Genomic DNA, 102,462 nt, shown 5'->3' on the forward strand with positions numbered 1-102,462 from the left:
GTCATTTCTTTACTTTTATGTATAATGCAATGAATTATTGTCTATTTTGTTCCTCTGGTGAAATGCTGTTACTATTATCTGCTTTTGTCTCAGTGTAAACATGTTCAATTATGGTCCAAAAACTAAAATGGTTTCCTCTATAAACACCTCCAGACAAATGATTTTGCTATGACTTTTCTGTCTCCTGTCACTCCCCCCCCACCCCCTCTCTCTCTCTCTCTCTCTCTCTCTCTCTGAGTCATCCTTCTCAAAAATGTGTTTATAGTGAGCGGAGTTACAAGACTCATCTGGACTTGAAGCTAGACTGATTCCCGGCTCTCTGGCAGGGGAAACAAAGCAGTGACGGTAAGACTGGTTTCTGAACTGATTATTGAGTGTATTCACATTACAGACATGTTTCAAACCCTATCCAGTATGGATTTATATTTACCAGTCATTTTTAGCTTTGATTGAATCAGATTTTAGGACACTCGTCAAGTTTTCCCAGTAGATTTAAATTAGTGATAGACCGATTTTATCGGCCGGCCGATATATCGGGCCAATATTTGCATTTTTACGTGTATCGACATCGGCCGATACGTGGCTGCTGCGTTTGCCGATAGTTTTTTTCCAGCATTATTTACAGACTGCCGTCCACAGGCAGCTCTGTGTTGCTGCAGTTCACGTGCAGACCATGCACTGCCCTAGCCTCGTGAGACCGTCCTGATCTCGCGAGCTCCAGTTTTTCACTCACAGATCAGTCTGGCATCTTGAGACAGAGAAAATTTGGAGCCGTTCGCCAAATGACCGACCAATCAGCGTTGGTTTTGAGGCGGGTTTAGGTGTGACGCAACGAGAAGCGACTGTTCAGTCTAAACAGCATGGCGGCTTCCACGGATGAGATGAGCGTAGCTATCGTGCAAGTTTTATCCAAATTAGAAAGTATTCCTTCATTGAAAGAAGAGCAACTAGCACGATGGCAGTCTTAAATTACAAATCGAGCACTTTATTTCCATGGCTACTTTTCAGGTTTATTGTTTTCTTAAATTATTTAAATGTGTTGACAAAGGACATTTTGTGATCTGATTATATCAGATTATATGTCTCATAATATGTCAGCAAGCAATGCATCATCAAGGCTGTGTTGTAGATGTTGATGAAAGCCTTTTATCCTTGCACAGTTAACTATATGCAGTGCACCCATCCATTTGATGCACATTGCACACATAATTTGGGTGATATGAATGTAAGGTGATTGCAGAAGTGACATTAATCTGTGTTTTTGTTTATTATTATTTTTAAATAAGAAATGGCAGAGCAGATTCCGAAAACAAACCCAGTGTGGCAGGGTTTACATTTTTATGATGTAAATTGAGGGAGCAAAAGCAGCATCGGCTCCAAATATCGGCTCAAGAAAATTGGCAGGCTGTATCGGTCATCGGCTAAGGATGATGAAAAGAAAATTGGCACTAAAAAATCCATATCTGTCGATCCCTAATTTAAATTGAAACAAATAATAGGAGGAAACTACTTGTCCCACATGTAGTGAGTATCTTCAATGTCAGAATGGGTTATACTGTGCTGTAAAGTACTTTATATTTGATATTTTGTTGCTCATAAAAAAGATACAACTAACTTTTTTGCTGGAAAATAAATATTTAATAAATATATTTATTTTCTATTTCCTGGTAGATTTTAATACTAAAGTCTCTGTAAACAGTGTTGTCTTAGTATCCCGCCACCACAGTCCTGGTGATCTGAGTGGATAGAGTTTTTACATACACACCTGAGTCGCCTTCAGTTATTAATATGTTACTAATACTTACTAATACTAATGTATACATAGCATTTCTCCAATGGTGGAAGAAGCAATCATTTAGTAGCTTAGTCAAAGTTACAAGTCAAAGTCCTGCATCCAAAATTTTACTTTAAGTAAAAGTAGGCCTACAAAAGTATTGACATCAAAATATAGGAAGGTCCCAAACGAGAGATTTCATGTCATTTTTTTATTATAAAGTAGGCCAAGGTGCTATATGACTAGGCCTACTGTGAAAAGTATCAAAACTTTCAATCCACAGAGAATGCAGCCCGTATCCAGAAATGGTGCCTTTAAACTCACTGCCAGGACTTCCAACAGTTGTGGTGTCACAACTATAGGTAGAAATGCCACCACAGACATGTTACTGTCATTCCCCGACTACAAGGACGGTGTACAGATGCGGAAGACCCGGAATATTAAGCAATCAGAGCAGACTGGGATTTTTTTTGGGATAGGGACTAAAAGAAACATACGCTAAAAGAGCGTTTCAGGCTTTATTTAGACAGACAGTATGAGAAAAAGAATGTGTATTTTGAACATTAAAACATGTAAACAACAAACCCCAAATACAAGTAGGCCTATCAACCTAAAGATCAGCATAATAATGGACCTTTCAATTATCACAAGTAATAGTAGCCGCCTCATTATGCATAGGGACCCATTTCAGAATAATGTATTGTTGCATTATGTGTGCATCACTTTAATGCTGCAGCTGGTTAACATGGAGCTGATTTTAATTACTGAATTTACTTGGAAATACTCAAGTACCTCAAAACTGTACTTAAGTATATATGTAATACTTAGTTACTTTCTGCCACTGCAAACCTACGCCCTTACGCTATATGTAGGCTCGTTTTTCCTTGCAGATGTTGGTATTGCTCATTTTCTTCTTTGCTGAGATAATGGCATCTTCACGCCGAGTACGGAACTCCCATAAAGCGGTCTTTTGTAACTTCCCACTCACTTGTGGTGCGCGGGTGTGAAATCAAACGGACCCTCGTCTGCACAGAGAGCTCGTAGTGTAGTCTGAAACAAAAGCTTAGCTTCCATGGTGCAAATAGACGGTACCGATAGGTGAATAAAACCCTGTGAGTATCTATCAAACATTGCGTACATGTTTACCTTTATTTTGTCTGTAACGTTAAATCTGTCTTTAACGGTCTGATGCGCTTCAACCACCAGCTAAAAGTCATGTGTTCAAATGTTTACTCAAGTAAAAGTACAAAAGTATAAGAATCAAAAGATCCGTAAAGTACCGACAGTAAGTGCTCATTATGCAGAATGGCCCACTTATACAAAAATGTAAATAATAATATTTAATTTGTCCATAATATAATTAATGTGTTCATTATGTTAAAGTCGCAGCTGGTAAAGGTGCAGCTGATTTTAACTAATGTATATAGCCTACTGTTGGGTAGATTGTGAATTTCCCCTGGGGATCAATAAAGTTTTATCTTAATCTATATTATTACATCATAATTTATTTGTTGATCATATTGAAATCTGAATATGTAAGTTATAAATATAGTGTAAAAAGTACATTAGCCTCTGAAATGTAGTGGAGTTTGGAAATACTTAAGTAGATTACAAGCGCCTCAAAATTGTACCTTAAGTGGCCTACAGTACTTAGGCCTAGTAAATGTACTTAGCTACTTTCCACCACTGCAAATAGACATTACAAAACTCTTCATCTCAGCCGGAGGGTCTCCGGGGAATTTGAGTTTATACAAGCTGCGCTCGGTGAAACGTATCCTCCTCCGCTCTTTGCTCTTATCATGCCGACGCAGAATGAACTCACGTTATTTATCTCAGTGAAGGTACACCAGGGAGGAAAGGTTCAGGTCAGGACACGATGTTCAGATGTCAAGAATGATCTTATCACGGCACAATAAGTAGCCTACAATCACAAAATTATTTACAGACTTTTTTTCCCCAAATTAGAGGATTGTTTTGTTTTCACATACAATGTTTTCCAGTTTTGGGGCCAATATACTAATTCAGCAGTAAAACAAAGACAGCTTATTTCTGAGAGCTTTATTGTAATGAGAACATTCAGACACTGGCTCTGCAGTTGCTTGTGTCTTCAGTAGAGTCTTTACACTTGAAATTATTATGACTTTTAGCAATTTTTTACTAGTGTTAATTGTTTATGTATCTCGTTACATGCCCATTTGTTGAGTATTTTTACATGAAAACTGAACAAATATTTTCCCATCTTTTAGCAGTAATCTCTACGGTCTAAAAACGTTCACAGCTTTGCTCCTGTCCTGCTGTTATTACAGACATGTCTGAACTTGCCGTGACCCCAACTCTCCCATGCACTTGTAACATTTAGCCTGTGAAGGTGTAGGGCTTATGGGAAATGGTGTTATTTTAAGGCCACTAAAATGGAAATGTTATATAAACAATGATTTTTGGCCATTTTTCTAGCGTCCTTATTTTAGCACATGAACAGATATGTGACGTGACATACGGTTTAGAAAGGCTCTGTTCAAAGTAACCATTAAGTGTCGGTAACTAGCAGAGCAATATCATATCATTAGGTGTAGAGCTCTGTATCGCGCTATTTTGACGCCTGCTTCTTTCACAATCCAATCAAATTTCAGGGATTTTATTTAAATCCCTCTTGTAACTAAATCCTGCACACAGGCTACTATATACTGTTTCACTCAGAATTTTGTCACATTACAGAAGCTAAAGATGGTCTGTGACGTTAAGCATAGTAATTGAGTAAAATTAGTACTTCCCACCACTGTTTAAAGGCCACAGACAAGTAATTCAAAATGCCCTCCCTCACAGTTTTATCTGATCAGCATGGATGTCTCAGAGGAGAATGACTACTACTACTACTACCCCCATGAAAACATCAGCCTCAACTTCAGCTACGATGACTACCCAGCCCTCTGTGAAAAGGGTGACGTTCGTTCCTTCGCAGCCCTCTTCCTCCCCATCATGTATACTATCTGTCTGGTGGTGGGACTGGCAGGGAACGGCTTAGTCGTGGGGGTCTACGCCTACCACAAACGCCTCAAGACCATGACGGATGCTTTCCTGACCCACCTGGCTGTGGCTGACTTGCTCCTGCTCTTCACGCTGCCTTTCTGGGCTGCTGATGCGACGAGGGGCTGGGAGCTGGGCGAGGCCATCTGTAAGATCGTGTCTGCCTGCTACACGGTCAACTTCACCTGTTGCATGCTGCTGCTGGCCTGCATCAGCCTGGATCGTTACTTGGCGCTGGCCAGGGCGCAAGGTAAAGACCAAAGTCGGCGCTTGCAGAGGATATTCACCAGGAGACACTGCTGGAAGATGTGTTTAGTTGTGTGGGCGACAGCTTTCGTCCTTGGTCTTCCTGATTTAATACTCTCAGAAGTGAGATGGACATCTAATAGGAGCGTCTGTCTAGCTATCTATCCTCCATCAATGGCTCGAGGGGGGAAAGCTGCTCTGGAGATAGCAGAGGTGCTGCTGGGATTCCTGCTTCCATTCCTGGTTATGGTGATGTGTTACTGGAGCGTGGGCCGAGCACTAAAGGGCCTCCCTGTGGAGAGCAGAGGCAAGAAGTGGAAAGCTCTACGTGTCCTCCTAATAGTAGTGGGGGTGTTTGTGGTCACTCAACTGCCTTATAACGTGTTGAAGGTCTACCGAGCGATGGACTCGGTCTACACGTTAGTGACCCACTGTGGGACGAGTAAAGTGTTGGATCAGGCGGCTCAGGTGACGGAGAGCTTGGCCCTCACTCACTGCTGCCTCAACCCAATCCTCTACACTTTCGTGGGGTCGTCTTTCAGACAGCACATGATGAAAGTGGCCAAGAAGTTTGGCGAGAAGAGAAGAAAGAGAAGGGAAAATCCTGTAGGGGAAGAGATGGAGATGTCATTTAACTCCCACAGTGCATCCCAAGAGACGAACACATTTTCAATATGAGTCAACAATAGTGTCATGGTGGAAGACATGAATCAAAATCACTTATTTAGTATAGAAGAAGAGCAGATACAGCAGCAGTACACGCATGTGTGGAAATCATTAAGATGTACACAAATTCCACGTCGTTTTAACACTTAATTCCTTCCACAATACATCAAAAACAGGAAGTTGTTAGACATATTTCTCTGCTCCCGTTTGTTAAAATGTCTTTGAGCTAGGTATTCTTGTTTACTTTCAAAGTCAAAAGAAGTATATATTTTTCTGTTGTGAGTGATGAATGAAAAAGGGATTTGGCTTTGTTTTGAGTGATGTTTTTTATAGTCATATACCCTGGTCCAGAAGAAACAATAGTTCACTTCAACTGTATTTTTTTTTTTTTTATTATACAAAGCTGGCATTATACAAAGTTGGCATGACAATGAACTCTTTGGAATTTGACTATCACTTGTTCTGCAAAAAACGTTTTACAGAGTCAAAAATGCTCTTCGCAGAATATCTCACAAGCTTAAATGTTTTTTTTTTTTTGTTTATCCAGATGTTTGAGGTAACAGACATTACTTTCAGGATTTCACAAGAAACATTTAACACTTCCAGTACAGTATACATGCAGTACAAAGCATAAATAAAACATTGTTGAACTCCATACTCATTACACACTTTGCTCTTTTGGAAAACATAACTGCAAAGTGTTTGAAATTATGGTTGTTTCAATTGTAATCAACTTAAGTAAATATTTAATACTTCCTGATGCACTTGATGTTACACATCTGCACAGCCTATAAACCAGAATTACTACACATGCCTGCACCACTGATATGAAGTAAGGAAGCATGAATTTGGAGCTCTAATATTGTAAAACTCCGTACTTTCTTTTATTTCTTAGCTTAAGACAGTTCCTGTAAATTAAAAGATATCACACATCAGCTTGTTTGCACAGTGAGATTTAACTCTCTTTCATGTTGGAAAGCCACAGATTAGTTTCCTGAATTCCTCAGAACATCTGAGGCACATTTACTGCACATGTACTTCACAGTTTACGTCTGCAGCCAAGTATGCACAACACACTGAAAAACAACCTCTAATAACCTTTTTTACGAGGGGATGCTTGTCATTCCCTTGATAGTTGCAAATCTTATTTCTTAATTACAGATGTGTTTCTTTAAGACTGATTTAACACGGCAAGATGACAGAGAGGCATAGAGATGGAGGGTTGCGCACATTTAAACGTTTAGTCTTACACGTGAAAAGTATTAGCACACTCTGTACTTTAGATAAGTGAAAGTGTAATAATTGTGCTTGCCCTTTCAAACTGTTACAACATTCCCCTGCTCCGTTTTATCTTTGAGGAAATTCTGGCACATCCAATCATACCTACTCAGTGCTTGTACTGGACCAAAGTCAATCGGAGACAGTGGGAGCATGTATGTTGAACAGAAAAGGCCAGCGAATGGAGCCTTCACTTAACGTCACTTAATCTTTGTACGCTCAGATGTATAATCATAGATTGACACAAAAAAGTCCTATCTACAGTTGCTGTAAGAGCTTAACGTACTGCAAATAGACAACACAAGCAAATCAAACAGCATCTTCACCAACTTGACGACACATGCAGCATTTACAAAATATCAACAATTTGACAACACAGCAGATAGCCGCAATAATATCTGAATCATACCATCACAATGCTAAAACAAGCACGGTTTTAATTTGCCGTACATAGAGTTATCAGGACCAGGAAATACTGACTGGAAAACATCAAAAGCAATTGTTTAGGACCAAGAGGGTGTTTTCAATGATTTCACTTAAAAATGGGAGGTCCGATATGTGCCTGCAATTGTTGCCTAGATGATTCTTTGGAGTAGCTATTGCAGAATATCTGAATCAATATCTATGCAGCTAAAAACATTTTTGAGAAAGACTGAAGGCAGAAAATCAAGTCAGCAGCAGAAGGATTTCAGATGATGCATAATTCCACCTTATAGCTGATGGGATCAAATCAGACCTTTTCACAGATGTAAACAAACGTTCTAAATGGACCCAAGTTGATTTCCTGTTGCAGTGTATGTGAATGGCATCAACTGATAGGAAGTTAACAAGGGGCCAGGTTGTTGCCTAGCAATGGAATTTCATTGAAAAGGTCTACTGTATTGGATTGAAGTGGACAACACAGACCCAACACCTGATGTGGAGGAACTGACAGCTTGTCTAATTTTCAGATTTTCTAAAGATTGAAGCAAATTACATGACTTAGTGGATAAAAGTTCAGGGGTTACTGACAAAGAGGGGTTTGTGACTGTGAATAAAAACATTGTCACCAATTGTAAATTAGACAAACACAGCAAAAGATAGTTTAAATAGTTTGCATTTCTGTTATTTTTCCTGTTAGACACATGCATGCTGTGGTTTGTCATCTTGTAAACACAGCCGAGTGTTAACTGAAAGTTAATTTCATAAGTTCTTCAGAAAAAAGATTAGAAAAGATCCTTTTTTAAAAAAAATGTTTTTTCTTAGTCGTCTTCCTGTATCCCAGCTGGTACAAATGAAGCGATGCTGCAGGTCATGCTCTGGCACATGTGTTTTCACATGTGAAAACCATCTGACTGAGGTTTGCCATCTGCTAACGAAACAAAACATTTCCCTCAGCCAATCAGATCGTGAGATAATGTGGGATTAAAAAAAGGCCTTTGTATGGTTTAAGACCTCAACAACTCCCAAACAAACAAAGTTGAAATAATTTGAGTGTTTTCCTTCTCTTATTTTATATTTGTCAGAAAAGAGAGGTTTGTAAATCGAGATTAAATCCATTTATTGAAAACTTTCAAAAATGTGCAAATAAAATGTCTCAAATAACATGACTTCTTGTAATCAAAAGAAAATTGCCCCTTAACATCTGATATTTCAGATCACAAATCGGGGTCATTCACTTCTTATCACAATTAGACCGTCAACCAGCTTCACTTTCAACAAACTACAACCAAGAATAATATTTGGTTAAATTAAATAAAAACTGTTATTCAAATACAAGACTAATTATACAAAACGCTTAAAAAAACCAAAAACATTAGAGGCCTAAAATGGCAGTGTCACAATAATTTAGAAAATAAATCTTTATGGCATTTTCACATGAGAACAAGGTTACAAAATGTAACCAAAACATTCACTCATTAAATACTATGCCATTTTATCAAATATAACTATGGACTTGGGTAGGTTTTCACACAATATGCTTTCCATGTACAGAAAGTTACTTACTTACATACAACTAAATCATCAACCCTGTATCAAATGTTAGAAAGAAGTCAAAACTGAATTGTTATGAGTTACTGTGAATATCAACTCAAGGCAAACACTCTCACAGTCCCAGCTGTTCATAAACAGAAGGTAAAGCAGTTGTGAAGTCTCAGGGTTTCCACTGAATGTGGAACAATAAAAAAAAAAAAAGATACATGCAAAAGCGCAGTAGGAGGCTGAAGGATTTGACCTGGCTTTTTTCCACTAAAGGCAACGCATTTCTCTGGGATGTTGTAGATATTCACCCAGTTAACCATTCAATTGGACACATAATGACTCTTGGCTTCATAATTATCTCACAGCAAATAAATCCAGGCACTTTGTGTTGTGTTGGCTGAGGGCAACTGGGCACAACTGAAGTTGTCGCACACAGCAGAGAAGTCTAAATGTGTGTAAAGGTTGTTGTTTTTCCAAGTTGACAATAGTATGTTTAAGTATCAGCTGTGGAATTTTAACAAAAATGGGAAAAAGCATCTCTGAAGCAAAAAGATTGTAGAGGCACTGTCAGCCATCAGTAATTGAGAATCTGCACATCGAACAGATCACACACTCCCTCATTGTCGTCCAAGTTGAAGCTATAGCCTATTCCTGCGTGAGGAGAGAGGAGCATCAATAAGACAATATACTGTAGATATTTACTGTGCTGAGAGGAGGTTCAACTGACTTTGGTGATCAAAGCTTTAATTCCAATATTTTGGTGTATGATCAAATACCTGCAAAACTAATGGCATTCCCATCAACATCAACAGTACTTCTTTTAGTGCTTATTTAGCATGCCAACACACTAAACTAAGTGTGTAAATTGAACATGGTAAACATTACACCTGCTTAACATCAGCACGTTAACATTGTGAGCATGTTACCTAGCATAAAGACGTTAGCATTTAGCTCAAAGCACTGTTTCGCCTAAGTACAATCTCACAAAGCTGCTAGCATGGCTGTAGACTTTTTTTTTTTGTTGACTATCCTTTTAAATATACTGTAATTGCAAATATTTGTTGACACAATTATTCATTTATAAAGTTAGTTAAGGTTTTGAGATACTTACCATCACTGGACATTAGCTCATCAATCAGGTCAACAGCTCCTACAAGAACATTCAAAATATGTTTCCATTTCACAGTATAGTAAACATTCACTGTTATAGGCAAGGCGTCTTTATTTATATAGCACATTTCAGATCACAGCAATTTACAGTGCTTTACATAAAACACTATGTAACAATAATTCCTAACCACCAAAGTTGGATAAAGCAGTATATTAAAATCATCAGTATATTACTCAGTCATTTTCTCTCACCAGTCCAAGTCCTGAAGTTTGGGATAAAATATCTGAATAACAGCAAGCTTAGATCTTAAAGTAGTTACAGAACCATAACTGAAACGAATGTGAACCAAACATTAAATTGCCCCCGAGCTTCACTGCTGGATGCAATTGCAGCGTAAACAGTGTAGCTGTGTTCACATCCATGTGCCTCACCCTCTCTGTCATCCTTCATGTGGTATCCAGCAGCGTTGAGCTTCAGCAGGCTGCTCACGTCCAGTACAGACTGGAACTCTGGGCCTGCCAGGTCCATCTGCTGCTGCTCCAACACTGCTGCTGACTGACTGTGACACGCTGAAGGGAGCATCAGAAGTGCAACAACAATACTTAGCTATACAGTAAAGCCCCTTGTGGAAAATGAAACCTGCAACATTACAGGTTTAGTTATCTGGACGTAGAATTATTGGAAGAGGATGCAAAGCACTGCGAAAGAGACAACCTCAACAATCAGCGGTGTTCACATGAACCCTCTGGACTTGTCAAATCCACAAGGGTGCTGGGCAGCACTATGCATAAAGGACTTGAGTGTTTCTATGGAAAATAAGTAAAAGTATTTTTCTGAACAGTTCCTAACGGTATACTGGCAACGAATGCATAATTAGTGCAGGATTACGTGTTAGCCATAACAGTTACACGGTTTCCCTTTACACCATTATATTACAATAAAAGTAAGTTTGCAGAATATCAGAAATCCAAGTTATTCAGCCTCTATGTTATGTTTTTGCAATACCAAATATTACATCAATGAAGTTACGACAAAAATGAAAAAAGCCAATGTCTTCAAAAAATAAATATGGTGCATATTATTTTACACGCGAGATTCATATCGCTACAGATGAATCGGTAATTAACCAAGAGTCACACCAAGAGTTAGATGAGAAGATTGATACCACGCTAATATCTGTCCAGTAAATATGAAGCCAGCAGCTGGTAGCTTAACTAAGCAAAAAGACTCCAGGGAGTCATTGCACCAAGAAATAGTCCCACACATAACCCTCTCCGCTGTCTATCCATCTGGTTATTTTTACCTGTGTCTGTCTGTCGGAAACAAGGCAATGCAAGGTGCCACGTACACGTCTCTTCCACAGCACCTATTACAGTGCAGCAAATCTGCCTGGTCATTTTCATTGTTTATGCAAGTAGATAGCACGCCACACCAAGATCAAATCACAGACTGCAAGCTTCAAATTCTGGATAAATGATTCTACACAACTGTCATATGCGAGAACCGCATGGCCTTTCTAAATTCTTTACCTCAGAATGTTGCTGCTTTCTTACCACTAGAGCTGTTGTGGAGGGTTTATAGAAATGTTACTTGTTCATGAGCTGCCAAACTAGATCAACTTATACAGAAGAAATTAGACAGAACATTCACAAGTAAAGGCTGATGAAGGAAAAGGCTTATGAAAGAAGAGGTTTTAACCCTCCCTCATTACATTTTCTTAAATGTTTTATATTCCGATTCACAGAGGAAGGATTTAAGGCATTCAAAACATTGGGTTTACAAAGTTTAAAACACCATTAGTATGTCTTGGCCGTCGTATTTGTATCCAAACACTATCTTGTGTTATGTTGGTAACGCAAATAAAATAGTCACTCAAATGAGAACACCTGTGGTTTTGCGTGCGTTAGTCAATGTCTCACTATCGACCATTTTCAACGATATAAGATTTTAGATGTTTTTTCTCATGGTCCAGACAACTTTTGGTTGGGGCTTATTTTAACTGCACTAACTTGCTTGAGACAGGTAAGCCATTACGACTGACACAGTGTCAGTTATATCACGATCACATGGTATTATAGATGCAAGACTGACATGTTCTTGCATGTCAGGACAAGCCGATATTTCTGAGTCAGCGGATAAACCAAAATTCACATGATTCGTTTCACAATGGCAGCGTTTGCTTACCGTTTGTATTCAGGATTTGATTTCCTGACAACACAGCTCAGCAATGCAATACTTTCAGTTATTGGACACAATAATGTCTTTGAATGCATCAGAGATTTGAAAAAAGTGTCTCTGCCTATATTTAGTCTACCATCATTGAAGGCACAACATTTTAAGCTCAGCATTACTGTGGACATCCAACACTATTTTATGATACGACACAAAACAAAAGTGATAACTGACAAAACAAGTGGGAAGGACTTAATCTAACTAAACTTTGGACTTATGTGGTGGAGGATGTCAGATAGATCATGACGGAAGGATGTAAGAAAGAAAACTTAAACTGCCAGTGTGACAGTACTTTGGGGTTATTGTAAAGCAATCTTTTTTTTTACTCTGACCAATATTTTATTATTTTTTAGAAGCTATTGAACCTGTGGCTGGCTTTATTAATTTATTCCTTTCTGTTATTAAGCTTCTACTGTATATGTAAAATGTGTCTCTGCACAAAATATAAAAATCTGTCTGTTGAAATTTGCTCACTGCAGCCTAAGAAAAGCCATTAAAAGTCAGTGACAACTGCATGTGGTGGTTTTCTAGAATAACTTTATAAGCATTGAAATCCTCAAAGTCCCTGTGCTTACCCATCTGCACATCAGGAGGGGTGGAAGATGGTGTCAGCACTTCATGTTCTGGCAGCACCATCTGGTGGTCTGATTCAACAGAGTCCTGGCTGCAGTAAGAGGAGGTAGTGTTGGAGTACACGGACGTGGAGAGAGGGAACCTCTGCAGGCTGGCGGGGGTGCTCGGTGGAGTTGGCATTGGACAGATGTCATCAGTGGGCGGCACAGAGAAGACCACAGGTATTGTGGAGTCTGAATCCCTGTTGATGAGCATGACCTGGATGGGAGCCGAGTGGCTGCGTATGTTCACCTGGTACTTCTGACCACTCTGGCCCTAAGGAGCAGCAGCGTGGAGATACTTTTTATCGTTGTTACAGTAGATGTAATCAATCATTTTATTTACAATGGATCACATGCCTACTTGTATGTGAAGGGATCGCTTGTAGTGACGAACCCACAGAAAATGATCACACAATGTAGCAGGTTTTCCTATAGCATCTTTAAGATATTTTTTTAGTTTGCCACAACTGCACTGTTGGTTCCCTTTCACCACTCTCTTCGCATAAACTTTAGCCGCAGCAAGCAGCTGTGATATTTCCCTCAGGAGTTAAGAGACCAAAAACATTAGTTAAAAAGAGAGTGAATATTGGATTTACATTCATCAGGTGGGCAGTAACATGACCGCAAATGAATGCTAATGTTACTCTGTATCTGCTGATGCTTTAAATGGGCAACCGTTTGCTAACATGTGCGCCATATCAAATGAAAAGGTGATGATTTCAGTGAGTGAGTGAGTGTTTAGTTCACAACTGTTTTCCGCTTCCCCCAAGTAGCCGCAAGTTTAATTTCTTCACAGATGAGGAGAACAGTCAATTAGACTAGGACGTTTATGAATCTAAGCTGAAGTACAGCCCCTCTGGAGTGTCTCACTCAAGTTTAGTTCAACTCCATTTGATACCCTGTCTCTTATTAGCACTATTGTTTTCCATTTCCAGTTAGACCTCACATGCCACAAGAAGGGTATTATCGCATTAGCCTGCTTTTAGAACAGGCTACATGTGGTTGGAATAAATATGATGAATTCCTGTCTGTCTAGTGACTATTAACGATAACATGGTACAGAAAAAAAAGTCCATGTATCCCAATCAAACAAACAAACAAACAATCTTGTAAGAAGAGACCAACCGTTTCAGGTAGCGGGACCTCCAGCTGAGTCCCAGCCGGAGCCACGACAGCAAGCAGAGTGTCCCCTTTGAAGGCATTGCAGAGGTCTTCATGTGTGACAAATTTATAAGTGGAGAGGTGTTAAGGAAACGGGAGCAGGATTATGGGAGGAAAATGGAGACAATAAACATGAAAAACAAGACTGTGAGCATTGTGTGTCAAGATTAGCCTGGCTGGGATTTCACAAGAGACCTGACAATAGCAATTATATTTATAATCCTCCCTTTATAGCATTTCTGTTGTCAATAGGCAAACAATGTTAAAGACTATGGAGGAATTTGTTTCCTCTGAAATTAATAAATGGGGCCCCAAGAGGACTAGAGTTACGAACTGTAGAAAGAGACAAAAAGAATCAAGATCAATGACATCAAACAAACATTCTGTAGTAAATGTTTACAACACTTAATTTGTTCAGTCCCAATAGTAGGTTGCTTTTTGTAGGAATGGTGGCGTATCCACCAACCAATGACCTGAATTGGACTAAACAAAAACGGAACAACCTTAAAATTAGGTACAAGCTAAACATTTCTATTTAATAATAAATACCATAAAAAGGATATGTGCTGGTGATGGGATTGTGGTTAAGGTGTTTGATGTTCTCCTCTAGCCATGTCTTCTGGTTGTCCAGCTCTTTCTCCTGGGCCTCAAGCTCAGAGAGTTGGGCCTTCAAAACCTTCACGTGCTCCAGCACCTCCTGAGTTTGGTTGCCGGAGTTCTCTCCCCTGGACAGAAGGAAGATAACAGATCTTCAGAGAGGAACGCATGATGTATGAACACACGATGTATACTAGTAATGTTTTGTTCCATTTTGGCATGTTAACAGCCTATTCAAAATTAGATTTGGCTGCTAAAAGCGTAAACATGTCTGAATTCATCAGCTGCCGAGCCTAAAGCCCCTGACACACCAACCCGACGGCTGACCGTCGGCAGAAAAGGCAGTCGGACTGATCAGTCGGCTCCCCGAGGTCCAAAAAGTGCCTCGGAACACACCGAAGTGACACCGTCTTCAGCGTACGTTCTGCGCGTGCGCGAGACGTAATACAAAAAAATGAAAACCGGAAATGACAACGCGTCACGTGGGTCTGGCTTCTCCAGCCGATAATAATGACGGCTTGTTCGAAATACGATCTCGTATTTTACAAAAATAGTTCACTGAAAGGCGTTTCTGAAAACATTTTAAGCGAGAAATAGGCCATACAGTTGCTGAATCTGTCTTCATTTCAGATCGACAAAGGTCAGTTTAAAAGATTTTCATCAGATTTTGAGAGGCGTTCGTCACTCATCCCGCTCGTTATTTCCGGGTTAGCACCTCACCAATTTGATTGGTGGAGTGAGTCCGACTGTCCGCCCCCCGACCCAGCAAGTCAGGTCGGCCAAAATGAAGGCCGACGGCTCCTCTGACGGACGACGGCACGGAACACACCAAACAGACTCGAGTCACTGACCTCGCCAGACTGTCCGACGGCCGATTATCGGGTTGGTGTGTCAGGGCCTTAAGGTGAGTAAAGAAGATGCTACTTTTTATATACAGCAGCATAGGAAGTGCTAAGATTGTTCACACTGACAACATTCAAGAGTTTGAAGACATTGAAGGCATTTACCTTTCATAGGAAAGTAAATATTTCACTTATTTTAAAATATATAGTTTTTTTTTCCACACCTCCACTGGATTATGTTCTTGTTTTTCTTCTCAATTAACCCCACTCCTTCCAGTACGTTGGTGATGTCGTAAATCCTCCTCTTCTGTTTTACTGCCAAGCTGTCTGCAGCCTGTAAATTAAGACAGCTATTTCCATAATAGGCTTACTGAGTGGCAGCTTAATACAAACTCTTGTTGACAAAATACATTACAAAACACTTTTACCAGGCCCTTGGCAGTGGACAGTTATACAAAAGAAGAGAAAGAAGGAGGAGGGAAAGGGTCTACTGTGTAAACATTAGCCAGCATTGGCGCGCAAGAAGGGAGGGAAAACTACTTATGAAAAGATGGTACATTTGTATAAAACACATCAGGTAGGTCTGGGAAAGATATATCCACAAGTCTAAACACTTAGGTCAGCTGGTAGATGGTACATGGTACAACTTGGTCTATCACAACCTTGATGTTTGAGGGGAAAGGGGTTCAAAAACATCCCCATTCACTGTTAGTTGATAGCAGACAGCCAGAGGAAAACTGATTTGAGAGATGGTAGGAACGAAACCTTCAGAGGAATGTATACTGCAATCAAAACTCAAAAATGATAAATACATTTTCTAAATATTTCCCAATTAACTTTCTGTCAATGACTAATCGTAGCAGCTCTAACTGGCACGACTAAAAAAGGAGATGGTCCTACACTAGTGATTCCCAATGTGGGGGGTCTGAACCTCCCTGAGGCTCATAAAATAAATCAGAAAAAGACAACATTATAACATTTCTTCTTTTTTTTTTTTTTTTTTTAAAACGATGCATCATTTATTGGTTACCCTTGTAATAACCCATAGCTATATGCAACTGGTGACCCTGGGTCAGAGTAAGATTGTTTTGTGGTGTAAAGATCCAGAAAGACTGGGACCCACTGTGCTGGACAGCTCAGACTGGTGCCAAACTGTTAACAAAGATGGTGTAATGTAGTGGTTCGAGATATATATCCTCGACGGGACGAAAGATTATAATGGATGTTTTGACCAACGACGCCAAAAAAAGTGCCTACCACAGCTTTAACATTGGCTATTCTATGTCACTCTGATTTGATTAGGCTACTTTTATTTAGGTTAATTTAAAAGAGGATCCATCATACATGTAACAGTTATACACTCATTCAATTATAATTAAAATTTATTTAAACGGGACTGCCTCACGACTTGAGTTTCGTTTTGTTCGTCTACTTTAGAGGGGATATCAATAATCCGAAACAACATTTTTGGGATCCCTAGAGTCACTTTTAATGTAGCTAACTGTTAATAGTATAAAACTAGTTTATTACCATTAAAGATGCAAACTGCAAACTGTTAACGTTAGCTAGCTACACACACCCCTGTAAACAAGTAATGTCAACGTAACAGCTCGCCTCTTAACTACTTGTGAGTAGGTGTTATTGAACCCACAAACGAGGAGGTAACGTTAATGGCGGCTAGTCCACCTGTTAAGCAAATCAATGCACCTGACTGGTCCCGTTGCTGACTGACAGCCCTTTGTTCCCAAGGTAGCACTAAAGAACACCGATCAATTCCCCCCACAAACAACAACACTGAGCAGCCTGCTCTTGCCGTTTCACTGACCACTTTCAAATCAAGGACGCCATCCTTCGCTTCTTGAAGCAGACTGACAAACTTCATGGTGAGGAGCCCCAAACTTTTCTCGTGGCGACTCGGTGTCGAGCGTACAGTCTCCGTCGTCTCAAAATCCATCTTCTTTCTATAAAAGAGGGTCCTGCTTATTTTAAGTGAGCCGTCTGTGTTTAATTACAAATAACGAACATTTCTCTCCAACATTAGCTAGCTAGCTACTTCTCTGTTACCTCGACGGGACGACAAGCTACCTGTTGGGTTTTAAATGAACGGACGTTACGTTAGGTTACAGTTGCCGCGGCAACCCTTCGTCTCGCTCGTGCCCCCGATGGTGCCCCCCCCATCTCAACAAGAATTTGACCCCGCCCCCCTCTTTTCAACCGGACAGACAACATGACCTTTGCTGATCCTACGGTGCTGACCGAGAAAAGACAAGAAGTACATGAAAAGTAAGTCAAACTCAAAAAAATTACTCATTGTAAGGTAAGTCTAAATTAAGATATCAAGTCGATAGTAAGCTTAATATTATATTTACCATGTCTTACTTACACTACTTAGTATCCCATATTTTTGACATTTAGCTGACTTACAGTAAATAAAAAAAAACGTTCAGAACATATAACATTTTAGTCAATTATTGTATAATTGATGCTTGTTTGACTGTTGAAGGTGAGATTCCTCTTAGTAGATTCATTGTATACATTTCTGTAATTGCATAACATTCAAACTGAGGTACATCTGTCCATTCAAGTGTTCACAATTTAGTTTCTTCGTAAATGACACAATAGACACCTCATACAGCTATCTAAAAAACTAATCATTTCATACATTTCTTGTTTTAAACCGTTTTTCTGGAATCTGCCTTTTTATGTGTTTTTTTGTTTCATATGTATCACACATTGTTGGATGAAATATGCTGTATAAAAATAAAGTTGTATTATTATTATTATTTACCACTGAACCCTGCATTCTCATCTTGGATTTTAAGTTTGGTATGTATAATTTAAAGAAAAGACAAATAGAAGAGAAGAGAGAATTTATTATATAAATCATGATACACTAAAATACAACAATAACTTAACATAAAACATCTATAAAAAATAACTAGTCAATGGATTCATTTAAAAAAAATAAAATGTTCCTCTAATATTTAAATTCATACGTTGCCATAGCTGCAAACATCTTATAACCATGTGTTAAAACTTAAAAGTCTTTTAGTACACTTGTGAGGCGTTTCATTTTCTCCTCCATGATTCTCTTGTTAGTTTCCGTCTCCTCCAGGAGCTGTCGCATCTCCTCCTCCACTTCAAATACCTGAGGAGCGCACACACACACACACACACACACACACACACACACACACACACACACACACACACACACACACACACACACACACACACACACACACACAATCAGAAAACACCTTCTGAGCATGATGAAGCAGGTAAAACACTACTGTACAATATCAAATATTAAGACTATTTTAATAAGAACCCTTGATTATATGTACCACACACTGATTTATCCTTAATTGACATCAGAGTTAAGGGGCTAGACTTGGCTTTTGTTTATAATTATCACATATGAACACACTGGCACAAAGCACCTGTTCTTGCCTTCCAACTTAGAGAAAAACTATCCTAGTGTCTATATTTTACCTTCTGATTGGCTTGTTCAATCTGTTTCTGCTTCTCATTCGCCAGTCGAAGCAGCTCAGTTTGATGGGCAGCCTGGCCAGACTCTAGCTGACGACGAAATGCATCATCCACACAGTGTAACTTCTCTACTGCAGCTCTGCAAGACAGACGACAACAAATGAAAAATAATGTTACATAAGGCACTTGGGGGATGTTGTGCTAACTGCTTCGGGTAAAATAAGCATTTTTTAGGGTGGACGGCCCCAGAAAAGAAGCACTGAGATTAGGGGTGTAACTGTGCAAAACAATTCACGGTTCAGTATGTAGCTCAGTTTTGGGATCACAGTTCGGTATATTTTCGATACAACAGGGACAACAAAACAAAAATAACTTTTTTCATTTATTTTGAAAATTATAAACATTCAACAGTGACTCATTGGCCATAATTCTTACTGTAACAGTTAAGGCATTCAAATGCTGGCTTGTAAATAAGAAAAAAAAGAATAAAAAAAATAATTACACCAATGTGACAAACTAATATTTGATTAAAAATGATGTCACTCACCTGCCACTGTCTCAAGGCACTAATACCCTGATTATGATTTGACCCCAAACTTCATAATATATTGCAATTATGAGTCTTCAGAGTTGCCTAGCTTTTGTATTTAAAAGAAGAAGAGATAGAAGAGCCATGTATTGAACCAATAGTCATTTCTGCCCAAAACATTTCAGAGTAAGACTGTATCTTCCTTTTAGGCTTTGGAGGAAAAGCATTTCATCAGCTTTCTTGACATAGAAAATGACTTCCCTCTGCTCCAGGATTAAAGAAAGCTGCAGAGCTGCCCTCACCTGTTCCCAGCAGGTGCACAATGATTGGACAAACGTGTGCACATTGTGGTAGATATGGAAATATAGAGTTTCTTCTTCTTTCGTGACTGATTCTATGCAGGATAATCACAGCATCTACAAAACCGTGCCTACTCTGTGAAAACAAGTTATTTTAAATATGCACTTAATTGAAAACAAGCAAATACAGCTACTATATCTGTTTTATGGAAAATAAGACCTGTAACTTGATAACTACACACAGGCCCAAAACGTAACAAAAACAGCTGATTTCTGAAGAATGTTCACTGACACATTTTTGCTCTTATGTGATGTTGTATCATACTTGTGTGCTTCTGTTGCTTTATCTCTTTCTTCCAGCAGCAAGTGTTCCTTGGAATCAAAGTTCTCCTTCATGCGCTTCACCTGGTTCTCCAGCCGAGTGAGCAGGTCTGCCTTTGCCTGCCACTTCTTACTGGAATCACTAGTAGAAAAAATAGATATGGAGAAATAGAAAAAAACACAATATAATGATAGTGGAGAAACTGATGTAAAGGCCATCAGCTGTAGAGATCTGTACTCTAAACAGTATGACAACATCAGTTATTCCTATTAAAGGAGACCTTTTATGCTTTTCCATATTTTCTGTCATATCTATTGATCACTCGGCTCGGAATTACATCATATCAAGCCGGTTTTCTATATATGGTCATCTGCATGAATAAAGGTGCAGCAGCCATGGGCAGTTTGACAAAAAGTGTTTTTTTTTTAACATTAAGCATGTAAACATGTTCTAGTAGAACTAGGGTCTCACAGTATAGTTGACTATTGTAATATTCAACCATTAAAACTACTGATCGGTGCAGCGATATATACACTACCGGTCAAAAGTTTGGGGTCATTTAGAAATTTCCATTCCACTCCATTACAGACAGAATACCAGCTGAGATCAGTTGCATTGTTTTTTTAACCAGGGCAGCAGTTTTCAGATTACATTATGTGTTTACATAATTGCAAAAGGGTTCTCCACTGTTGTAGAAAGAAGTGGCTGATCTTTAATGCAATATCTACATTGCCCATTATCAGCAACCAGCCATCCAATGTTCCAAAGGCACATTCTGTTTACTAATCTGATATTTTAAAAGGCTAACTGAGAAAACATTGGAGAACCCTTTTGCGTATGCTTTTATGTAAGCACAAAATGTAATCTGAAAACTGCTGCCCTGGTTAAAAAACAATGCAACTGATCTCAGCTGGTATTCTGTCTGTAATGGGGTGGAAATTTCTAAGTGACCCCAAACTTTTGACCGGTAGAGAGTGAGTGTGTGTGTGTGTGTGTTTATATATATATATATATATATATATGACGGAATACCAGCTGAGATCAGTTGCATTGTTTTTGCAACATTGTTTTTACACACACATTACAAGTAGAGAACCTTTCGAATATTCGACTATTCTTCAACTTTTGGGGAGTAGTTGATGACTACTAAACTACACTATTTATTAATGTCCTAGTAGAAACACAAAATACAAGTATGAACCTGAAAACAGTACGTAATAGGTCTATTTTTTCCTGTGTTTATATACATTATATCTAGTATGTCGATGTGTGTTTGTGATAGAATGCTTGCCTGTAAACTCTTTTGATCTCCTCAAACTCTGTCTCCTTGTCCTCCAGCTGCTGTTTCAGTTCCTCCTTGCGCAGGGTCAGATGATCCAGCCGCTCCCTCAGCTCAGCCTGCCGAGCGGTTTCCTCCTCCAGCTGCTGCTGAAACCTCTTCTGAGCCTGAACCGCCTCCTCGCGCAGCCTACGGATCTGATCATCGCGCTCCTGCAGGGCCTAGACAGCAGGGAGGCAGAGGAGAAAGTGAAATGGCTTTAGTTTGTCTAGATTAAAAACAGAATAAGATAGAGAGAGAGAAAGAGAGAGAGAGAGAGAGAGAGAGAGATATTTATATATATATATATATATATATAAAAACAAACTACATATATACAATGCTCGTGGTAATATGCACAAACTAAACTTTGAAGTAGTGGCAGGTTCTGGTATGATGGGCTCTTATGTAGTTTTGTTTTTTAAACACACTGACTTCAATAATCAAAATATCCCACTACCTCTTTGAGTTTACGGATGGTCTCTGTCTGGTCATCAATGATTTTGGTTTTGATTTTTAGGGAATCGTTGTCCCTGTCGTTCTGTTTCTTCTGAGTCTCCAGCTCATTGCCCAACACTTCTATCCTGGCCTCCAGACGTCCACGATCCTGAGCCAAGGACGCTCCTAGTAAAGAGAAAAACATTGAATTGTAAATTGGATCTTGTCTCTAATGATAGCAGCACTTAATGTTAAACTTTACTACTTTAAGGTCTATTATTCTTTTGTCTAATTTTATCAGTGTGATTCCTTTTTTTTGGTGCATTTACTGCCTTATACAAAGCATTTTTACAATGTACAATTAACTTGCCTGAAGTGTGTAAGAAGGCGTTTCTCCCAAATAACCACTAGATGGCAGGCTTTACTTGATACGGGTTACAGTTTTTCTCAATTGCTGAAACACTAAAACCCATTGGCTGAACAAAGTTCTCAGTTGCCTGCACTCATTTAGCTAATCGTGCAGTCTGTTGTCAATACCTTAAACCATTTCACATGGTAAAACACAATGTGCAGATCTCACTTAGACTTTGCAACAAAACTCTAAACACATTCTCATTCTTGAAACACATTCTGTACTCTAATGCACATGTCATCCATACTGCTAAACACAAGTGGCAACAATCAAATACAACTAGAGAACACATGTCATTGATTGAAGACAACCACTCAAAGTTGATTTCACTTGTTTCAAATGATGTGACACAACCAGTATAAGCCAGTTCAGACAGCAACGGGGGAAGAAGCCTCTTGTGATGTCGACGAAGTGCTCTGGCTTGACCCAGCCCAAAGACAAGAAGCAGCACATTGATCACATGTTTACTCCTTTGATATTTGTCCCTTTTAGTATTGTATACTGTAGTACAGTGCATTGTAGGCTGTATACTGTACAATGAACAAATTGTATGGCCCTGGACATTGTGCTTTCCATTTGTTAACGGTACTGACTGCTCAATAGATTGACTGGTTGTAGGTTCATATCAACAAAGAACAAGAATTACAGTATCAGGAGAGACAAAGGACAGGTTTGTGAGATGTAGGGTACAGTACTGTAGAAATAGGGGTACAAGGAGAAGGAAGAACAAAACTTGCTAAGAGCAAAGCAGAGTGGTAATTTCTGATCAATTTTGAGCTACTATGATAGAACATGTTTCGTTCATCAAAAGACAGTGACGGAAAAATATGAAATTTGTTTTGAGATTAAAAATGTACTTCTCCCTGAGAACTATATGTTTTGAACAATGTGTTTTCTATTTTTTCGTGTATTGTTTACTGACTGCCTGATAGTGTATATCATTTTGATCACTTTGTTTATGATTTGAGAGCAGTGTTTGATTTTGAACACAGGTAAAACAGGTTTTGAGGCGAAAGTTTCATTTTGCGAGAGGAGTCAGAGGTTTGGTAAATAGTGCTTGAAGATGAGGTTTTGTGTTTAATGTTTTCAGAAAATGGAGCAAGGTTTCAGAAATTGTGTTTAAGCAATTGAGAAAAACTGTAAATAAAACATCAGCACATACAGGAATAAGCCAAACAGCTAATGTCTCCTTAATTTGGACTCTAAAGTACACATTTACATTTAGGAGGGACTCGCTCTGCCCATGGCCAATATGATAAATTGGACTCAAGGGAAGAAATATACTAGTGGTTGATAATAAACAACTAAAACTTGTTGTCACTGTGACATTTCCCACCTTGCTGAGCGAGCTCCTGGCCCCAGATCCTCCTCTCTGCCCTGAGGCCGTCGATCACCGACTCCTGAGCTGTGAGCTGAGACAACATTCGCGCCTTGTCTTTCTTGAGCAATTCGAGCTGCAGGCTAAGACGCCGGTCCTGCTCCACCTCTGCTTCCAAGGAATGCAGACGGCTCTGGCAGAGGGAAAGACAGAGAGACACTATTAATGATTAACGGTCATCTGTGTCGTGGCTGACAGCTGGACCATTCAGTATTCATGATGTTTTAAAGTCTCCCAAAGGCAATGACTGATGCCCAGAACTGGTCATCAGTCATTGTATCTTATACATAATGTGTTTTTTTTTCAAACCTGATCAGACAATTTATTCTTATTAATTTATTCAGATCTCACTCTTTTACTTTATTGCTGTACCTTCAGATCAGTGACAGCGTCTCTCTTGGCTTTGATGAGATCAGTGATGCGGTTCTTCTGTTCTTTGACCATGGCTGTGAGCTCCTGCACCAGGGAGGCTGATTTCTTCTCCCTCTGCTGGGACTGGCCGAGGGTCTCCTTGAGCGTCCACAGCTCTGCAGTCATCTGATCACAAGCCTCCTTTACCTAAAGAAGCAGAGTGAGGATGTGGGACTGAATATGAATGAGAGTTGAACAGAGTGAAGCACTTCGATTCAAGCATTATCTGACTCAACAATTTTATCATCGCTGTCAAATTCTGACAGAAAAGGTGAAGTTACGGATGTAAAGAAAGCTTAAAATTTTTTTTAAAGGTTTCCACGAGAGAACGTTTGGCTAGCAATCTGTATCTCATTCCAGTCAAAGGTTGTAGTAGAAAAATTGTAGTAAATTGTGCGAGTGGTAGCAATCAAGACTAGATTACATTTTGTGCAGAATGCATGAATGAAATCTGTAACCATAATGAGAAAGTGCAGACTGATTCAAATCCAATCCTTTTGTATAGCTTTCTTCCTGGGGCAATCACAGACTGTGTCCAGAGTCAGATGACCCTAATTCAATCTCCGCTTTCACCATCAGGCTGGGAAAAAATCCTCCAAGTCTATCTAGATTGGGATCAATTCCAGTTCAATCATTTCACTTTTTACTGGACAGTAATAATTTATCAGATGGACAGTCCAGAGATTGGAGAGTCAAATTTCAGACACTGTAATCAAACACTTCACTTGATTACAGGCCATCTGTATGGCATGCGTCCATCTATTAGCAGACCTCAGAGAAGCGAGCAGCCTCGATGGTTAGCGCCATGCGGAACTCGTCCTCCAGAGCAGCGTACTGTTTCCTGCCCTCTGCCAGTTTATCCTGCAGCTCCACCTCCCTGTGGCTGTGTCTCTGTTCCACCGATACAACTTCTTTCGCCACTGCCTCACGGAAATCTGCCCCGCCAGGCTGCAACCGCAATTCCAGCTGTTTTCTATTTAAAAAAAATACAAACAAGGATGGTCAACCGGTCAGTGTGTCTAGTTATTATATTTAGCTTTTTGCTGTTTATTTATTATATGTTGCATTTCTTTTGTTACTGCACTATGCCGTTTGCTGCTGTAACACCAGGAACACACCGCATGTGAAACGTGTGTGTGAATCCTGGCTATTCACACCAGACGTGCATTTCTCCGCGCCGGTCACAAAGCGATCCTGTTCCTCTCCACTCTACAGCACGGCTCTCTCTCTATCTCTCATGCTCCTCGTGTTTTTGGTCCAACAAACCCTTCCACCTCCAGCCAGGCCACTCCAAACTCTGTGTGTGTGTGTGTGTGTGTGTGTGTGTGTGTGTGTGTATATCTCTCTCTCTCTCTCTCTCTCTCTGTGCCTGATCGCGTCTCGCTCTAGTCACAGCTGAGAAGTCAAGACAGCCAAAATCACCATACATTTTTTTTTATTTTATTTTGTATCTGGCTGAGCTGCAGCCTTCCTGTGTTTGATTACCTACCCAACTTGACACATTAGCTTGAAGAAAAAGAGTAGACTGCAGCGCGGGCCGGAGCCGCAGCCCCACTCCTGATCGCAGCTGGTATGAACTGACGGATTGGATAACATGTGCGCCAAAATGAAAATAGCTCCGCTTCACTTCCGCTTTAAATATACTGGATGAATTATTACAGCAAGCAAAAAAACGTCAATGTTCGTATGGTCACCCGGCTATTGTTTGTTATGACAAACCTGAAGCTAGTGATCTTATCCTTATTTTATTTCTCTATAACATTGGGTACTCATGACCACATAAGTAGCTAAGTTTAGAAAATAAACATCCTTGCGTATTATTTCTCAAGAGTAAAACATTTAACAACTCAACTAATCTGCTTCATCAGAACTATGTAGCTGTGGTTTGATCAGATTTGTGATTTCTTTAAAACCAGTCAGATCAAAGGCAAAAACAAAATACAGAAACATCTCATGTGAAATAACCAAAACTATTCAATCATATACTGTACATGTAGGAGCCTATCAATCACAGGTTCAAAGTTAATTGAGAAAATATCAGTTTTTAAAAAGGGGGTAAAGTTGATATTAAGCAACACATCTTTCAGTGATTCAAAATAAAATCTTCCAGGTGTACCTGTGCTCTTGTTCCCTGGATGCCAGCAGTTCATGCAGCTGCTGCAGTTTGTCTTTGTGCTGACACACTGATGCTCTCTGGATGTCTGCCTCTCTCTTCAGAGCTGCTGCCTTGTTCTCCAGCTCCTGGTGCCGCTTCATCTGAGGAAGGTCAGCACGTGTCTTATACCATGTTTTAATACATACCATGAGAGCTGAATGACCCATCTCTGCTGAAGCCTTTCATCTGGCTGCATTTATTCACTCTGCAGGAGAGCTCACTAAACTACTACACTGGTTATCAAAAATGATAGTGACATAGGGGGTTAACATGTTCAGTGGTAGGTAACAGAAACAGCATGATATTTTCATATGTGTATGACTCTAAATAAACTTGCTTTGATTTCCTGACTAAATGCAACTGTATCAAAATGGCGATACAAGCGTTCTCAGGTATACTAAACCAACTATTGCACCTCCTCAGCCTGCTGGCGAGCCCTGAGTGTCTCTCCATGGGAGATGCTTTCCTCCAGTCTGCGCAGTGCAGTCTTGTGTTGCTCTTCACCGCTGCGGGCCTGCTCCAGCTGCTGGGTTAGGGACTGACACCTCCCTTCCAGCTCCTCAACACGAGTCTGCAGTTCAGAGCGCCCTGATCGCTCCTTTAGCAACAGCTCTTTCATTCTGCATGGGGAGAAAACATGATAAGAGCAGCAGGAGTATTACCCTGAATGACTGCAATGGTGTTTTATCTCCCACTGTTAAAAATGTGATAGCCGTGAGCCCGTGAAATTGAAGAAATCGTTACGTTACGACATAGTCAAAATCTTAGAAATATAGTGGAAATGGCAGTAAAAAAAAAAAACATTATACAAAAAGGCAGTCTGGTGACAAAAAAAATAAATTTAAAGAAAAAGCTTGAAGAATTCAGGACACATTGTAAAACTAAGAAAAACTGAACAACCACCTGCAATGGCTCCCTCTTTAAATTAGCCATGATGAGTCATTTCACTGTAATCTGTCTCCTGATGAGCGAGGGAGTCAACAGTAGCAGCGGTGTTCAGTGTCATTAGAAAGTGACAGTTAAGATTGATTCATGTAATACATCTGACATATGCTTGTCACGAGGCTGCTAATTACAACCATAATGCAGATTTATCTAAGCAGGGTGTGATGCAAGCAAGAACAGTGCACAAAACACACATGGCTGTATCTGTGCAGTGTTACAGCCAAATGGTTCCATATAGGAATATTTAATTATAGATAACTATACACTCTGGAATTTAAATATAAGGTATATACAGTAAGCATGATGGGTGCGCAGGTTAATGATCTTTATACTAAATAGCTTTATTATTGCAGAAAACGGCTGGCATACTTTAAGCTTTTGGAAAAATGGAACCAAAATGTGTGCTTGATTTCACTAGATGCTACGGGACAATGATAGTGAGGAATTTTTAATGGTGGGATAGATACTCATTGTTTAAGAATGAGACAGGCAGCAGGCGCTGGTCTCAGGAGAGCCAATACAAAAGATGAAGAGGGCTGAAATAGATGAGAATCCATTATGCAGTTGACAACTGAAATCCACAGAGACCAGTTCAATTATGCCTTTTCATCATGACGTCTGCTTTAGAGCTACTGCACCGATGTGAACATTTGTGTGCATACATGTGCATGTGTGTGTCCAACCAGTTTTCCTCTTACCTGTCGGTGGTGTGCAGGGCCATGCTTTGCAGGTCTTTTTCCTCACTGACCTTCGTCTGCAGGCACTTTAGATCCTCTGTTAGTTTCCTCACAACCTGCTCAGCCTTCCAACGCCTCTCCCTTTCCTGGTCACGCTCTTCCACAATAGTCTGACACATGCACATAGACAAAAACACAAATACTAAGGGATGAACAATTAAACAACATTGAATGTTTTTTGAAGTATCAGTGAGTTCCTGTAAAGAATATTATAAGAATAAAGGAGCGCTCCACTGATTTTACACACCAAAGTGTGTTTACAGGTCTTTTGAACTGTTACTGCATATGTCAAACAAAGTTATATAAAGCCTTTTGTGGCTCCAGGAAGAGTGTCATGAAATCTGATAAAGTCACCTGAGTTAGCATGGATTGGGGCTGAAGACTATTTATATGTATATGTTTATAAATGAGAGACATCTGGGGTGTGGAGTTAGAAAGAAGTGAGCTTGCTAGACTTCTGTTGCCCGCTCCTTATCTCTGCTTTAGGCTAGCCGCACGAGGCTTATTTAGCCGTTACTAGCATAACACACACAAATCATTGCATTGCGGGTAATGTAGGCACCAGGTTTTGACAAGGAAGTAGAATGCATGGAACAAAGAATATCTTTTGAGCGTGGGAGGGACACGCTTAGCCATGGTGAAGGTTGGAGTTTGAATATAACAACAGGAAAAATGGTGGCTAGTATATTACATGGGAATGGAAAATATGCTATTTCTATGTATGTATACTCTTAACGAGTGTTCATATGTATATGCAACCATTAGTCTAACAGTGGTTCCCAAAGTGGGGTTCAGGGACCCCCAGGTGTCCAGATTGTAGACTCCTCAGTGTTGTGTTATATATGATGGTTTGTGACTAAATTTAAAATAATGTATCATTTATTAGATCATTGACTAGAGTTATCTCAAAATGTATAATGAAAAATGTTAATTTTATTTTGTTTTGTTATTGTCTTTGTTTTGTGGTTACTTTTACAAGTGGTATCTATTATTCTGATCCTGTATGTGCATGTTGGTGTGTAATGGTTTTGGGTAAAATAAAAACAATACCTACAAAAGTATTTTCACAGAAATATGAGTACAAACACCCAGAGGATGTGTACTCCCCTCTTGTACAGAGGCATATTTCGTACCCTGTAGGTTTCCTCCTCCTCAGTGGACTTGTTTTTCACGTCGCCTGAGGCCTTAGCAACTGTCACAGGTCCTCTTCTTAAGTCTTTACCCCCTGCAGCGCCAGACTTCCTCCTGGGCCCCTCAGCAGACTTTGAACTCCGCTGTTTAGGATTCTCCTGATCACTGCACATAAAACAAATCAAAAAGGTATTGAACCAGCTGTAAAATGGATTATAGAAATCCCTCAGGCAAATCTTTGGCTCAATAAAAGGTCAAAGCTGACGACTTGCTCACTTTTATAGGTAGGCAAAGTTTGAACAACTTTGAATTCAATTTGGAGCTAATATTTTAAAATCCTTTGATGAGGACAGTTGGAAGCTTACTTAAGTTAATACTGGATACTGAATCCAGTACATGTCATCAGTGGCTGATGAAGCAAGATAAATAGGTAAATCACAGAAGCTCGGCCATTAATCATGGGAGTGAGATGACAGTTGTAATTTGTAACGGAGAGGAGTAAAGTTTACCACATCGCTCAGAGAAGAAAATGTATCATCGCCTTCCAGCTGAGAGGTAAAAGGATTTCCTTAATCATCAAGAAAGCTGATATTTGGTTGATGCATGCTGAACAAAATGGAAATATCCGTTGCTGCGTATTGTGTTTGATTATTATGAATGCAGACTTTGTCAATTACACCATCATAAACACTTCTGTGTCAGCAACGTGTGTATGAATTTGATTATCTTTACTCAAAAGGTACAGTGCCTGATTTTGTTAGGGTCCAACAGCGCTTAAAATATCTTTGCACAGTTGAGTTAAAACATTAACAGAGAGTTCAGAGGAATTTGGGATTTGTGTGGGTGACAGTTAACTTGTATAACAAAATCAGGGAGTTCACATGTAAACTTGAGGGGAAAACAAATTATTTTCATTACAGAGCAGTTAACATGACAACTAAACATTTTTTTGTTGTTCACCTGTCTGATCTCCGGCCCCTGGTTCCCTTGGGGGTCGTCCTCTGCGTTATGCTGTTACGGTGTTTGGGGATCCCCGTGCGCCTCCTGTTTTCCTTCCCGCTGTCACACTCGCTCTCTGACGTGCGATCTGTGTCCCTCTTGGCTTTCTGTACTGGGACCCCAGAATGAGTAGAGCTACTGGATTTGTCAACTGCAGGGGCCTGGGTACATATTGCAGAAATACTGATATGTGGCGGGAAAAAAAATAAAAACAGTCTACATGTTTGGATGAATGCAAACTAAATAATAAATGAATAAAACATAGGGTATGTTTGATAGGCATAGCAGAAACATGAAATGGAACACTTGTAAATCTAATTCAAATAAAAAGGACTTCACACTTAAGTTAAAGAAATAATACATGTGGTATCAAAGCTGGGATGCTGCCCAGATAACATGAATACTTAATCTAAACTTTATTTATTTAAGCATCATCAACAGGCATCTTTAGAGACAAATGTTCTCTTAAATCTGAAAATGCTGAAATACTCCAGTTTCTAATATTTTATGTGATTCATAACCTATTTTGTAAAAAAAAGGACCATTAGCTATAAAGGCTAACTATGACTGTTTTTTATCTAAATATAACCCATCAATATGTTGAGCTCTTCGCCTGCTGTATACCTCGTACAAATACTTCCTAATCATGAATTGATGGCTTTCAGCAGTGTGAAATAAGCACCTTCTGGATAAGCTGGGACACCTGGTGCTCCAGTTTCCTGATGCGTTGTTCATTAACTGGGTCTGCTGGATCGGACACCGTAGAGCGAATATGTGCAACTGGATCTGTGATTGCTTCGGAGGCAATCCGCTGACGAAACTGGGTCAGCACCTCATCGATGCGGGGTGTAGTGAGAGTGACATCCTCTCTTACCTGCAATGGAAACTTAAATGTGCTACTTTTTTCCATTTGGGTGTGTTACATGTGTTGTGGTTTTGCTTAAAAGAAAGAAATGTTGCCATCTGGTGCAATGAGTATATAAAGTAATTTATAGTGACTACTGGGGATCTGCTTTTTACAATTTGGGCTACAGGGTGACACAGTGGATCAATTAGTTCATCACTATCACTTCACAGCAAGATGATCTAGTTAATTAAATCTCCCAAACCATTTTCTGGGAAAGTGAGATATATATGAATGTTGCAAATTAATTGTGTGTGTTCTTCTGTGACTATGTGTTGACATGTCTCTTGCAAAACTATATATATATATATATATATATATATATATATATATATATATATATATATATATATATATATATATATATATATATATATATATATACACACACACATACACACACACACATATAAGAGGCTTCCTGGTTAAATAAATGTTTAATTAGGAAGCAATTTAACTGGAATAGGGTCAATATAATGAAATATAATGGTATAAATATAAGGCTGCTAATGGTAGTATGGGATCAAAAATTACCGCTTCATTGTGACTGGTATCCGAGGACAGCAGGAGGTCCACGTAGTCCTCCAGACCGGGGATATCACATGGACTCCCTAGACCTAGCTGTGATGGATTTCCCAGCCGGTCCAGACCATCCAGAGCAGATATCTGTGGCAACGACTGAATAACAATTTCCCTGTAACCTGCAGCAGGACAGACACACATAAAACCTGACAAGGCTAGAGTTGCAAGACCATCCATGAATGCCATTATTCAGTATTGTCTCATTAGTAGTATATTGCTTGGCTAAAACATCAGGTGTTATGGTGTTTATGTTGCCCGAAATTAAATAATTTATATCTAAATGAATTCCCTCTCTTCAGTGTGTGCTATCCTTATGCACTATTGATGCGACTCACTTAATGAGAACCAAGGCACTGCTAATATATGTGTACCTACGCATATTGACAGCAAAGGTTGTAAGATTGCATTGAGTTTGCCCTCATGGATTAAAACACATGCTTTTAACAGCTACTGCTGTGAATTAATCATGAGCAGGAATAATGTGATAATTGGTGGACTCCATAACTTAAAGTAAAACACTGAAAATATTTTAACATTCAAATAACTGCAGTCAATCCAATTATGTAAAGAAACAGACATAATATGTAAAGAGAGCCAAGTAGGACACAGTCATCCCTAGCAGTGGCTGTCCATTTAACTACCACTGATTGTCATTGTGCTTTCATTCATACAACACAGGGAAGAGTTATGAGTCAGTTATGCCGCTAAATCTAGCAATTATCCTCTGGATTATTGAAAGATGCATCAAAAACAACAGAGAGAGAAGAAAGAAGTCACCCGTTTATAGCACATACTGATGATGTATATTATTACACTTAAATGTCCAACAAGTAAAATCTTTCCTATATACTCAGTTGTCACTTTATTCAATATACCTAAAAAAAAATCCTACCGTCATGATTGTTTTAGTGTTGAAACTGAAACTGTTAGAGAGTGTTAATTACACAGGCTGTGGTTTGTGGTGCTGTTTAATTGAGAGGTGTAGTCTACCTTCATTGAAATGTGGACAGAATGGCAAAATATAAAGCCTCAAGGATCCATAGGACCATGAAGTTGAATCAACACGTCTTCAACAAAAACTGAGCAACCTCACCTTCATAAAGGTAAGGTTTTATGCAGGGCTTTTTATTTAGACATTATATTACCTTCTCTGGGCAGATGCTTTTGTCCAAAGCAACTTACAATAAACGTAATCAAAACTAGATGTCTTCGAAAATTGTAAATACATCCCTCCCAAACAAACAACCACGAGCTTGTTCAGTGTTTCTTTGCAGTGCTAGCATGGGGTGTTGAGTTGCAGTCTAAAAAGGGGGGTTTTCAGCATGCAGCAGAAAACTAGACTGGGTTTTATTAAGCTAGTTGTACGCTGAGGTAAACTGGGGTGTATATAGTCTGTATGTATATCAGGTAACACGTACTGATACAGTATATCTGTCAAAGGCCAGTATTTACAGGTAATATATCTGTCCAAGTACTAGTTACAACTGTACTCATATATATGTATAACATTTTCATGTCTTACCTGGTGACCTACACACAGGGTTGTCCCTGCCATACTGGCTCAAGGTGACCTCTCTTAAACTTTGCAATCCCAGCAGGCACTGCAGGAGATGATCAATGTTGTTCAGGTGGTTGCTATGGAGACTAAGGTGCTTCAGCTTGTATCCCGCGCCATGAAGATACAACAAGCCTAATGAGGACATCAGGAATCAAAAGCATTAGATCCACTTCAACATATGTCATAGGACATATTGGACTCCTCAGAAGAGATACGTCTCTAAAGTCATTCTCACTCCCTATTGCACGTTCTGCCAACCTGAACAAACTGGAACTTTCCTGCACATGGTCTGGGAGTGTGAACAGGTAAATGAGTTCTGGAATAAAACAACATCAATAATATCTGATGTGATAGGATATCTAATTCCTACTGACCCGATTGTTTTGTTACTTAATGACGACTCTAAATTACACCTGCTTGGGAGACAGAGGAAAGTTTGGCTAGCTGGCTCAACCACAACCAAGAAAATGATAGCCCCCCCCACTCGCTTTGTATAAAACAGTGGTTGGCGTATTTTCTGGACATAGTCATGCTTGAGCTCTCTACAGCAAGGATTAACAAAGCCAAATCATCGACTATAGACCTATGGAAAGGGTTTTTGTTCTTGTTCATTTGTATGTTCTAAATATTAAAAAAAACTAAAAAAAAAAAAAAGGAATCAAAAGCATTGACACACCAATCACTTGGTAGTGTTTTTATATGAGTGTAGAAAAAAAGTTTGTTCAGTTGGTGTTCAACTCACCAGTGAGGTTGTTTATCTGATTGTAGGACAAGTTTAATCTTGTTAGGTTCACGAGGCCATTCAGTCCTGAGTTAAAAAGGAGGGGACAATAATAACTGAGTGATTTTACAGCTCAAAAGGTCTGTAATAAAGAATTATTACTTGGAGAACACCAACAAAGCTGAAACATTTATCGTCAGAGTAATATGGTGACTAAGGACTCACCTTCAACCTTGGTGATTAAGTTACATGATAAATTTAAAGTCCTTAGGGAAGTGAGGGAACTTAGACCCTCAATCTTAGAAATGCAATTGGAGGAAAGGTCTAAGTGCCGCAGGTGCCAAGCTGAGGTCAGGCCCTCGATCCCTGGGATGTGATTGCAGTGCAGATTGAGTGATGTTACAGTGGGACTCAGGGGGACATCTAGCAAACTAGACACAAAGCAACAAGGTAAAACAACAGATTCACCATGGAAGAAAAAACTTTGATTTCGTGCTGACCAATTTGCTCTGCATGAAATGTTTTCTCAAATTTGCAGCAACAACCCATTTTTTTTTCTTCAGTTTAATCGATTTTTTTTAGTCTATGAAAGGTCCCAAAAAGTGTGAAAAATGCCCATCAGAGTTCAAGGTCTTCCAATGTCTTGTTTTGTCCGATCAACAGCCCCCAACCCAAAATATATTCAGTTTACATGTACTGTATATAAAAACACAGAAAAACAGCCTATCCTCACATGAAACTACAAACTAGTAAATATTTGTCAATTTTACTGATTAACTGTCTGGCGTTTCAGTTCGAAAACCTTGCGATGAACATTTTAAAGCAGTGGTTCCTAACCTTATGGGATTGTGACCCCTTATGAAGCAAGTTCTACGTGTGATCCCTCATCACAGGTTGTGGCTTTAATGTAGACATGAACTATGAACAGCACTTTAACCAAAGTTAGAAGTAGTAGATCGACAGCATAATTATCGACAACTTTTTTAATTAATTAATAAAATGAAGCAAAGATGCCAAACACTCTCTGCTTCCAGCTTCTTAGTTGTGAGGATTTGCTGCTGTTCCTTGAATCATGTTATAGTTAACTGAATATTTTAGGGTTTTGGACAGTCAGTCAAAACAAGCAATATTAAGATGTCATTTTAGGTTTTCGGGAATTGGGCGAGGAGGACCTCTCATCAATGGTGGAATGTAACCAAGTATCTTAACTCAATTAAACTTAAGCAACGTTAACGTTACAGTTTTGAGCTACTAGCTAGCTACTTGCACACTTCATTTTAAACTACTTTAAACTTTTACAACAGTTAACATTAGCTTAGCCCGTTACAATTCTGTTTCATGCACATTAATGCATTAGTTATAATCCAATAATATAGCATAACATGCAAAAGTATGACAGGGGCCATTCCGCTGCATAATGAGTAACGTAGCTAACATTTAGTATCTTAAGTGAATTTAGCTGATACTACTTTACCTTTTAGTATTTTAAAAGAAATGAACTCAACGTTTAACGTCAATGCAAGTCGAGGCACACGTTTCTATCGAACAAAGCCACAAAAAAGCTGTGATTAGTTTACGTTACCTTGTTATATTTTTGTCAATAAGACTCAGCTCCTTGTCTCCCATAACGACGACATGCAACAAGTTAGTGTTAGCCTTTATTTACCCATTTGTACTGTAGACCGCGTAACCTTAGCTAAACCGTAGCAGAGTAGCAAAAGTTTACTAACAAACGAGCTCAGGAGGCAAACTCATACCGAGCAGTTTACAAAGAACAGTTACAAAAGCTAGAACAGCCAACAAGTGTTGAGATGTATTTTCTAATAACCAACGCAGCATTCGTGTGTTGTTGTTTTTAGCCTCTCCTCTATCGAGAAGAAGGGGTTGAACGTTGAACTAGCCGCTTCTATCGGTCTTCCTGTTTACATGACGTAGTTAACGGTAACATCCGGGAACATCCTCCGCCTACCGAAGACACTCAGGCTGTTTTAGATAATCACTATTACAGTCTATGGATAAACACAGATCATCATAAATAAATATATAGTTAATATATTGTAGACAGTGTATGTAATGCCGTTTTATTCAATGTTAAATGAATTAATGAATGAATGAATACTTAAATTAATACATATGCCTATGAAATACATCCTGAAATAAATAAATAAATACATATATAATAAATGTAAATATAAATATATATAAATTAGTCAGTATAGTTCAATAAATAAATAGGTTTTACTTTTGTTTATTTCAGGGGGCATTTATTTTATAAGTACACATATATTTATTTCACAGTACAAAATGTGGTAACCTAAATAATACACAGGAGAAAAAAGACACAAACAAACGTGTTACATGAAAAACATAATATTTCATGCCTGCCACAACAAAGACATTTTGGTGTATAATAGAAATTATGCATTTGTCACAAAGTAACTATAAAATTATTGTCTTCAAATTCAATTACTCTTTCCTCTGAACAACTGAATATAATCTCCCCATTGATGCATTTATTATAAAATGTGTATCTGATGCCTCAGTATACAGTATGTTTAATAAAACCAACGCTAATATGCTAAACCTGATTTTTTTTTTAATACTGCTAAAAGATAATTAATATTGGCATTTGGCCCCACAGCAAAGTTATAAAAACCACTGCAGAAGAAGAGTGTGACACACCTCACAAATATTTAACACTTGAAAGTGTTATGCAAACAAACAAATGTGTGACAAATTGCATCCAGTAAATAGTGTCTGTAAAAAAGTCAAAGTGAAATAATCAACTTTAACCACTGAGAACAAAGAGTTAGAAGAACTGTAGCTGATAGATGAAGACTTTGACATTTTGAAGTTATTCATAGAGGAATACATTAAATCTGTCTTACGTTGCTGGTATGAAATACTGCAATAGACACACTGTTGTACTGGTTGCAGCTTTCAGCAGGAGTTGGTTGGGCTTGACATGCCGAGAGAGCTTGTACACGATTCTGTCTGTCTGGTCCCATGTGGTACAGTATGATACTGTAATCCTTTACCTGGAGGACAGGCCTTCGAGGTCCTGACTGGCGTGCAATAGGGATGTTTGCTCTCGCCTTTTTTCTTCCTTCTCTGCATAAATTAGATCATGAACCAAGTAATTAACAACAGGAGAACCGTCATACATTGGAGGCTAGCTGAACAGCTAGAGCATCTTGATTTTACTGATGATATTGCACTACTTGCACACACTAACAGATGCAGGACAAATCACACACACTAGGAGGAACAACTTAAGATCAACACATCCAAAACAAAAGTCATAAGAATCAATAACAAGAACAATGACAAGAACTAATAATCACAGATCATAACCAACTAGAGGAGGTAGACAGCTTTACATACCTTGGGAGCATAATGACTGTGGATGAACAGAGGACGATGTCAAGGCCAGAATAAGAAAGGCAAGAACAGCATTCAACATCCTAAATAAAAACATCTGCAAAGCGAAAAACCAAGCACTTAAAACCAAGCTGAAATTTATTATGTTGTACAGATCTGAAACATGGAAAATAACCAACATCCTCAACAAACTACAGACATTTATCAATCGCTGCCTTCGACGCCTCCTGGGAATCTACTGGCCCGACACCAACACCCACCTGTGGGAACCATAGAATGTGTGGTGGGAGCACACCAAGCAAGAACCCATGGGACTTTAAATTAGGAGAATGAAGAGGAGCTGGATAGGCCACACACTTAAAAAACAAAATAAACCAATCACCAAGCAGGCACTAACATGGAACCTACAAGGCAAGATATAGAGAGGAAGACCTACACCGACCTGGAGAAGAAGTGCAGAACAAGTGATTAAGACTGAGGAGCTGTCATGGCAGCAACTGGATCGGAAGGCACAAGACCAGAGAGGATGGAGGGCTTGGGGAATATAAAGGCCTTAGTAAGTAACTATATCATTATAAATGGCTCCTTTTTGTGCTTGCTTCCTTTCAGATATAATTTATAAAACCTCCTACATTAGCTCTATCTTTGACTTGGAAAACAAAGCTTGCTGCGAGTTGTTCGTCCTCACTCAAGTATGGCTAATCACAGATGTACTATAAAGATCCTGACCTCTGTTATACTCATAATTCATCCAGCAGCTACAAGCCGGTGATTAATTCAGTTCATCACACACTGAACATTGTCCATTTTAAAGGAGCTGCATGACTGATCATTGTACTCACTGGCTGCTCGCCAGCAATTATAAAACCAATGATACCTGCAAACCAGCCAATGGCCCTCCTTAACCTGTGAAAATGATCTGGTGCTAATGAAGTGAGTGAATTAGAAATGCCATCTGCTGCTGCCTTACCACCACTTATTGCTCAGAAGCTGTAGTTTTCAAGGGCACTGTAGCAAAAAAATAGATTAATATTCTAGCACAGAATAGGACTAATGTGTAGGAATGCTATAATTAAACTTAAGTGGAGGATTTGTAAATTTAGCTTTAGGCCTGTGCCTCATGGTTTCGCTAAAGGAAAAGTCAGAGGATCACCAAAGTCAGCAGGATTTATCTTTTGAGAATCGTGAATGTCTGAACAAAATGTAATGACATCCATCAAATAGTTGTTGAGATATTTCCGTTTGTATGTCCATGTTTAAACAGAATGATGAACAGAACAGAGTTAAGAACTATCTAAATACAAAAAACTAAAAACATGCGGTGGATGCCCCCGTCCTACTCCCACTCTTCCTGGTTCCAAACTCCCTCCCCCTGCAGAGACTGTCACTGCTTGATTACTTTGGTTACAGTGTAGTGTGTGCTAAGTTAGGGACTGATGTGCTGGATTTATAGTAGCAAGGTATGATATAAGGGATTTCCACGTCTTATTAAATTGTAGAAGCCTATTACCCAATAGTTGTTTTTTTCCGTCTGGACCAAAGTGGTGGACCTACAGACAGACAGACTCACAGTAATGTTCCTCCCAAGGCTAAACATGTTTTTAGACTGGAGGAAAAAGTTAACTTTACGTTTAGTCAGGTAGAAACTTTCCAATGCTGCGTCTCATGTCATACAAGGTTAATACAAACGATTGTTGAAGTTGTTTTGCAAGCAGTAAGTAAAAATAGAGTTTTGTACCGAGCAGAAAACCCCCACAGAACCACAGTGTGCATGTCCCCCCCAGATTGTGTGTGGAAATGAAAGCCACAACACAGGCTGCTTGTTTACTTCTTTTCTGGGGATTAATGGGTTTATTTAAAAAAAAAAAAAAAGTGATCATCCATAGCGGTAGCTATCCATAGCTGTAACAGATGCAATGAATAAAAATTATCCATAATAGCCATATTTTTAACATGCAGATAGTAAAAAAATTGCCTCTTCTAATCTTTTGTTTACCATAAACAAAATGTAAACAGAACTCAAAATGCATTTTCAAACGACAAACATGATATGCATACACAACACTGTGTGGAGACATTGTGAATAAATTACATACTATGTACATTTCAGCAAAAATGTACGAATTAAGCAAAATCAATTATCAAGTGTTACCAGCGTCAAGGCTCTTCAGTTTTTAATGCACAGAAACGGAACAAACATTACAGCAAAAGAGGGTGTTTCATGGTTCATCTGATTGATGAACGTAACCGTATTTCTATGCACAATACAGACTATTATATATTAAGCACACAATACATTGTCCTGTTTTTTCAGGAGGGCAATCAGCTTGAAGGGAAATTATTGATTGCTCTTTGCAGTTGATCTTGCAGTAGTCCGGAGAATATTGATAACCAGCATTTCGATAAAGTACACAGGAGTGTCATGTTCTAATGAGGCAAACAAGCGAAAAAACAAGTTTGAAAAACTCTTCCTCTGCTGTCAGCCACTCCTGTCGTTGCTTTCGTTTAATTTCAAATACATCATCTTGATCAAAAAGGTTTTGCTGGTATCTGTCCTCCCATCTTTTTATACTGTAGCCCCCACCAACCTGAAAAAAGATGAAAAAACAAGACAGACTGCAGTGAAAAATTATCCTTCACAGTAAACCTGTGTATAAAAGGTGGCTACATTATCAGGTGCTTTATCTGCAAGATTTCGCTGTGAGGTAAAAAACAGGAGGTGTAGGAGCTGCGACTAACATCAAAATAAACTAATGCTTCTGATTATACCTGCAGCCACTGAGATATCCACCTGAGGACAAACGGTTCATTATGCCATCATGTTAATGAGCCATCATCTTCAGAGCGGCTGAAAAAGATTTCCCTTATCGGGCACGGGACGAAATGTCAGCCAGGAGGCAAATTAAATCTCTAAAGCTATTTGTTCATACAAAGTAAATCAGGGGATTTGAATGTTGTCTGATGGAAAGTGCAGATGAGATGGAGTTGTATCTCTGCGGCTGTTCAGACAATCATCAGTGATAACTGCAGAGAAGCTGCCTTTCCTTACGCTCCCAGATGGAGAGAATGAGAATGCCATTTAAAGGATGTGATGAGCAGTGTTTCTCACTCTGTCTAAAAGTGGAAAAAATTAGTTGAGGATCTTTTGAGCTTCTTTTTTATGCTGGGCACTGTATGGACTGTTGTCCGTACACTGTTAAATGTTAAATGTCTTTTCACAAAATCAAATGCCAGACGCTTTGTTTCCATATGAATAATTTCCTTTAAGCAGAGAATACTGACCTTACTCAGTTGTCAATGTCCGATATGTGATTCTCTATCTGCAATTAAAAGAAAAGGAAAACAGAGACATCAGTGAGATGGACATCCATTCTTATAACTGGTTGTTCTACACTTCCTAATCAATTTAAATGAAACAAGGAATTTGTGTTTTCATTAAACTTGCATGTTTGGTGTTTGAAATGTCACATGGATGGCTTTTTTATGGAGGTACCAATGGCAAAATATATCAGAATAAAAATAATTCAGAACTTCTTTTAAGGTTACTAAAAAGTCTGCTTGAATATATTGATTGGTTTTCATATTTGTCCACAATAAATAAGGACACAAACAGCAACATATAGATACAGACATATAGAGAGATACACTTCTTCAGAAAGTAAAGAGTTGGTTGGATAACTTGGTTTCCAGGTAATGCACAAAGTGTCTCTATATTTTTGGTAGTTTTTTATCTAAAATATCTGTTTATTGAGCAGTTATATTTCACATACATTACAGTTTTGCATTCAAAGCTCTTTTTCATTGTATATACATTTGCGCCTGCAGCATCGGAGTCATTAGACAAACAAATAAAGTAATAGGCACAGAAGTGATATTTAAACAGAAAAATGAACACAACAGAGTTAGGAACTATCTAAATACAAAACACAGAAAAACATATTGCGGGGGGGGGGGGAATAAAGATAAGTAATTACCACATTATATCTTGTTTATTTAATACTTACAATAACCGAAGTCTAAAAACAAACAATTTGTATATGTATTTATATGTAGAGAATATGTAGCTAACAGATTATTTGTTGGCTGGCACCAACTGTGTGTAGGTTTAAACTTAGCCTAGTCATAACGTAAATTATTACTAGATTTATGAATTACTAACATCAGTTGCACCACGGCGATAGGTTACAACATAACTCTAAGCAACAACTATGTAAATAGTTACACATGCCCCTAGGTTATACCCTAGGGACATGTGTAAATCATAAAATGTCACAGAATTGTACTCACTGATGGTAAAACGTAAATAAAAAAGCAGTCTGTCATACAGCATAATTCTCTCATCAATGCCCCTAGTAGTAGTGGTGCAACAATTTTAGTAGTGATTTATAAACAAACTAGTAGTTACTAAGCCTCTAGTGTCGACTTCACAGCCTAACTTAGGAGACAACTTAAACAGAGCTGGTGCAACCCAGTACTGGAGTCTCCACTGGTTGCCTGGCAACTGCTCAAAAGCAAGAATTAGTCCAGCATTGTTTTTACACGTCTGTTTTTGTGCAGATTAGACAAACAAGATAAAACATGTTAATTACTAAGCTTTAGAGCTGTTGGTAGGCTCATTGTGTTACCTTTAGACAGAGCCATGCTAGTTGTTAGACACACACACGTGCGTTTCACTATCTTTGTGGGGACCCGTCATTGACATAATGCATTCCCTAGTCCCTTACCCTAACCTTTACAACTAAATGCCTAAACCTAACCCTTACCCTAACCCTAACCACAACCTAATTATAACCCTAATCCTAAAACCAAGTCTTAACCCTCAAACAGCCCTTTACAGTTGTGGGGTCCAGCACTTTGGCCCCACAAAGCTGTCTGGTCCCCACAATTATACTGTATTCCCGGTTTTTGGACCCCACAAATATAGTTAAACAAGAAAAAACACACACACACACACACACACACACACACACACACCTCTCACCATTTCACTGGTGCCTTCATCTTCAAAGATCTCTTCGCCGCCGTCCGTCATCTCCCCCGCCTCCACCTCGGCTGTCCCCTCCGCCTCCTCTCTGCATGAGTGGTCTGCTGTGTCACCATGGAGACACACACACACCTCCTCTTGTTTCCGCTGCATGTCTGGGAAAAGAGAGACTGGCAGTTAACATCAGAGCATAATCGATCAAATAGAATAATCTTTCTTTCAGACAAGCCACTTTATAAAGCTTTAATATTTTCTGTCTCACTTTGCTCTGTGTGTGTGTCTTTTTTCTCTCCCACATGTATACTGTATATGCATGCTCCTGCAGCAGACGCGTCCTCCCCTCCCTCAAATCTTACCGCTGTCAAAGCGATGTTGCCTCTCAATCTTCTCTAGTCTCCCCAGCAGTGAGTCAATCTTGGTCTTGATCTGTGACAGCTCCTTCTTGATTGTGAGGAGCTGGTCTGTCTTCACTGTGAGCATCAGTAATGAAGTTAGAAAAGCATAATGTTCAATGTTTGACAAGGAGAAAGACAGTTACAACAGCTACTGCACTGATCAGACATGTCTCATGTCTCAGCCAGGTTCGTTGTTAGAAATGTGGCTAAGGCACAATCAGTAAAAGGGCGTACGAATGGAAGCCAAAGTTTATGATATAATTTACTGTACTGTATTATGTGGAGAATACCGATTAGTATATGTGAGAGTATGAGCAGTGAAGTGGCAACTGTTGAACAATTAAGGACATTATATTTTCATAGAATCTGGATCTTATTCATTTCACAGTTTTGGTCATATTTCCTATTAGTACTGTAATAAAAACACTTTTCTAACCAACTTAAAGGAATATTTTGACACTCTTTGTAAATACGCTTATTCACTTTCAGGATAACAGATTTTGTGGCTGCTGGTAGGTCGATTGCGTTACCTACAGACAGAGCCAGACTGGCCGTTTCCCCATTTCCATTCTTTGTGCTAAGCCAAGATAACCGGCGGCAGCCTATATTTAACAGACACATATGAGAATGAGATCAATCTTCTTATCTTGCTCTCTGCAAGAAAGCAGATAAACCAATTTCCCAAAATGTCTACTACTATTGATTGATATTTTTGGGCCACTTGCACAACAAGCTGTACACAACATTGACCAAGTTGATGTAGCAAATGTGTTTGTAAACAGTTACTTATTCACACATTAAAGGACAATTCCGACGTAAAATGAACCTAGGGGTTAATAACATATGTGTACCGAGTCGAACGTTCTCTGGGACATGTTTTCATGCTAATCGAATGCGTCTCTAGCTTTTAACAAGCTACTGCAAAACCGGTGGTTAGCTGCTAACGCTAGCTTTCGGGGCAGAGGATAAATCACTATTTTCTACCACTAACAAGGCTCAAAATAGCACCACACAACGGAAGCATAATGAGGGTCCCTACATGCAAACCGAAGCATTGAGAACATTGTAAGTGTACAGACAGTTTATTAAAAAGATAGATGATAAAGACAGTAGCATTCATGTTTACATTCGGCCGCCATCTTAGAAAACAGTCATGAGCAGTCAAATCACGAACGCTGTGTTTGAGCTATGTTACTGGTTACTGGTTGTGCGGCGTTCGTGAAATGAAAACATGTCCCAGAGAACATTCGACTCGGTACACATATGTTATTAACCCCTAGGTTCATTTTACGCCGGAATTGTCCTTTAAGCAGTTACGGAGCAACATTATTAGTCTTTTGGAGTTTTGTTTCTGGCCACCTGGCAAATGTATGTCCCATATTCACTCGGTTAGCTCAGTTTTTGGCCAAAACCAAGGAGAGAAATATCTGGCTCTTTAGCTGCTAAATGCTCCACTATGTTCACCAGCTATTTGCTAACAGTGTCTGTCTACCGTTTGCTGCGGAGCTGAAAAGCAGTAAGAGTGAACCAAAACAGTACAGTTGCAGGCCATACAGCTAAACAATGAGCTGAAAGATGCTAAAATGCTTCATAGATCTGAGGAAAACCGCAGAGTCAGGTGATAATTCTCTCTGGGTTCATACAAGCCACACCTTTTACATAACACAGATATTTGAAACATTATTATTATAAAATATTAACTAGTTTAGCTTTCTTGCTGAGAATGCTAAAAGTTAGACAGGAGAAGAAACACAAGCAGTCCGATGAGCGGACTGGTTTTAAACAAACCTCCAGGTTAGCCAAACTTCTTTGGAAGACGAAACAAAGGTGAACAGTAAAACTATTACGGTACCAAACTCTCTGTTGTAAACACCCATCATTGTTTACACTCTTCCTGATTCAACTTTTCAAATTTCTTATGTGTAATAAGGGATTATTACCGACATTTCAGGTAGCTCACCTGTGTTAATGTTGGCTTTTACAACCTGTCTCAAGCTGAAACAATTAGTCGAGTCACTGATCAACAGACAATTAGGCAGCAACAATTTTGTTAATTGTTTAATAGTCTAGGTCGTATTTCAAGAAAAGATGCCAAAGATTCACTTGTTCCAGCTTCTAAAATGTGAAGATTTGCTGCTTTTTTGTCTCCCATGACTGCAAACTAAAATCTTTTTTGGGGGTTATGTAGTTGGACAAAACAAGACATATGAAGACTTAACGTTGGACTCAGGTGACCAACTGTTTAGGTTTTAGATATTTTCACTATTCCCGGACATTTTACAGACCAAATGATTGATCAATTAATCGATCAAATAATCAGCAGATTAATCAAAATAAATAATCATTAGTTGCAGCCCTAAGCCCGTCTGATCATGATGTCTAACTGCTCATGGTTTTTGCCCTGCTACTAAATTTTGCCATGTTTCCAGATCTCAATCAATGACTTCTTATCACAACACAGAAATGATAGACCCAAGTTGCCATAAACTGGAATGTTCCTTTAAACAGAGCAGGAAAAAGTGAATTAGAGGAGAAAAAAGGGACATACGTTTGGGGACTGTGATGGAGCCGACATTGAGCGCTCGGGAGGAGGAAGAAGAGGAGGAGGAGGAGGAGGAGGAGCAGGCCCTGACTGGAAGGGAGGATTTGGCTCTGCGTGTGGATGGGACGACTAGCCGCGAACGTTTGATGGGGATCACAGCACGGGTCGCGGGCACAACACGACCGTGGTACTCGAAGAGTCTGAAGACACATGAAAAATAAAATTTGCAGCAATCTTAGTAACAATAGAAATGTTACAAAAGTTATTACAATGCAGAAAAACTATTTTCTTCTTCTTTCTTGGGCATTGAACAGCATAGTGTGTCATCAAGCCAGTATTTCTTTTCCAAAATTACCTGCTGTCTGTAGAGGTTATTGAGCAACAAGAAACGCTTAGAAAGCGCCTAATAGACATGCTGCAAAAGATGTTTGAATGAATCAAATTGCCAAAATAGCAATAATGACTCAAAGCTGAAGGATTCAACTCTCTATTATATATACTGCAAAGTAGAGGAAGTAAACAAACCAATGAAAATGTCAGAAGGAAGATACATTCTCTGGCTTGCCAGCGCAAATGACCAGCCTGGGGACTATCTGACATTCAGCACTCGCCTATGCGGATAAAAGCATCATTAGTACGCCCAACAGAGAGGAATAAAAACCTCCCCAATATGACATTCATTATGCCTGTGATAATATAGTTACTTTGCCTCAGATGGAAATGGGGCTATTCTTCGCCATACTCATCTTAATCTAAGTAGCTAACTCTGAAATAGGGAGAAAGGAGGGTGAATACTGAAGGGCAAAATATAAGGAAAAAAGGGATTTGAAAAAATGATATTAAGAGTTAAAAATGTCAAACTACAGAAAGACCATGCTGTTATTAACTGCCAGATAATCCTTTTTACATACCTGCTGTAGAAATCGTCTCTGTAGTAGTCATAGTCAAACTCGTAGCCACTGTGAAGATGAAACAGGCTGCTTTTACTTTTCTGTGTTGTGTGTGTGTGTGTGTGTGTGTGTGTGTGTGTGTGTGTGTGTGTCACACATCTAAACTGAATTATCTGCTCTGCGCTTTATTATCAAAACAATTCAATTCAGTTTCAGTTCAGTTTAGGAAGTACACTTATTTACGGTTGAACGGTAAAAAAAGTTGCCTACCAACACCTCTAAAGGTCTGGAACACTTCCGGTCAACAGCCTTTCTCCATAAGGATTTAGATTATCAGCCATAATGTCTAAACCATCCGAGGTAGACGGACCACGAGCTACGTGGTTGTGAAACGAAAGTTTCTGCTCCTGTAGAAGTTAGAAGTCTGTATGAAATCAACCTTGTTTTAAGAAAAACATGTTTTATCCGCAATCTTATGGAGAAAAACTACACTACCCACAATCCTAAGCGTAACAGCAACATCTCTGATTGGCCCAACTCGCTGTTACCATAGAAACGTTTACCGTACCCTCGAAATCGCGAACGGCTAGAGCGAGCTTCTACCATTGAAGTCTATGATCGTTTCTGTACACGGTCTTGTACCTTTTGCCTTTTTTGTCGTTTTCAAAATGTTTTCAATCCGAACCACATCGTCGTAGGTGACTTCAGGCAGGTTGCGGAGAGACTTGGTCCAGCAGTATCTATTGGGCTCCGCCACTGTAAAAAGCTAACCGGAAGAGCCGTATCCCCACTCAGAGACGTTCTTCCGGTCTTCAATTGTTGCGTGACATAGGAATATTAACATGTTATATGTACTGTATTTTGTTTAATCCTTACAAAAAAAACTAAGTGTAAAAACAACAATTTGCCATTTTAAGGTGGATTTATGTGCTGGACTGTTGTAGTCTTTATGCTAAGCTAAGCTAACGGTCTGCCAAGGTGTAATTTTTACACTTTGGTTTTTGTACAGATTTAAAAAAGAAGAAGAGATATAACGTGTTCATTAGTGAGCTTTAGAGGTGCTGGTAAGTAAATGTTGTTACCTTGAGACAGAGCCAGACTATCCGTTTCCCCCTGTTCCCTGTCTTTGTGCTAAGTTAAGGTAACTAGCTGAATGTTGTAGCTTTATATTTACTGTACAGATATGAGAGTGGCATCAATCTTCTCTTCTAACTCTATGCCAGAAAGCGAGTAAGTGTATTTTGCTTTAAATATAAAGCAGCTAACAGCTGATAAGCTTAGATTAGTATAAATAGTGAAAACGAAGAAACAGCGAGCCTGGATCTGTGACTTCAGGAAATCATATTTCATTTATATATTCAGTTTTTGTCCTGAAAAAACATGTAACATGTTAATTAATGAGCTTTAGATGTGTTGGTGGGTGGATTCTGTCAAACTATCCCTTTAAAAGCCTGAATGAACAGCTATTTTGTATTCCTTTTAGCCTGTTAAGATGACAGCCATTTCACTTCTTGTTCACTGGTTTTTCTTTGCTACCAACAAGAAACTAAAATGTCAAGAATGAGCAAGTGTGTAATAACAACAGACATTAATAGCACAGTTAGGGAATATTCTGTTCCCTCAGATGTACCAGATAGCAGAATAAAAGTACGTTGTGAATACTAGGTCACCAAAGCAATATCCGACTGATAGAGGAAAACTAGACACACGTGTTTCACACAGACCTGTAGAGGGACGAGAGAGGCCTCTTGGAGCCCAATTTAGGCCTGTATGGTTTTGGCTCTCCTGCCATGTTGATATCTGCAAACAAAATGAAAATTGATGTCATGATGTGATACAGTCGCAGCTTATCATATACAAAAAATATATATGTTAAGATTAAAGACAGCAGCTACAATACAATTCTGTGGAAAATTGTGTTTTTAAGACAACACCTATAAACCTGAATTGTTGTCTTTTGTGAAAATATATCTGGATTATGTTCATGTGCTGTAATGAAAGAAAGCTTTATGAGCTTCCGAGCTGTGTAATTGTAACGCAATTAAAATTTTTGCCATGCTAATACTGTCAAAATTGGGCTAAGACATTGCTGTATGGGAAATACTTGCAGGCCACACAGACATGTAAACATACACACGTTAATTTTCAAATCAATCTCCAAAATTTTATTTAGTTTGGAGTTTAATTTGGACCACATGAGAACAAAAAGTATAGACATGCTACAGTGTTTGTAACATCGGGGTCTCTGGAAGACAAAGGCTTGGGTAGGAATCATAATTTCACATTTTGTTTAAATATAAGAATAAAGATTTTGGGGAAAAAATACTTGCCCATTGTACAATTTAAACATTGCATCACGTTTAATTTTGTTATTGCAGTCAGAAAAAGTGGATCCTGGTAGAATATTTTATCTCCGTTTAGGTAATTCATGTCGCACCTCATTCATAATGGGTGCCATTATGATGTCATTATTGTAGAGCTGCAATGATTTGTCAAAAAAGTAATTTATCAAGCAAACTGCAAAACAGTCTTTGGTTCAAGCTTCTCACGTCAGTATTTGCTGCTTTTCTCTGTTTTATGTTTAGAAATTGAATATATTTTGGTTTTGGACTATTGGTCAGATAAAACAAGTAATTTGAAGATGAAACTTGGGCACTGGAAACTTGTGATGAGCATTCTTTACTATTTTCTGGCATGTTTTAGACAAAACGATAAAATCGATTAATAAATAAAATCAGAGCTAGATTAATCGAGAATGAAAATAATCGTTAACAATCTTGTTTATAGCTTGCTTGACCACCACACATTCCATCAACAGTTTTTAGACAAAAATAAAACCACACAGAGCAACTTTCTGTGTCCCAGCTTTAGAGACGAGGCACACCACTAATTAGAGGGTTTACTACTTTTACTGAGAAGAAAAGGGAAAGAGAAAGAGCGTTGCTGACAAATTCTCTAGGGCTGATTTCTTCTCAATCACTTTTCACACACTGACACATCAAACATACTTCATTCTCATTGTCTTCTAAATTTTACCTCTGGAACCTCTCACATTTTTCTCCCATCTTAAAAGAAATAGATTTTGTGTGAGAAACTTGCAACATTCCTTTACACAGGGCTGAATCATTGCAGTAAAGCCATATTCATAGAAATTCAGAGGCAATGTTGTAAGAAGGTGCCTTATAAACAATGCAAGAAGAGGCATCATTTCTATTTAACTTTGATGTTACCTTACTATAACATTGTAATGGCAACTACTCTAATATAACACACAAAAGCATAATATGTACTGTGGATCGTACCCATAACAGTTACTCTAACTGCATCATCAACACCCTTAAAAAGGTCCAATGTGTAGGAATTTCTCCCATCTAGCGTTGAGATCATACTGTATCGCAAACAACTCTCTGGCACCACGCAGTTCAAAGTACGTATTACAGCTACGGTAGCCTTCACGCTTCAAAAAGACGGTCTCTTGCTTTTTTCAATATCCTTTTTATTTTTCTGGGCGAAGAAGAAGAAGACTCCTGTTCGAATACGTGTGGTCCTCCATGTTTCCTTCTTCAAACTTGCCGGGGCCGGGAAGCTACGATACCCATTAGCAGCATTAGCAGCACCTCTGAGTGTATCATGTGACAGCGAAAACACGAAAGGCGGAGCAGTATGTCCTGTCCTAGACCTTTAATGTGAAAATGATACAGTACAAAGTCTAAAATCTTTAAAACACAACAGGTCTATATCAAATCACGGCACCAAACAATTCTCATTAAAACAAGGTTGGATATGCTGATTTATGGCAAAATGTTTTAAGCTTCTTGATGCATTAGGAATGATGTTCAGTTGCCATTCAGTGCGATATCAAAGCCCTTCATGAGTAAGATGGCGCCGAGGATGGCTGCCGTGTCTCGTGGCTCCTCCTTTGCAATTTACCCTTTATATACATACACACTTCTCATTATGCATATACATTACTACAGCGGTCCCCAACCCCCGGGCCGTGGACCGGTACCGGTCCGTGGGTCATTTGGTATCGGGCCGCAGAGAAAGAATAAATAACATTATTTCCGTTTTATTTATTATCTGAGTCTGAACGATGTTTTATTTTGAAAAATGACCGGATTCCCTCCGATACATCCGTCTATGACTCACTCTTGACGCTTGTCTCGGTCACGTGATAACGTTGCCGCTAAAATTAAACCCACAAGCTAGCAAAATGAGTAAAAAAACAAGTTTCTTTGCGAAGGGGAAAAGGCCCAGTGAGGAGACAGAAGAAGAGCCTACGACTTCCAAGAAAAAGAAAGCTGCATTTAACAGACAATACCAGGAGTCCTACTTAAAATATGGATTTATCGTGACAGGTGATTCCCGCGCACCAAGCCCGCTCTGCATAATAAGCGATGACCGGCTCTCTAATGAGGCAATGAAGCCTTCAAAACTGCTTCGCCACTTGGAGAAGCACCCTGCATTAAAAGACAAGCCTTCGGAGTATTTTGAAAGAAAAAAGCATGAACAAGAAGGACAGAAGCAATTACTGAGGGCCACCACATCAACAAATGCGAGTGCACTGAGAGCATCATACTTGGTGGCTAATCGTATTGCTAAGGCTAAGAAGCCATTCACCATTGGTGAAGAATTGATCCTGCCCGCCACTGAAGACATTTGCTGTGAACTTCTAGGAGAGGCTGCGGTTAAAAAGATAGCACAGGTGCCTCTTTCTGCTAGCACCGTCACTCGGCGCATTGAGGAAATAGCAGAGGACGTTGAGACACAATTGTTGGAGAGGATCACCGTGGTACGCACTCCAGGTTGACGAGTCTACAGATATTGACAACAAGGCAATACTACTTGTTTATGTGCGATATCTTTATCAGGAGGATGTGCATGAGGATATGTTATGTGCACTATCGTTGCCAACCAAAACCACAGCCGCAGAACTATTCAAGTCGCTGGATGATTATATATCTGGAAAACTGAAATGGTCCTTTTGTGTCGGCATATGCACAGACGGAGCTGCTGCCATGACCGGACGGCTGTCTGGTTTAACTACTCGGATTAAGGAGGTTGCACCTGAATGTGAGTCTACGCATTGTGTCATTCACAGGGAAATGCTGGCTAGCCGAAAAATACCACCGGAACTTAACAGCGTATTGAATGATGTCGTTAAAGTTATTAACCACATCAAAGCACACGCCCTTAACTCGCGCCTGTTCGAGCAGCTTTGTGAGGAGATGGACGCGGAGCACAGACACCTTCTCTTATACACAGAAATAAGACGGTTATCCCAAGGGAGATCGCTGGCCAGAGTGTTTGAATTACGAGAGCCGCTGCAGAGATTTCTCTCAGACAAAAAGTCATCGCTGGCAGCACATTTCAGTGACGAGGAATGGGTCGCAAAACTCGCTTACTTGTGCGACATATTCAACCTGCTCAATGAACTCAATCGGTCGTGAACGTGTGAACAGAGGTCTATTTGACATGTTTCAAACATTCGCGGGGAGACTGAGCCCGAGCCTTCATTCTCCCAGCTGGTGCACGATCACCTGTCGTTGCTTTTAAAAGAGTTTGAGCGCTACTTCCCAACCACAAAAGACCCACAAACTGCCACGGAATGGATCCGCGACCCATTTGTCAACAAACCAGGTAAATCCAGCATGTCTATGCAAGAAGAAGACCAACTGCTGGAGATTGCAAATGACGGCGGCCTTAAAAGTATGTTCGAGACAACAACTCTGCCGGTGTTCTGGATTAAAGTCACGGCAGAATACCCTGAGATCGCCACAAAAGCACTGAAAACCCTGTTGCCATTTTTGTGAAGCGGGATTTTCTGCAGTGACAACAACCAAAACATGAGTAGACTGGACATAAGAAACACACTTCGGGTGTCATTGTCTTCCAAATAACCTTAGATGTGACCGTCTCGTGGCAGAGAAACAAGCTCAGGGCTCCCAATGATTTAGCGTTATGGTGAGTTGCATTTTTCATGCACTTTATATTTGTTTTTGTGTTGTATCTTATTTTGAAGGCATGTTTAAATGTTACCATAGCAACCAGAGAGTGTTAGGGGGCAGAGAGGTTACTCATGTTATGTTGTTGGCGCGATGTTACGAGGACGCTGCTAATAAAGTTGCATACGAGTACACAGTGGATTCACGTTTATTATTATATTTAGAAAATATCACAGTTTTTATGCCGGTCGTATCATTTTATTTTGTGTATTTATCCGCCACACCTTAAAGGCCGGTCCGTGAAAATATTGTCCGACATTAAACCGGTCCGTGGCGCAAAAAAGGTTGGGGACCGCTGCATTACTACATTCTTGTTTACACTCAGTTTATTCATTTGCAATTACTGTCTACTTCATATCGGTTTGTTTTTTATTTTGTTATATTTTATCCCTTATTTTAAATTAAGCTCAGCGTAAATTCTTTCAGAAAGACTTCTATGCTTCTCCCTCAACCTAATAGGCTGCATTGTCATCGGCTGAATGTGGGCGTTTACCCTTTTAGTTAAACCAACCAGATTTGCCTCAATCTCCGCGAGCTATCGCGTTGTTGCATTCAAATTTTAAATCTGTGCTCTCTGTTGCTGTCAGTTGTCATTTCAGGCTAAATCGATGCAACCCTCCTCCACCCCATTCACCTCCAGTTCTCATCATTCCCAACACTCCATCAGAAGCCCTGCTTCACATTACACCCATCCAGATCTTCAGGCTTCCTTTATTTGCAGTGTCTAGACTCCATCGGGTGGATATTCCTATATATCCACGGCCTCTATACCCCTTATAAACTAACATTGCGACGGAGTCTAATCGCCAAAGGCTCTACCATATCAACCTATTATGCACCATGTTCATAATTCTGAAAAAATTCTAAACATTTTCTGGTTGCAGGTTCTCAAATGTAAGGAGTTCTTTGGTTTATTATTGTTTTTGCCCTGGACAAAACTTTATTAATCAACTAATCAATAGTTACGTCTACAGATGAACTTTTAAAGTATTCGTTAGTTGGAGCTCTGAGGCTGGCAGAAAGTTTGTGCTGTCTAAGCAGCTGTGTGGCTCTGTGTGATGAGACTAGCCAGGTGAATTAAGGTAGAAAGCATTGATTAATTTAGTGATTAAACTTCAGTCCACTGTAGCTTTCAAAGAGACAAAGATAGAGACGAACAGAGAGGCTAGAAACCTTTTCAGGGTTTTCAGGGCTTTAAGGCAACCGAGACATCAATTGTGCAAAAAAGGAGTGCAGGTCATTTTTAGGACAGTTTTTGTAATGGTTTTTTCACTTGGTAAAAAGACGGAACAACAAATAAAATCCCCTTCAAATGAGTTAGCAGACTACTGTGACTAATCACCACATGGCTCTTGTTATGATTGACAGCCCCTTCAGCTCTGCCAAGAGCCCTACTGCGCTGAAGCAGGCTGGTATCGCTACGTTTAGTCTGTTGGCTTGTCGACGCTTCTTCTGCTTAAACTCAACTCAATCTGCCTTGAGGGCTGCTCAAGGTCATACACAAAAACCCAAACAAATAAACACCCCGTTTCCACGCAATCACAGATGCACACATCAATAAAGCAGGGCAGTTCCCCATCTGATGGATGAGTCACCCTTGGCAGCTTCAAAAAGTTGCACAGATAAAACATTAGCTTTGCATCACCTGCCTTGGGGATCATGCAGCAGACATTTTTGTCAGCCCTGGTGGAGATGATAATGAAATCCCAAGCTGCAATGTTAATGCGCTGATCTTAGGAATTTAAGAACGCAAGATATCACAGACTACAGTATACAAAATCTCAGTTTTCCTCTGTCACACCTTTTCTCCAGCAGCTGCACTTGGATCATGAGCCCAGACTCCCCCTTCTTCCTCTCTCTCTCTCTCTCACTTTATTCCCTCCTTGCTCTCCCTAATGGACTAATGAATCGGGGATGTATCGGTAGCTCTCCGGTGCACAGGGACGGCTGTATCATTATCATTAATGCTCCAGGAAGATGTGAGAAATGGTTCACATTGTAAAGTGTGCTCTCTGTTCTCTTGTCCCCTGCTAGGGGCATTAAAGAGACCTCAACCGAACACCACCAACTCTCCGTACCCCCATCAGACGCACACTGAGGCTCTGATTAATTACAGTCATTATATTAATCATATACAAAATATGGAATTATGTGTGTGTGTGTGTGTGCACTTTGAGACTTGTTTGTACATGTATCCATAAAAAAGACTGAGGCTAGAAATAAAAGAGATAGAGATAGTGTTAGGTAATAGCCAGTTAGGACTTGATTGATACTGTAAACTGTATGCAGCATCCCATTGAGAACATAAAAAAAGTTGCTTTATGCTGAAGCTATTATGAGCGAGTCGGCTGCAGCAGAATAACGTCCGAGACAAATTCAAAAGACAACAAAAAACTGTCAGTCAGATACTGTAATACCATGATGTAATGTCATCCTCTTGACTCCAGAGAGACTACTGTGGTAAAATGTTGAATGTATTGCTGTTATATAATGTTGGCTTAAAAAGGTAAAATTTGGGGCAGATCTTCAGTGCGTTTACAGGATAGAATAGAATAACTCATTAAAATAATCAGTGGGAAGGATCATATTGTGTAATTGTTTTACAAACATTCTGTTGTCCAAATGAATGATTACAAGCAAATGAAAATTTAAACTAAAAGATGAACTAAATTAGTTATTAGAGTTATAATTCTTCAGATTTCATTCCTGGTTAATTAGGTGACACCTGTGGTTACTGGTGGTCATGGCAAGTGCATTTTAATGGTACCTGTGCAATGCACGGATCTGTTTGAAATGACGTGTATGGATCACTGGGGGGTGGAAAAATCAGTTTTCAGCAGCTGTGGGCTGAGAGGAATCACTGCATCACACTGATTTAACCCTTGTGTGGTGTTCAGGTCTGTGGGACCCATGTTTGCTAAAAGACAAATGATGCTATTTATTCTAACTCCAACTCATTGGCCTTGGCTCATTTTCTGTGAAGAACATTAAAAAATAACTTATTTTCAATGACTGCACATGGTACACCCCCCCCCCCTTACACATAACTATTACATATGAGGTGTTTGGGTCTACTGGACCCGAGTGTATTTAAATGCAGGTGCTATGAAACTATGTTGTCTTTCTGCACCTGCTACTCCCACACAAAGTTACAAAATTGTTACATTTCATTTTTTTTTACCTTTTTTTATAATTGAATTTCCTTATTTTCTCACAAAAAACAAAAATGATATGATCATAAATGTGATCTCACAGGGGTAAATGGCAAATATGAACCATAAATGATGTATATATCATTGGTAATTGAGCTAAAGTAAACATCTATGAAGTATTTTTACATAAACTGTCATGTTACTATTTTGGGGATATATAAGCCATATTTTTCGCCAACAGAGCTAACATGCACAATGAAACCTTCTCTGAACACATTCAGAAATTTTGTTTACTCACAGTCTAGTTTGTCACACAGTGCGAGGTCAAACGTGTTCACACCACCTCCCCTTATCGGTGTACAAAATGAAAGCATCAATTACGGGCTTTACCAGACCTTGTTTTTAATTGAGCTTCTCTTACAGCAACAATGTGGAGTTCAGGAACGGTTTTATCCATCCACACTGAATCCTTCAAGACTACAATCATCACCACCTCAGGGCACCTCTGACTCAGTTTGGGTGCATTCATATTAATGAAGTTGTGCTAAATGACCTGAGTTTCTATTTTATATAGATAGAGACCCCTCAGCTCAGCGTGCCCTTGAGCTCTTTGTCTCTGGAGGTGTAACTGAGTCATTATAGCCAGACCAGTGAAGGAAGACACACACACCACACCACACCACACACACACACACACCACACCCCACACACACCCACACACACACACACACGGCAGCTTTATTTGTATAGCACATTTCAGCAACACAGCAATGCAAAGTGCTTTACATGAAAACAGATTAAAAAATTAAAAAGATAAAATACGAGCAAAAAAGAAAGTTACAGTGCAGTATAAGAATTTAAACATTGAAGAGCAGGTAAAACAGTTAAATAGACACACACACTTTAATATTCAAATATGTAATGCTCAAATGCAAGGTAATATAGCCTGAGAAAAGTAATGAGAGAATACATTTCCTCCCTGCACTAATGCCTAAACACAATCTTTGGCAGGCAAAGCATCACTCCTGACTCAGTCTCTGCTGTTACACGCATCCTGTGAGCAGGTGAGCAGTATTTGATTAAGAGATCATCCAGGCACCTGTGTGAATACAAATGTGCGACTAAGAGATATCCTGCGTGACAGCAGTCGCAGATTAAATCTACACTCCGTTCTTGCGCCCCATAAATCTGACACGACCTGAATAATCTCCGATATCGGCTCAAGGGCACAGGCAGCTTCGGCTTTTTAATCACACCTGAGAGTGTCTTTTCTCAAACAGGGCACTGTGAGTGACAGGGTGAGGAAGCACACACTGTGGATGTGTCTGGGTTTATACACACATATAAGTATATGCATTAATGTGTGTACATGGACATGATGACCTTCTGTTCACATTATCTTGAAACATTGTTCTTACTCGTCATGCAATTGCAGATTGTATTTCAGTTGTGATTAGTAACAATGCATTTGTAGATCTAATGAATGTAATTATGGATAGTTTATCAAACATTTACATGTTGATTTCACAAAGATAGATGTGGCTACTATGGCATAGATCAAACTGAAAGTCAGACTTCAGATAGATGTCCAAATCCATCCGTTGCACAAAGCTGTCTAGTTCTTGACCATCTTAACTAATTTGCCATGAATTCTGGGTAAATTAACATGGCCTCTCTCTCCCCTTTCACATATAGCCGTTCTTTCCATTAAAGGCTGAAATGCCCAAAAGAATCTTTTAAAAAATAAATAAAAAATCCCATCTAACACTGTTAATAGAAGCCATGTTTTCCTCTTTTATTGTCATTTGGTGCCACTGATTGTTACCATAGAAACATGGCTCTTAGTTCTGAGTTAGCCTGGGGGTCAGGAGGAGGCTAACTTGTTAGGTTTAAAATAAGTAAACGGCCATCTATAGTGAATGTAATTGTTAGTTGCAGCTCTAATGGTAATTCATATTATCAAAAACGTACATATCTTTAATAAGAATCTCAATACAACTCAATGGTTCATTCTTACTAGTAAGACTGTAGTTAGAGATATCCTAAATAAACTTGAATTTTTGACTACTCATAAAAAAAACTGCAGATACCTTTAATCTGAATCCTGTCAATGCATACTATAAATTCAAACTGCTTGCCGTATACTGTACACAGGGGACAAGACTAATACCTTGCAAGCTACCAGACATCACTGACGTCTTTTCAAATGACTCTGTCAACTCTCTGTGAGCTAGAGTGTATTACGTCCTGACTGATTCCAAACAGGATGAGGACCTCGGGGCTTTAACGGTTTTTGTTATGGTTAGAAGGTGGCACGTGGATTAATTGCTGTCCTTCCTTAATGAATTCCTTATACTTTGCTCTGTCGCCCTGTAAAAAGGAAAATGGTTACCTGGCAGCGCATACATTTGGCAGCTGGTCCCCGAGCTCCTGAGGATCTAATAAAATTATTTTCATTAGACCCGTTGAGCTGCGATTCATTATGGAGAGCCTGATGTGGAGTTGCTACATTTTCGGGTTCACTGCACTCAATATATTGCACTAGGAATACAATCATTCGTGGGTGAATGTTCTTCAGACCAGCAGTACAGAAGGTAAAATGTTTTTGCAGCTGTGGTACATCTCAACATTGGTATGTGTTGAGTTTTATTAAATGATAATGAGGATATTGCCGTTGGCTGAGGTAAAGATAATTTTGTCTTTCATCTCTGCGCTGTTAATGCACTTTTCCTCCTTTTCCGTTTTTGGCATGTTTTTTCTTTATGATGTAACTGTGATTCTCTTAAGTGCAACACTTTGAAACATTTTAACACCCGGAGCTGGTCCATCACTCCTGTGCAAGCAGCTGGAAAACAAACTGGCAGCCGCCAACTGCTTGAAACTACTTGAACATCTACTCTGAAACCTGGCCTTCTCGTTCAGGAGTTGACTGTTGAAACATTGAGCAGCATACGTGATTAGACATCCGCTCAATATAATGATTAGGTGATTAATCGTTAAATGAATATGCAAAAACTTTGATATTTGATTAATCATTTATGTCAGTGCCAACCTGTGGTTTGTGCCCCCCCACAAAATGTAATCTGAGATCTCACAAGCGGATTAATAGAATTTAAAAAAGAAGAAAAAAACCATGCTGCGACCTAAAATTATGTTTTTCAGATGCTCCTCTAATCTTGGCTTTTTTTTTCTTGTCGTGACTGTTTCAGGTCTTTTAAATCTTATTCAAATTAAACAAGAGCACAAAAAAAAAAAATCTGTCTTGGGTTGAACTGATCACAACACATTGCTTCACTTTAAGGGAGGTTGGAAATCACTGATTTAAGTCAATTAATTAAGGAAATATGTCAGATATTCTCAGATTTTGGCTGCTTGATTGTGAAGATATGGTGCGTTTCTTTGATGACAAGCAGTTATTTGATAGATCAAAGCCATTTATGTTATTAGTGCTGTTAATGTTATTAGTAGCACAAGTGTCAAAAATGTCTGCTGTGAATAAGGCCTATTGCGAATAAATAATTGTTAGTTGCAGTCCTGACTTTATATATCTAAATACATAGTAATAATTTAAGGAAATGAAATGCAAACTAGTCTGGCTGTATAAATCATTGATTCTGATCATGAATAATATATAAATGTTAATATGAGATTCATTAATATTATGAATTATTAATTTACCCACAGATCTGCAAACCATGCAACAATACCTCCATCAGCCTTGTATGATTAGAGGTGCACAACACCTGGCGCTGCGATGTGCAACCAACAACTCAACAGCTCCAGTACTTTGCTCAAAGGAACTTCTGCACCGGATCCACAGTCTGAACATCACAACATCACCACTCTGTTTAGACTGCAGTCACCAAATCAATTAAAATAAATGTTACTAGCTTTAAGCGGCAATCTCCTGCCTGTGATCAAGTCACTGAGAAAAATTTTTATTTCACACATTTCCTGTGAAAAGCACAAGTGGATGAAAAGGGGATTCATGTTGTGTGAATAAGATTAGCATATTAGCCTTGGCATGTGCTGTAAATGATTATCCAGTAGGATTTGCATCAGAACCCAATGCCTTAATTTCCATGCATGACAAAAGCCACAACGCAATATTTTACAGTGTTAGGATTAAACAAAGACTACTTAGAAATGTCATATTTACAGTATGCAAACACTGACACATACTGAGCCACAGAAAAAGAAGAAACACAGTGCAGTGGACACAGATTTCAATCAACAATACCACCAACACTGCAATGTACCCTGCACACAGTACATGTATTTAAGCAATTAATAATTATAGGAAAGTTTCTCAAGAAATTATTACTTTTTGGCAGTGAAGTATCATTTCAAGTAAAAGCAGAACTACCGCAATGAAAAACTCTGTTGTAGTGAAGAGAAAGTTCTGCATTCAAAATATTACTCAAATAAAAATACACAAGTATTAGCAGCAAATTGTACCTAAAGTATTACAAGTAAAATTGCTCATTATGCAAAATGGCTCCATTCAAAGTGTTACCTTAATATATGAATTGTATTCCTGATTCATCACCATCTGAATGTTGTCAGCTAATTTTAACAACTGTAGCCTATACTGTATGTTCGGTAGTTTCATCTAAAACAATGCATGTTTTAGAAATTACATAAGCCATATGTTTAATGTATAAAATCTGTAAATGAAAAGTAACTGATAAATGTAGGAGCAAAAAGTAGGTAAAATATATCCCTCTGAGATGTAGCCTAGTGACGAAGTGGAAAGAAGCATAAAATGGGAAATACAAGCAGTTTGATGTACTTTAGTACATCAAATTTATACTTGACTAAATGTAGGCCTACTTAGTTATAGTTCATTAATGCTCTTAGTAGTCTACTTAGGACAACAAAAAGGAGATATTTGTAGTGGAGCAATTTTAATGTAAGGTAAGTGATACCACAAGAAACGCATGGATTAATAAACATATTTACATCTTCGAACTGACTATGTAGACTGACATTTTGTCCAAACTAGCAGCAATAACTTCAGCGACATAAACTCCTTCGTCATAAGTGATTGACGTCTCATACTCACATCTCTGGTTGCGACGCCTGCCTTTGTACATGGACATGACAAAGCGGGAACAGACAGGTGATGTCTCTGCTGTGGTTAAGCCGACTTTTGCTTCCTTTTCTCTCCCTAAAAACAGCCAGACTGCCTACGTTCCCTCTCCAGCTCCAGACTCACAGCCGAGCCGCTTTAGATCATACCATTTGTCAAACTATTCCAGGGGGAACTCTCTCCTCCTCTATACTCCTCTCTGTTCCAAATACAGAAGTTTAACTAATAATTCCGGTTTTCACTCTGTGTCGCACAGATAAGGCAGTGAGGAAATTACAAGAAGCTTATTATGATCCTTTATAGATGATAGTTTCAGACTGTTATATTTCCAAAAAGTCTCTCTCTCCCCTTATGCCAAATTTATGTTACCGGCTGAAAAGAAGCAATTTAAAGTAAAGCAGGAAAAAAAACTATGTAACAAATTGTCATGAGACCATGAAACAGACTACCCTTACTCTACCCTATATATTTTATATATATTACAAGTAGCAGATTCTACAAGACGGAACCCACAAGTTCCCTCCAAAAAGGCACCCACCTCTCCCTTCAGATTTCTTTTTTATTAGAAATCAAAAAGAATGTCTTGGAAATGTAGTTTCAATTAACTTGCTTATTCGATATGTTTAATTTGTTCAGTTACCCTGGTTGTTCCCTGAAAGTTTCCTTAATGCATTACATAACACATTATACAGTACATTTACAGTACATGTGCATACAGTAATTGTCATGCAACATTACAGACAAATAATTACTTTACGGATTTGTTGGCCACTTGGGGGCAACATTATAAAGTTGATATTGGTCAAAGTGATAGCAAACAGTTGCCTATTTAAACACACAGCCACACCAACATTAGCTGATTAGTACAAATATTCAAAAATATCTGGCTCCTAAATGCGCGCGCGCGCGCACACACACACACACACACACACACACACACACACACACACACACACACACACACACACACACACACACTTCTGGCAAATTAACACAACAAAAAACAATTAAGAGAGCCATAGTGAACAACTCCTATTTTCTGTTGTCTGTTTGTGTTGAAGCTTTGCTGCTTTTTCTCCCTTTTAAACATACAGAGAAATACTGTTTGACCTTTAGTCAAACAGCATGCGTTCATTCATTGGAATGGCAAATAAGCCTCCTATTGCCACAGTCTCTTCTTTTAATTAAATTTGGATGGGCTGTGGACTTAAGAGACGGAGGGTGGTGGTGGTGGTGGTGGTGGGGGGGGGGCTGTAGAATATAGCCTTGTAATTGTAACATCTAATTACACTGACATGGGCTTTGCAGATTTCTCGCACACAGCCTGACGTCTTAATGGTCCCCCAGCTTCTTTGTTCTTACTAAGAAAAGACAAGAAACTAAAAGCTCATGAAAAATGGAGACAAAGTGTGACGGATTCATGGCTTCAATGACAGTCGCTGGAATCAAACGATCAATGTCCTCAACTGTCTGACTCATTTGGACATGTTTGCAGAAATATTAAAAATTCATTTTATGTGTGGAGTAAGACACGCTCTATGTACTTGGTCTTTTGGGGTTTATTCAAGAAGGTTATTCCAGGATAATTTTGAAACATTTGTCCACCATAAGTGGCAGCATAATCATTTTCATACCTTAATAAAAAACAATCAACATGTTTTCAAGCTGCTTCCCACTATGGAAACAGAAAAGACAAGACAACCACTAAATATGCTGCTTTTCAAGGTATAAAATGACTCATAAATGTAAACATGTGGTTGAATATTCTGCATGTGATGCAGGTGATCCCTTGTGAATTTGAGTACTGAGGATCCAAATGAATCATACACGCTGAGGGACAGAAAAAGAATAAGATAAGATGTCCCAGTTTTGGTGGTGTCGCCCTCACTGATATCTCAGCACCATCTAGTGTTCAAGCAAACGAAAAACTCATGAATGCATGAAAAAACTGCCTGGTTAGCACAAATCCATATTTCAGAGTAAACCTGGGAACTTTTAGATTAGAATGCTTAATGTATAATAATCAAATTACCATTAACCAGTCAACAGGTCCCTTCTTTAAATCATAGTTAATTTCTGTATTGATTTTATATCCTTATTGATATGTATATTGTAACTTGTAATTGTTTTATTCTTATGTGTGCCTTTATTGTACATATATTTTACGTAATAGCTTTGTTACAAAAACAAATAAATGAAGCTAGACATTTTTAGATTGATGTTTTGACAGACAGATGTGCAAACAGATTGTTTACTGTCATTTCCGACAATTGTTTGAAACCATTTGCTTTTTTAAGCTTTATCAACAATTTTCTAAGAATTCGTCACAGAGCAGATCAGCTTTATGTAACCTACAGTTCCTGTATATCATGAATAAAGACCCCAGAAAACCCTGGATGTATTATGCTGTTCTGCAGTAAGCCTTTCAACCACAGAGAGGCGCTCAAAGACTACCAGACAGTGGTCACGCAGAAAGCTCTTACACACTTTGAACCAGAAATGATGGGAAAGCAGATATGATAACACCGAGCTCTGATTATAAAGAATTAACCTTAAAAGTATCCATACATCTGTGTCCATATTTTATATACAAAAGCAGAAAGTAGAAATGCTGAGTTGGTGAAACAATGATGAAACCCTCCCCTGCACTCTTCATCACCAGCTGACATCTTCATCAGGATCTAAGTAGCTGCTGTCTGAGGCCAACTAGCAGTGTGATTAAATGGCACTTTTATTTTCGCGAACTACTTAATGTCACTGTGTCTGCAATCCAGTCATGTCCGAAGGAATTAAATTGAGTAAAGCAATCTCTGGAGCTTCATAACGCGTGGCTATTAAATCTACTCAGGCGTGGTATGTTCTGCTAGCTGCATGCTGTGTACTCAGGACTTTACAGGTTTGAATCTGACCTCGTGACCCATGTGCTCCTCCATGTGTGTGATTTAATTAATGAGCAATGAGTTCAAGATAATATCAAGAATTCAAGAAATATCAAAAAATCTTGTGCAGGCTGCGCCCACCTCTTGGCAATATAGTTCCAGGGCCTAATCAAGTTACATTAAAAGATAATGAACGTAAGGGTTACATTTCATCAGAATGAAGGCAGATAATATTACAGTTTTTTATCGATTGCTAAATGACACTGGTCACAATGGAAGCCACATGTGCAAAACTAACTACAGTCTGCATTAGCACAGTCACCTGAGCTAAACAGTTCACACCACCTGCAAAACTCATTCCAAGCAACAACTCTTCACACGTCTCAAAACAGGCTCAGTGCAGCCAAACACTATGAAAAATCCTCATCTAGATAACATGCACGGTCACTCAGAACACACTGAGTAAAAACACTATGAAAATACAAACTTTTCATCTTTACAGTTGTACAATTTAAGTGACTTTACACTAATCAATATTTTCTATAAGAGTTACATTATTTTCTTTCCTTTTTTATTTTATACAAGTTTTGAGGTAAACAAGAATGAATGAAAATCCTCAGTTTGCTAACCTACAGTTACAGTAATATATATATATATTTTTTATATAATTAATGGAATGTTACAAACTAAAGGTACGTAATCAGGGCCTGTATTTACAGTTTTTCTTGATTGCTTTGACCTGCTTACAGAACTGGGATCCACTCAGTTTTCATCATCACGGTCTCAGCAGAGCAGAAGACACCTCTTGCAAATGTGTTAACCCTTTCTCATTGGTTGACACATTTTCCCACCCTTTTGCAGAACAGTTAACACGGACGTCATTCAAGCAGTCCAAACTCCATTGTTTTAGCTATGGTAACCAAACAGAAGCTATCTGTTCCTAACTATTAGAAACTACCTACATCAGTATGAAATCACTGAAGCACCTGTTTGACGCTCCTTTACACAAATCTTCAATTAGCAATCAGTCTGCAGGCCTTAAAGGTGCAGCGTCTGTGTTGTTCATTGCCAACATGGATGGAAGAGGTCAAAGGCAGATGAAAGTGAGAGGAAGAAGAAGAGGAAGAGGAAGAGGTAGAGGAAGAGGTAGAGGGGTCCGAGTCCGAGGTGGAGGTATAGTTGGAAGGGCTCAGGTTTCTGATGAAATTCGGGCAACTGTTATTGATCACATTATCAATAATGGCTATGTGGCCTCATCATCAAGACAGAAGAGACTGATTATCAATAGTGTCTATTTCTTATACTCTACAGTAATAGATGTTTATACTTTACTGTAAGAGATTTTATTTTTATTTTCTTAATTTCTTATACTCTAATATTTTATTTTGGTTTACATGTATTATGTATAATATTTACAGTATTTCAGTTTTCAGCCACAGTTTGAAAATAAGAATCAATGGAATCAATAAAATTTGCATCAAAGCATTTCTGATTCTGGATCCAATTCTTTGCAAGAAGGCAAATATGTCAACAAATGTCACTGGCATGAGCGTCTGTGTTGTTCTTTGCCAACATGGATGGAAGAGGTCAAAGGCAGAGTGAGAGTGAGAGGTAGAGGGGTCCGAGGAAGAGGAGTCCAAGTGCGAGGTGGAGGTATAGTTGGAAGGGCTCAGGTTTCTGAAGAAATTCGGGCAACTGTTATTGATCATGTTATCAATCATGGCCTTTCACTTAGAGAAGCTGGACAAAGAGTCCAACCTGTTCTGAACAGAAACACTGTCGCATCCATTGTCAGAATTTTTCGAAAAACCGAAAACAGATGTCACTGGCATGAAAGCTACGTACAGTAATGGGCTACAATGTCAAGCAATGGTGCACTGATTCACACTGAGTGCTGTATTTTGTATTTTGTTGTCCACTGTGTAATGGTTGATTGGAAGAGCTCATACGCTTGTTTGCAAGTTGTGTTGTTTGAAGGCAGAATTAGCTTTTGTTGCATATTTTACATGTTTTGGCACGGTTAGAGCCTTTTGCAAACAAAATGTTAAATTTTGACCACTGTTTCGGCCTGTGTGTTAACTGTTTTGAAAAATGTGGAGTTTGAGTTGACTGCTGCATCAAAGCAATCAAGAAAATCTGTAACTTCTTTGGCCACCAGTCAGTGTGGCAGGGGAATTTTAAAATCCACTAGCCACACAGGCTTTTTACCAGCCATTTTTTGTTGTTGTCGTTTCCCCATGAAGGTAAAATACAGGAAATGCACATGCATAATTTATGAACTTGTTAAGAATACACATTTAAGTGCTGTCAAGTTATTAACAAAATCAATATAATTACAGTAATGACTCGTAGAATATATATTTGTAATCTTTTTATTTGTTCTGTACTGCTGTCATGAATCAGCCATTCACGAACCTTGCCATTGTCGCCCACTGTTCACTTGGTTTTAAAACGTCTTCATTTCTTTGAATCATCCTTATCTTTTTGTCGGTTGCTTGTTTCAGCCGGCCTCTTTACCGCAGTAATGTGCCGCCACTTTCTTTTCTTTTTTTTTATAGCTCAAACCAAAGAAATTGCAGGCTTGGTTGAAATATGAAAGAACAACAGTGGCAAAAACCAACTAATGAATCACTCAATTCACATTGGCTACCCGCCAACGTGGCAGGTAGGTCGACAGTTTCACCCGCCAATGGCAAAATTCACCTGCATTTGGCGCATGGTCGGGTGTTAATTTCAGGCCTTGTACGTAATAGTTCAGAAGTTTTACAAGTTTTTTATCAACAAATTAGATGTCTCCTCTTGCCATGAACCTACATTATCAATAAATACAAATGACTGGGGTGTTCCCATTGCTTACACCTCGATTACTTTGTGAAAAACAGTAAGTGCGCAGTTTTACTATAGTAAAGGAAGTGTTTTTCACATTTTCACAACTGTGTATGTAACTTCAGACATCTTACCTGGACATATTGGTATCTTTGCTCTTGTACCTGTTCACTGTTTCTCTCAAACAGTACAATGTATAACTTCTATCTATCTTTATTTCCAAAAAAAAGGCTTTATGGGCTTTCCCTATATACTGTACAATATATACAGTATGTGTCCACTAATAAGTCTAAAACAAGAAAGCATTGCAATCAGCAGTGTTTGAAATGCACCAGGCTGAAATCCGTACTGTTTTGAATGCGTGGTTAACAGTTTTGACAGCAGTGTTAGCATTTGAACAAAGTGCTGTAAATCCAGTGTTGTGCAGGTTGTGGTTAAAGCCATGGGATAAGTCTGTAGAGTTTTGAAAACTGTGTTCAAGCAATGAAAAACGAACTACAGTTTGGTCCACATGAACTGCTGCAGTGTCGACTGTAGTTAGAGTTTTGCACGTTACTCCAGTTGTGCCCACTGTCGTCTAGCAATCGAAAAAAAAAAAACTATTTCCAAAGCAGAGGGAGATGTTATTGGCACCTTTAGTATACCTCTGACACTTACAGTGCATTGCTAATATACTGAATTTATTGTGTGTGCGCGCGCGCGTGTGCGTGCAGCCAGTGGAGGAATACTTTCAATTTCATTGCTATATGAAGCCTCTCTTCTCTCAGGAAACTGTGTTTCTCAGGAAATATATAACAGTGTTGTGGTTTGTCAGTGTGCATAACAATGAGAGGAGCTAAGTGGATGCAATGATCCAGACAGAACAAGACAGACGGGACGGGTCGCAGATTTGTGTTGACAGCAGGGTATATATTTCTGTGGTGTGGCAACATAAAGCACTGATGTATTTAGAAATGTGTCTAATTATTCTTGTGCAACACATCCTCATACCTATATGACATTATAGGTCAATTTCCAAAGACTCCCAAAACAACACATGCAGTACGACCGTTGTATTTACTGCCACACAGTGGCGGTTTAGTCATGTTACCGTTCTACTTCAACGTCAACGCAAACGCCACATTTTTTCAAAACAGTTAACACACAGGCCTAAACAGTGGCACTCATGGTCAAAATGACACATTTTGTTTGCAAAAGGCTCTAACCGTGCCAAAACATTTAACATATGCAACAAAAGCAAATTCTGCCTTCAAACAACACAACTTGCAAACAAGCGTATGAGCTCTTCCAATCAACCATTACACAGTGGACAACAAAATACAAAATACAGCACTCAGTGTGAATCAGTGCACCATTGCTTATCATTGTAGCCCATTACTGTACGTAGCTTTCATGCCAGTGACATCTGTTGTCATATTTGCCTTCTTGCAAAGAATTGGATCCAGAATCAGAAATGCTTTGATGCAAATTTTATTGATTCCATTAATCCTTATTTTGAAACTGTGGCTGAAAACTGAAATACTGTAAATATTACACAAAATACATGTAAACCAAAATGAAATATTATAGTATAAGAAATTAAGAAAATAAAATCTATTACAGTAAACATTACTGTAGAGTATAAGAAATAGCCACTATTGATATTCAGTCTCTTCTGTCTTGACGATGGGGCCACATGGCCTCATCCACATCACATTCGATATCCTCTTTTGCAATGCACCGAGGGAAAAATCTTCTTGCATGCCTTATCCAACCTTGACATTTCTCTGCACCTATTTCTATTTCTTTCTTTCTTGGGCAGCAGCATTCATTGCATTCAGCAAGGGAATCTGCTCATAGGGACACTGATCATAAACCTTCCACCTCCAAGCACTGAAGAACTCCTCTATGGAATTAAAAAATGGGCTATATGCTGGAAGGAACTGCATCATCATCCGAGGGTGTACTGCAAACCACTCATTGACAAGGCGAGAGTGGTGGAATGCCACATTGTCCCAGATAATGACGAAGAGTGGCATGCCAGGCCTCAACAGCCCTCTCTCCTCAGGTGGGATCAGCCTGTCATGAAGTGCATCCAGGAATGTTATGAGGCGCTCGGTGTTGTATGGGCCAATAGTGGGGATATGGCATAGGACACCATCATTGGAGATGGCAGCACACATGGTTATGTTGGCACCCCTCTGTCCTGGAACTGTGATAGTGGCCCTGCACCCAATGAGGTTCCTTCTATGTTGCCTCACTTTACAGAGATTGAAGCTGGCTTCATCAACATAAATGAAGACATGATGTGCCCCCTCAGCTTCAAGCTCCATTATTCTCCAAGTAAAAAAAAAAGGCAAAATTACAATGAAAAGTGACTCCAGTTGACTCTAACTGCATGATATGACAAGGCATTACAGTATACTGTAGTAATGTTTCCTTACCTCCACATATTGGCATCTGGCCTCTTTCACAACGTCAGAGTTCCTTTGAAATGGAACTGTATAGAGCTGCTTCATAGCCATATGGTTCCTTCTTAGGATGCGGTCAATGGTGGTCACGCTCACATTGTTGATGTTCCTAAACATGCCCTGATCTGCAATCACTGCTGCCCTGATTTCACGCAGCCTTATGGCATTGTTTGCCACAACCATGTTCACAACGGCTACCTCCTGCTCAGCACTAAAAATTCTCCCTCTACCACCAGAGAATGGTGGCCTTTGGATTCTATAAAGAATACATGCAATGGGAACGAGGGAACAATTACATAAAGTATATTACTGAAGATATTTTTGTATATACTGTACAGCAACATTACCGTTTTTTTTGAAAAATGCGACAGTGTTTCTGTTCAGAACAGGTTGGACTCTTTGTCCAGCTTCTCTAAGTGAAAGGCCATGATTGATAACATGATCAATAACAGTTGCCCAAATTTCTTCAGAAACCTGAGCCCTTCCAACTATACCTCCACCTCGCACTTGGACTCCTCTTCCTCGGACCCCTCTACCTCTCACTCTCACTCTGCCTTTGACCTCTTCCATCCATGTTGGCAAAGAACAACACAGACGCTCATGCCAGTGACATTTGTTGACATATTTGCCTTCTTGCAAAGAATTGGATCCAGAATCAGAAATGCTTTGATGCAAATTTTATTGATTCCATTGATTCTTATTTTCAAACTGTGGCTGAAAACTGAAATACTGTAAATATTATACATAATTCATGTAAACCAAAATATTAGAGTATAAGAAATTAAGAAAATAAAAATAAAATCTCTTACAGTAAAGTATAAACATCTATTACTGTAGAGTATAAGAAATAGACACTATTGATAATCAGAGGCCACATAGCCATGATTGATAACGTGATCAATAACAGTTGCCCGAATTTCATCAGAAACCTGAGCCCTTCCAACTATACCGCCACCTCGGACTCGGACCCCTCTACCTCTTCCTCTCACTTTCATCTGCCTTTGACCTCTTCCATCCATGTTGGCAATGAACAACACAGACGCTGCACCTTTAAGGCCTGCAGACTGATTGCTAATTGAAGATTTGTGTAAAGGAGCGTCAAACAGGTGCTTCAGTGATTTCATACTGATGTAGGTAGTTTCTAATAGTTAGGAACAGATAGCTTCTGTTTGGTTACCATAGCTAAAACAATGGAGTTTGGACTGCTTGAATGACGTCCGTGTTAACTGTTCTGCAAAAGGGTGGGAAAATGTGTCAACCAATGAGAAAGGGTTAACACATTTGCAAGAGGTGTCTTCTGCTCTGCTGAGACCGTGATGATGAAAACTGAGTGGATCCCAGTTTCTGTAAGCAGGTCAAAGCAATCAAGAAAAACTAACGCAATAGGGTAGTAAACATTGTGAAACAGAATTAGATAAATTTAGGCAAAAAAATAAATAATTAAACATCAGGGATTGTCTCCTGTGTCTTGCTCTCACGATTACTACAATAATTATTACAGCCACAAGAGCTCACGAATATCAAGAAACGCACATGGTTGTTTTCTAGGTGAAAAAAATATTTAAAATATTTTGCATGTACTGAGCAAAATGAAATTAAGGAGCCAATGAAGTTTTCAGGATTACTAACTCTACCCTCTGAGACTAAAATAAATAAGACTTTCTTACTGAGCATTAGATGAGAAGATTGATACTACTACCGTCTAAATAGAGGAGGTGGTTAGCTTAGCTTTGCATGAAGACTGGATACAGGGAAACAATTAGCCTGGCTCTGTCCAAAGTTTTAAAAAAATCTGCCAACCAGCATATATATGTATATAACATGTTATATGTTTATTTTCAACACAAACAAAAATGACAAGTTATGGTTTTAAGGGTAGTTACGTGCCATTGTTATTTCTTGGCGCACATTGGCCTGATGAATTTACTTTTTTGAATTAGACTTTTTAGGTTTTTTTACTTACATTTTTTTGAACATGCAAGCTGTTTCCCCCTGCTTCCATACTTTATGTTAAGCTAAGCTAATCGCCTCCTGGCTCTGGATCCATACATGGCAAACAGACATGAGAGTGGTATTGATTTTCTTATCTAACTCTCAGCAAGAATGCAAATAAGTGTATATCTCCAAAATGTTAAATTATTAATTTAGAGGATACTGTAGTTCCACTTTATTTCAACTTGGGTCTCATTTTTCTAGTTTTCTTCTGGTTTATTTTGGCTCCTCTATTTCCTCATATTGCTCACACATGAACAATTGTGTACCGTAGGTCAAAAGTTCAAAGTTGAACCAGGAGTTGGTCTGTAAACTGTGATGAGCTAGAGAAGTGGTTCCCAACCTTTTTTCCTTGGCGCCCCCCCCACTCATGTCTAAGAAACTGAAGTTGAGGTAACTCTCAAGATAGAGCCTTACTTTCTTTAACATGTGCAAATACTTTTTTTTTTTTTTTTTTTACCTCAACCTCAAACCAGATAGACTTGCGCACCCCCCTGTGATTTTTGCCGCCCTCCTGAGGGGTCCCCGGACCCCAGGTTGGGAACCACTGAGCTAGAGGATCCCCCTGGGTCATTATTTTTACAGGTGGCCTTTACTTGTTCTTCTGAATAAGTTGACTTATATTGGGGTTTGTTTAAAACCCCAAAGTTTGTTTGTATGTGTTGCCCCATCAGGTCTAACTTTACTTATGTTGCCAGGTTTCCATGTACAATGACATACATAACAACGTTTAAGGGCCATTTATAAATAAATTACACTGTACTGTACACTAATATTGTTACTGGTAATTTAAAATGATGGTAAATTTTTTTGTCTTTATAGTTCATTGGCAAGGTTTGTACTGTTTTTATAGGTTCAAATATTGAAGGTGACATATTTTTTCTAATTCCAAAGTGCTTATTTTTTTTTATTTCAAAATAATTAAAGGAAACACACAAAGTGGGAACTATTATGGCTATTTATTGAAAATGTATAAAACTGAAATGAAAGCACACATTGCTTGAAATGAAAAGGTCTTGTGAAAAAAGTCACATTTTAGTTTTATAAAAATTATCGAAATTATCGTCATGGGAAAAATACGTCGAAAACGTTTCAGAATTTCGATGTCGATACATTTTCGATTAATCATCCAGCCCTATAAAATATGTAATACTATTAATATACTGCACACATATATTTGTTGCTGGGGATAAAAAAGAAGGGTGAAATCTTTATAATAGCTAAAGAAGAATCTGGATTGTTGGGGAAGTAAACAAGCTGCTTACTTTACTTACATTCCATGGAGGTTTCACTTCAAAACCTCCATGGAATGTAAGTAAAGTAAGCAAGTTCCTGCCAGGAAATACTGTATCAGGGCTATCATGTGGAATCTGTTGCTTGTTGCAAATATAACTTATTAAATGTCATTAAAACAAAAGTTATAATCTCAAAGTAGTAAACTTTACAACTGAACGTATTTTCGTCTCTGTGCTGTTATCAGCTACATTAAATAAATTTGACTCTTCTTTATCTCAACTGAATCTTCAGGTTCTGCTTGCCAGCTGAATTATGTCGTAACCATCCACTGTTAGACTTTTTATTGTAAATATGCGGTAACTCTTTACTTTAGTTACTGTAACTACTCCATTACAGTACCATAACTGTACATGTTTTTTACAGTATGATGCCCTTACCGCAGTTCCATTGTACAGTATAATACCCTTACAGTAACTTAGTTTTACAGTATAATACTCTTACTGTAACTTAGTTTTACAGTATACTATTACTGTAACTTAGTTTTACAGTATAATACTCTTACTGTAACTTAGTTTTACAGTATAATACTCTTACTGTAACTTAGTTTTACAGTATAATACTCTTACTGTAACTTAGTTTTACAGTATAATACCCTTACTGTAACTTAGTTTTACAGTATAATAACCTTACAGTAAATGTACTGTAATTACAATTTGCTAAATTATACTGTAATTGTCATGATGTATTAGAGTTTTACTGTAATTGTGGGTCACAGTGTCTTACACTATTTACAATAGTACTATGTACAATTTACATACAAGCGATACTACAACCATGTTTAAGTATGTGCCAAACCATGGGCAGCCTTCATGTCTGAACAATGCATTTGAATTGACTCAAAGAAAACTAAATGTATATTTTTTTAAATCCCCAGATGGAACTGCAGAACACTGAATAAGCTAGCCAAAACATCAGTTCATCCTTTATCTTGGCAGTTTTTTTTTTTTTAAATTCTAAGTATGTATGAAAAAGGTGGTGTGGTTGTTTACCACAGAGCTGAAGTTGGGCATTTGGTTGGGGAGGGGAAGGAGGAACAGTCTGTTTAGAAGCATTTGTGAAGGACGATGAAGAGGCCGGACCCATGATACTCCTGCTTGCTGATCCACATCTGTTGGGGTGGTCCGTCCTGGACTGTATGGGAAGCAGAGAAAGGTCATGAGTTTATCTCATCTAAACTGTTAACAGACTTACAATTTCTGCAAAAACATAGAATATGACAGTATAAAAAACAACACATCAGTCATCAGTAGTAGTAGTTTACAGGGTTTTTCCTCCCCAGATAATTCAAAGGTCTTTCTACTTTCTTTTGCTGTCTGTCGGTCCCAGCACGGTTAAAAAAATGTTTTCCCTGTTTGATTAATTTTGTAATTTCAGAATTCATACACATTTTTACTAATATATTTTCATGACTTTTCCATGTCTTTAAGGCATATCTTTATGACCATAAATCCTCTCAAACATCTGTATAAACATGAAAAGTAGAAATAAAATAAATTACAAAATTTACCACAGTATATCCTAAAGGTTACCTTTTTTTTTCCAACCTGGACCCTATTTTCCTATGTTCTTGTGTCTAAGTGACAACAATCTCTGACAACATTATGGAAAGGATTCCTACAGAGGTCAATAACTCTTCTGTTAAAGAATAAGATCCTTTTTTTTAAACATAAAAACATCCCCAAAATTGCTATTGCTTAACCCACCAGACTCTGTGTAAATTTACAGTAAGTTTTGATCGTCTGGTGGGTTTGGTGATGGTGATTTTGGGGCTGTTTCTTGTTGAAACAAAAAGGATCTTCCTCTTTAACTAAAAGGTCTATCTCTGTAGGGATCCTTTCCATAATGTTGTCAGACACTTAGAATAATAATCTGAGTCTGTCAGCGGCAGAAACAGAACTTTTAGTGGACGAAATTGACGACGCACATTTGCCCTATATGATTACAGTGGAGCCCGGTTCGAAGCTGCAGGTCAGTGTTCTCGATCAATACTGGACCAATTTCCAAAACTGTTGTTCTTATCAGTCACTTAGACAAAAAACATATGAAAACTTTAACTAAAATTAAAACAACACTATGTAACTTTTGCTGAGTAACTATGACCAATTCTGACGTGCTGAAGTGCTGAAGTGGTAAATACAGGATGCCGGTGCATTTAGCTCTGTCGATGTTGGAGCAGGCAGGGTACGTAGCCGCACTGTTCATTGTACTGTGTAATCATTTTTCTGATGTTAACTATATGACATCACACAAGAAAATGCTTACCTAGTTTGATGTCTTCCACTCAAACTTGGTGAGCTGTTGGAGGAAGGTGGTGACTTGGGAGCTGATGCTTGTCACCTTTCATTGGACGACAACTCCCGTCCTGCAGCTTGTACCCACTTTGGCCATGCACTTGGTGCCCTCATCTGGGTTGATCCTTAAGAAGAAACTGGTTTTAAATTTTCATAATAATCAACATCAGTCATCTTTAAATACAGCCATTTATACCCCTTTAAATATACAGTATGTATGGAAGAAAACCTGCCTGCGAGCACGTTCGGTTCAGAAAGTCACAGTGAAAACATACCGGGCACGTACGCGTAGCGTATAGCCCATGAAGCATAGATACATACCTGATCACGCACCTGGCCATTCATACCGGACGCGTTTTTCTCCACACCAGTCACAAAGCCATCTTTCTTCTCTCGGCCCTCTCTCTCTCCGAAAGACACAGGATGAGTGGGGAAAACTGTGGTAATTGTAGCCTATATACAGTATATGTGTGTGTCACTCTCTCTGTCCGTCCATCGGTCTCTCCCTCCTTGTGCCTGATTGCGTGTCTCGCTGTGAGAAGTCAAGACAGCCCAAATCCCCATGAACCTACTGTGGTCTTCCTGTATGTGATTAACTGCCTTGCTTGACATATTCTCCGAATGACACGAAATGATTGCTGCAGCTTGCGGGCCGAAGTGGCCGCTCCGTGACCAGTATGAACGGATAGATTGGATGACATAGGCACTGAAATGCGTGCCCGGTGTGTTTTCACTGTAAGTTACCACAATAATAGGGCTCCATATACCCAATTCTTTTTCTCAGTTGTTTTCTCTTTATCAGTAAGTGTATGGAGTGCTCATACAGTCCAAATATGTACCATTACCTATTAAATGCTTTCAGCAGATAATTACTTACCTCTGTACCAACTCCAGTGTAGTAGATGCTAACTCTTGATATTCAAGATTGAACGCATAAAAGGAGCCAAAGAAGACGACAAAAGCACTGGCGAAGTCATTAAGTTGGTTAGCTTCAAAGAGGACCTTCCCCTCAATGCTGACTATCCAATGGGTGGAAGACATCAAACTTCTTCCTAAAAAACAAACAAACATCTCATCTCAATTGCAGTGTGTCACAGAATACCAAACATACATTGCTAATAAAACATCCTCCTCTTCTTCAAACTATTTCTCGTACCTAGCATGATCACCCTTGGTGTGGTGGGCAATGTCACCTCCTGCTCAATGGAAATTTTGGTTGAGGTTGGCTTCAAGCCAAAAAAGAAAAGCATCTCACATATTGGAAGTAATTTCTGTTTAAATAAAAAATGTTGAACTGATAGTGAGGCTATAAGAACTTAAAAAAGGAAGTGCTATACATCTGTCAAGATGGAGATTTGGTCGTCTTGCTCTTGAAATTCATTGCCTGGTGGCTCAGCAAGTGATGAGGGACCATGTGCTCCTGTGAGCCATGGGGTCAGACCTTCATGTCCAGCTTTCTTCTTCCTCCAGTCTCTCTCAGTTGTCTCTCACAGTTTTCTGGTCACTGGTTGTTGTTCTACATATGAAATGATGAAAATTTATATTTTTAAGGGAATGCATGGGGCTATAAAACAATATACAAAGAATGCATGCCATGCATTGGTATGCAGGGAACCAGTATAATGTAGGTAACTCTTATATTGTTAGAATAACACAGAATGTTATGTGATGCATTACAAGTTAATCACGTAATAGATAGCTAGATAGCTAACAACAACACTATTTTGTCAAGAAAAACTTAAAGCCATTATAAAGAGTCCTTAAATCACTTGTTTAACGATCGGTCGAATTTAAGGTTAAGCAGCAAGGGAAATAATTACATTTTACTTTTCTTTTCCCCCATAAACCATGGTAGCTGTACACTCAACTCCTAACACCATATTCTTTGAGTTACACAATCTTTGGCTTAGGTCTCATAAACTAAAAAGGATTAATTCAATGAAATATCACATTACAGAATGCTACTGTAACGTTGGGCACTGAGGCTAATTTTTGCCGGACATCTTGATGGTTTTAAGTGGCCAAACTCTGAAGCCGAGGGGAAAAAAATGCTATCCACAAATGCTCCACATTAACGTTACTTAAAGACGTCTTCCCTGTCACCCGACATAACTTTTAGAGTGGGTGTTTTTTTTTTTTTAAGATGTAATGTTAACATTAGATGCTATTAAAACTAGATGGGCAACTGTAGAGGTAACGGTTTAATATTAACGTTATCGCCACTAATGTTAGGTTAATATAAACGCGGTACGTTTTGCTTAATCATGCTAAAACACTGACAAACCAACCCACAGACTCAACATTAGCATTAGCTAAGCGGAGGTAATGTTAGCCAAAATGCGGCAACAGCAAGCTAAAAAGCTAGCAGTTACTGACCTTAAACTTCCAGAATATGGGTTATATCTTAATTCAGACAAAGATAATGGTGGTCTGACAAGTGAAAAAGATGTCCCGAACAGCGCGTGTAAAACGAGTTGTGTTAGCTTACCGAACGTCGTCATTATAGCGACCATGGAGAAAATGAAACTAGTTAACAGTTTGCTCTTGCCTAGCTATGACGCAGGTCGGTAAACTAAACCTAACGTCGCTACTTGCGAAGGTTTGTGAGCAGATATTTTAATGTCACAAAATTAGCAAAGATTGGTCTCACCTTAACGCTGCTCCAGCTCTCTTTGAGGAGTGTGTGTGACCCGGGACTCTGGTGCGCACAGACCAAACCGGGCGGTACTCCTTTGAAGTCTCTTCCCGGTACTCCTTTCAACGCATTTGAAGTATCTACGCGCTACTCTTTTGAAGTTGTGAGGTCAGAGTTCAAATCTGGCGGTCAAGCATTTATATCCGTAATGCCTTTCTTGTTTCTCTCAATAAATGATTTACACTGCTGAAAAACATGTCACATGTTTTAATTACCTTCACTGCTAACCGCATAACAAATAGTGATATTTTATTTTTCCATTTCATTTCTATGCTTCTATAACATGAACTAACAATTGTATTTAAGTCTGTCTTATTCAACTACAGTAGCACTACTGCTGTTGTTTTACAGCAGACTATCGCAAATTCAAAATATACAGTAAATCACTGTAAATTAAATGTTATTAACCATAATGCAATGCATATTACAGTAATGAACTGGAAAAGAAAATGATAGTATTTTACTGGGCATTTTGTGGTAACTGTAGAAATTACAGCTAAGTCTAACAGTGTGGTGTAAAATAGAGCACCCTTTTACACAGTGAGTATAGCGTAGTTTTCTCTTATGTACAAGATATTGACACTGTAATCAGAATTCAGTGATGCACATTTGAACAACTTTACCTAGTTGTTCAAAGTTGTTCAAATGTGCATCACTGAATTCTGATTACAGTGTCAACAACTTTACCTAGAATTTATCGCACCGTTGTGACGAAAAGAGAGCTGAGCCAGAAGGCAAAGCTCTCAATCTACCGGTCAGTTTTTGTTCCTACCCTCACCTATGGTCATGAAGGCTGGGTCATGACCGAAAGAACAAGATCCAGGGTACAAGCGGCCGAAATGGGTTTCCTCAGGAGGGTAGCTGGCGTCTCCCTTAGAGATAGGGTGAGAAGCTCAGTTATCCGTGAGGAGCTCGGAGTAGAGCCGCTGCTCCTTTGCGTCGAAAGGAGCCAGTTGAGGTGGTTCGGGCATCTGGTAAGGATGCCCCCTGGGCGCCTCCCTAGGGAGGTGTTCCAGGCACGTCCAGCTGGGAGGAGGCCTCGGGGGAGACCCAGGACTAGGTGGAGGGATTATATCTCTAACCTGGCCTGGGAACGCCTCGGGATCCCCCAGTCGGAGCTGGTTAATGTGGCCCGGGAAAGGGAAGTTTGGGGTCCCCTGCTGGAGCTGCTACCCCCGCGACCCGACCCCGGATAAGCGGATGAAGATGGATGGATGGATGGATGGACATTTGAACAACTTTACCTAGTGATTGTCCGGCGATGACCCTGGCGTTCTCCCCGGACACGGCTGCCCTGGCGTTCCTCTCGCTGGCGTACTGAACGAAGGCGTAGCCCTTATGCACAGAGCAGCCCACAATCTTTCCGTATTTGGCAAAGATGGCCTCGATGTCAGCCTTGGTTACCACGGCTGTGTTGAGGTTGCCAATGAAGACGCGGGAGTTGAGGGAGCGAGGGTCATTCTTGTTGGTCACGTTGCTGGTCTGGGTCTTCCCAGTCATCCTAGTCCTGCAGCACTGCCTGCTGGGAAACACAGTTGCACACTGCTCAGAAAGCCAGGAGGGTTAGACTGTGGAGGTTACACACAGAAAGCCAAACAATGAGCACCAGTGGGCTGTATACACCAGTCCGAGCTAAAAACATGTTGTTGTTGTTGTTGTTGTTGTTGTTTTTCTACTGGTTCAGAAAACTCCATTTGTGTTTTTATGAATCCATTTAAACCAAGGGGGTAAGCGAGCATCCGCAAAGCGAACCTCTTATGGAGACATTTTGATGCTAACGAGCCATCACCCGCCGTTAGCTTTCCATTGACTGCCATTCATTTTAGTGTCACTTTGACAGCGAATAACTTTACATCTGAAGCGTTTAAAGAATCTATTTGTCCATTGTTTATTTCTAAAGAAACACAACAATGTATAAAAGGCTCCATTACCTTGTATCTCATGTTATGGCTCCATAGCAGCCGTTTAAAAAAAAAAATAGGCTAACAATTGTGTCATAACCACGTGACTTTCTGTCGCACAGTAGAGAAATTACCGTATAGTCAGGAGAAGCTCACAGGCAGTTTCGACTTACATTAGCTGTTTAAGTGTAATTGCTACATTACATACATGAATTACATTCAGAATCCAGAGTCAGTGAATTTAGGACATTTTTGCTAAATAAAAATTACTTAAACGACACCCGTTTCGAATGTTATCATTGGATTGAATGGGCGTTATCAGCCTCATAGACTAATCGATTAATGAACAGGTCATTTTAACTTAAGAGATGGCTATCCAGTTGTCTCCACCTGTTCTTTACATCCTGAGCCCATGTCTACCTGCACTGAAGTCCAGGGAACATGGAGGCCGAGACAGAAATATGTCTGCAGGAGGTGAGAGAAACTCGCTCACGTGGCAGATTCAAACGTGTAAATCCGACAAATGTCACAATATATGAGAAGTGTGTTCCCGCATTTAAAAATAACACAAGAAGTCACAAGAGTGTTGACTCAATGTTTCACCTCTTTTTTGTTCCCTCCACCTGCAATGTCTTTACATGTTGGTCAAGCATCTTCCTAATAGGTACTCCTATTTGTTATATATATTAACCCGTGGTGGACAGCAACTTACTCATGTACTGTATACCTAAGTACAATTTTAAGGTACTTTACTTGAGTATTTCTATTTTATGCTACTTTATACTTCTACTACAATTCAAAGGGAAATATTGTACTTTTTACTCCACTACATTTATTTTACAGCTGGAGTTACTAGTTACTTTACATATTGTGATTTTACATTTAAAAACACATAAGATTATGTAATACAACACATTTTTAAAGATGTGGTTCCCAACCTGTTTGGCTTGTGACCCCACACAACAAAGCAGTGTGTAGTTGTACTACCTTGTCATGTTTTAGATGAGACATTCCCCCTCTTAACTTCTTACATGGTTTCATTTAAAAAAAGCTTTTAATGCACAAAGAGGTAAAATTATCCAATATTTTACAAAAAAACAATCATCATCTCATGATCCCGTCAGATCTGTCCTGTGACCCTTTGGAGGGGCCCGGCCTTGAGGTTGGGAACCACTGGGCTAGACTACCTACTGTAAAATATAACGTATAAAGTACAAGAACCAAGTCCACCTCAACCAGCTACAACAGTACCCATTCCTGCACCAGAATTAACAATCTAATAATGTCATATAATAAAATGGGGACAATTTACTGCAGAACGAGTACTTTTACTTTTGATAATATAAGCATATTTTGCTGCTTATACTTCCATACTTTTACTTGAGTATGATATTGAATGCAGGACTTTTACAAGTACTTTTGCATTGTTGTATTAATACCTTTTTTAAAGGACATGATTACTTCTTCCACAACTAACAGAACACACACCGTGACAGCTTCATTACTGCATTACTGTCAAATAGAAACCAGGTCAACAGAGAGAAAAAAGAATTTGCTGGACACAAATTAATTACAACCTCCATGCAGGCTGCACTGTTTGTTCCCGTAATGATAGTTAGTCCTTTGAGAGGATCAGGAAGTGTCACCATGGCAATACATTTGGCAAATCCACTCAGATATGAATGAAATAACTCTCAGGTTGTTGCTTCTTAGAGTTTCCTGTTGGTGATCATTTTAGAGTGTGTATCTTTCCACAATGAGGCTTTTAGACCAAGATTCCACAAATTGTACAAACACACACATTATTAATATCACCACCACAGGAGAAGCTCTTATAAGGCTGGAAGACATCTTAGTGGTTAGCACTGTAACCACACAGAAACAAGATTGGGTTTTACATTAGAGTTGAAACAATTATGCAATAAATTGATCAAATTAAAATTTTCTTCTGTCTATAAAAAGAAATTGTGAAAAATGCATTAATTTTTCTGGAGTTCAGAGCAGGGGTCTAAAAAAGCCCACCAGTTTAATCCAATCAATCAAATCCCATTCAGTTTGTCTCTACCTTTGAATAAACCTCACAGCTCTGGCGCCTAACCCAGCACATTGAGTGACTCATGGATGTGAAGTGCACTGAATGGCTTCTTATAAGGGAAATGTACAGAGGCGAGGCCATTAGACGGTTGATTAAGCATGCAAGAGCACAGTTTTAAGCATATTTAATATCAGAAAATGCTAATAGCCTTATTTAAGCCCATGCTGATCTAGGATAGTGCCAAATGAAAGGGTAGGATTTTTGCTCATTAAATACTATTTGAAATGTTTGAATGAACAGAGACACGAACCAGAGGGACGACAACCCCCTTAGCTATGATTTTTCACAACATATTACAGACTGAAGTGAGCTATTGCTTTTTATATCATCATGTCATCATATGTCATGTCATCATATGGCAATGTGAAAGTTATAGTCACATTCCAATTTAAATCGAAGTGAACAAAAGAAAGAAATTATTTTATATGCATATTCATACCTGTCGAAAGCATAGAAATGTGGCCAATATGTACAGTAGAGTCATTGGTTTCTTTTTCTTAGAGTCAGAGTGTGGGTGTAAAAAGCAACCAGCTCAGCATGTTACCAACCAGTAATTACGCTTAAGAATTACTCTATAACATTAACACTAAATAAACAAAATTAAATTAAAAAAAGACATCTTTAGGTCTTATTTATTAAGAGTTTATGTGAGGCTGTGGCCATTATGGCCTTTATGTGTTTTGAGATGCATGCAATAAATATTTAAGCAATAGCTCCTGACAGGCTGTGGTATGTTGTGATTATATCACAGCTAAGGGGGCCTTGTTCGGCCAAAGCAGAAACTTCCGGGCCTAAAAAGAAAAGCTAATGCAGAAGTGCCTTAAACCTGCATGCTATCTAATTTCTAGCGAGACTCCACTGGTTTCAAAAAGAAGTCTGATTGTACGAAGTCTATGAGAAAATGACCCTACTTCTCACTTGATTAATTACCGCAGTAAACATTTTCAAAATGAGTTTATGGGCTCAATCATTAGATTTAAGTATTTCAAGTCAATACAGTATGATTATACAATACAGCATTTAGTAAATTATGGTCCCATTTATTTAAAAAATTGACGATAAAGCAGTGAATGCTTTAGGGCAAGGCACGCCGACCTGTCAATCAGGTAATACAGAGGCTTAGCAATGCTAACCATGGCCCTGTGTACATTAAAATAGCCGTGAACTTGTTTTGGTGTTGTTCATGTTTTTGTCATTTCCACATTCGACAGTTCGACATTTTGGTCACCTAAAAATGTCTTGTTTAGTGTTCGGTAGCACCTTGCCAACCAAAGCTAGCTAGCTAGCTAGCGCTAGTGTAAGCTGGTACCTTAAGGGAAAATCTGCCAATTTTCTGTGTACTGCTGTACATGCAGATGGATGACTCCAGTGCCTGGAGGTCTGCGTTTAGTGGCTTTGATGAGAGCACAGATAACGGCTTCAGTTTCCCGTTGGAAAGGGCTGTCTGGTTGGCGGCAACCAAACAACCAACTGTCATCAGATTCTAATTCAGATATTGCTTAACTCTGATTGGTGCATGGAAGTATGACATCACCTTTTTTATTTGAGACCCACCCACTTCTGACCAGTGGGAAGAGCACAAGTAAAAGAAGAAGAAATACAGAAATTCCTGATGTGAAATAAACAAAACTGTACAGTAAGTATGAAGCTACTGTAAACGGTTAGCTTAACTTAGCATAAAAGCTGGGAGCTGGGGAAAACAGCTAGCCTGGTGTAGCCAAGGAGGTAAGCTTCGCTTCAGAGCTCGAACCTCCTATGGCACCATTTTGATGCTACAAAACGATCACCCGACGTTAGCATTCCATTGACTGCCATTCATTTTGACGTCACTTTGACAGCGAATAACTTTACATCTGAAGCGTTTAAAGACTTTATTTGTCCATTGTTTATTTCTAAAGAAACACGACACTGTATAAAAGGCTCCATTACCTTGTACCTCACGTTATGGCTCCGTAGCAGACATTTTTGTAAAAATAGGCTAACGATTGTGTCATAACCACACGACTTACTGTCGCATAGTAGAGGAATTACCGTATAGTACAGGAGAAGCTCGCAGGCAGTTTCGACTTACATTAGCTGTTTAAGTTTAATTACTAATGTTAACTAGCATTTTAGTTAGCAATAATTAGCCTGTGTCCATGTTATCTCCTTACATATACCTACGCTCTCCATCTCTGCAAGATTGGGAATGATTGAGATTTCTCTTGGCACAGCTACCAGAAGACTTACAACTTTCAGACACGTTGCTCACGTCACATTTACGTCGTCTCTCTCAGTTGGAGGCTTCGCAGTAACGCTCAGCGCTCACCGGAAAAGTGCTTCTAATATCCTTCACTGGTCTCTGTCCAGAGCAACGGGATCTGTTGGTCCATTCTTAAATACTGTCTATGGGTGTAGCTCTCTACAAATAGCTACATTTAATCCGTATAAAAGCTGGAGTGTAAAAACTACAAGTTGTAGTGTAACAGGGGGTAAAAAAGTTTTTTGATAACACCCATTGTAGTCCCTCAGTATTAAAGCTAAAAAAAAATCTTTCTTGATTTAAACAACCTTCTCCAATGCCTGAGGACACAAAACAGCTATGAACCAGAAATAAACAGTGAACTGCTTTTAAAGTGTCTGTGTCTCTTTTGAATTTCAAGGCTGATGCAAACTGGCTCATGGACACAAGACATTAGCTCGACTAATGGTTTGTAGTTTTCTACAAAGTCTGTAAACTTCTCAAACTTATATTACTACTGTTACTTCCACTGAACTCGTGCTCTAAATAACTGCACTCTGCAGCTGGTAACAATTACAACTATAAGCAATCAATGTCCTGTTTTCAGTTTCTCCTTCTCCACATGCGTCATCTTACATTAACACCCCAGAGATGCTATTTTATCAATTGCCCTCAATTACATGTTCTTAATAAAAATGGTAACAAGGAAGACTTTTACAATAGTCTAGTTCACTCTAAATGGCAAAAAAAGAGACTTCAAAGACATTTCTTTTTTTACAATATTCATGATTCTCTAAGATCCTCAAAGCCCTTTAAGAAGAACGTGTGGCATAACTGCTGGCAAACGCTGGTGGAAACATCCCAGGCCAGAAAACACACTCACACTGAAACATTCATTCAACATTCACATTCAAATCAGCCTAATAAGCAAGATAGGAGGAGAGAGAGTGGTTTGGGTTAATCCTGGCACGCTTAATGCTCCAGAAATTAATGCTAAATAAAATCTTCATGCGTCAGTGAAGCTCTGAACGCATCCCAATTCATCACGCCATGTTTTTACACGCAAAGATGTTTTGTTTGTCTGTTAGAATTCTTTCTTGCAGAGGATCCAAGTGTAAGTATTTTAACTTACGCGTGATCCTCTTTGGTCCTTTCACACCGACTGTCAGGGGCTCTAGAGTCTGAATCTCCAGAGATAAAGAAGCGAGGAACTGGTGAAAGTAATCATTTTAGCACTTCCTCTCTCCCTGATCTCTCCTTACTGACTTGTGCTCCCGTCAGAGGAAAAAAAACAACTCCTCACCCAATATGACAAATATATATGGGATGTGAAGGATGCATTTAGGCCACACTCACTCTCTGCTGCTTGAATGTTGCATTGCAGCATTTTATCTTTAGCGATTGGACAGTGTAGCATCTCACCTCAACTGTCGTCAACAAATGAAAATAAGTTGTATTTAAATCAGTCATCAGTCACCGCCAGTCAGACGTCTCTCAAACTAAGTCTCAACTTTTAGTGCCTCCCTGGAAAAAATGTGTCTGCATAAGAGAATGAAATATGGGTCTATAATGAGCCAGTTACTTTAAAAAAAAAAAAGATTTCCTCATTCCTTTGAATGACAGCCAAACGCATTACAAGGGAATAAATGTGGACTGAAATCTAATTACATTTTAATACAGTCTAAATTTATGAACTGTGCTGCAGTGCAGGTATGCGTTATTTTACCTCTTTCTACTGTTCTGTAAGAACATATTATGCTGCATACATATTATGCTGCATATACATTTTATGCTGCATAAAATGTGAGGATTTATCAAAATGCTGCTGTGAATAACAGAAATCACTCAATGAAACAGCCACTGGGATATTTTATAGCTAGAATAATGATTGTAGCTAACTGCTTACATTTTTCAAGTGTCAGTTGTAGAAAAGTAAGAACCACCATTATAACTAATGTAGAACTTCCACAAAGACTAAATAATATGCTTAATCAAAAACATTAAATTAAAATGACATGTTGAGTGGAGATTCAAACTGCATTATGGCTGAATGGTATTTAATCACAAAACATAAGGAATTAAACTCTGAAAAAATGGTAAAAATCAACCTTAAAAAAAGAGCCTTGTACAGATGTTTGGGAGTTAACATAAAGTGGCTGTGTAATAACAATGCTGCACCGATGTCCTTTTAATAACACTTTCTCACCCTTGTTCATTTTCCCCCTGCTCCCTCGCACCATAAATTACTCAGCTAATGCCCCACCAGCAGCATCTATTGCTGAATCGTTCAAAGACCTCAATTAGCAATTAAGGGCTTAATGAATAGAGGTCCTTGCTGGGCCATTCTGCTCCCAGCCCAGAGGAGCCCAGTGGAATCTAATCTCTCCTGCAGGAGTTGTACAGTGAACACTGGCTAACGGTGCAGAGCAGATAGAGAATAGCCTGTTATTGCCCATAATCAGCAACTTGCCTTGCAGTTTTGAGCCCTGTTTACTGTGTGTATCTGAAATTTCTTTGCTGTGGATCTTAACAAGGACGATTGACTGTCAAGTACTTTTTTTATTTCCTCTGTTCCTACACTCCATTACCTTCTGCATAATACCTGTCTTGAGTTTGAATTGAAGAAAGAGAGGGAAAACACGGTAACAAAAGGAGAGAGATAGAGAGGCAGAGAGGGAAATAAAAGGTGGTGAGATGGAAGGAGGGAATGAGAGAACTTCAAAAAAAAGGAGAACGTGAGAAAAAGACATTTGCAATGTCAATCATCTTCAAGGAGCTTAGGCCTTGGAACAGAATATCAAAGATGGAAAATACAGGCATACATCATGCGGTAGGTACGTAGCTTATCCTTTTATGGTACTATTTTATCAGCAAGGCTATGTTTTACATGTGAGACCCCAGAGGTATACAGTTATATAGAACTCCTGTAAAGAAAATACACTCCAGTTTCCATCAGCTTTATCCCCCTCCCCCCATGTGAATTTATGGAGGCTCACTGAAGCATAGCGACTGAAGGTAGATGATCTCGCACCTAAAATGAGTTGTACCGTAATCTGATTTGAGCATCCTATAGCCTCGACCAGCGATGACAGCAGGGAGATAAATGCACAATGTGACCTATACAGTGAGATGGGATGAAGCCATATCTCTGGAAGATATTTTATCTTGCATCTTATCATAATAGCAAGGCTGATTTTCTCTGCATCAGGGCATTTGTAGGTGATTTTATTATATATTACAAACCTGATCTTTGAGGTCAGTGTGTATCATTTGGACAACTTAAAACTCTATGCACTTTAAACTTTTGTACACAGTTACAACTGTTACAAAGGTGATACACAGACACTTATTGGTCTTTTTTTTATTTTAAAAGTTTATTTTGACTTCATTTGGAAACTTTCCCATTCTCACACTGTGGAAAACACACAGAACGAAGGATTACTCCTACATCCATATGTGCATTTAGGAAAGAGAGAGAAAAAGACTCCACCTGCTATTGTAGTAGGGAAGACCACAGAACCACTCAAGGGCATATGAACATATGCCATGCTTTCGCATATCTCTTGGCATATTGACATATTTCTCCATTTCCTTAATTTTTCTCTTGTGTGAATGCCAAATATAGCTTCCGCTCACTAGGCTAAAGTAACTGGGTTACTAGCTGTGAGTAATTAGCTTATTCTTTCGTTATGGCACCAGAAGGCTGTAGAGTGAGATGTAAAGTCATACTGAGGCAATGATTTGGGGCAGGACTAACAGTGAGAGTGAAACATTAAAGGTGAAAGTGGGCAAGAGGCCACACACATGGGGAGGAATACTCAAATATATACATGAAGCCAAACTGAATATGCATGACAAAGAGTTTCCTAACTTTGAATGCTAAGAGATCTCTCTCTCTCTCTCTAAGATCTTATTATATTTCACTCCAGAAACAATTTGCAATTTAAATGGGAAAAATTAGCTGTGGTCTGCTATTGAACATTACAAACTGGCAATGTTTTCAGTTTATTGTGGATAAAAAACAGATTTAGCAGACAAAGTGACAGTAGAGTGAAAATATGGTACATCAAAACTGGTAAACTAAAACACTAAATAATGTGGATTTAAATGCAACATCCACTGTGATAGGAGCAGGAAAGATCCAGAAAAAAACAGAAACACCAGTTTTGTGTCTTGATGACCATTGGCTCCTTAGTTTTATATATATATGCCTGTGTGTATATAACAAGTAAACCTGACCATATAATGTGCAATCAAATATTCACGCAATAAATGCCTAATTTTGTGTCTCATTTTTTCTTACATTTTTTTGTCAGAGGGGTCTTCATTCAACTGGTAGAGACTGTCCTCCCCAGAAAATAACATAAGTTGTTTGTTCAAGCAGCAATTACTACTCATATTTACATTTATAGTGATGGCGCCCTCTAGTGACTGTAGTAATTATAGCGGGAGCAAAGTAGAAAGTAAGTTGACGAAGTACAACAGTGCCACATTTCCTTGAAAGGAGGCAGGTCGGGGTGGTGGATGGGTCAAACAAACACATGACATCCACCCAGGAGACTGGGGTTTGTGTCCTGTTTGAAAATAAAAGTAAACAATGAGTTTTTTTTTTACTTTACGGAACAAACAGAACAAACAGAGCTAAGTCACGTTCCACGTCACATGCATAACTGGAAGTAAAGTAACGTCTGATTTTAACCCAAACCACCAAGTAGTAATAACAGAATCCTTTTTTGGTTTACTTCTTCATGGGATTCAGCAAATTTAAAACCCTGTCTGAGAAAGTATTATTGTTTTGTTTGTGTTTTTTAGCCTGTTGAATGGAGGCATTTAAAAACTGGGATAACCTGACAATATAACACAATCCAATCCAACACTCTAATAACTACATTCATAGAGCTTATAGTGTTTCATTTTCGTTGTCGGGGATGCGTCAGAGATGTGTTTCCACAGTGTAAGTGTTCCTGTTATTTTGTTCAATAACAACAAAAATACCCATTGTATACCTACACATCCATCCTTACAATTTAAGGTTTATTCCAGGTTAGAAAAAGACTAAATTGTGCTTTTTGAAATTTACAAGAACTTATTCAGAGAAAGTATTATCTTATCTAAGGTGAGACCTTTTTTTAGCCTTTTAAATGGGGGGTACAGAGCTTGGAATAGCTCAGAATAAGACGTGTGCTGTGGAGAGGGCAGGGGTTAGTGAGTGGAGACACTCCAGACTTCCAGGCAAGAATCAGCTCGCTCCAGCTGCCAGAGTAATAAAGTGTTGGCAGCTGTCCATGGTGCTGAAATCAACCACTATCTCTTTGAATGGCATAAAAAGAGCTGGCCCTGGTGCTGAGATGCTGATGCTGCTAGGGTAATGGCATGTCTCACAACAGAGCTGAGCATCAGGTGCATACATTTACCGTTGTTTATCCAAACTGCTGCTTTCCAATGGCTGAATAGACAGACTCTCTATTAAAAAAAGTGTTCATTATGACTAACGCAGGCGTGGAACATAACATACAGATCCAAGACTAGCAGATTTAATAGGGAGCAGTGGGTATTACAACATGCATAATGTAACACAGAACTGTTCTATGTGAAGTGTATATCTACGTGTGTTTGTGTGTGTGTGTGTGTGTGTGTGTGTGTGTGTGTGTGTGTGTGTGTGTGTGTGTGTGTGTGTGTGTGTGTGTGTGTGTGTGTGTGTGTGTGTGCTTGTTAATTTTATCACACAGAATCACACTCTTTCACACACAGGCATGCCATTTTCTTTCGTTTTGTCTGTCTACCTCCTCATCTGTTTTTATTTTGTTTATCTTTCACATGCAGGGATATAAAAAGAGACAGAGACAAGTATTCCAAATATGTTCTTTGACCTATGGTCTGAAAGCTGGAGCAGCTCTAAAATGTTTCTTAAAGAAGATGGACTCTGTGGTGCGTGGCTTTGAGGCAGCCCACATCGTACACTTGCTAAGGGTCAATGATCATCCCAGCCCACGGGTGCAGAAACGTAAAGACAGGCCTCGACTGGACAGAAACAGATTACTGACTGGTCCAGAAAAACTTTATTCCTTCCTTCCTCCTCTCCTTTGTTAGTGATTCAGTGCATGCGTATATAGGCTGGCTATTCCAGAGCCAGCCTCCCACATCATCCCTAGTGAGAGATAAGTATTGTTTGCGTAGCAGCACATTTCATGCTCAGCTTCCCCCACCTGTTCCCTGACCTGCAAAGTCTGAAGGCTGGAATAGCTGTCAAATACCTCCACCCGTATCCTTCGAGGATGATTGAAAGGAGGTTTTGTCTTATAAAGATTTTGAAAGCATTTCCTGTTCAGCCGAGCACAAAAACAAACTTTGGTCAAGGATTTTAAAGAGGTGATTCCAGTGGTCATTTAAAAGGGTAATGTCACTTTTCCTCTTGTCTTTTAATTGCAGGCTAAATTGTGTTTTTTAATGTGTTGCCTGCAGGTTAGTGGGTGAGTTCTGGCTGCATGTCTGCAAGGTCAAACTGTTAATCAAATCAATCAGCCTGATTTGCATAATGAACTGCTGCAAAATTTGCCTGGGCCTTAAGGACCCCTTCCAACCCCCTCCTCCCCGCTCTGCATCAACTCATTCAGCCAGTTTAAGTTCCCAAGCTTCTCTGTGTTATTCTGATGTGTGTGAGTGTGTGTGTGTGTGTGTGTGTGTGTGTGTGTGTGTGTGTGTGTGTGTGTGTGTGTGTGTGTGTGTGTGTGTGTGTGTGTGTGTGTGTGTGTGTGTGTGTGTGTGTGTGTGTTTGCAAGTTATCACTCCCAAATGCAACAAGATTTGTGTGTAGCAAGAGAAACAAGACGGAGTAGAACAGCTGTGTCTGTTTCTATTCTGTTTCGTTTTTTGCACAACAGTAATTTGCATTCATAGACATTTTCCATATTGAAAGGCAACTTTAAAGGGAAAAAAAAATCCTGCATTCTTGGACATTTTTCTATCATTTTTCATTAGTCCTCAAAAGAAACAGGAATATGGATTTAAGATGAAAATGCCTTTAATGTGACATGCTGTTTAATATGTGATTCTGCTGAGTTTTGAAGACATCTAACTTATTAAAAGATCTAAAAACTAATTAAATACAATCCAGCTATATGTTCGAGATATCCGTTTTGCAAAACAAAAAGTTCCCATTTGCTCGTTAAAGCTGCATAAAGAAGTACAAAGGAAACACCAAAACAAAACAAAACAAACTCCAGCAAAGTGAAATTTCTCACCTATTAGAAAAGCAAAATCCTTAAAGATGAAAATCAAAACTGTTATTTTTGCGCCGGCGGAGACGTACAGCCTCCAACCCCAGAGAAACACTGCAAGATCAAAGGAAAGCACCAAAACCAAAATCACACCGAAACAAGCCATGATGAAGGAGAAAAGCCTGAAAATAAGCAAAAGGTGGGAATAACAACAAGTGAGCGTGTATAAAGAAGCTGCTTCGGGAAGAGAAGAGGAAAAGAGAGGAGGAAAAAAATATCAAGAGCGTCCGTAATGCACGTAGGGTTATTTCTCAGCGGATATCGCCGGAGCAACAACACTCAGCATCCAAGATTTAAATCACTGCATGCAGAAAACGAGAAAACATTTTCCCATGTCGGAACACCAAGACAAGAAAGGAAGAAAAAGATGATTAAAAACGGGCTTAAGAAAATGGCAGTGGAAAATGTAGGCTACTCACCGAGCGGGAGTAAAAGGGTTCAATTAAAAAGAATTTGGATGTATAGCGGTGGTGGGTTGGTGGTGTGCAGGCTTGTATTATACACCGAGGCTCTGCGTTCCTTTTGCGCTCTCTATCGCTGCCGGTGGTTGAGTCACGTAACTCGGGATTGGCCAGAGTTTTTGAATCCGTCCAAGCATTTTCTCTTGTAGCTGCACAGGAAGGCGTTTAGTGCTGCAGTCTAATGAATAGGAGCTTTTCTGGTAATGTCATTGATTTTTATGCTATTTTGAGTTTCTCAAAATAGGGTCCAGGTACTGCCAGGGGTGCCCCAGGAGGGTTCCTTTAGGGTTCCCCCCAACCCTATTACCGATGTGAATAGGCTAAATGCATACAGTCTGGTTATTTTGTATCAAATTTAAGTCACACACCTCTGTTTGAAGTAATACATGACAGCAAAAATCTCCTGTGCATTCTAATCAAAAGGGATCTATGATTTCCTTGAAATGAAATAGTTTGACAACACATTACAGTAGGCTCTTTGGTCAGTAAATAGTTAAACCTAAATTAGTTGTATGGTAGTGAATTAAGCCCTCTGTTAGCCAGTAGCCTAAGTCACAAATATAAAGTAAAAGTTAGGCAGGGAGATGATTAGTAGGCCTACTCATCAGACTTGCCTATCTTTTTCTTTCTGTAGGCCTAAAGTTTTCAAATGTTAGGCCTTTCTCTAATTAGCCTACTGTATAGGCCTACTAGCTTTATTAAATATCATAGGAGGAAAATAAAGGTAGTTTTGGTTTAACTGATCGTAGCCCATAATAATCCAAATTAGCTGACACAATATGTCATGGGTCCATACCCTCTAGAAAAACAGTTACAAATAACATTTGAAAAAGAAATAGCTTTTCTGATGTGACAACGCTATTAGTGGGCGGGGACTGCCTCTACATGGCTCTCACAGACCGTTCCCCAATACATGAAATACCTACTTTTTTCACGGCCACATTCACTAACATGCATGAACGGATGGACCGGCTATCAAAGCAAAGAACAAAGAAGCTTGGATTACAACACACAAAGAGGGAGTGTGACTTCATTCTCTGCTCTGGATGCCATTACTCCACTATATATTTAGCAAATGTTTGTTTGCTGCTACATTACTGTTCTGAATGGAGTACAGCTCCTTTAAAATGACTATATGGCTTGGCAAATGACATCACTGCGCAATCAATAGCTCATACCTTCAGGTTAAGGGGAGCTCAGTCGTCATGGTTACAATAATGTGGGCGTTGGGAGCCGCTACATTACAGTAAAACATGAGTGCTGGTTTAAAGGTACTACTGTTTTAAAGAAATAGTTTTGAGGAAAAATGCTTACTAGTATTCACTTTCTTACCAAGGGTTAGATAAAGTCTGTATGGTAGTAAGCCTAAACATGAAGCTACAGCTATCAACCGCTTAGCTTAGCTTAGTTTAGCATAAAGACTGCAAAGAGAGTGGAAACATCTACCCTGGCTCTGTCCAAAGCTAACAAAATCCAATGGTGGTACTCACTCTTTCACAGTGTTTAATCACCAACTCATAGGCGCATTTTAATGTACTTTGTCGATGTGGAGCCAATTTGTATACTGGGTAGATTAGTATAATTGTACTGCATCATATATGTTTAATGTAAAAAGTAACTTGTAACTATAAGTGTTAAATAAATGTAGTAGAATAAAATGTACAATATTTCCCTCTGAAATGTAGCAGAGTTAGCCTGACAAGCCAGACCCACATCAAGATGTTGGGTCTGGGAACTCACCATTGGCAGGTCTCAATCCGAGGGGCGGGCTAAACGGTTCCCTTTCAAATTCCCTCTGCATGCAATAGGATAGCGCTACAACCAACCAGAGCAACGCTAGTTGATAGATTAAACTTTTGCCATATCCGGTCGGCAAAACTCCGAACACATCTTCCTTTTTTAAGAATGACTTCAGTGCCATTCTTTGTTGTTTTCTCAAAGAAAAGCTTAACTCCAAGTCTTCCAGAGTCGTGGCCAAAGCCGATTCGAGAGATTGCTGTTCGCCAGCAGCAGCAGCCATTTCCTTTTTTTTCAAGTAGCAGGGAATTCACGTGGAAGTCACAACTCTGCTGTCATTATGTTAGGCCCGCCCACCGATTCTATACACAATGTGATTGGCCTGACTAGAGTTTGGTTTTTCCAGCTCGCAAGCCAACGGAGAGTTGCTAGACTGACCCTGGCTGCAAATGTAATTGGCAAAAAATTACATTTGCAGCCAGGGTCAGTCTAGATTTCTAGACTATAGCGGAGTAGAATTATAAAGTAGAATGGAAATACACAAATAAAGTACATGTACGGTATGTCAAAATATACTCTATAGGCTATATTTTTTTACTGTAAGTACATATAGCGTACGCTATGTACATACAATAGGCTACTTGACTACATGTATTTGGTTACTTTTCACCACTGTCTACCAGCACCTCCCAAAATATTGAACTATTGCTTTAAAGGATAATTCCAGTTTATTACAATTTTTTTTGTAATTTCTTTCCAATATGTCTTTCGGCCTTTAGTAAACTTGTACTCACCAAAATATTAATAGTGATCTGGGAGAACAGCAATAAAGTCAGATGGGGCAAGAAACAGGCATTTAGGTGATCAAACAGGTTGTAATAAAGCCAAATGGTTAGCCAGTTTATCTAAATTATTTTGAGCTTAACAAAAACACTCGATTCCCTGCAGTGTCCGGCTGCGTCCTGCTGCGTCCTACCGCGTCCACCCATGCTGTGCTGTCCCACATTACACCCCGTAACGCCCTGCTGTGCCCTACTATGACATGAACTACTACGACTACCATTGTAGTCACTGTTCCATTATCTTTATTGTGACTATTACTACCACTGTTCATCACACCCCCAACCGGCACCGTCAGTCTGGGTCGGTCCGAGGTTTCTTCCCGAAAGGGAGTTTTTCCTCGCCACTTTCGCAATAGCTACCGCTAATGCTTGCTCTTGAGGGAATTATTGTAATTGTTGGGACTTTGTAAATTATAGAGTGTGGTCCAGTCCTACTCTATCTGTAAAGTGTCTTGAGATAACTCTTGTTATGATTTGATACTATAAATAAAACTGAATTGAATTGAATAGAAAAAGTGAGTGCACTTCAAGTGTTGGTAATAGTTCAATTGCACCATAAAAGCAAATAAATGTTTACAACAGACATATAACAAACATAACAGAGAAATAATTGTACCCTTTGCTTTTTCTCGTCCAAATAAGTTTATGTTTAAAACCGTCTGATCATCTAACTAACTGCTTATGTTTCTTTTTAGTTGTCACATTTTCATCTCTCAAAACAATTTAACAAGTAACAGAAATTAGGGCCAAACGTACAATAATTAGACCCAAATTACACGTATAATAAACCAGAATTATCTTTTATGTCACCACCACATTTACAGCATTAATGGGAATATCTTGTTGCAATTATGTCTGTCAGCATTTTTAATTTTATCTCACCTTGTAGCTCATTATGTCATTTATATAAATCAATAAATTACTAAATCAATTATCATCATTGCTGTAGGCTGTTATTGTCCACTGAATGGTTGGAAAAGGGTTTCCATATAGAATCACAATTCCAACCTCTTGGTGCTCACTCATTAAAAACTACTTAACGGATTAATCAACTGAGTTTATATTGAGCCTCATGAGAATATTGATCATCAATGAGGATGTCAACGCTCGGGGCAGTTCTTTACAAAGTTTAAAGCTCAGTTAATGTCGGGCAATGAGTTCCCATACAGCCCACAGGTGAGAAGCAGTTTTGATTGAGCATCTTCCAAAACATTAAGGTAACTCCAGGATTTTAAAGGCGCATGGTATTCTGGTCTGGATAACTCCAGCCCGGCTTGTCATCATGATTCATTTGATCCTTCTCTGTACGGTTGACAGCTCCAGGGTTCCTACCCATTGTTGACGGAAACGCGAGTGGTCATGCCGTCAGGGAGGAGCAGAAGTCTTTGTTGCTGCTGCAGCGTCTGCAAGTCATATGAGCAAAGGGTCTGTATGGATCAATGGCTTCTCAAGGGGCTGATAGGCAGAGACAGACAGATGTGATGGCAGCGTGCTTCCGACCATGCCTCTTTGGGGGATAAATTGCTTGATAGATTTTGTTGTTGTTGTGTGTGTGTGTGTGTGTGTGTGTGTGTGTGTGTGTGTGTGTGTGTGTGTGTGTGTGTGTGTGTGTGTGCTCCTGTGAGTTTATGAGGTGTGATTTGGGATGGTATTAAAATCTCACAATGCTGTTGGTATTTTATTGTTAGGGACAAATCACTTGCTGCAGAAGTCAGTTGCATGCACTATTTGTAAGTTCAAACTTTGTAAGTAAACGTAGGTTTGCTAAGTGGAGATTTACACAAACAGCTATATGGTTTATGTGTGAAGTCCTTTACGTTCTTAGTAACCACTAGCTATTCATTTTTGTTAAGCAGCTAGATGCTAACCTTGTCTGTTTGACGTTTGGTGCCAGTCAGGTAGCATACAGCCAGTTTATCAGAGCTCTTTTGCTGAAAACAGCAGCCTGCTGCGACCAAAAACGATGCTATGAGAGTGAAGCAAGTTGTGGTGAGAAAAACAAAAACAAGCTAAAAGACGCTAAAATGCTCCATAAAGCTGAGGGGAGCGGCAGAGTCAGGGGATACGTCTCTGTGTGATTATAACCAAGAGCTACAATAAGTAGTCGTGAATATAGCTGCTTTGATGCTGCAAACTGATTAAGTGAATCAGTAGTTTGTGGTAATGGTTCAACAGCTGGAGCAAATCAATCCAGCGGTTTTAAAAACAAGCCAGAAAAAATTATGCCAAGGCTGATTTCAGCATTGCATGGTGGCATCGTCAGTCCTGTTATGGGGATATGTTGTCTGTTATTCCTATTGCAACACATCAGAATAGACTTCACTTCAGCAAAAGAACTAAAAAGAAAAAGAGTCACAGTCTACTCTGTGCTTAGTGTCACAAAGAAGTCTCTGAGCAGCTGACACTCCAGCACAGTGTGACCAAGGATTTCTGTATCTGTTCATCTCTAGCCACCTTCCATCACCCCAATACACATGGTGATTCTCTGGCTGGAATCCCAAGCTCTGTGTGGATAGTCCAACAGTATCTGGCGAGCAGCTTGTCTTAGCTGATCCTCTGGCTGACACTCCCAGTTCCGAGCCATGTAACTGAAGGAAGCGACCACAGACAAGGTGTGTATTTATGTGTGTGTGTGTGTGTGTGTGTGTGTGTGTGTGTGTTGCAGGCCGAGTCACTCACTTGTGATTTATTGCAAGCCTCAGGTCGAGTCATGTGTCTGCACTCAGCTGTAATTATAGTGTGGAACAGGACATGTAATGCAACATAAAATGGAAATGGGACTGATGCTTCGCCCACAATGTGTCTCCTTTTCAAACACGAATAGTGCATTAGCAGCAGGGATTCACTATCCCAACACTGATTGGAGCTATTAAATGCAATTTAGGACATGTAGAAAGAAAAGTGAAAGCAGGTCGCTGAGTGGTGAATATATGTAAACCAAATATGCTTTGTCCTGTTATAATGATGCCAGTATTATTCAATGTCCTCTGGAAAACAAAAAGCACACTTTAATGGAGGCTAAGTTACAGCTCTGAAGAAATTTTGAGTGCTTGTCCTCCATTGGCTTTTTTTGTTCCTCCGCTATTGTTTTTTTTAGTGCCCCATTTTTCAGGCATTTCTTTGCCTAGCTGCCATTTTTCACAGAAATTACCACGCAAAGAAAAGCAATTTGAGTGTCTGCGAGATTCATGAAAACGCCATTTGTGCTGCTTACTCAAAAATAATGATTAGACAAAAGGTAATTTACGGATGCAGTCGAGGTGCGTGTGTGTGTGTGTGTGTGTGTGTGTGTGTGTGTGTGTGTGTTTTGTTGCTTGCATATCTGAGTGTGTGGATATGCAGATCATGTGTTTGTCTGTGGATGTGCCCTGCGTGCACGTGACTGATGAAGCGTAACCTTTTAGTGTGTTTACACATTGACATTTCCCAAGATCTGTTAATTTCCTCTGTGAAACTAAAACCCTTGACATTTTTGAAGCTCACATTTCCCTGAGCTGCGTGTCCTGTCAGCTCTCATACCATGCAAAGCCAGCATCAACAACATAATTACATCAGCTTCACTACCTCATCTGTCCCCCTGTCAAATCCAAATTTAAGTAAATGGTTTTGCTTTAAAACAAAGTGTTCCACCAATTGCCTTGTGTGTGACGTCATATGGACATTTCATGATCTTGCTCTGTCCTTGTGGGTGGAATATTTGATATCTTCGTCATCTTGTCCCTTATGACTTTGTCAAATACATATAAAGAGCTATAGATTTCACAAAATATGTGTATATTTTAAGTCTTTCTTCACAAACCTGACGCTTTACTCTCTCTCAACTGAAATTAAAGAGCAACACTAACATTTTAAAATCCAACATCCAGTCTATGATACTGACTGTAATGAGCCCTGACACCAAATTTTAGTCCATCTGTTCATTTGGCTTCCCAATATGGCCGCCCATATGTTGTGGCTCTTTGTATCATACTGTGAATTAACCTGGCAAACACTGTGATTCACCTCATGATATGATTATTCTGAACAAAATATGGAGCTTTAACTTATCTTGACATTAATATACTGTATGAGTTTAAGATTTTGATCAATATGTTTATATTAAGAATAGACCAAAATGACTACAAGTAACTTGTAATGTGTTGCTTGGTAAACCCAAAGACAATTATCACCTGCCTCTACAGCGTCTATTTGCAGTGTTTAAGCATATTTTATATCATTGCAACTTTAATGCTTTGGTTTAGTCTCACTGCTCTCATCGACTTCTATTCCAGATGCAGCAGGCAGCTGTTTGAAGCAAAAAGCTGAAATACACCATCTGCTAAGCGTCAAACGGCAATCACAGTTAGAGACTAGCTGGTGGACAAAGTGGAGCATTTAACAGCTAAAGAGACAGATATTGTCCTCAGGAGTTGGTGGAGACCAAAAACTGAGCTAAAAGAGAGTGAATATTAGACTTACATTCATCAAATGCTGGATTCTGCTGGATGCGTAAATAGGCACCTGTTTGCTAGCACATTAGCCATAAAGACTTTATAAGGTGAAAACATGTCAGTTTTGTGTTTACAGCTTGTTCCACTCTGCCCAAGTGACCAAAAATAAAAGTACATTTTAAAATCACATCTCTTAAGTATTATTCAAAATTATGTTTTAACTTCATATTCTAAAATTAGTTTGTACTAGTGCAGTACCCGTTGAAAATGTGCCTGTTTGGAACGGGCCGATTGCTTGGCCTGTGGTATTGCTGCTTGTAGAATTCATCAAAACCAAATTGTACCCATAAAATGACTTACAGAAGGACCCCAAACCACTTCATATGCAACTCCCCTGTATACGCTACTACTAACTTACTGATTTAGCTGACAGAGAACGTTGCAGATTCAGAATGTAATCACAAAATATCACAGTGACAATGTGGAGTAATCAGACTTTAGCCTCATGGACTCATGGCAGTGCGCTACCCACCTGGCCCGTTATGAGAGCCAATCAGCCTCTATCTGCATTCATCAACCACCAGAACTGGACTGTGTGTGTGTGTGTGTGTGTGTGTGTGTGTGTGTGTGTGTGTGTGTGTGTGTGTGTGTGTGTGGGCTTGTTTAACTATCTTCATGGGGTCCAAAAACCGGGAGTCCAGTATACTTGTGGGGTCCTGACAGCTTTGTGGGGCCAAAATGCTGGACCCCACAAGTTTAAAGGGCTGTTTGAGGGTTAAGACTTGTTTGTAGGATTAGGGATAGAATTAGGTTATGGTTATGGTTAGGGTGAGGGTAAGGGTTAAGGTTAGGCATTTAGTTGTGATGGTTAAGGTTAAGGTAAGGGGCTAGGGAATGCATTATGTCAATGACGGGTCCCCACAAAGATAGTGCCACAAACCTGTGTGTGTGTGTGTGTGTGTGCAGAGAGAGAGAGAAAGAGAGAGAGAGAGAGAGAGAGAGAGAGAGAGAGAGAGAGAGAGAGAGAGAGAGAGAGAGTTTTTGTCTCGTGTCGTATGATCGTTAACAAATTTAACATTTCAGCAGAGGTGTTAATTTCCATGCAGGTTTAGTGGCTTGACAACTTCAACGGTGAAGTAGGGGATTTGATTCGCAGGGGTATTTTGGCGACGGTAATGTCATTAGTTAGCAGTATACTTAATTAACCCGGGGTGAGTCTGATGAAAAGTGCTGTGTCTGCCCGGTTCAGCTCTGAGATTTTCTCGCATTGCACAGCGCTGTGAAGGAATAATCTCCGAGATTACTTTATGTTCTGCCTCTGGTTAGAAGTGGTGAATGTAGGCTACAGCTCACAGCAATGTAATTCTATATAGTATCTGGCTTTTGTTTGATACTTAGTGTTGGCAAATGGCTTTTTGTTTCCTCTTAGCGAAAAAAATTACACGGAACAGAGTAGCGCCTTTTTTTCGCCAATCTTATTCCACACAACAGTCGCGATGTTCCTTTCAGCTAACATTATCTACTTGTGCTCCAGGAAAGTGAAGAAAAGTAAGTTTGGTATATCCAGCAATCATGTAGCTAACGTTGGAAGCAGGAAAAGAGTCAAAGGCGGTAACAGGCAACCCCCCCAGGCTGTTTTAAAGCGTTCTGCATGTGGCGTCTGCATGTGGCGTGCAGGTTTTGTGGGTCTGAGGTGTGTTTCACTTTACCTTAATGACCTTACAATCAGAGTCAGCGGAATGTGTTTTGGGTAAGTGAGTTCACAGCACTTACAACATCATATTTTATAATACAGAAAACAGCAAGAGTAAAATGTAATCCTGCATTCATAAAACCAAAATGAAACCTTCAAAATTGTTTGCATCAAGACAAGTCTCCTCATTATGGCTATGGCCTTTGCTTTATCTACATAAAATATACCTTAAATTATCCTTGAAGCATTAGAGCACACTTTGTTTAAGGTGATCACTGCCTCTGAAGGAAAAGGTGCCAAGTCAGCCATCTTCCACAGTGTTCAATCCAAAAGTCAGAGTTTACCTTACAAGTTGTCTGTTTGCGGAGCGACGTGTCCCTTGTGTTTCCAATTTGGAAAACATGCTTACTTTCATTTGGACCCCGATGCTCTTGTCAATGTAAATCAGGTAAGACTCTTGGGCCAATCAATGCAGACATGAGAAAGGATTCACTCTGTACACCCCAGGGACTCATCAATGACAGGAGTCTGTTTCTCCAGAGAGTGAGCTGGCGTGTGGGGGGAGCTGCTATGAATTGCAAATGTGAAGCTACTGACTTGCCTGCTATGCAAACTCCATGATGCATTATAGCACACTTGGGAATATGTGCTTATTGCACAAAGCAAGGTCTTACTGCACAATGAGTACTTGTTCCCTGAAAATGCCCATTCAGTGAGAATAGACTCAAAACCCTGCATATGCTCTAAAAACAGACGTGATCTGCAGACCTGGAGGATTTGTCGTGACTCTCTGTGATGGACCTTTAACCCTAGAGGGAGCTAGTATCTTTATATTCCAACGAGTATTCAGCTTGAACTTTCACTCTGCTATATAAAGGGTAATGGGTACACAGTGCTATTTTTGTTCCCTCCCTCCTTGTATTTCTATAGTGTTTAAAGTTCAATTAGGGACCCAGTGTGTACCGACTTTGAGTCATTAGACGTGATGCTAGTCTGCTCTGTGAAGAGTACTTTCAGACTTATGATTAATTCAGTTGATGGAGAAGTTTGATGTTCTCGCTCATTTCCCTCCTCTCTTAGTTTAAGCTCAAGGGTCATTATTAAGTTTCCTGTGCGGATTTAAAATGCTCACAAGTTGTCAAAACCTTTCAGTGCATCCTTTTGCACAATTGCAGTAATCGTTGCCATGCGTTTTTCCTCAGCAGTAATTTAAGAGTGCCTGCCATGATGCTTTAAGTTTAACAGCAAACAGCAGGCGATATAAAAGAATAGTTTGACATTCTGGGAAATATGCTTTTTCAGTTAAATATGAAGCTATGGAAGCAGCTGGTTTGCTTAGCTGGTTTGCTTAGCTTAGTATAAAGATTGGAAAAAGGGGGAAACAGCTAGCCTGGGTTTGTCTAAAGATAACAAAATCCACCGACCAATTAACCTTTTATACCTAGAGTATTTACCAAAGTGTAAAACAACAATTTTCCGTCCATGTGCAAGGCAACCAGTGGAGACTCCATGAAGTTACTGTTTCCAGCCCAGAAATAGTCAAGCACATAACCTCCTGTAAATTGGTGTTAATACACGGATTGTACGGAATACACAAACAGAAATTACTGATAAATTAGTGCACTTTAGACGTGCTAGTTTGCAGATTTTGTGTGGACAGAGCCAGGCTAGCTCTTTCCCTTCTGTTTCCAGTCTTTATGCTAAGCTAAACTAATCTGCTGCTTGTGGTACTTTCATGTTTACCATATACACATTAGATAGTGGTATCAATCTTCTCTCTCAGCAAGATACCATTTCCAAATGTCTAACTTTTCCTTTAAATAATGGAGCATTATATAAACATTAAATAAGGATAAAGGTGCCATCTTTAACCTAAATATCCAGTGTGCATGCTTTTTAGTTCCACAGCACTTAATTTTTCTGTCTCTGCTCATGTCAGGTCATTGAGGTCCATTACCCGTCGGCAGTTGATGATGAGCTGTGAGTGCCTTGCTGGAGTTTAGTGTCATATGCTTCTTCATTGTGTGTGACATGTGGGTCACAGCCCTCCGGTCCAGCACCTGAATTATTGAACAGGTTCTGTTGAACTGACCTGACGGTGACCTGAAGCAGTGGCACAGTGTGAGAGGTGCAGAGTCTAACTGAATCTTTCTCCCTACAGGCCATAAGGCACAGAGCATGATTGGAGGGTATTAGTGAGAACATATACAAAAAATCATCAGTTACAACTAGTAGCAGAGCAGGGTTGGCTAAGGATAAGAATGTGGAGTGATTTTCAGACATATTTATTGCATGCATGTTTGCAGCTGATTATCAAACAGTGAAAGAGCAAAGCCACTGACTGTGTGTGTGTATGTGTGTGTGTGTGTGTGTGTGTGTGTGTGTGTGTGTGTGTGTGTGTGTGTGTGTGTGTGTGTGTGTGTGTGTGTGTGTGTGTCGTGTAATCCTGCAAAATAACAGACACAGCATTGTCAATTTTCAGAAAGTCAGTTTGTTCAATGTCAAGCAACACAACAACAAAGGAAAGAAGAAAAAAATACAACAATTCAAACTACATAAAGACATGAGGTGGGAACATAACGAGAAATGCAAAGCTACAGAGCTTACTCTCATTCAAAAGAGCTCTGAAGACCAGTATGTACATGTAAAGATAGCTGCTGGGAGGTAATGGTAGTCCTTGCGCTAATGGGAGGGCTATTCTGCTGAGAATTTGCTACTGTTAAAGATGAAAAAGTAGCTGAAGCCTCCCCTCTGTCTCTACGGTGCCATAAATCTCAAAACGTCACTCACAGCATCCTCCAAAAGAGATAGTTTACACCAAACAGATTAAACTGTTATATGATTACACCAAATACAGTTTGCTCCCCTTTTGTTGTACATTTTCTCCAATAAAAGTGGTAAAAATCAGTAATGTATGCAAATATGTTCTATGTGTGTTATCATGTTTTAAACAAAACAGCAGGAAGAGTACAACTTCCCTTTTCTTGTATAGCACTGACAGCTTCAGACAAGACATCTACCTTTTCTTCATTCCCTGTTGGTGCTTCTCTCCCACATGTTGTCCCTGAAAAGACGGGAGCTGGTCTTTTCAAAAGGC

General features: G+C 39.2%; 4 protein-coding genes across 7 annotated transcripts; 1 reads left to right on the plus strand and 3 right to left on the minus strand.

The window, feature by feature from the left end:
- The first annotated feature begins 248 nt into the window (after positions 1-248).
- ackr4a (atypical chemokine receptor 4a) lies at positions 249-8,369 on the plus strand. Of its 2 annotated transcripts, none has more exons than XM_078264165.1 (2): positions 249-345; positions 4,598-8,369. In XM_078264165.1, exon 2 carries the CDS (start codon positions 4,613-4,615, stop codon positions 5,720-5,722), a length of 1,110 nt encoding a protein of 369 aa, XP_078120291.1. In that variant the 5' UTR covers positions 249-345; positions 4,598-4,612; the 3' UTR covers positions 5,723-8,369. The 2 variants fall into 2 exon arrangements, with proteins under 2 accessions (XP_078120291.1, XP_078120292.1); XM_078264166.1 differs by lacking the exon at positions 249-345 and adding an exon at positions 2,771-2,886.
- Positions 8,370-9,412: 1,043 nt separating this feature from the next.
- e2f5 (E2F transcription factor 5) lies at positions 9,413-17,677 on the minus strand. The gene is made up of 8 exons (XM_078264167.1): positions 17,333-17,677; positions 15,732-15,841; positions 14,632-14,793; positions 14,033-14,141; positions 12,869-13,181; positions 10,493-10,630; positions 10,062-10,100; positions 9,413-9,601 (listed from the first exon to the last, which is right to left on the minus strand). The coding sequence occupies exons 1-8, from the start codon at positions 17,459-17,461 to the stop codon at positions 9,525-9,527; spliced, it is 1,077 nt and encodes a 358-aa protein (XP_078120293.1). The 5' UTR covers positions 17,462-17,677; the 3' UTR covers positions 9,413-9,524.
- Positions 17,678-18,362: 685 nt separating this feature from the next.
- Positions 18,363-35,746, minus strand: lrrcc1 (leucine rich repeat and coiled-coil centrosomal protein 1). Of its 3 annotated transcripts, none has more exons than XM_078264197.1 (19): positions 35,421-35,746; positions 34,064-34,269; positions 33,860-33,925; positions 33,082-33,249; positions 31,512-31,678; positions 30,756-30,947; positions 30,035-30,234; positions 29,077-29,239; positions 27,905-28,053; positions 26,677-26,881; positions 26,223-26,362; positions 24,878-25,079; positions 24,068-24,253; positions 23,654-23,828; positions 21,928-22,091; positions 21,441-21,649; positions 20,153-20,290; positions 19,003-19,138; positions 18,363-18,655 (listed from the first exon to the last, which is right to left on the minus strand). In XM_078264197.1, the coding sequence occupies exons 1-19, from the start codon at positions 35,462-35,464 to the stop codon at positions 18,545-18,547; spliced, it is 3,021 nt and encodes a 1,006-aa protein (XP_078120323.1). In that variant the 5' UTR covers positions 35,465-35,746; the 3' UTR covers positions 18,363-18,544. The 3 variants fall into 3 exon arrangements, with proteins under 3 accessions (XP_078120323.1, XP_078120322.1, XP_078120324.1); XM_078264196.1 differs by having other exon boundaries at positions 31,512-31,705; XM_078264198.1 differs by lacking the exons at positions 33,860-33,925; positions 34,064-34,269; positions 35,421-35,746 and having other exon boundaries at positions 31,512-31,655; positions 33,082-33,216.
- Positions 35,747-40,506: 4,760 nt separating this feature from the next.
- ralyla (RALY RNA binding protein like a) lies at positions 40,507-78,208 on the minus strand. Its single transcript, XM_078264074.1, has 7 exons — positions 77,953-78,208; positions 47,755-47,830; positions 46,052-46,099; positions 45,147-45,340; positions 42,560-42,673; positions 42,201-42,358; positions 40,507-40,539 (listed from the first exon to the last, which is right to left on the minus strand). Exons 1-7 carry the CDS (start codon positions 78,206-78,208, stop codon positions 40,507-40,509), a joined length of 879 nt encoding a protein of 292 aa, XP_078120200.1.
- Between the last annotated feature and the right edge of the window lie 24,254 nt (positions 78,209-102,462).

The sequence above is a fragment of the Sander vitreus genome, chromosome 12 (assembly GCF_031162955.1).
Source record: "Sander vitreus isolate 19-12246 chromosome 12, sanVit1, whole genome shotgun sequence".
In the NCBI taxonomy this organism is placed as follows: domain Eukaryota; kingdom Metazoa; phylum Chordata; class Actinopteri; order Perciformes; family Percidae; genus Sander; species Sander vitreus.

What these genes read in the sequence shown, in the direction of transcription:
- ackr4a (XM_078264165.1), top strand. Translation starts at nt 4,613, where the DNA reads ATGGATGTCTCAGAGGAGAATGACTACTACTACTACTACCCCCATGAA.
- e2f5 (XM_078264167.1), bottom strand. Translation starts at nt 17,461, where the DNA reads ATGGATTTTGAGACGACGGAGACTGTACGCTCGACACCGAGTCGCCAC. An exon ending in CATGAAGGATGACAGAGAGG is followed by an intron (nt 10,101 to 10,492) that starts GTGAGGCACATG and finishes ATGTTCTTGTAG; the next exon opens with GAGCTGTTGACCTGATTGAT. An exon ending in TGAGCTAATGTCCAGTGATG is followed by an intron (nt 9,602 to 10,061) that starts GTAAGTATCTCA and finishes CTCCTCACGCAG; the next exon opens with GAATAGGCTATAGCTTCAAC.
- lrrcc1 (XM_078264196.1), bottom strand. Translation starts at nt 35,464, where the DNA reads ATGGGAGACAAGGAGCTGAGTCTTATTGACAAAAATATAACAAG. An exon ending in CCCTGTGTGTAGGTCACCAG is followed by an intron (nt 31,706 to 33,081) that starts GTAAGACATGAA and finishes TAGCCTTGTCAG; the next exon opens with GTTTTATGTGTGTCTGTCCT. An exon ending in AAAGCAACAGAAGCACACAA is followed by an intron (nt 19,139 to 20,152) that starts GTATGATACAAC and finishes TCTGTCTTGCAG; the next exon opens with AGCTGCAGTAGAGAAGTTAC.
- ralyla (XM_078264074.1), bottom strand. Translation starts at nt 78,208, where the DNA reads ATGACTGGGAAGACCCAGACCAGCAACGTGACCAACAAGAATGACCCT. An exon ending in CCTCTCTCGTCCCTCTACAG is followed by an intron (nt 46,100 to 47,754) that starts GTCTGTGTGAAA and finishes TCATCTTCACAG; the next exon opens with TGGCTACGAGTTTGACTATG. An exon ending in ATGAAGGCACCAGTGAAATG is followed by an intron (nt 40,540 to 42,200) that starts GTGAGAGGTGTG and finishes TTTTAATTGCAG; the next exon opens with ATAGAGAATCACATATCGGA.